This window comes from Hydractinia symbiolongicarpus, chromosome 9 (assembly GCF_029227915.1).
Source record: "Hydractinia symbiolongicarpus strain clone_291-10 chromosome 9, HSymV2.1, whole genome shotgun sequence".
In the NCBI taxonomy this organism is placed as follows: domain Eukaryota; kingdom Metazoa; phylum Cnidaria; class Hydrozoa; order Anthoathecata; family Hydractiniidae; genus Hydractinia; species Hydractinia symbiolongicarpus.
This window is the reverse complement of record NC_079883.1, coordinates 26,239,117-26,366,728: the sequence shown is the minus strand read 5'-3', so window position 1 is coordinate 26,366,728 and position 127,612 is coordinate 26,239,117. Positions and strand designations below refer to the sequence as shown.

Here is a 127,612-nt window from a genome sequence, read left to right as displayed (position 1 = left end):
ATGTGTAAAGAACTGATTTTTGTTGATTTGTGCGTAATCTTTCAGGCCGGCGTTTTCGACATTCTTATAAAGGTTTTCAACACACTCACTTAAAGATGTACATATTTTAGATGCGTTATTTTTGACGTTCTTATTGACGTTGTAACTGTCGGTTTTGTAACTATCGGTGTTGTAACTGCCGGTTTTGCTATTGCCGGTATTGTGACTGTCGATGTTGTAACTTTCTATCAACTAGAGTTTACACCTCGTAAGGTGTATATATATATATTTTTTTTGTAAGGTTTTGTGGGAAGGATTGAATGCGATTTGACATTTGAAATTTTCTGTAAGATTTTAAGAACTTTTTTGTTAACTTAGGACTTACTCCTTGCAAAAGTTCTTTTTTTTGCATTTTCAGATTAATTTTTTTTGTAAAGGGCAGTATGCAATAAACAGAAATAATTGCTTACGTGATCAAAATTCAAATGACGGGTCTTTCCTATTGTTTTTCTGCCTAAGTGGAGTTTTCCACGTTTCCACAGGTCTTATTGACTAGTGGGAAAAATAAAAAGATTCTAACTAATTCACTCCGCTAAATCGCCTATAACGTTGTTTATCATCCACATTGTGTTAGTTGAGTCATTTAGCAACAGCACAATAAGATGCGTTATAAAATTTAAACCGTCTAATTATTCGCTAGAATGATCGCTTCAGTGCAAGTAACCATGTTCTACATCTAAGTGCAGCTTAAAGTAAAGGTATACGGTGTGTTTTAAATCAAGTGGACCACCTACAGCGATAAAGCCTTTCGGATGTCATGTGTTTTAAAAGAATACTTTCCTATTATTGCAAGACACATGTTTCCCCTTGCTTCTTTGTTTTTCTACATGCCACCATTGTTAATACTTTAACTCTCGCCATTAAGTGACTATGAGCATTTTTTAGTTGAGTCATACACCCTGCTGACATCCGTATGACCTTCATCGCAAGATATTATGGAATATTATCTTAAAAATTAACACAATGCAGAAAACACAATGTATCAAAAAAATTATTACTTGTTTAACAGATCCAACCAATTATCGTCCCCAGGGTTTGTTACCTGATATCAAAGCATCTAGCGGGTACTTGACGGCTAACAAGTCCCTGGCACAGGCTGCTTTTTATATCCAGTATATTGGATACTGTAAATAATTAGTTAGCTTGTCTGGGTGTTACAATTTCTGGGGCTAGTAAAGGAACTTGATCGAGTTCTCATTCTTCACTTGCGATGGACGATTGATTTTGGTTGTTTATGTTTTCCATTGCTTGATTTTATAAAGTTTTTATTTCAAACCAAGTTATTATTTGTTTTCACCCTAGAACTAGAATTTATAATAATGGAATCTGTTGAAAAGCATTATTTATCAAAAGAATGGGTAAACGTTTTTGCAAAAAACCATAAATGCTAAAGATATCTTTAATAGATTTGCACTTATTACGTTTCAAGTAGTTTACATTTAAATCTGTCCTCCTTGGAAAGTTCTGTAATGCGTGGGAATATGTTAGTAAAGCTACTTTAAAAGTTTTCCGAGTGATGTTTAGAACTTGCAGGGGTCTGAACATGCAACATATTAAGAATCTTTTTGAATTTGTTCGGAAAATTTCAATCCAGATACATTCTATATCGTCACTTTCCAAGCCTAAACGCCTTTTCCATTGTAAGTTAGTAAAGACATACATCGGCATAACCCCTCCTTAGCCTTTTTCGCAATTTATTTTGAATAATGTGTATCCTGGAATGTAGCCCAAGTTATCGTTACTAGAGAAAAAAGGAGTAGCTATGTACACTTCTGTCAAGCCTTTGATATCTATATTTTTGAATGTTTGAAAAATTGCTTCTAGGTTCGAAAATTTTCCAAAGGAAACCTCGTGCGTTTTATTGAAAAATCATTTTACCACACATTCTTTTCGCAGATCCGTATGATGTTGTCGGACCTAGATATGATTCAACATCGCCACACATTAACAAACAAGAATGTCCTGTTTTGCCTACTTTCTCGACCCGTAGATATACGTTTAAAGTTAAAGGAAAAACCAACGTCTGCATTCCACCTTCCCAAACTTTCAAGGATATTTTAGGTTGGTCTCCTGCCAACTAGTCTTAATTCGCCGCTATCTTGTAATGATCTAAATGTGTGAGCAAACCGGGTAGTTTTTCATGTTTTCATTTTAAAAAAGTTGTGCACAGCATTGTTTGGAATCTGATTTTTGAATGAATTAATTTTATTATAAATACATGGATTATTGGTGTTAACGTATTCTTAAAGACACACATAAGATATTAAATTATGATAACAGATCTTGGCTAAAAAAACAGGTGGTCATTATTAAATTATGATAACGGATCTTGGCTAAAGAAACAGGTGGTCATTATTAAATTATGATAACGAATATTTAGATGGTCATTTAACGGATCTCGATTACATATTTAGGTGTGAGTATATAGTGGTGACTTTTAACTTACAATGATATAGAGTTCACTAAGAGAACGTCACCACTCTTTTCGCAATTATTGCAATTATATGGTTAAGACTTGCTTCTATTATATGGTTAAGACTTTGCTTCTATTAAACGATTTTGCCACAAGTTGCCTGCTTTAAATCAAAGCGCCTTCAAAAAAGAAAAGAATCAAAAAACAGTTTCAACAGGAATTTATGTGATGTAGCGCTTATTACAGCATACATACATACTTTGACTTATATCTTGTTACTATTTTCGACGGGATAATTTTAAGTGAATTTTTAAATTGTTTATCTGTGATTATAATTATGCAATGTGTTAATAGCCCTTTTAGGTACAAGATCCAAATATAGTTATAAGACCGACAAATTAATTTTTCATAAGTGTCTAGGTCGTAGCCGGGGGTAATTTTCTAAAGTACGGAGTTATTTCTTTATTCATTCCTTATGTTTTTCGATCTTCGTTTTAAACTTAGCTACGGATTTGGGCGGAAGCATATTAGATAAGCCTGATTAGGTTGTGTCTTTCAACCGGAAAATTATAAATAGAGCAGATTTCGAAAAGAGACTTCGCATCAGCCGACCAGATAAACTAGCGAAGCAGAAGTCCAATGAAGCAGCCTGTGGTCTTTTTTTATATAAAAATAACGGTGCCAGTTCTGAAAATCTATTTGTTAAAGCCAAGCAAACAGCGCGGTAGTCTGTTTCAACGAGTTTCAAAATACAAAGTAGACAATTGAAACAAAAACAAATAATCCATAGAATTGAAGACGCTTTCGTTAACACGTTATTAAGATTTTAAAACAGCTTCAACTTTTCTACATAAAATGTCGAGAAAAGAAACCGCGAATTGAGGCATCTTTTTCTTTGTTATATACAAACGTATTAAAATATTACATATCACTCCATCTCATTGTGCGTGGTGATTTTAAAAAAAGAAAGAACAATCAATGGCTACCAGTGCATCGAGCCATCATTATTGAAACTTACAAATCAGGGAATCAACGATAAATCCCTAGCTATCTCAATGTGGAACGAAATCATCTCGATTGAGATGAATAAAAAATGGAGTTATCTTGGAAGGAGATGTCTGCGAAAATTCGTTGAAACAAGTTTCATCTTCGACATTCAACAGCCTGCCGAAGAATAGACGAGAGGGAGCAATTTTTAATAAGTTAGTAATTAAAGTGAAGGAATATTTATTGCGACTAGCCCGTTTGTCGTAGATTTATCCTACTTTTAACCTCCCAGCCTTTTTTTTGTTCCTTCTCACCATTTTGCGTGAGAGGCAGACAGACGTATTCATCATCATCATCATCAGTTTTATTTTATTTTGAAAGACCTATTAAAAGTTATGGAGGGAGTAGAATCTACTTCTCACTGGTTATAATATGTTCAAAATACCCCGGACCTAATATGGTTAAGAACATTTACACAGTGTTCTTAAGATAGTTAATACATGGGTTTACATATTATATAAATAAATAAATATAAATGAATAAATAAATATGCGGTGAAAAATGTCAAAAACAGTGCTCAATACGAAGTAAAGTTTGACTAATTTATTTACATTTGTTAAAAAATTGATAACAGTATACAACTGGCGTAGCGTGAAACCGTCAGTTGTGGGTTTACACTTACGCAATATTATAAACTATAATGATCGTCGAGCGATTATTTTACAAAACAATAGAAAAATAATTATTTTTTTAAATCTTATCCAGAATATTATATTGCTCTTAAAACTTCATTTTTCTCATGATAATTTAATATTTTATCTGAATATCCTTATTTGAAGAGCACAGAATCATTATAAATTCTTGGAAGACGTCATAATAATTAAAAATTATAAAATTCGGGAAAGGTGTGTTATTTTTTTATTAATATTATTATATTAATTTTTTTTTATTATTATGCAATTAAAAAACTACAAAAACGTTATTGTTATATAACTTAAATCAAAATGGAAATTTAGCCAGATAAAAACGAGAATGGAAAGAGAAACCTTAGCAAGCAAGCTAGACTCACATCAATAACTTATTCATGAGCGCTGGCCTGAATAAAAATTATGAACCACAATACAAACATTTAAAGAGCGACGGACACGATATCTGAAATAAGAATGGGTTCTATCACTGTTTAAGCATCTCCCAATTAGTCATAACCGTAGTGCGTTATATTTATTTTTAAAACTGCTTCAAGTAGGATTTTTAGGCGAAGGATTGTACATTAGGGTTGGCTAAGGAATAATCCTTTTCCAACATTTCAACTGTTATTTCCTTATTAACAAACACGATACTAGTTATAGCCGTTCTAACATTCAAAATATTGTCAAATTCACAAAAGCGTTTTTTAGCATAGATGCGAATAAACTATTTCTGATGAGAAATCTTGTATTAAATTAAAACGATCACAAAACGATAAAGTGAGTATTCCAGACAGGAGGAGGCTTAAGGGTTGCTTGTAAGTGGTTTGACCATGTTTGTTGGGATGCTTTCGGCTTTGCAATTAGCGTGACAGGGAATTTTAAGTTTGAGGTTAGTCTTTCACCACCGATCAATTTACATTTTGCTATTTTTAACTGCATTTAGGAAAGCCACAAAAAGAGTTCTCAAACGGAAACTGTTTTTTCAGACCTTTACATAGTAACATTTTTGACAACTTCATTAAAAAACCACTGCAGATTCAGAAGCTTCACTTGGAAGAAAAGATGAAGCTCGGATTGTTCGAAATTGCAGTTGCTGCATTTCAAATACTTTTTGTAAGGGGTGGTTATTATACTCAGGATGATGAACTGCCTGATGGAGGTGTAACAAAGTATTTGAAAAGAGAAACTAAAGTAAGCTGTGTGTTAAAATGCGAAATAGATGAAAATTGTGACAACGCTATGTTCAAGTTGCAAAATAAGGAAAGGATGAATGGAGAGTGCTGGTTTGTGAAAAACAATGCAACTGATACAGCAGAAGACATACAGAAATTGAAAACAGACAAAGCAATCGAAGGATATAAGAAGGTAATTTTAACGTGTTTTTTTATCCATTTTTGTCTTTTTCTTTCATACTTATCTTTGTTCGTCTATCTCATTAGTGTTTACCATTTTTCCATAATACATGCTGGAATAGAAAAGAATGCAAAAAAAGTATTTCCTTTTAACGATAAGTTTGACTGCTTGTTTATGAACAAGACTATTTCCAGACCTACTCGTAATAGATAAAGTTTGTCATAAGTCGAAACCATACCTTATCCATAATATTAAACGCAAATAAAATTGTGTTTATGTGTTTTTGAACCTTTTTTAAATGTCCAAACAGCAGCATTTTTTCCTCGGTATTTTATGTACACAATTGCTCTTTACTATTTCCTGAAAATATGTTGTGTAGAACGTATAAAAATGATCTTTATTTGTTATCTAAATTGCTAAGTCAGCAGAAATTTACAGTAATGTAGATGTATAATTTTACAAAAACGTCGCACTTAAACTGTATTCGGTAGAATTAAATAATTATTAACGACGTTGTAATTTTAAAAGGGATTGTTAAAACTGATTAGGTAAAGATAATAGTATTACAAAATAAACTATATATGTAACTAGTTATGTGAATCTTTTTTCCGACTGTTGAAAGTGTTACAGTCACTTTAAAATCTTCACTTTAATATTTAGACACTACCCGCAAAAACTTTGACAGATACAACCAAAGGAATGTGCAAAGGTAAAAATATGAGTTATGTTAAGCTCATTTCTTTCAAGTCTGTGTTAATTATTCTGCTAGGACGTATTCTGATTACAATTTCATTGTCTTGGCAAGGATAGTTACATAATACTTTTCATCAAAATTTAGAAATAAACATCACAAAGTCAGCATATTTTCTTCTGACATTTTACATCATGTCACCGTCCTTCAAATTGCGCAAACTACGGAATAAATGATCGCGAATTAGAAACCAAAGTTATTGATTCCGTTGTATCTCTTCCGTAAAGTGAATATTCGTCTCTTTTTAAAAAGTCCAGAATTTGTCCAGAATTAGCAAATACAATGCAATTAATTTCTTAAATATTAATACCGCATTCTTTTTATTGCGAGATTTTCTTTCTTATTCATTTATTCTGTTAAGACAGTGAAAAGAGCATCTACTTTTTTTTCTATTCTTGAAGCATAAGTATAATACCCGCTTACGTCTGTCTGTCTTTTCAAAATGGTCCTGCAAGTAGCGAAACACATCAAATGCGGTATACAAAGGATATGCGGGTTTATCCAAGGGCCAGCCACTATCATTGCGGAATACAACAAAAATTTTTCTAAGAGCAGAATTTTAACTATTTAGCCGAACTGTTTAAACTTATTGCAAAGAGTTATAAGTTTGACGAAGTACAATATATGCATTTTTTGTTCCTTTCTCAATTTCAACTGTTAATAGACTTTTTTGAAACTTTGAAACAAAGGTTCATTTGCATGAAATTTGAAATGCATGATGGTATATTATAACAGCATTTAGAGAATCTAGTTTATATCTTCAAGATTATTTTTCAAATTTGAAATTAAAGAATAAATCAAAAACTTAAAGTGAAATTTATAATAAGAGAAATGGAAAAAAATGGGAAATATTAGAATATACATAAAGTATTTCTTAGGTGATTGGATTTTATTGAAACGGAATGTCTGTTTTGGATCACGCGCAAACCAGTTTGGAACATTTGATATACAACATGATGCAGTAATGACTGACATAAAATTGGTCCATGTTGGTGGACCTGGTGTAACGTGCGTAGTAAACACACAACCAACAAAGTGGGGATGTGATAACGTGCCCCCTTATGTTGTAGGAAATGCAGGGGCGGATCTAGGGTTAGGCAGCCTAGGCAATTGCCTAAGCCTAAGCTTGGGCAAAAAAAAGGAAAATATGCCATATAGCATAACTTGTGAAAGTAATAAATATTTTTGTAAATTTGTCTTGTAGTGCTAACTTTGCTTCGCCAACCTGGATGCGCGTTGTTAGGAACTGTTTTTTTTTAAAAATTCAATAAGAAGTAAACCCGGGGCGATTTTAGGCAAGATACCGATTCGCCTAAAACGTCCGTGGGTTTCCAAGTTTTAAATGAATGAAAATCACGGGTGGAAGAAAAAACGCCTAAAACGTCCGTGGGTTTTCAACTTCAAATGAATGGAATTCTTAAATCGGAAGAAAAAACGCCTAAAACGTCCGTGGGTCTTCAACTTCAAATGAATAGAATTCTAAAACCGAGAAGAAAAACGCCTAAAACGACCGCGGGTAAGTTTTACATAAATCTCTGTGCGGCCAAGGGTGTGTCCTTCTTTTTCAACATGGATTCCCTTGATCAGGAGTACACTGTTGAAGAAGCTTTCAAGTCAAATGATTTGAATAAATTGAATGAGTTGTATGCAAAATTGAAAAAAGAAATTCTGGATTCAGCTACCTTTTCGGATAATGAGAGGATTAATAATGTTGGAAAGAAGTATTTTCGCGATCTAGTTGCTGAAACCTTTATTCCAACCTTTGCTAAAGACAAATTTATTGCTTTGAAGTAAGTAGCTAGATAATTTTTGTAGCTTTTTCTGTCTTGAGTATTAGGTACCTCTTTGTGAAAAACATTAAAAGTTATTAAGCACCAGCACTGATTGTTATGAAATAATTAACCCCCACCTCCACAGATGTTCTTACAAAACGTGTTATTAAATCTTTCTTATCAAAACAAAAGCTTCAATTAATAACCTCGATCATATGAATAGTTTGTTTTTTTAAAAACAAGATAACTGAGACAAGTGTAATCTTGTTTTATGTTTTGATGAGTTTGTTAAGTTTAGTATGGAGTATAGCTAGCCAGCAGCTGCTTGTGTGATAGTTGGGAATTTTGTTTAATTTTTAACTTTTACTTTCTTTAGGTCACAAGCCTCAGGTAACTGTTTATACAGCTCTGTATCTTTGTTTTTGTGTGGAGATAACTCTCTTGTTCGAAAACTAAGAACTTTGACATCGTTAGAACTGTATTTAAATAGTGGCTTTTATATAAAGCATCCCACTATAATTTCGGCATATGAGAAAGGCAAAGGAGTTTATTTTAACAATTTCAGAAACATTTTAGGTGGTCTCTTAGTTTCACATGCTGCTTTAGATTCAGGTAAAACTGCTGATGCTTTAATTAAAGTAGAGGCAATGCATAATATAAAAAACTTTGAGTGGTGTAGTTTTGTTTGTGTTCTTGCACTGTCCTCAGCAATTTCGAGGAACATCATTACACTATATCCAGACTGTGGTCACGCAAAATTGAAACTTCTTTACAGTCAAAATATTGAACCTAGAGATTCTGCAGTTTCTTCTACAAGTCTTCACATTTTACTTTGTTATTGTGGTACTTTACCGACACAAATTGAATTTAAACATAATCATTTTGTGCCTCTATTATGTGGTGTACATCCAAAAAGAAAAATCAAGCAACCATTGCCAAAACCTGTGATTAAAAAAAATAAGCAGTCAAAATTGCCTTTCTGGGTAAATAGACATGGCATGAATGACCTAGGTATTGCTTCTGACAGACCTACAGTAACATTTCCTGCTGTCAATATGTCAACCAAAACAAAAAATATTCCAATGTCATCAAGTTCTACTGTTAAATCAGTGACTAGTATTAGTCCTGTAACTAAGCAATCCTCTGGAGGTGCAATAAGTTCTATTATTTCTGTGTCAACCGAAATAACCTTAGCCAACGATATAGCTTCGTATATGAATAAAGTTCAAAACATGGAATATTCAGAAATAATTAAATTAATAAACGAAGTTTTCATCCCTGATAATAACTATAAATTTCCTGTTAAAGATGGTCGTTCCTTTAAATTTGATTGGTTAAAACAATACACCTGGCTTTGTTATTCACCTGCTTATGATGGTGGTTACTGTTTGCCATGTGTTCTTTTTGGAAATAAGTTTCCTAATTTGTTAAAAAACATAAGAAATCTGGTAACACAGCCTGTTAATGCAAAACGTTGTGCTACAACGTTGTTCAAAAACCATGAAAAAACATCTAGCTCTGTAAAAAGTCTTCACCAGGCAACATTTTCACTGTTTACAACATATTTGAGCCAGCATTCTGGTAAAAGCAAACCAATTTCTGAACTTGTTGATCAGCAAATAAGTAAACAGATTTCTGAAAATAAAGCCAAACTTGAGCCAATCATCGATACAATTTTGTTGTGTGGAAGACTAAATATCCCTTTAAGAGGTCATAGAGATGATAGCAGTTATCATCCTGAAGTAGGCAGTTACTCATCTGGGGGAGTTGGTAATTTCATAGAAATTTTAAATTATAGAGCTCGTGCAAACCCTGTTTTCAAAGAAACTCTTGACAACAGTGCAAAAAATGCTACCTACATTTCAAAAACAGCTCAGAATGAGTTGATTAATTGTATTGGTGAAGTCATCACTGAAAAAATTGTTCTTGAAATAAAAGGCAGTAAATTTTTTTCTATTCTTGGTGATGAATGCATGGACAGTTCATGCAAAGAGCAATTTTCTCTTTGTATAAGGTTTGTTGACCAAAATTGTGATGTTAGGGAAGAATTTTTAAGACTGGTTCATTGTGGGGAAGGTTTGTCAGGTGATGGTTTATGTAAAATTGTCCTAAAATGTCTCGCAGAAGATCTTCAGCTAAATATAATGGATTGTAGAGGTCAAGGTTACGATGGTGCAGGTTCAGTGGCAGGTTTTAGAAATGGTTTGGCAGCAAGAATCCTACGCATAAACCGAAAAGCCTTGTATACGCATTGCCATAGCCATCGATTAAATTTAGCAATCTGTAAAACCTGTGGCATTCAAGCAGTTGAGAATGTTATGGGACAGATTAGAGACATTTCATTTTTTTTTAATTACTCTGAAACTAGGCGGTTGATTTTAGAACGTAATATCAAGGAACACTGTCCATCAGCTACAAAATATAAATTATTTAATGTTTGTGCAACAAGGTGGGTTGAGAGAATTAAAGGTATGGAGGTATTTAATGACCTTTATGTAGCTATTGTAAACACATTAGATGAAATGAATTTAAATTTAAATCATGTTTGTAATGCTGACACATCCTCTAAAGCTCTTCCTTTTTTAAAAGTCCTAACCTCATTTGATTTCATGGCTACATTTATGATCACTAAAAATATTTTTTTGATGACTTTACAAGTAACTGAGCTTTTACAAAGCAGAGCAAATGATATCATGGATGGTATACACATGATAGATGCTCTCAAGTCTCGTACTACCATGGTTAGAAACAACATTGACTACTACCATGAAAAGTGGTACAAAGAAGCTTCTGATCTTGCTAAGGAACTACATGTTACTGAGGCAAGTCCTCGAACCTCGGGTATAACACTTTTTAGATCCAACACACCATCAGAAAATCCTTCTGATCATTATAAAAGGAATATTACAATACCTATGTTGGATCATTTACATTCCGAACTTACTGGCAGGTTTGAAGAAAAAGCATTGTCTTGCTATAGTGGGCTAGCTATTCTCCCAGAAAAAATGCTGAGTCTTATCAAAGAAAATGTAGATTGGAAAAAAAGGTTCAATGCTTTCTTTCAATTCTATCTAGAAGACTTGCCCAATGTTCAATCTATCGAACATGAATTGGAACTTTGGGAAATTTACTGGAAATCATATGAAGGGCCTATACCTAACAACATTTCCTCCACATTGAAATCTGTCAATTTTACTGGGTTTGAAAATGTAAAAGTGGCCTTGAGAATTTTAGCCACTTTACCTGTGACTTCTTGCGAGTGTGAAAGGACATTTTCAGCCATGAAGAGGTTAAAAACATTTACTCGCACAACCATGGACTCAGATAGACTAAATGGCTTAGCCTTAATGCATGTACATCAAAACATCATTCCTAATATTTCTGATGTTATTGAGAAATTTTCATTGAAAAATAGACGATTAAACTTTAAGTGAATTACATTATTACCTTCTTCATAAAACCTTACTTCAAGTTATTGTAGAACACTTCTTTTATTATATATACATATGTACCTCTTATTTTACCATACCTATTCTTTTGCCTAAATTATACTTATATTAGTATATGCCTTATCATTGCCTAAATTATACTTACATTTTTATGTACTTACCTTACCTATTTTTGACAAAAATGTTTTCTGTAACTTTAATTCTCGAGTTGCCTTTGTGGCCTCTCCTGGAAGCAATTGACTGTAACAAAGCACCTCCAGAGTAAGGTCCAAATTTCACAATCAATTTACGTAATTACTTAAGTTCTGTTTTTCCTAAATTTTGTGTGTTTTTTATTATGATTGTTTTTACCTTTAGCCTTTTACCCTATCATTTTGACTGGTCTTGATGCAAATAATTGTATCTGTTGAGTGGCGCTCCATTCACTTCATGGTTTGTTGTTTGACAATTGATCATTTATTTTGATTTCAATGCTAGATTCATTCGTCCATTGGTATTACTTCTGTTTCTGCTTATATACAAGTGAAGAAGAAAGAAGAAAGAAGAAAAATTGTTTGCCTGGTTATTAGATTAACCTCAAATTTATAAAAAACATTATTCTGGCATATACAAAACGTCGGAAGATAGTAAAAAGACGGGAGTAGTTATCGCATTATGTATCAAAACTTTTATTTGTATTTTATATTATTATATAGCCTTAGTAGCCGAAAAGCACTTGTTACCACCTCGAAAACCTCTTTCTGGTCTTCTGGTATCTCGTAAAAAAAATTGAAAAAAAAACAAAATTTGCCTAACCATAAAAAAATCCTAGATCCGCCCCTGAAATGTAGTGGATACTAGTAGAGAGTATTAGAAGTGGTAGTGTGGCAAAAATAATGAATATTTTTTTATATTAGATGTGTATTTATGACAACTTTAATGTTGACTAGATAGCTAGCCTAGCTATAGCTAACACACATCTTATTTTTTACTCCTCCAAAAAGTTTACATTTTTTACCGTAAAATCTAATTCTTATCTTTACTCAGTGTACTTAGTAATTACAAATTGCTTATTGTTTCAATTTGTCCGTTCAGATTCATAATTAACATCGTAGGTTTATCATTTCTTAAACATGTCAAGAAAATATCAGAAGTTTCAAAAAATATCAGAATGACAGATAACCCTGGGATCGAGTTGGTAGGGTAGGCTACTGGCGTCTGACATTAAGCAACAAACAACTAAATTGTATTTAGCAAATCAGTTTTATCCTCCCCCACAACCCGCATATGAAATAGTAGATAAAAATTCTACTAAAGGTTAGTATGCGTTTTTTCAGTAATGGAGAAAGTCCCTGTCCGGTGTGATAAAATATTATAATGTATACAACTTATTTACTTTGACTTGCATATCAAAAAATAGCCCTGGAAACGAGTTTGACTACCACGAACAAATTGAGAAGAAACTTTGGTGAGAAGATCGCTCAGTTGCAATTCGCAACATCGTCCTGAAAGGCCATGTTTGATGCGGCTCATAAACTTTAGGGGGATAAAACTTCGCGGGGATTAAATTTCCTAAATAAGCTCCGCGGATTTTTTGTTTTTTGTTCGTGTACTTTGTCCTTTATTTACGTAAGAGAATCACCATTTTTCTGTGAACAACAGGTTAAACGGGTCTTAAATTTTGATGTTATGTGCAAAAGTTTAAGAAATATCGCAAAAGTTATTCCCCCGAACGTCCACAAGCCCACCTAAAACTTACGAAGTTCAGGAGTTCAGTTGACCCCAAAGAAAAAACGACTCATTCCGTGAAAAAAAGGGAAAGTACGAGTATATGTTTTTGTTTGAAAAGAAATGGATGTAGTTAGGAAGGACTGTTACTAGATCTGTGAAGAACAGATAACTTTATTAAAGAGAAACCTGCGCACATTCCTCGCTCAGAGACAAGAAGGGAATCGGGAAATATACGTTCTTTCGGAGTTTATCCGAATTTATCTTTCCATATGCTGGTGTTTCATTACTGTGGTAAAAGGAACTCTGTTTCCATCATTATTTATAATACTAGGCCATAAGTAAAAGTGTTACCCAGCGTTAAAAATCCGGTGTTGCAATTAATACAAAAAGTTAACCGTATACCGTAAGGTATACAGTATGTCGTGAATGGAGTGAAGCGCAGACAAAATTATAAGCTGAAATGAAAACACACTTTTGGGCGTCTAATACAGGTAATTAATGTGCACATCCATATAGGTACAATACCGCTTCTCCAGAAAACTTTGTCACAATTCAATTAAATAGAAACCCAGGAAACAGCCCGTCGTGACTCTGGGCTAAACGCTTAGCACAAATACACTGTGTCGCCGGTTCTTAAGAATTCTGGCAGTGTATCTTACGAAAAGGATATGAATATTAAAATAGGTTTATTTGGATAAAGGCTAAATAGTTAAAGTACTTGCTGTGAAAGAATTCGTTTAGTGGAATTGTTTCTGGACACAATAAACTTAATTTAGCCTAATACAATCTTTAATTTCGTGCTTACTTCGCAACTATTGCAACTAAGAATAGACGTATGTTCAAATATATATTTCCTCTTCGTGTTATACTTGATCATGGTGGAGTTACATACATTCAATTCAAGATCGTTTACTTCATCATTTAAGATGATATTCTTCTGCAAGTTTTCATAGTTGAATAATTAGCTTAATGAACCGACGTTTTATTGATGTGGATTTTTACAACGGGTGTAAACAAATAGAGGCCCATTCAAAAATGGTATCTTCGACTCCCTAACTCATCGAATGTAAATTTAGTTTAAAAATTGACATTGAAGAACGCGAGGATACCACACTTGTCTTGATTGGATTTATTTTATGTATTACGACAGGTATGTTTCTTTTTGGAATAATGACTTAACTGAATTGAAAATTGTGATAGAAGAAATAATACGCTGTTTATAGCATTATTTTTAATAATACCCGTATTCCATCTGCTATGCGCGAGAAGAAAGTTGTGTTACGGAAACACTAAATGGACAACCCGCCACGGGTGGTCGACTAGTCTCTTTATTAATAACCGTATTCTGTGTGTTCAAAAGCCTTCGCCTCAGCTTTATTTTCAGAACTTCGGTAGCCTTGCAGGTTTGATGTGGAATTCAGACAAATTTGTTCTTATGGGCTTTATTTTGACCGCTTACTCGTACTAGACTAATCAAGAGGCTTGATATTTAAAATTAGGAAATCCAAGTTCTTCACGGTCTTAACATTCAAACGGAGGGAACAAGTAACAATTAAGCTGCGCTCACAAAGACCATTTTGGTTTGGAATTGATGTTCCATTTGACATTTGTTTTTTAAATACATTGTATCTATAGGAATATTTATCTTCTGTATGTTTTTGTATGTTACGTAAATATACTGTCACTTATCCTAGCCATGTATAAATAAAGTAGCTAGCCACCCTTCATTATTATGTTATTTCTTTAAGGTTTAAATTAGTTTGGTATTCGAATTTCATTATGTTTTGGGGCTGTGTCTACCTAGTTATATCTTTAGCTACCTTAAGCTAAAAGATGAAAACAGACATGCGGTTTGGCTGCAACAAAATTCTTAATCAACGATTCTAGTGGTAGGTGCAGCTAGGTAGTTGCATCTTTCATACTATAACTTTGGGCAAAAGTTTATCGACTTAAGGGTACAACAAACTTAATTAACCTGTAATATGTAGCTGAGGTTTTTTTTCCAACAATTAATTTTATCACAACAGGCGTTTTTATATCAACCGACAATGCAGTTTGGCTGCAGAGGTCAAAATGATCCCTTTAAAGTTTACGAACATTAATTTAACAAAATAAAATTGCTTATTAATTGTTTTAGTTGAGCGATGTCACAACAGGTTTGTTGGATAAACTATCTGAGTTCATCACTAACATATGGCCGCACGTAGTGTAGTGGGTTCGTCTGCGGCTCCCAGTTCTGGGGACCGCGGATCGAATCCCGCTCACTGCTTGGCAGTGTGTTAGTGATGAACAAAGTAGTTCTTCTTCAATATGACTTACACGCATTATACTCGCCCGTCATGATCAGAGGTCTGATCGGGGTGAAGCATTCTCTGTTGAGAATAAAATACGGATGTGCTATGATAAATATTCACCTATATGTAACAGGTTTGTTCTTGTGTTTTTATTTAAACCGAGGTTCGGTAAAGCTTTTTGGAAAAGGGTGTACGCCTATACGGATATATAACATGCTTTACCTTTACTAAGTGCTTAGTCACAATTAGCTTTGTACCGGAACTAGTCGATAAGTCCCGTGGAGAAATCCACTTAGGCAAAACGACAATAGAAAAATAGGTTGTTTTAGATTTTTTGCTGACGTTAGTAGTACAGATACAAAAATTTAGTAAAAATTAGTTCATTCATTGCCTGTAATAAGTAAAGGTTGGGACGCCGATCAAAATAATATATAGAATCGTGTGTTTTTGGCCAATACCAAAGAAGATATAAGGGTAAACATTTTGCTGACGTCATAAAAGTGCCCTTATAGCACAAAAATTTTTCTTTTTTGAAATGTGTATACCTATTGCCTTTATTGTATGGATCTTCAAAAGCTGATCAAAAAAATGTATAGGATCGTGTATCTGACAAATAGTTGTAGAGATATTGGTGTTTTAAGGTTTTTGATGACGTCATCAACCCGGGGAACCTAAGTTTAGGAAACTTACCCAAATTGGCCCCAGGTGGTCCCTAGTTAGCAACGCGGTGAAAAATGACTGACGTTATAAATATTAGGACATTAACATAATAATATTAAGACATCGACGTTAAAATAGTAATATTGACGACGCGCCTGTTACAGACACACACACACACATACGGATACACACTCCATATTATTATAGGGATTAAAAAGAAGTCATCCAAAAATCATATTCCGTACGACGTATTGGTCAACTTTTTCAAAATAAAATAAAAAAACACTTGGCTTGATCACACATCATTTACAAGATAGTGTAAAATTGAAACTAGTTATTAGGACGCCAACCAAATATCCTGGAGAATTGAGAATGGTAAAATGCAGACGTTGGCGTTTCCGTAGCTTTAAATGGAAAACCTGACATACATGTTTCGGAATATCGTGACAACCAAATCACCAAAAAGCGGGACTTTAAGCGCAGCATTAAGCATGTAATAGGCTCTCGGTGAGCTCCCTTTTCTTATTTCTGCTCGGAGCATTTTCGAATTAATTTTAAGTCAGGAAATTCTTAGCAGGTTGTTTAGTAGATCATTGCAGGCTGGATCTACCATTTTTAAATCATCGCTTATTGGCGCGAGTACTGAGGCATATTCTTGTCCAAAGGGTTTCTTGGCCGCTAAGGCGTTAATATGGGACAGCTAAGAATTAGCCTGGCACAGACCGGTCACACATATAAAAGTGCCCATATATAATGGGCAAGCGATGACAGCTGTAGCTGTCAAAATGTAGCTTAGAATAAACTGGCTTGTCATATCTTTATTTTTCAAAAACAATGACTGAACAGATAAGTCGTGATACTTTTACAAATATTAAACAGCGATATTTAGCCCCATGTTGGCTGATGAATCACAAGATTTTTAAATTATTTAGAATTTTCTTTGCATTGTCGTCACAATGACATTGTTCCGACAGACCTCCCTCCGTCTGCAGTACAAATTGAAACCCGGAAAGTCGAAGCATACTACTCCGAGCAATTTGGATTCATCTGAACCATATTGTGGAAAATTATCTGTGGAATAGAATAACGGAAATTGACGGGAATACACGTGCTTTACTGTCAGATGATTATTACGATCAAATGACAAAAATTCACGAAAGAAGTTGTAAAAGATTAAGATTGTCCAAAACCATACGTCTCAAAAACTAAATATTTGGTTCGGTTAGTATAATTATACAACTACTTAAATTTCGGTTCTATCAACGTTTAAGATATTCTCTCACTGTATCTAGTTCTGCTAAGCGGCTTTATTAAACCCCTTTCTTCCGCCAGGGGTCTTCTGAATTGCGTTGTGTTGCAGGTGGGGCACAAGGTCTTTTCTTTCCTGTCAGTTTGCCCCAAAATGACCAAAAAAAATTACTGAATACTTATTGAATGAAAATACATATTGAAACTATTTAACTGAAACTTAATAAAGAAAGAATTGTTAAGACACTAATTAGCAAGGTTACACCATACTGTTGTTTATATATACCATCATAGTGTTATTTTAGCAGGTTCCTGTCAGCATATAGGCTACAGTATATATAGCTACATCTTAGTACACCAGCATAGGCCACATTATTAGTTAGCTAGTTACCCCTTTCGTTTTTTTGTCACAATTTAGTATGAACACTCCCAAAGCGTATTGTGTGTAGAGAGTAACCCAGGCGTTGCTTACAGTATAAGTCTGTTCAAGGAAATTCTCATCAAGGCAATGAAAAATTCGGTGAAAGTGCTGGTACTCGATGTGTAGCCAATGCCATGCATGCTATCATTTGGTCAACTATTCGCAAAGCTTCACTCTGGCCTGATATGGCGCCGTAGATTAGTGGTTATAGCTCTCGTACTCTGTGCGGGAGACCGGGATTCGATTCCTCTTGACGGCAATTCAACATGGGCGAGTGAATATTACCATAGCCCCGGGTTAACCCAAGCCATGTGAGGGAAATTGGTTAGATGGCACACTGTGTGGGCCGTTGAATGTTGCCGGGATTTGTCTAGTAGAGTGCGGGCCCTAATTGGGTCTGCATAGCTCAAAATGAGCATTAAATACTCTAGGACTCTCCATCTAAGCCATGGCCCCTCCTGGAAATAATAGACAGGGCATATACCTCGATATTTGTGAGGCTAGCCATGTAGAATATGCATATCTATCTATCTATCGGGATTTAGACCATATTTTGGAGAATGGTGATTGTTTATAAAGTCACTTAATACAACTGGTGCTATTTTTTTTATCAACTCCCAAATTCAATTTCAATTGTGGGTACTCAATTATCTATAACCTTTTTAGACAATTTACAATGGTGAACTAACTTTGTTGCAAAATAATTTTTTGAATTTTGCAGAATGTAGTGGAATGATGTTTATGATAAGTGGTTTCACAACATCAATTTTATATAACAAGTCCTGCTTTTTTATATTTGACTCCCATAGTCAGGGAAATGATGGTTCATTTGCTGCAGATGGTTATTCTGTGTTGTTAAAGTTTAAAAATATTCATCAAGGACTTATTTGACAAAGCAAAATAAGTCTTCTCTTCAATATGAGTTATAAACAACCTGTTAAGGTTCTTGTAAGTGAAAAATAATTGACTCAGATTTCTGCTTCTATTATAACAAAAAAGAGGAGAGAAAAGTACCAAAATTCAAAGGAGCATGTTACACAAAGGTTAAGAGAACAATATGCTACTAACGAAAATATTAAATCTAGAAAACGAAAACAGAGTAAGGAATACTATGCCGCAGAACAGGAGCAAATAAAACTAAAAAGGAAAAAATATTATTCAGTTGAACACGAGCAAATAAAATTAAAAAAATGGAAAGAATATTATGCCGTTGAACACGAGCAAATAAAATTAAAAAAGATAGAGTTCTATGCTGATGAATGTGAAATAATGAAAATGAATAAAAAAGCACTACATTCTAAGGACTGAAAATATAAAATTAAAACGAAAAGAGTATTATGAGAGTGAGCGTGACAATGTATTGTCAAAAAGAAAAGAAAAATATGCAATAGATAGTGAAAGATTCAAAGAACGATCCCGTAAATCATTTGATCATAAGAAAAGTGAGGTTCAGAAAAAGCGGATACTTAATTTCAGGAATATGATTAAGGATTTGTGTGGTATGCAATAGGTGCTTGTACAAATGATCTGCTTTGAAGTTTGATGAAGCAAAGTATGATATCATGGATCTAAAAAGTTTCCAATTTTTCCTAGTTACAAGCTATAATGATAACTGTTATGGCTGTCAAACTTGTCATAATAAATTAAAAGCTAAGAAATACTATGTCAGGCTGTTTCAAATAAGTTAGAGATTTTTGACTTTCCCTGTGGGTATCCACTATTAAGAAAACTTGTGAACGCGTTTTGATTGCACAAAGGTTATTGTTTAAAAAAGTTGCAATAATGCCAAAAGGACAATCTCTAAAACTAGAAGGGGCAATATGCAATGTACCTGTAGAATATATGGATATATGTGATGTTCTTTCAATTTGGCTGACTTCAGTCGGTTAGTGTTAATAAAATTGAAACGTAAACTAATGTATAATGGCCATGTATACTTTGAACCTGCATGACCACAAATTTTAAAAGATGTTTTAGAATATTTGAAAATTAATAACCCTTTTTATTAAAATACTGTCATTGATATGAATACAATACCAACAGAGTTATTACGTTTTACTGAAAATACACAACTGGAAGTAATTGTTAATAATGGGTCAGAAGATATTATAGATTCTATTGAAGAGGAAAACCCATTAATTTGTTCGGAGTAGCTGCAAATGAAACTGTGATGACACCAAAAATTCCACATGCAATAGATAACGACACACTAGTTGTTGCTCCTGGTGAGGGAAAAAAACCTTTATCTATCATAAATGATGAAAATTGTAAAGAACTGGCCCACCCTCATTTGTTTCCAACTGGTAAATTTGGGTACAATGTTGAACGCAGCATAAAGCTAAGTCCTATTAAATATTTCAACGAGCGTTTACTCAATTATTCGCAAAAATTTGCATCAGATGCAGACTATATATTTTATGCCCATCATGTTATTCAACAAATAAATTTAAAAAGCAGGATAAATATTGCCATGAAAAAATTATGTGGTAATATTTTAACTGCTGGTATGTTCAGTACAAATTTCGAGGAAACTGTTAAATCTTTCATAGCTAATGATGAGGCCTTTAACTTTATGAATACTGTCAAAGGTACACCCGCTTATTGAAAAAATTTCTTCATGAAGTTTTAGCTATGGTAAAACAATTCGGAACACCAATATTTTTTTGAACATTGTCCTGTGCTGACCTGCTTTGGAACGAAGTTGTTTCATAATATCAAAACTCAATGGTTATAATCTCACAGAAGATGATTTTGAGAATATGGACTACATGGAACGGTGTAGAATTTTGAACATGAACGGTTTTTAATCACTATAAGGCAATAACATACATGTCTTTCCAAATCAGAAGATAAATGTTTGCGTGCAATGAAGCAAGTATTATCAAAGGCACGTGAAAATAGCGACAACAATGAACAAATATATAAAATTGCAAATGCATTTTCAAATCATAGGGAATGCTCTGTCAAGAAGCAGTGTATCATTTAATGCCTGAATTGTGGCTTCGAATAACATTTCCTAAGGTAATCTTTGCAAATAGTAATTTACCAGAAGACTGCTTTAGAATGTGCAAAAGTAAGACAGAACTTGAAGGGCTACCTGATGACAATGTTGATATATTTAAAACAAACATGCTTGATCGTTATTTAATCAGACCTGATACTACTTTCAAAAGTGGTAAATATGCTGCTTTGGATAAAATGTGCTATGCAAAATTTTTTGCATTTTATTATTTAGATACCACAAAATCTGAAATAGGTGACAACGATAACCAACCTATCATTGTGAATGATGAATTTCATGGAAATAAATCACATTCCTTCTACATATCCATCACCGATACCACTTATGAATTCCACACCTAACCGACATACTCAGCCAAAAAAGTATACTCATCACTTATCATTTTTATACTATCCTTTTCGTTTTGAATCTGATTTACTTGATGGTACTTACACGGAGAAGCTTAACCATCCAGGAGTTTTAAATATTGTCAATGCGAACAAACAAAAGTTAGAACCATATAGTGAAATTGATGACGAAGCTTTGGCTACCTTTAAAGCTGACATGGACACTAATCAAGATCCATTTGCACAACAGGAAAATGAAGAAGTTGACTTCTTAGCATCAAGGGAGCAAGATGAGACAGAAAATGAAACTGAACCAACTTGTTCCAACTTATTGTCTCTACCTAGAAACAGTTTTGTTTGTTGTGGCATCAGACCAGGAGATTAATAGAGATATTTAATAAATACTTCACAGTATTTGAAACAGTGTTCACTTGGGCAGGAAAATTTATAAAAAATCGTAACTGCATTTCACCTACTGATTAAACCTCTGTCTATATTTTTAACGGGTGAAGATTTTTAACTGGTGAAGGTACATGTGGAAAGACGTATTTGATCAAAACAATTTACAAATCTCTTACAAAATTATTAATGTGCAAAGGTGAGAATGGCTCCAACAGGTGTAGCTGCTGTAAACATTAGAGGTACAACAGTACATTCATGTTTTGGAATTCACGGGAATAATTATGTTCCCCTTAGTGATAAAATGCGAACTCATTTACGAAACAAGTTAGTAGAGGTGTGTATTATCATAATTGATGAAATTTATATGGTTTCAAATACCTGTCTTGTCAATATCCACAATGTGCATGTTTTCATAGGAACTTTCAGACTCAGAGTGTGTTGTTTAGCTACAGTAATAAAATAAAAAGTTTTTTAGCTGTTCACAAAAGAGAGTTTGAATTTCTTATGCAAAACGCGTACTTGCTCAATACGTCAATATTTTGAATTTTGTATTATTTTGTATTATGTCTGTATTTTTATTTTTATTTTTATATATCTATATTATAATACCAGTATATATCTGTCCGTCCGTTTGTCTGCCACGCAAAATGGTAGGTTAGCGAGACGCACGCAATACTGTATAAAAAGGACGGGCGAAACCGTGGATTTTTCCACGGGCTAACGACTAGTATTTATATAATTATAGAAGAAAATATTTTTTCATTAACATATTCCACAATTTCTTTTTGAAATAAGCAGACATAACCCTAACCCTAACCATAACTATTAGTTCGGGATATATAATTTTCTCCCCTCAACAACAAATATTCTCTGTGAAGTCGAAACGTTATATCAAAGGAAACCTGGACCAGCTATTGTGGAGAATATTTGTTGTTTTCTCAACTCTACTGCATTTTTATGTGAGAATAATTTTTACTTCGTTTTTCATTAACGTGCACACCTATTTTTAAAACTACCCAGTTTAAAGTTAAATCATGTACTTTCGCATTTAAAATGTGCGCCTTTTTATGTAATTGATGCGGCTAGGTTTTCTACTAAGACTGATGTGTGATGATTTCTGATTCGTAATGTTAACTTTTAGATGTTTTTGTTATTCTTCCACGTACAATGTCTCTTGTTCTTCATGGTTAGTTATTGTAAATATTTTGGAAATATTGCATTTTCTAAATTTATTAAACATTTTATGTTTATTTCTTTACGTTTTTTTTTTTGTATTTTGTGATACAGTACAATGTTGTAGAAATTGTAAACGTGCCTTAGGTGGCTAAAAAACTTTCAGTTGAAAAACAGCGAGGAACTGTATGCTTAACTGGATATGGTGATTAATATGATGGCTAAAAGAAATGTGTATACCACAAGATGTGATAAACAATAAAATGATTTCATGTTTACGGTTTCATTTCCATATTACCATATCAAGTTAGTACCTTTAACTGAACAATTTTCTTCGTATTTTAGTGCCCATGTGCACTTTTGGGGAGATTACATTTGGGAAGAAGTACCCTCATTTTACGATAAAAGAAGCACCATGACATAACTCTTTAACGACGTTTCGGCCGTACGACGGCCATTTTCAAGTTTAGCTATTTACAATTGACAAATTCAACACTATATACAAAATATCGTACGATATATCATCGTACGATCAAATATTCCGTAGGGGCAAGTCAATTATCTGAAAATAGAAATAATGGCATTGATGCAATATTTCTATTAAGAATTGGCTTATCCCTACGGATTAACAAGCTAATTAGATTAGCTTGTTAATCCGTAGGGATAAGCCAATTCTTAATAGAAATATTGCATCAATGCCATTATTTCTATTTTCAGATAATTGACTTGCCCCTACGGAATATTTGATCGTACGATGATATATCGTACGATATTTTGTATATAGTGTTGAATTTGTCAATTGTAAATAGCTAAACTTGAAAATGGCCGTCGTACGGCCGAAACGTCGTTAAAGAGTTGTGTTCGTTTTTAGTTCCAAAAGTCTGAACATACACACCAATTCAATCACCATGACATAATTATTTATTCATCTTGCAAAGGTTAACACGATGCTAAACAAGCTGAATTCTTCCATATTGTATTCCGTTCATCATTCAGAGAAAAAAAAAACATGGAGCATATATCGCTGCTCGCTTTACTTACCATTAGTATTCTACTACTGTTGAATCCGCGTATAACTTTTACCGGTATAATTTGAATATCATTGTGTTATAAAAAAACTTGCTTTGAAAAACTTGTTAACGAGAGGGCACAAACCAATCCTTTCTCGTTACACAAGACCGATAACACGACGGTATGGCGTGAAGCCTATTAAAATGTATTACGAATGATTGTTTCGCAGACATTTGCCACATAGAAAACTGGAATAATCTACATTAGTTTGCTACGGCTTAACTGGACAGTATTGACTCCCAACTTGCAACCTATTTCACCAACCTCGAAGAACAAAACGCACATTCTCAAGAACATTGACTGTACGCCAATGTTGATACATACAACTGCATAAACTAAGCCGCCACAATGAAATCTTTACGAAAACTCTATTTTCTAATCGTTAATAAAACATCTGTAATCAATAATTTGCGTTTTATCGCTTGTGCATTGTTACATGGATAGATATTACGACCACCGACCAAGTGTATTGACCCGTTTTCTTTGCTCACGACCACCTTCGCGTGTATTATTTGGCTGTGTAAACATTCGTATTTAGTTTTGTAGCATAATATAGGTGGTATTGATAATCCATTTGACCCTCGCTTTGCCCTAAAAGTAACGCGTTGGTTTGTCTATCTTGTATCTCACGTACTACATAAAACATTTTGTAAGTTCTATATAAAACCATGGGGTAATATCCATTTATTTGAAATGACAGAACAACATTGTAGAAGTTCTGTACAAAACTGGCTGCTGGCGACCTTAAAAGGTATAGGGAACAAAATCACACGCGAACAAGAGTCTGAAATCTTTTAGCCTGCAAGGGCTTTTCATTTTACACGTTTGATTACTATTAAGTATAGTATGAATAATACAGCAACTAAAGGAGAAGGTGCCAAGCAGAACTTTGCAAGAAAGAAGAAAATACAATTCACTGGAAACATTCATACACGCCGCCAAAATCAAAGCAGTCCTGATCTACAAACCCCAAATACTACTCCAAATTCGTGTTCTGCCAGTGCTAGAAAGTTGGCCCCTTTTATAAAAGAAAGACTGTAGATAATGTCAACAAAGACTATTTTATGTTTGTTAATTTTTCCATTTTGAGCGAAGTCATAGAAAGTCTTGGTTGTCCAGAATGCAGTTGTGCTGTCACGACTGTTGACAGTTTGTCCTCACGAATTGGTTTTGCACATCAATTGGAAGTATGCGGCAGTGTGTGCGAGTGGAGGAAAATCTATTGTGTGTAGCAAATTTGATGACAACAAGAAGGATGTACAAGGAAGGAAACATCTCAGGCCAATAGTCATATGGTATTTATTTTCCGAGAAATTGGACAAGGACATAATACAATAAAAAATTTTAGTCGCTGTATAAATTTACACTGCATATCAGACACTCCATTTAAAAAATTGTAAGCTGATATATCAATGGCATATGGCAAAGCTGCTAAAGATGGTACAATTTTGCAAGGAAAATGACCCACCATGCAAGCGCATCAAAATTGATGGAGCGTGGCAGCGTCGTGGAAATGCTTCCCTGAATGGATTTGTTGTTGGTGTTGTATACGATAAATGCTTAGACTATAAAGCTTTGACAATATTTTGTATGGGTTGCAGAATGTGGAAAAATAAGAAAAATTCTCCAAGATACAATGCTTGAAAAGCATTGCATGTGTGCAATATCAACAACACACAGTCCTCTGGAGCAATGAAAGCAGCTGGCGCGGTGCAAATATTTGAGCGTTCGATAAAAAAGAATAACATTATGTATTCTCACTATCTTGGAGATGGTGACACTTCCCCTTTTAATCAAGTTGTAAAGTCTGTTCCTTATAGAGAATATGGAGTCGCACCTGAAAAATTGGAATGTGTTGGTCACAGCCAGAAGGGAATGGGTACCCGCCTACGAACCTTGGTGAAAAGCCATAAAGAACTGTAACCCCTCTTAGTAGAAGAAAAAAAATGACAGAAAGTGTTATCAACAATATGCAGAATTTGTATGGTCTAGCAACAAGGAATAAAACTAACAACATTCATGCCAAAGAAAAATCAATTTGAGCAATTTTAGTCCATTGCACTGCCTACACAAATTCTGAAATTCGTCATCGATTTTGTCCTCCTAATGATAGTACCTGCTGCAAATCTTGATATGACAAACAACATGGTACATCTAAATACAAGGATCATATCAATTTAGACATTTGGATATCTGATCTACTGAGGCCTATATTTACTGCACATTCTGATGACTCTCTTTTGTCCAAGTGTTTGCATGGTCAAACCCAAAACACGAATAAGAGTTTCAATGCTGTCGTATGGACTCGCTGACCCAAAAACATTTTTGTGGGCAAACAAACTTTAGAAATGGCAATAAACTCTGCAGTGTTACATTATAATGATGCCACTAAAGGTGTTAAAAATGTGTTGAATTCTTTTGGAATGTCAGGAATGATGACAGACTCAATATCTAATGAGCGCAACATTGAAAGCATTCAGCGCCAGGAGGTTAAATCGGGCGAATAGCTAATTTAAAAAAATATGAAAAACCCTTAGAAAAATAAGAAAAGGACATGCTGATAAAGAAACTCAAAATGAAAATCCTTCATATGTACCAGGAGGGTTTGAATAAGCTAATTCATCATTTGTTTTGTTGTTTTTTATATCTACAGTAGCTTTCTTTTGCGTTTTTAGGGACTTCATATTTTAGCGGGTTTTTTGAACTTTGTGACGTGTATTTTGAAATTTCCACAGTATCTTTAACATTTATATAAGAGATCATTTAACGAAGAATCACCATGCATAAACATTATACATTATGAAAATCTAACTACTTACTTTTTCAAACGTGAGTTTTTTTATTAATGATGAATAAATTATGCATTAATTAAAATTTATTATGAATTTATAATTTATTTTTCGTTAAATGATAGAATGATATGTAAGCAGCATACCTTATTTTTGAGCAAAGTTATGCCGTAAACCCAGGCTATCGAGGCAAATTTTTGCAGAATTTTTTTTTTAATTTTTTAGCTGTATTTATCAATTAAATTTATTTTTTAGGCAAACAGATCTCTTTTTACGGAAAAAATGTTTTTTCTAGACCTACCCCCTTAAGAAAGTTCTTGTTCGCATGTGGAAACATGTTCAAGTCCAGTGGGCTTACATTTTAATGGCTGCGAATGTATCAATTGAAACAGTTAAAATTTTATTGACCTGAAGTCTCAACGCACTTATCGATTTTGAAATGCGTTTTTATAAGTGACATTAAGCCATCGTTAAATACACGACATTAATATTTTTTAGTTTAGTAAAGGTATGTTGTAGATATTTTTGTTTTAATCTGTTATAACTGATTTTACTATTATTTTAGATTTTACCTGATAATGACTTTAAATATCGTTATTGATAAAAATTGCTGGTCGCCTATTACCAAATAATACAACTGCTGCAATGTTTTTAAGATGTTATTATTGTTGTCTACTTTATTAAAAATTTTTAATCCATCTTTCGTAATTTTTTATTGCAATTGACAACAAGTTAACAAAACAGATTAAACGTTTTGCGTCATCATTCATGTGACTTGTAAACTCATAAATTCTATAGCCACAAAAACACTGGCGCATATAATTTTATCAAGGTGACAACGTCAATGTAAGACAAACTAAGCAACGATAATTAATCACAATAGAAGATACAGTTAATATGAAGGCTTGGAAGAAAAAGCGATCGAACACTCTCTTCGCATACATGACAGTTCATTTCTTAATTGGAGCCGAAAAAAGTGCAAATACAGCAACATTATGGATCTATTTAACAAAAATGATGAACACAAATCAGCCACACCTTTTTTATGGTTTAATAAATATCGCGGTTTACATTCTGCCACTTCTGTTCTCTTCTGTGGTTGCAAAACATGCTGACAGAACAAGGCGGATAAAAGTGTTTATCATCACAACAAACTTTATAGCGATGTGTGGAAGTTTAATTTATATCATTCCATGGTCACCACTCTTTCCCTTTTTAGGGAAACTTCTAAATGGTGGGGTTACCGTATCAAGATCTTTGATGACAGCCGAAGTAGCAAGGTCTTACCCCTCAAAAGAGCTGCAAGTGAAAATAGTATATCTGGTTGGGTCAAAAGCAGTTGGTTTTATAGTTGGACCTTGCCTGGTTCTTCCATTTGCAAGCGTCAATATATGGTTTGGAGGACTGCATATTGCATATGGCAACTTCTCAGGGGTCATTTTACTCGCTTTGACTGTATTTTCACAATTCTGCGTTATATATTTTGCGCATGATTTATCACGAGAGTATGACATGAAAGCAGCCACTACTGACAAGCATGAAGATGTAAGTGGAGATAACATTAAGGTGTTGAAAAAAGCCTGCAAATCTAAAGTTATACTATTTCTGCTATTCATGACATTTTCTACTGCTTTAATAAGCGTAGCTTCCAGTCGAAATTTCCCAGTTCTAGTGTTGGACGTATTATCTATGCCTTACGAAACTGTTTCAATTGGCTTTACTGCGATGGGAGTTGCTGCTTTATTGCTGTATGTTGTTGGTGTTAAAATTAAGCTCGGAAATTTCGTTATTTATTGGATAGGAATTTTAAGCCTAATTTCTATGATTGTGTTATCAATTTTTCAGTATATATCTGTTTATATTCCCCTTAGTGTTACCATTAAAATTGCCATGTTGATCTTATATGTTATTGCTTTAAGTGTGCTGGAAATAGCTCATCAGTTATGTTTGGTCGTTGTCTTTGCTAAGTTAATATCATCCAACTATCAATGTTACTTGGAAGGCATAAGGATAATGATCAAACAAGCTGGATGTCTTTTAGGAGCATTTTTATGTGTGTTTTTATTGAAATTTATAAATATATTCATGCCTATTTCTGTAGTTATAAATTTAATTTCGTTATTTGCTTTTTATTGGTACAGGGATTATGTATTCAATCCAATTATCTTAGCGTAGATATTCTTCCTGATCTGTCTAGAGAAATAGCTCAGAGTTTTTTCCAATCTATATTTTATTTTTTAGACTAACGTCAGTAGCATTTTTTAAATAAGCGAAGCTAGTGGATAGCGCTTTTAGGTTTAAGGACAAATAACTTAAGAACGAATAAACATACCGTCGGCGCTCGATATCTCGAAATCTTAGAGGACGGACGAAAAGGCCTGAGATAAAGGATAGTCGAGATATAGAGCGTCGAAGCCTTTGAAGTTTGAGTAAGTAAATTAAGTAAGTAAATCTTTTTATCATATTCATTCTATGGCGAGTTATCACTATAATGATTCTTTTTACATTTTAATTATACTTTAAGGTGTGTCAAATAACCATATAAATACGTAAATGATAAGTATTTCATTTAATAATCTCATAATGAATTTATAATAATTCTTTATTTTTATATAAACAAAATACTCGTGATTTATTTCTTTGTCTCGTGTTTTTCTTACTTTAAAAGTATTTTCACCCCTAGCTTTCTATTGATAACAACCTTTTACAAAAAATTTAAAGCAAAGGTGAACTGCGCAGGGCACGGTTGGTGAGTAAATGTTCAAGATGACAGTGTTGATTTTAAAGACCAGACCGACTAGCTTGGTCTGCTCCATAATAAATGAATTTATATGGTACAACCATCTAACAAAAAAAATTCTAGAAACAAAGACTAAGAATTTTTGATATTGAAAATGTTTGTAGAGTTATAAAAATTCAACGTTTCTCAAAAAATGTTGTTGGCCATTACAGATATTTCTTAAGTTCAAAGAAATTTAAACGAAGCTTATAAAAGGCTGTTACTACTATTGTACGTAAAATATTTTTCTCAAGGGAACGACCTTTTTTTTAAAGTCTACTGGTAAGTATCAGCTATAACGAATGTCATAGCAAATAAATGTATTTTTTCTAATTATTTCCAGTAAAATTTTACAACTGGCGCCCGTTGAGGGACTTGATAATTTAGTTTGGTTACATGTTGGTTTGGCTTGCTTGGATGCAAGATTACTTTAAAGAGAGATTGATTTAAGTTTATTGTTGTTGTAAACATGTCTGAAAATTTATTAGATTGCGTAGTATGAGAAATGTTTAAGACATATTACGGAGTTTCATACCGTGCAGGTCTGGGCGCTAGCGTATGGCACTCCAAAGTCACATACAGTTATCTTAAGATAACAAATGTTATCTTAAGATAGCTATAAAATCGCAACGCACATGGTAAAGTCTCCCGCTTAAAATGTAAAACTAACTGGGAACGAAGTTGACACTTCGACGCTGTAATTGTTTTTTATTGCGTAATTTGACGCGTTTGAAACGAAGATAATCCTATCTTTAGATAACACAAGTTATCTAAAGATAGCATCACGTATTTTAATATTTTTTTTCTATTCGTACGTGACACTCACGTACTTTATTATTTTTATATTTTTTTCTATATTTGCGATTTTGTATATCTATTCTTCGTACATAAAATCTTTTCTTTCTCTTTTCATAAAAAAAACATTTTTGCGCCCCACCGAAGGGGCGCACATTTAGTGGACCGCGGGTATATAGTGTTTGTGTTGTGTATGGCAAAAAAATTTTCCACTCTTTACTTCGCGGGGGAACTTCGGCTCGAACATCCAACCTAGGTTTGATATAACACAACCTGTGTGTTTGGTACCATCAAGACAAAAATAACACTGATCGAGCAAAACTTATCTTGTCTCGGTTTCTTTGTTGTCTCTGAAGATTTGACTGCCATAAAAAATATTAATCGAGATTCTTTTGTTATGTTAATTTAAAGCTTTGTAATATTGTCTCGTTTAATATGCTTAAATGTCACTGCAGCCCACGTGAATTTATCTTCAAGAAAAGGTTTGTTTTTCTTTGTCCAAGTTGTTTCGAAACTTGTTAACAGTAAGTAGAAGGATTACTTATATTTTATATGAAATTAAACTCAGAACGGTTTATGGCGTTGATCCAAAGGCCGCAATTTATAAATGCATCACAATTTAAAGTCAATCAAGAACAGAACATTCCGTGTATGGCCATGACTAAAACTGCTTGCATTTTATTGGTCTTCCCTTCCCGATGGTCTGGCTTGTCGTAATAGCTTTAATGATGTAGCTAGGGAGCTAAATACTTATTTTTAAATTCTTGCATTTTATAAGTTAATAGTCGTAAAACTACTCTCACTTGTACTACAGCTATCAAGCTAGAACTGCACAAAATAGTGCTTTCATTAGAGTCCCTTTTTTCAGAAGCAACAAAAAACTTTTATCCTGCCCTGTGTAATTTTATCAACGAGGGTGCTGATAAGCCACATACACCGTAAAAAGTATAGGCGTTTTGGGTGAGTAAAATAACTTCTAAAGGAACCTTTGTGAGGCTGCTATCATGTATTCTTGCGGTCAGAATGTTCTCCTTCGTTGCTATCCGATGGAGAACAAAGTGGACTTTTCACGGTCAAACCTTCAAAGTAGCAACCTTACTTAAACAGAATTTACAAGTAAAACGTCGTTAAAATGTCGCAAAATGGCAAAAATTAAGCAGTATCTAAAACATATTAAAGATTTGACTAAAAAAAAAGAATTCCTTGAAAAATCCAGTATTGTATTTATGAAGATTTCACCACAAAAACATTAATTACGGCATTTGTACCCCATTTCATAATGGCTGCCCGTGATTGGTTGACACGAATCCGACCGCAAGAATATATATAAAAAGATATTTGTTGAATCATGAAAAAATATTGTTGTTCATTGCACGGAACAGTCAAGTTGAACTGATAAATTAACCAATAACATAACATAGTTAGCCCTTGCAGTACAACTAGACGCTACCCACAGTATGTTACAGGTTTCTTTGTTTTCTTCCCTTTTTTATGTTTTTTCTTGAAATTATAAATGATGTTGTTGATTTATCAAATCTGACAAATTTATTAATGAGTGTCTACCCTTTTTTGTATCAACTTGTTCAATTCAATTCGAAAACAATGACCAATCAATTTCCTCGATAATAAACAATCAAATTTGTAAAATTCAATAAATCGATTTCAACAAAATAAGTCCTGTATTGTCCACAGGTTTGAAAATCTTGTATCGCCTGCTTAATATTATACTTGTTTAACAATGATATCAAAGCCAGCTTGACTAAATTTATATATATATTTTTATTTATATAGTATACCTTTTGTGTATCACATGGCATTGATTTGTATCTTTTTAATAAATTCTAACTTTAAATCAGATAAGTAGACAATAATTAAACAACCTAGTATTAATTCAGTTCTGGTAAAATTGTATTCTTCTTTCTCAATTTTAAATATACTTTCTTTTTCAGATCATTTGTTATGAAACCATGCACCATCAGCAGTTTCGAAAAATCTTCAACGAGAGAAATTTTTAAGGATTTTATTGGTAACTTAACAGAGTAATAATTCATTGAAATTGAAATTGTTCAGAAGTTATTATATATATTCGAATCGTGAAGTTCATACATAGCAATCCTGCATCCTGGAATTTTCGAGATCAGTTATAAAAAAATCCAGTTAAAGTTTTAACTATTGTTTTAGAATATATACTATATATATGTAAAAAAAAAATTATTTTTTATTTATCAAGTTGTATTTTACGCAATAATAATTGAGAATTAGGATACTTATGATGTGTTTATATACCCCATTGTTCTCCGTTTTAAAGTCTACTTCAAATTTCAGAATCTTTTAGGCTAATGACGGAAATCTTCAAGTCGCAGGGCTTCTTATTTAAAAATTTTCCCCTGGGCAATAAGCTTATTCACAAGCCTCTATGCAATTCCGTACTGCATTTCTATCATATTCGTCATATTTGGCGGAAAATGTTTCAGCAGAATAGCTTTCAGACACAATTTGTTGTTACAGCACAAGAATTTTTGGAGATTTGATAAGTCAAAAATGTATGCGTAAGTCTTTTGAACGAATTTTAACCAAAAATCAAAAGCAATGATTACGTGAAATTACACAACAAGAAGGCTAGAGGCGTTTAAAGTGTACATATATTTAATCAAGATCTAACTTTATAGATAGAGCCTTAGCCAAATGTGAAAATAACGAAAATAATAAGTTCTAACACTGCAGTTTTTATAGATTTCAAACGTCCACCATTTTCCATTTTAATTTTAAATCCCGTTCTAAATTTGAATGTTTAAAATCGTTATTAGTAATTCGGGGCGCATTAGTGGTAACTATGGCTAGTTTATACTTAGCATGAAATTTCAATTTATTACAAGGAAAGTTTTAGTAGAAACCAGCCTTTTCAACTTCATTACAATTTCAATTGCAAAAAGGTGCCAATAAGACTTTTATGCTGAAGGAAAAAGATGGAGGTCGGATAGAGTTTATCGAGCTTCGACCAGTTAAATAAAACAACTTTATGTCAGGAGTTCTCGTTCTATAGAGAGTGTAGCTAAACGTGCAACGAAAAAAAAGTATAATACAAACCTAAAATTCTCTTAGATTGATTATTGGTGTATTAATGGTGGCAAGAAATTTTTATCCACTTCAACTGGAAAACGTCTAAAACAATCGTGAGTATTATGGAACTGAATCTATATGCGTCGTAATCAAGTTCTATTTATATGATAGTCGATGATTTTTGTTTCATAGTGAACGAGGAGAATTCGACAATTGTCCGCAGAATGTTTCAAGAAATCAGATAGAAGTAGTGGTCATTGCTAAAGACATGACGGAAAGAGATACCTTGAAAGAACGCAGCTAACCAGTGTTGAAGTTTTACCGACGTAACCCACCGCAATACAAAAAAAACAGTTTTAAACTCCTGTGGAACAACGACACTGCAATTTTCATACTAAAACGATATAAGAACGTAGCTAACCACAATCACTGTGGATGTTTTACCGAAGTAACCTACTGCTATACCGGGTGTATACTTATTATATAGAATGTATCACAAACAATTACCACTATCATTATTATTATTATTATTCATCTTTATACAGGTTTATCTACGTCAGTATAATATATACAAGATATATGTTACTGTTTTCAATGAGAGACCTGTGTAAAACAAAAATAACAAAATATAAAATTTTCGAAGTAAGATTTAAACAGAGAGAAATAAAAATTCGCGGATATTGAAAAATTTAAGAGAATGAACATTGAGAACCATATATGAGAAAATTAAAAATATTGTGAAAGACTTTGTGCGAAAAATTTTCAAGTATATCAAGAAACACGATGCAAGAAACGACGGACGACGTCATCACACAATCCATACATATGGCAGTGAGAGGACGTGGAAATTGTATTGTTTGTGTCGATGGCGTCAACCGTTCCCTCCCACATCGTGGATGAGCCAGAAAAGTTTAAAAATCATAATTGTTTATTAGTTTTTTAAATAAATTAAAATTAGTTTCTTTCCTAATACTACCAGGTAGGGAGTTAAAAATAACTGCTCCCTGATAATATGATAATTTCCTCCCAGCTTCAGATTTAATTGATGGGAGCCGAAGTGAACAGTTCTTTCCTCGAGTGTTTATCGAGTGGTTGATCATAACATATTCCCCATCAGTTTCGAAATGTAACGATTTGAAGACGTCAATAACAATTTTTCTTTTCAGTCGAATTGTGAAAGGTGGCCATTTTTTACGATTTTTGACAATGAATTTTGCTTTCAGAAATAACGATTCGAATTTCAATCGCCATGTATCGCTCATGCCACCATAAACAGGGTAGCAGTAGAAAATTAGAGGTTGAATCATTGACGTGAATATCTTCTCAGCAACAATTGGTGAAATGTTATGTCTTACTTTCTTGAGCATTTTGAGCCTTGAACTAACCCGCCTGTACATTCGTTGAAGGTGAGAGCTCATGTTTAGATGGCTATCCATGATTACATCAAGATATTCGTAGAACGCAGGCTGGTGGATTTCATTGTTATTGATTGTTATATTGAACTGGGTGTTACGTGATCGAGATGTAAATGTTACAAATTCTGTTTTAGCTTTTTTTGGGTTTAGGATAAGACAGTTATCTTGCACCATCTGAACACTTTTTCAGCATCTGAGTTTATACATTTTTCGAACCTTAGTTAGCGATTCGTGTGAAAAATAAATCACAGTGTCATCAGCATACATTAATACGTTGCAGTAATTTAGCTGGATCGGAAGGTCGTTTATAAGAAGGACAAATAGCAGAGGTCCCAATATCGAACCTTGGGGTACACCATGGGTAACAAACTCCTTCTCAGAAAGTACTCCATCAACGTTAACGATTTGGCTTCGGTAAAACAAGTAGCTAGATATCCAATCAACCTCTTTACCAAGTATGCCATAGTAAGGAAGTTTGTAAAGTAAACAACTGTGGTTAACAGTGTCAAATGCTTTTCTCAGGTCCATAAACAGGGCACCTGTTACTTTGCCTTTGTCCATGTTTTCGCGGATGTTATTTGTAAGTTTGGTAACTGCATCACTAGTCGATCGTTTCCGGCGGAAGCCATACTGGTGTTTGTTCAGGAAGAAGTTTTCTTCCAGGTAGTCAGCTAGTTGGTTATAAACGACTCTTTCGATGGTCTTCGACAGGATGTTGAGCACAAAAAATCGGACGGTAATTATCAATATTACTGCGACCTCCATTTTTAAACACAGGGTTAATTTTTGCAGTTTTCTCTGATGTTGGAAAGGTGCCAGATAACAAGCTTGCATTTATTAAGAACGTAAGTGGTGCTGCAATTACGGTAGCAATATCCTTTACAATTCTTGCAGGTGATGTGTCCGGACCTGCCGCTTTCGATGCATTTGTCGATTCTAAGATTTTTAATGTTTCTCGGAATGTTAATTCTTTAAACTTAAATGTTGCATTAGTTCGGTTTATATCCTTCAGGGGGTCCCGATGGTCAAACATTTTCCATGTGTAATTAATGATTTTACAGTTCAATAATTTGGATCCGACTTTTGTAAAAAACGAACAAAATGCATTTGATATACATTTGGGATTCGATACATTTTCCCCATTGATTTTGAAAAATTTACTTGGAGCACATGTACCCTTAGTAGGATAGAAGTTTTTGATTTGCTTCCAGAAGTCGCTAGGTTTGTCAGTGGATTGCTTAAATACATTTCTGATGTGGTTTGCTTTTGCAGCACGTATCTTTTTTGTTACAGTATTTATGAGTTTCTTATAATTGTCCCAGTGAGCATCAAGGCTAGTTTGTTTGAAGCGGCGTAGTTGATAATCTCTTGTGTGCATCAACTGACGTATTTCTCGTGTCAACCAGGGACTGGGCTTTCCCCGAACATTTCTCTCCTTCAGTGGTGAATGTTTGTTGATGGTAGATGTGACATAATTTTTGAATAAATCCCAGCCTTTGTTGAAATCGACAGCTAAACAGTTTTCCCAAGGTATGTTACGAAGTTCGTTCTGTAAGTCTTCTTTGTTATATCGAGAGTAATCACGCGCCGTTATTCTTTTTGGTTGATAGCGTTTACAGTTCATCTTTCTATTGATGCCAATTAAACAATGATCACTTATTGAATTTGTGTGCACCAATGTATCGGTAATTACTATTTTGTTTGTCGTATAGAACAAATCGATAAGTGTTTTACTGTTCTTTGTTATTCGCGTGTATGACTTTATTAACTGACTGAAACCGTGCAGTTTTACAAGATCTTTCAAGTCGGAATGGTCTCTGGGGACCTTATAATTGCAGTTAAAGTCCCCGCACATAATCGTTTCTTTGTTCTCTGCTGTAATCGCATCCAAAATATTGTTAAATTTTTCAACAAAGTTTTTGTCGAGGTATTTTGAGTTATCAGGGGGTCGGTAGCATGAAGATATGAGCAACGGTTTCGATTTTTTGGGGAAGAATTCAATCCATAGAAATTCAATTCCTTCAATTTCTAAACCCTCCTGTTGTAGTGCAGATCGTCCCGAATATAGAGTGAAACTCCTCCATGGCCTTCAATTACACGGTCTTTTCGTTCGAGTGTGTACCCCGGAATCTTTAATTGTGCATCTGTAACAGTGTTGTTTGTGTGAGTTTCGGAGAAACTGATAATATGAACAGAGTTTTTGGTATCTAACAAGAATGATTTTATGTGATGTAACTTTTCTTCGATCCCATTAATATTTTGGTGCATGATTTTAAATCCTTTCTTTCCAATAAATCCAGAAATTTCAGGATCAAGTGAATTTATGATATATTCAGGATCAGCAGGAGTACAGTCAACACAGAAAAATCTCTCTTCATCACAAACAAATTTATCATTTAAACATTTCAAGTGAGATAAATTTTTACACGTATAACATTTCTCTGATGTTTGATTTCTTCTAATAGTTTTCCCACAACTATTACAGGAAACATTGTTGACTAATGCCAAAAATAACAGCAACAAAAAATTTAACACAGAAAACACGTCCGTACGGACAGCCGCCATTATGACCATGCCCGGACCATCACGTGGTCCGGATCAAATAAAATGGATATTATTCTATTTGTAACGAATTAACATGTTATGCGTAATACATATTATACCTTGTAATAAATAACAAGACTGTCTATACAACTTTTCTTACTTCATCAATTTTTGTTATCAATTCCTTGTGTTTTCAGTCGTATTTTCAGTTTTAGAATTGCTCCTTTGGCTATTTTAATTTCAGTTTTCCCGGCCCTTTGACCCTGAACAGACCCGCGTAGCTCAACAACCCCATGTGCATTTGCAAAAATATTTTACTTAAGCACATACACGCAGCTTTGCAGTATACAAGCGTTTTGAGAGTCCGTACACACGAGGTGGAAGGGTATATGTGTAGCTTCACCATTTCCTTTACCCTTTTATATTCAAAACTCTACCCTTGTGCATATTTCATCGACTGATTGCACTGTACATACACGTCAGCTCGTTCGGTAGCCTAGTCCAGATTACCCCTAGGCACAAACCCTCTGCTTGTTTTACACTCGCTACTCACCAACCGTACATTACGTCACTTACCCGATGCGCAGTGGCGCTGTCAACCAATTATAATCTCACCATTACAGGTGCCTTTCACCTACCAATTATTTTTACCCATAAAATCACGTGGCTTAGTTTTTTTTAGCAACAAGACAGCACGTTTTTTTTTCTTTCCTTTTTCACCTCGCTAATAATCGCACGTTTTTTGTTATCAATCACTAACTAAATCTCTTAAGCATGGCAAACAAACAAATCGAGAAACAATTATACAGAGATAACCCTAAACTTACCCTTCATAATGACCGACCGCTTACGCCAGATCCGGTGGTTTTGATTTTATCATGGATCAATTTCACTACCTGAGCAGAAAGCGGTATAAGAAACAAGCCTGTGCGTCTCATGAAGCCCTTGTTTCTTAGGTCATCCCTTTACCCACACAACATATTTTCTCTACATACGATACTTCGAATTCTCCACTGGAGAGTAGGGACACCCAATCAAAAAACAACGATCTCTCCGAAGAAACGTCTGTGGCATGTGATGGGTGGCATGTATATTGTATTGGCAGAACAAAAATGCCAGCAGCTAGGATCTGGTTCTGCAAACCTTGCTCCGTACGACACACTGCAGCCATAAAATCAGATAAACATGAAAAAGATTGTTAAGAATTCTCTTTTGAAGATATACACATACTGTGAAATTCTTTATTTTTTTTTAATTCCCCAAAATTTATTTTAAATAAGTAAAATACGTGAGCGTCCCGTACGAATGTAAAGAAAATAATGAAGTACACGAATTTCAAGTATGAATAGAAAAAAAATAATAAAGTACATGGGAGTCACGTACGAATAGAAAAAAATCTTAAAGTGCGGTCACGTATGAATAGCCACTGCTCAAATTTTTAGCTTGTTTTTATTTGTCTCGATAGCCCAAATAACTTTTATGGTCAGTTTTTCACAACTATCCTGGTTAGTGGTGTGAAAAGAGGCAGAAATGCAAAATCCTGCCTGACGTTTCTTCAACTAATTTTTTACTTTAACTGACGTTTTGCTTTTTAATAACACGTTTAAATGGTGTTGCTAACCCTCTTTGTGGTATATTGACATGGGTAAGATGTTGGAATCGAAGAAAACTTACTGACTTTTGTATGGAGGCAAGAGAAGACATATTGTTGATGCTGGTTTTAGGGATTTTAGCTTCCTGTTGCAAGCTACATATACCATACATTTTGTGTTGTGAGGAATAAAGTAATTGTTAAAAAGAAACACTATTTTATCATTATCAGTGCACTTTGGCAAGAAGAAATAAAAATTACAGCTTGCTATAGAAAGACTTAAAGGAAGTTTTTTTACAGTAAGCTATAGTTAGCTAGCTATATATGGATCTGCAAGTTTGACATGGATTAACGTGGAAGAGCATTTAATAAAGGACTTATTTGCAAAGTATAACTAACTAGTTATATAAAAAAGAGCACAGATGAAATGGATTAAAATAAAATACACTTTAATGATATAATGACTGTCTTTGACTTTTCGCTAGAAATTATTGGCTCTATAATAATAGACGTCGTCTGTCTGTCTCTGCGCGGACTCACCGCTGAGTTATAAAATGATGTAACGGAAACACGAATATCAAATGCGATATACTTTCATCCACTTTGTTGCGACGGGTAAATACAAAAGACGGGCGAACCCGGGGATTTGTTCACGGGCAACGACTAGTATATAAGTATTACATAACTAGCTAGAAAGGGATATAGATATAATAGCATGTTACACTGTATTACTGTGTTCTTAATTTTGGTAAAATGCAAGAATATATTTAGGTAGTACCACTTTTACAATTTTTTAATAGCTATTTTGCACAATTCTGCAAAATTGGCAATCGAAAATATTTGACGAAAAAATAGTCACTAAATTTGTTTAAAAAGTTATTTTCCATTAAATATGTTTATTTTAACCACAGTATATTATTTTATTTTATATTTCACGCGGTTGAAACTTTATACTTTACAGATTAAAATTATTCCAATGCAAAATAGAGGCTTAGCAATTTTTAAGGCTAAGTTGTTGTTCGAACTGCACTGTTTGATGTTTTTTAAATTGAGTGACATTAGAAATGAGTTTTTATGATCCTATTTTTGAACGTCCTAAGGATTTTTTTTTTGGCGATATTTTTTTTTTAACAACTGTCTTTCAGGCACTTCCATATTATACAATGGCTATTCGTCCTATTAATAAAATAATAATATTTAAATAAAGAAATAAGCTATTCTATAAAAAAAGACACTGCAAACTGTAGACAGGATTAGGAGAGTTCAAAGTGGTGAAAGATTAAAAGACATCGATATAATAGATACTGACGGAGAATTAAGACATATGAAAATGAAAATTATACATCAAAATGTATAGTATAAAAATATACATACATTAAATATACGAAATAAACAAAAACAATCAAACAAATGAACAAAAATTTAGACTAAGTGGAGCAGAAGGAATCAATCAAATCATAAAGTAATGCTCATGCCAGTAGAGGTTAAGTTAGGTAAAACACACAAAAAACAGGTATGTTGCATAATAAAAATCGCAAGACTATGGTCTAATAAATATCTTTTCAAAAAAGTACGAAATTATTTGTGATCAGGTTTTTCTCCGAGAGCTTTGGGAAGGCCATTTAGAAGGCGACTTGCCTTGCCAAGAAACAAGTACTCCGACACATTTCTCCGATACATGATGCCTGCCACTTACTAAACTAAATCAAATAACGCAACTTTACAATCTTGTGTAATTACTACTTCAAGTTCGAGCAGCATTCATCAGCCTTTTCCCACAGCATTATCTTTAACAGTTTAGAAGGATGTCAATTTTGAACCTCTAAAAATGTAAGCTACAATCTCGTGACATTTTGGATAATAGGAAGGACAACAAAAGGACGTGAAGAGGTTGTCCATAGGAAATGGTTCTCTAGTCGCCATGTTTTTAACAACTTTTGGACATCCTTTTTATGTATGTCCATAGGGCATACAGTAAGACGATATCCTTTGGACGTCTTTTCGGCTTTGTCTGCGGGATAACATTTGTGTCACGTCCGTTAAACGTCCGTTGTAGGACGTTCTTTTCAAGTCATAGTTCGTCGTCGTAAGGACGTTTTACACCAAATGTTCAACGGCACGTAGGTTCATTTTTGAAATTCCAAAGATAATGAGATGCAAATTTGGCGCTCGCCTACACGCAAGATTTAGAGATGTCGGGCGAAAAAAGACACAGCGTTAAAGAAACTATTTTGTCGATAAAAGCAAAATTGTCAGAACATTAGTGACGTAAAGTCTATTAATCTGGCTTAGTTTGATTGTTCAATACTGGCGAAAGGCTTTTAATTTATAAGTTTGTTTCCATAAAAATTCATGAGCGCTAGGTAGCTAGCTAGCTGGGCTGTGTATTATATGTAGCTGCCTTAGCTAGCTAACGTAACTTCCTGAGACAGCTTTACTCAACCACATTTATAAAGGACATATTAAATGGCTATTATTTTCCAGGTAGGTGATTTTGTTAAGAACACGTTAGAAATTGTAGGGTTGCACACATTTTTCTAATATGCAGAACAAATTTTCCTATTTTTAAAATCAAAACTAAGAATGACAGGTTGTAGTGCTAAATTTATGCATTATTCTCGGATCCGGGTTAACATGCTTGACACTTTCTGATCATTTTCAACCAAAATGACCAATATTTGAATTCAGCATCAAAATTTATGGAATCATGCAATTTTCAAATTTATACTCTAAGTAAACTGCCCCTATCAGTAACAAAACATTTAATGTTTTATGATGAAATGACTACACAAATCAACTGCAGTGAAAATGGTTCACTACAGTTGAATATTACAGTCAAACTCTTATAAAATTAATTCATTTTCTCCGAATGTTTTTGTTTTATCTTTTAAAATGGTCATAACCAAAACCCGAGAATAAAAAACTCTATTTCTACCAGTTCTAAAATGTAAACATTTGTCATATTGTTCTTGATTATATTTTGTAAAAGGGACAATATTTGATATATTTGATATGAACGACATAAACAATGGGTTAAGTTAAAGCTGGTTTATTATATACGTGCAGGGTGTTAATCCAAAAATGCCATTTGTACTTGACCACGATATGTAAAAATATGCTGGTGGAGCATAATCAATCACTGGCCAAAAATAAAAGTAGGACATTTATTGGCCTTAGAAGAATTAATTGTTCAAAAACCTTACTTGTTTGTTCTTATTTGGTCAAGATTTAGAAGTTTTGTTACAAAAGCCTTATCAGCCACATTTAAATTGCTCAAATTCTGAAACCTAGAAAGTATAGCTAATACAAAATCATTCTTTATATCTATCCTCAAGTATATAGGTGAATGGGAATAAAATTTGTGATATGACGAATTTGTAAGAGCTTTTTTTGTAAGAGCCATTTAAAAGGAAGTGCCAAGAAAGCACAATACTGGTTACATTCAAGTGCCTCAGTTATTGTACATTCCATGGGCTTGGTTAATATATCAAATAAGCTCATCATATTTACCTACGTATATACATGAGTTCCAATGTTTACATTTTCTAAAGATTCTTGTGCATGGCCAAAAAATCAGAAAATCGGCAGGCAAAAAAATGCAGACCTTAGGTGAAGAAAGTCAAATTATGGTTAAAAACTTTTGTACTGTTTGTGTTCTAAATCTAAACTATATGCAAGTTATATATATACTTTAATTTCATTTTCAGAATATGTCTCTACCTGAAAAAAAAGTTTGGACTAGACTGGCACACGGCTTACCGTCTGCAATTTTTGCCTGCCGCCAATTCGCGGAAGAGGTTTAGGAATTATAAACAACACACGTCATGATGAAAGTCAGCTGCAAAATTTTTAGCTAACAAAATGTTTCTCAGAAATGTAACAGATAATTTAGCTAATTTGCCCACATAAGATTTAAGGAGAACACGGCCGTCTTGTCATCACAATATTTATGAAAAAAACTCAAACATTGACTAACAACATTCAGTTTTGTATCCACGTAGGGTAATGACTCTAACAACATCGATATATGTGGCTACTAACTATTAGGTAAATATTCACGTAATTTAGACGGTATACACTCCAGCTAGCTAGCTACCAGTAGTTCTACAGGAAAAGACAAACACCGCATATATATCAATTTAATTATCGAGATAAATTTGCTTCATATCATGTTGGACTAAAAATGGTATCTTTTTTTAATATTTTTCTCAAAAACTAGTTTCTCTAAAGTCAGTGCTAAACCTTAGCTAGTATTTTTATCCACTCCACAAAATAAATCGACCACCATATTTGTTGTACTCTTGTTTACATAAAACTCCCGCGCGGGGCAGAAATAAATTTTTGCATGGCAAGAACTGTTCATAAATTATTTTTTTGGTATAATTATCTTAAATTATAAGCGATCATGTGACCAGCCTGTTCCAGGGCCTTTTCGCCGCTATCAACTTATCAACAACGCAAAATGCCCTGGGAACGAGGTTGTGTACTAAGCACTCTGCGTTGACAACATATCATGTAGTGGCGATGTTTACCTTTCTTTCCACGCTCGTTAGGATCGTTCTTGTCAACCACCTGGAGTATCGTATCGTAGGGGTAGCGGTGCGGACATGTCTTTTTCGCAGCTCACCAATTTCTTCCTCCCTCTTCTGGAGGTCGTCCTCTAGGTTGGCGATGGCCACGTCAATTTGTTCGAGGTCGTCTTTAAGGAGCGCCAGAGCTTGGCGCTGCTCTTCGATAGCCACGTCTCTTTCCTCGAGTAGCTTGCGCTGCTCCCTGACCTCATCCTTCAATTTTTCCACTTCCTTCCCGGTTAGCCTTTTGATTAGCTCTACAACCTTTGGTTTCCTGGAGCGTTGCACAATCTCTAGGGCGCCATCTAATTTGACGAAGACGTCATGCGCATTTTTCACGCCTCCTAGCATACCTGACCGGGATAGGGTGGCACCACCCCGCGTTATTTCTTGTCTCGTTGTGGTTTCTTCAGCTGAATACTGAAAATTGCGCGCAATTTTCTCAATCCCCAAAAACCTCCTGAGATCGGTTCTTTTAAAGAGGGGCTGACCCCGGTTGTCTACCAGGGTCTCGATGGCTCCCGCGGGCACGGTATTAAACAGGGTAATCGAAGACATTTTTTGTTGTAACCTTGGAACTTAACGAGCATCATCGTCAGCCGGACTCTGCCTCAGGTCTGCCGAACATCAGGATAAAGCAATAAAGGTCTGGTTCTGTCAGTAAAACGTGTCTGGATGAAGGGGGTAAATATTGACCCCCTTTTCCACAACATTTGTAACGTCTTTATATCGTATTATACTTTGTTGGGAACATGGGTTGTCCGCCTATGCGTGCCTGATCAGTGTATAAGTACTACTTATACACTGATGTGCTGCGTCACTCCAAAATCTTCCAGGTCCGAGGGTGCTCCAGTCTCACGTACAGGCTCGCATGCTTGGACTTCATGAGTTGGGCTTTGATGGTCTCCCAGTCACTGATCATGTTCGTTTCGATGATCAATTTCATATCCTGCACGTCGTGGGGGTACCACATGAAAAGCTGCTTCTTTTGTCGACAGAGGTTCTTTGGCAAGGCGGTGTAGCTTTGAGTGAGGAGCCATAGACTGTGCTCGCGATGCCTCCCACTCATGGCAATTTCGAGCAGGGGTTGTCGCGTTTTGTCTAGAGATTCGTTGGCTGTCATATCGTCGACGATAAACAACGTCTCTTCACCCGCTAGCAGCGACGACAATTTTCCTATCCATTCGAAGAGCTGATCCTTGGGGTCTATCAGGAAGACATAGTTGTCCTGCCAGAGACAGAACCTTGCCAAGTAAGTCTTGTTCCAGCGGATCGTTGGGCAAAGGATTACGATGTTGTGGAAGTGTGCTTTGTACTCGTTCTCGAGCAAGTCCAGCACTCGCTGGGTTTTACCGCACGAGGTAGGTCCAGTAAAGATGCTCGTGCACGGATCCTTTACAATATCTAGGTTCATATTTATTATGTCTGCCTGTAGCAGATAGAACCTCGCAGCACAATTATTTCGGCTTTGGCACGATACTCGCAGGTATCTAACCTTTTTGCACGGCCATCTTGCGACTGGCCCGTCCAGCTCAAAAATAAGCGATCATCTTCATTACGTTGCTTGTATTCATCTTGGTGCTGGGGCTCGTTATACCGAATACCGAATTTTTTCCCCGCCATGGCGTTTGCACAAGTGAAACCAAGGGCCACGACAGTTTCATACAGCATGTCGATTATCTCCTTCTCTTAGGGAGTCACGTTAGAGCTCATTTATTATATGCTTATCGCATGCGAAAAATATCGATGTCAGGGGATGCGCTGGGCTCTCGCTGATGCGCACGTGGCTCTAAGATTTCGGCAGGCTGCTGCTGCATGGGCATAGGCAACTTACGTAAAATGTAGTACACAGGCAAGTACGACAACGAGGCATCCGCCAAGGTATACAGCACCTGATTGTACAGAAGTGCCTCCGGGGGTACCCCCAGAAGAGGGTTTAACTGTGGATTCTACTGTGCCCTCTTGTTGCTTTAGTTTCTCCTTCTTTTCCTTATTCTTTGCTGCTAATTTGCGATCCCAAGCAACTCTTCCCGGTTGCTTTGGTCTTGTGATAACTGTCTCTTCTTGTCTCTGTTCTTCGCTCATTTCTTTAAGTCACAAGACTTGAAGAAATCACTCTATGAGGCCTTCAAACCTTCTCTGCCAGCATATCTTATCTTGTTCTTATACGGAGCCATCTCTAACTCACAGACATGGGGCGGAAAGCGATCCCCTGATGGTGTCAAAATCACTCACGCGCGTGCGTGAAAGTCTCCGTAAATACTACACCAATCCCTTTACCGCGGTTTACTGAATTTGTACCTGCTATCGTTATTTTCCCTCTCAACTATTTCACGATTGTCCAAGAGTATCTTTGACCATATATTCCCCATCTTTCTCTTGCTTTTCGTCATCTCGTTCTTCACCTGTCTTGTACGCTGAAAACTTGGTGTGATTCACGGTGTGAGCAGCCACCAGCAGCGGTGCTAGGAATCTTCCAAAAGCCGAGTAGGATCCCAAGATTCGTCATAGAGTCTTTGATGATTGGGCCTTCCTCAATGTCCGCTCTCAGTCTAGGGCGCGTTTTAACGTACCCTCGACAAAAAAGCACTTGGCTGTCACGGCAATCATCCTAGACCCGGTAAATTCCGCTTTGAACAACCCTCCCGTTCGACTCGAGTACTTGTCAGTGACAAGCCAGTGTTTCATATCCTCGTCGTAATTGTCGAGCATTCGGGGGCGAACAACATCTTGCAGCTCTTCTCTAGAGATGGCAAAATACGCCGAGTCGGTATCCATGTAGCAATACTTAAAGTCTCGACGGTCCACGTATTCATCCATGAAGTTGTAATAAAACTCCAGCATGCGCAGCTTCGGCAGTAGGTAGACGGTAATACCGCACTTATAAGCACGTTCAATGCTGACCCCGGCGCCTACCCTTTCTAATCTCGTATGCGTCTCCTATTTCTTCAAGGTCCTCGAGGTACGGGGATCTCATAGCCGCATCGACCTCCTTTTCGTCTCTGTCGCCGTCCAAGTCTTCAATCATCTTCCCGTAAATCGAGCTTCCCTTCATCTTAGCAGTATCTCCAGCAAAGCGCTTGTCTGGGTCTTTATCAGCTTGTCATCGCGCATCAGCAGTTTCCTCAGGGAACCAAGCAAAGGGCTTACCTCGAGAGTACTTGAGGAACTGGTAAAAAGCGGTGACTTTCAACCCGTGTTCGAGGTACCATTTTAGCACGGGAGTATACAACAGGATCTTTTCGGCTTTTATCAAACCCAATAGATTTTGGTGTCTGGAACACGCTTGCGCCCCGTCTTGGTCAAGTACTCCCGCATGTGCTCGGGGATTTGAGCTTCGGGTATCTCCTTCACCACGAATAGCGGTGACATTTCGCTGAACTTGTCATATAGCTCAGGAGGCACCTCTATATCAACTTGCGCAAAGCCGAAGAGCAAGCCGTCTAGAACGCCTTATCTTAGCGCCTCCAATTGTTGTTCTCGCTTTTGGTTCAGCCACATTTATCAGCTTTTCCTTCCCACAGGGGAAATCTTGCAGCAGGGTACTCGGATAGAGCATGTTTGCGTCGTACCCCAGAATGGTCTTGCCCCCGCGGGGTTCGTTGTATACGTGGGATCTGATGCCTGTCAGATCCCTCTCAGGGTACCTACAAAAGACGAGCCTGGACCGCCTACCATCCCCGTCCGCAAGAGCTCGTAGGCCTTGTTTCTCGTGCACTCCGTGCAGGCTATTTGAACCTCTTTGCAAGCTTTGAACCGGCTGTTGAAGCAGTTATCTTCGCATTTGTGCTTGCAGGGCTCCCTTGGTGCGTATAGGTCTAACTCGGGGTGTAAACGCAGTGACTTGTTCAAGACGTATCTCATCGACACGCCCGGAATGCTAACGGCGTCCTTCACAATGTCAATCTCGTCGTCATAGTACTACAGCCTCGTCTTGTCGACGGCTTCAACAAAAGGTACCACATCGGTCAGGTGTTACTCACACAGCCAGTCCTTCATAGTGATGCAGCCGCACTTGTCCGGGGAATGTTTACTACTCTTCGAGGGAGAGTGTGTTTTTCTGTAGAAAGCCTCGTGCTCGACGGGTTCAGTTTGTCGTAGCTGGACAACCATTCGTAAGGGAATACGAGCTTTTCGAGCCCACATTCCAGAGATTTGCACCAATCGGCGTAACTCATCCCCGGCGCGAGGAAGTTCTTGATGTCGAGAAATTTGAACCTCAAGGTCGTGATCTTCTCATCGTTTTCGGCAATTTGCTCGACAAAGTATTGCTTGGTCAGGTTGATTTCGTACTTTCTGTGTTAAAGCTGATCACAGCCACTTGGCTCACCTACTCGTCCCAAGCTGCTTGACTCTTGTCGGGAAGCATTTCAAAGTCCTCGGGCCTCGGTACATACCTCTCGACTTCTTCAACGATGAGGGCTTGTCTTTTCTCCAGCTCCTCGACTAACCGCTTAACCAGGACCTGCAGATCCTTGTGCTTGATGAATGTTGGACTTTCGTTGAGACTCTCGTGAACGGAGACACTCACGGGAATATGCTCCGGCAGATATGTTAGATCTGCTGTTTGCCGCTGGTGTATTAGGTGCTAGGAGGGCTTTAAAGTCAAACACGATATAGTGGGGGGTAGGGTCGAAATTCCTTCTTGAAGTACCTCTCACTTCGGGGTGGGCTCTCACACTCCCAGGCTGTAACGATGCTGTACCAAGTTTTTGGATGCCTTCTTCCTTGTACAGGGTAGCAGCGAGACGTTTCTTAGCCGCCTTGGTTCTCCTCGGTTGGCAAGGACATCCGAGCAACTTGCAGCCGTGGTACTTGTAGAAAACTTGGGTCTGGGGCTCGTAGCCGTCGACCTTGTAGAACTCGTTGTCTCTCTTCCCGTAACGAATCACGCGTTTGCCACCGTGCCCACAAAGCGCGTGGTGTATATGCCTTCCCGTCTATTTTGACATTGCTTCTATCCATTGACACGCCGCGTAACTAAAACCCTCCTCGGTTTAAAAGACCTTCTCAGACTTTCTCGGTATGTGCTTTACCTTTTCGCCTTTGCAAATGATTGTCGTCTTGACACCCTCGCATTCGTTTTGCTTATGCCGCGTGAGGTGGCTGCTTTGAGTAAACCGTTAATTGCACGCTTCGCATTCCCAGTGTTGCGTTAAAACAGTCATCTTTTTGATGTAGAAACAATGGCCATCCAGCATGCCGAGGTTGATCGTTTCTAACCCCTCTTCGTGCTGATTCTGACCGTAGACGAGCCGCCATGGTGCCTTGTCGTCTTGGGCTCAAAGACTCTGATGTTGATCTTGAATCGTTTGGCAATACCCTCAAAGTCCAACAGCTTCGTGGCATGTACCTCTTGCCGCTTTAGCTTGGGGTCCTCGTTGTACTCGCGTGCCAGGACGAGGGCTTTCCGCGTGATGTACTTTTCACGCTACTTTCGCTCTCCCCGATAGTGCACCGCGAGGCATCTCCAGAAGCACAAATTGTCCGTTCTTTTATCGTCTTTGTCAAAGCTGTAGATGCACTTCTTTTCGCTCAACCAATCTGGCAAAGGTCCAAAGCCGAGTAAAGACTTCCTCGTAGAGATGATCTTGACTCGCACGTGCATGAAGACTATTTTCTCTCCATACGCTCCCGGGGTCTCCATGGTTCTATCGGGTGGTAGGTAGGCTTTAGTCCAGAACTCTTGATCTACCAGATCAAGATACTTCATCCCTTATTCTGAAGGCTTCGATTTCCGCCATGCTCGATAGTGACTTGGAACTCTTGGTCTTGTGGTAATCAGACACGTCGCCACCACCTCGGTAAATATCGCAGCTGAAACTGTAGACTACCTTGACGCGCATGTCTATGTGAGGCGTGTTTCTCGCATGATAGCCCCCGGCAGTGGTTGGTTAAGGTTCTTGTTCAACCTCCACGTCTTGATACGATTCCCGTCTTCCAACATTTGCGTGTCATGCTCATCAAATATGTACTGGATGGCTTCGACACCTTTGGGTTGGTTTTCTCTCGCGGGAACAGGTGTTTGATATTTTCGACTCCCTGATATTCTACTACTCATGCTTATATTTTAGACGTTCTGTTTTAGCGGCTATAAACATAGAATAATGAAGATTGTGAGCAACCTCGGTGTCAGGTTTTTTCTCCTTTTGCCATCCTGTTATAAAAGAGACAGGGTCGAGGTTGAAATGTGAGTTTTGAAAATTCAAATTATTGTGTTGTATGTTTTTGTTTGGTATCCCTTACATCGGTTTAATGAGAGATTCAATAGATTCTTTAACGGTAATTCAGCTAGTTTTAATTATTTCAAGTGGCTTGCTGTTAGCCTTGTAAAAAAATGTTAATCCAAGTGAAAATGGTTGTAAAGGCAGGCACTGAAGTTTTAGTTGTCGATATGCATTGTGTTGACAAAAACATCATTCAATTTTTGTTGTATATCACTTCTCTATTTACTTGCAAATTTATATTATGAAGTTCAAAATTGTAATAACTAAAATTATGAAGACAAAATCTCTTTATTTGATATAAAAGAGTTATTTAATGTTGGCAATTTAAGAATTAAGAAAACACTGTGTAGTTGTAATTCCTAGCATTACCGTCCTTTAGAATTACTAAAAGTTCATTTACATAGATCTTGATAAGCTTTAAATAAGAAAAGCTGAAACATGAATTGGTTGGCAAGTTGTGTTTTACTTCTTATTGGAACAAGTTTTTCTGGTAGGTGATAAATAGTAGAATGAATAACATAATAATAAATAACAGGAAATACATTTGTGGTTAGTTTCTGTATCAATTATAGTGACTATTTTCTCATGCATCACAAGCGCTTACTCATGGTTATAGATTTTCTTGCTTTGTATCAACTAGTCTTAAAAACTAATCTTAAAAATACCATTATTGCAAGCTGACCTCTCGTCAGACTCGCTTGGTAATACGAAAGATATTATTATTACAATCCAACCTCATTCTCAGCTTTGCTAGATAAAGTTAAAGGCATCTTTATTCGTTGTTTTTAAGGTTTTAGAAATATTTTGTTTCTAATTGCATTACATTTTTTAAATTGACGTCCTTATAATAGGCACGCAGAACCGCGTCAAAAGTAGGTCACATAAAGAAATAATTCTAGTCAGAAGTTTGCCAATGTTATAGTTAAGAAAATGTTAGCTGTCTTTGCTAACACAAGCAAAATCTCAACAAAAATTTGTGAAATCTTAATAATAGGCAATACATATATTATCTTAATGCCCTTTCGTCTCGCTGAACCAGCTTCTTTACACACTTTGGTCGATTTCATTGGTAACGTTACAGAGCAAGTAAAGTTGGATAGTCTCCCTATTTACGGTACACCTCTCTATGCAAAATCGTTTTCTCGGTCCGGATAGTGTCCGTTATGAAAAGGTTTCAGTGTAGTATTGATTGTAGCATATGTGTAAAATTAAAACTCTTTTTTCTATTTGAAGGCACCAGACATTTTTACCACATAACAACTGTATAAATCGTTTATTATTTTAGTATGTTGAATTTGTGTGTTTTTTATTTTTATATTTTGAAAATAGAAAGCAAAGAAGCAATTCATCTTAGGATGTTTTCGCCGTAAAATACAGTGTTCTGTCTAATTAAAGACAATCCAAATAGGCAGACACCAAAATTCGGCAGGTGTAATGAAAAACACCTCTGTTTAAGTCCCTTAAACAGTGGTGTTTTTTATTAAACCTGCCGAATTTTGGTCAAAATTTTAACAGGCGGGATGATGACGTTATCTAAGAAACATTTAACACCAATAACATCACAACCTTTCATCAAAATCAAAAGATCCTATAATTTTCTTGATCTTCGTTTCAAGTTCTGCACGAAACAGGCGATAGGTAAACAAATTTTTCAGATTGTTGATATTTTGCTGACGTCTGCAAATTTCTTTTATATGTCATTAGCCGCCTAAACAACGTTATCCTCGCGCTACAAGCTCAAGACAAAACAGATAACGGCTAATAAAAAATTGTAAACTTGATTCTCAGTGCATTGACATTGACAGACCATTGCTGATGTCATGAAAATTTAAATGACAGACTGTTTTGTTTCTTTTTAGCCTGAATGGATTTTTTGCACGAGTCTTTTCGACTAGTATTAGCGTTTAAAGGCTGAAAAACACAATTCATTTAAACGTAAGGTTTATCCCTGACGCATGATTCATAGGTCAAACAGATCGTGTATTTTAAAAAATGGAAACTTTTTGACCTAATAAATTTGACCTAACCGTCATTTCAAAACGATGGATGTGTTCATTCTTTTCCATTAAACGAATGATTACTTGTCATTGAAATTTCGTAAATTTGGTTTGAAACGTTTGGCGTCAGAACATTATGCAAAATGCATTTGAAAACAAGATAGCTAAAGTAAAAAACAATAAAATTAGAAATTAGAAAATTGGGGAAAGAAAAAAGAATTCAATTTACAAAGAAATTTATCCTCCGTAAATTCTATTTTTTTTGCTTCGCCATTTGGACTGATTCTGAATTTTTTTTACGTATTCAAACTGATTTTCTGTGCGAAATTCGCCTAGTAATTTGGATGTTACATGTAGATTTTCCCTTCGTTTTAGTTACGGTGTTACCCAATGGATCTCCTCCTTTTTTCTCTTTTTTTAAAAACGTTCTCGCTTTCCATTTTGCTTGCCACAATTCAAAAGACTTTTGAAGCATGTTGCATGCTTAAACTGATTACGTGTAGACAAGAAACCTTTCGCAAAGTTCATCCTATATGTTATCTGTCAGGTTTTCACCTTCTGTTTAAACGGGTCGTGTATTTCAGCCTTTGGGAGGGAGACTCCGCCACATTTTTTTTTTACTGTTTTGTTATTCAACAGAATTTATTTGATAATGTTGTATTTAGATACCATTTTAACCGAGTCATATAAAGATATACATGAAATAAAGTAAGTCTTATTTTTTCATACTATTACTATTAAATAACATAATTGAGACAAGCTAAACAAACACATGTTTTGTTTTAGATGCCGTAATTATAAAGAAATCCTTCCAAACGGAGCTTGTATGAAGTATTTGAGCAAATACAAAATCTATCAATCAATTAAACGCAGTAAATCAAGGAATAAAGATTTCGAATGGATTATCATTTTCAACCTTGTAAAAAAAAATCCAGCCATACCTTACTTGAGAAGAGCAGTTGGTCTTATAGTCGAGCAGATAAGGTACAGTATTCATGCCACTAATTTTTTTAGGTATTGAATGCAAACAATCTATCTGATACAAAAAAACGTATCTTAATTTCTTCGAATAAAGTAAAAAATATATATATAAAAGATAAAGGTGCTTCTGCCAAACCGTGTAAAAATATCTTCAATGTGCATGCTTCCGATGGGGCAAGAAACAAAACACAAAAAGGCAAAATTATATATATATATCTTACTGCTGCGTTCTATGCTCCTTCAGCCGGTCCAAAATATAGACTTAACGGTAAGAATCTTTATAAACATAAGAAATATAAGAATAGGTTTCTTGGTAGTTTTACCACACGAGTTAGGAACTTAGTTTGACGTGTTTCCTCTCAACTGTCGCTATTGAATTGAGAACTGCTGTTGCTTTATGACATCACGTGTTCCTTGTTTGTTTCCACATCAAATAAACTAATCTTTTATTTTGCTTAAAAGTTTCAAATGTTATTTATGATTTTATGAGTTAAACTAAATTCATGGAACCCCATAGGTAATAGATCACGGTATCTGCACTTAAAATAACTTTACTTCAATAAGAGCTTACGTAAAATTACTTTTTTACATCTGTATCCAAAGTTTAACTTATCAATCTCATGTTTTATAGGCCTCGCTCTTGCGTTAATATTCAAGCTTTTGATCAGATGTTTGATACAATTAGAGTTAATATAGAAACATATTTCACGAAAGTTTTGGATTGTGTTGATAAAATAATACAGATTCTATGTTTTGTAAAGCATCCTACATGTTTGCGATCTGTTATCGATAACCAGACTATCATTTCGCCACCTTGCCGACGAATTTGCAAAAACAACAAGTGCATTGGACTGATGCTGGAGATTTTAAAAAAAGTTCAATCTTTACATGAAATATGTCCGCGTAAAGTAAACGATCAAAGTTTTAACATCAACTTAACTCAGGGTTGTGCTAATTTCCCACACGAAGACATGAATAATATTGAACGTTGTCAACTACTTCGTAAGTAGCTACACCTTAATTTTTTTCCATCTCCATTATGACTACTTATGCATTGCCTTTCAAGAATTGTTATGAAGTTGCAGGCCTTATTTTATTGTCAATATTGTTTAATGGAAGTTTAATGAACAGTGAATGTGTATTCGCCACGTAAAGATGGTTAATACCCTGCAATTTTATACGATATACAATGTATCTATAGGAAGAAATGTGTTATCTTGATTGGGTTTACTGTATGCATTGTGCATGCTTCTATTAATTTGTTGATAAGCAAGTTATCTTAAAACACTTATCATAAACAAAGATTTACTGAAGCATAATTTTACCTGACCGATGCACATTAGCGCATACATTCATAACACAGGATCCACATTAATCGCAGTTCCTGGCACGCTTAGTATTGTTTGATCATTTTTAGTTAGCTTCAAGCTAGCCAATAATGTCTTTAGCGTGACATTATGGTGACTTTAGGCCAAAGAAAAATTATCCTTATTACCACTGCCAAAGTCATATTTCGCCTTTTTATTCTTCTGTCCACTAATTTTACGCATCTACTGAACCACTTCTTCTTATTCCAAAGTATACGTTCCGTTTTAGCCAATTTTTGTGTTACAAAATTTTAATGATTTTTTTAAATCTTTTTTTATCCCATTTGTGCTCCAATGTGCGGACATATATTTGTGCCAAGTTTTATAGCAATGTAATGTCCTGTTTATTGCTGTTCGAGGAGTCTTCCGGCATTTCAGAGCCCAGCCTGAATAGGGTTAAGTAAACATCCTGTGTAAATTATGAGAAATAAAATAATTAAAAACTAGCATGGTAGTCGCTAAAATTAGCGCAATTTTGGCAATTATTTCGATTTTGCGCGTTGCCCTATTTAGTGTGAATTGGCGTATGCTTGGATGCAACGTTTTTATTTCATTGAAAGCAAAATAACTCAAACCTTTTCTTTCTATTTTTTTTTTTTTTTTTTTTTTTTTTTCATCTTAACGAAGCAATATATATTTGACAAAACCAAATTTTACTCAAAATTGTGAAGATTGTAGATTTTAAAAATTATATGATCATCAATTGCAATCAACAAACAAAATAGCTACCTCAAAAAAAACTTATACAGCATTACAAAGTGTTTCACAGACGAAAATTTTACTATTAAAAAAATATCAAAAATATAGTATAAGGTCCAATTGCCAGTCTCGTTTTAATATGTTTTAGGCAATTAGTGCAGGTCTCAACTGTTTAAGAAAATGTAATTATGTTATATTTAAATGTAGGCCAATTCCTTTACAGCAGATACTGAAGGTAAAAGAAATTTCACGACGAAATGTTTTCAAGACAATGGTGGCTCGTACAACGGATCTGTCAACGTTACTATAACAGGAAAGACATGTCTGCCTTGGAGTATTAATCCATTTTTATCTTATCCAGTATACAGTGATTTACAAAGCAACTTCTGTAGAAATCCTCAAGGATATGCAAGAGCACCTTGGTGTTATGTAAATATAACTTCTCGTCATTGGGAATATTGTAACATTCCTAAATGTGTTAATGGTAAGAAAAGTAAACGTAACAATTCATTTTTATTTTTACTAGTTGACTGAAACTTGTAGAATACCAATACAGTGTGATATTCGTAAGGAAAAGTTAGCAGTGTAATTTTTTTACCAATTCCTGCCTTTAAATTATCTTCATTGTCTCCTCCTACTGACGCTGTGCTTTCTCTAAAGATTGTATTTACAAATATTAATACGGGAAGTGATAAAGTCCTAAAATATAAGCCAAATTTTTCACATGTAAAATACACGACCTGTTTAGAAATTATAATTTTTACGTGTTTTTTAAAATCCTAAACCTAAACAATGGTAAACATTATCCGTTAAGAGTTTACGCTATCTCCGAGGTTCAAACTCACGTTCTTACAACCGCACTTAGAACCTTCTGGTTTGAAGGAAAGCTCATCTAGTGAAAACGCCTTAGACCGCTCTTCTTTAATCTTTTACTGGCACTACTGTTCAGACATTGTCGAAATAACTTTTATTAGGAAGTCAAGTTGACTCTTGACTCACTCAATTATTTTTCTTGGGATACAAATGTATCGTGTATTTGCTTAAAACTTAACCAATTAATCTTCTACAGGAAGTACGGTTCAGACAACGCATGCTGGCATGACTAAATTATTGCTCGTAGTGGTTGCTCCAGTACTTTCATTAATTTTGCTGTTTATAATATGGAGAAAATTTTGTTATCAAAGAAGAAGTAATGGTGGGTTACTTTATACTAACATTAATTTCTTTTCCTTAGATTTCTAATAAAGTTCATTATTGTTTTGTACTGTCTCTTGTGTTGCTTTGTTGTACAGCATGTAAAGTCATAGCAGTGACTATTTTACAATCCTTTTGAGACTTTTACTCAACAATACTTATGTTAGGGGTAACAGAACTTCAAGAGAAATAAGACGAGGTTTGTAGAACATTTTCAGGCTCGTAAGATCTTGTTTTGCTGTCCTGATTCGGCCTTCATAAGGTTCAATATACACGTATCATTTTAATGGACATGTTTTGTTTTAGACAACGTGATTATTGTTTCGTACGACACCTGTGACGCATCTGACAGCCAAAGAGTGTCAAGGTTATTGAAGGTACATACTGAAACCTTATACCTCGAATCAGGAGGGTCTCCCGGAAATAAGATGGTTACATGCGAAGATTTAGAATAAAAGTAGCGTTATTTTTAAAATCTTGCATATGATCATTTTACAATTCTATATAAAACGATGCCGTAATAATTCGATCAAACGCCCCTCTAAAAGTTTGAGACTAAGTATTCCTTGCCATAGTGTAATATGTATTTATCAAACCCTTGTTAAAATTAAATTAGTTGTGCAACAAACATCTTAGTTAAAATCGTCCTTGGTTCTAAGTCTGTTTATCCTTCGCTGTTTTGATATCAAAGAAGATACAATATACCCTTGAGACGGAAAGTGCTACTAGGGCTCTTTTTAATGAGTTATTTTATATTTTGTATATAATCATGTTTTTACTTATTATAGACAGATTATTATATAGTATTTCAATCTATATCAAATGAAATAAAAAACATTAAATAATGTGTGGATATTTAATTAATCTTAAACAGGGAATTAGCATTTCTCCCTTCTTTACAAAAATTTGACGAAGTACTATTGTACGAAAATGATCTTTTGCGCCTGCCAAAACGACCCAAAGCTTGATCTGTAATCAATCAGTAAGGTACAAATCCACGTAATCCAAGTGGAAAGTTGCTAGCGCTGGCGATTACATTGGCGATAGCCGGTGTTAAAGGCGACGGTGTAAAGGATAAGTGACACCCTTATTTTTCGTGTATACGGACTCTCCAAACGTGGGTAGACCAAAAATCAGCCGTGCGGAAATAAACGATTTACCAAAAACAATGCCTGTATTTTCTGGAATAAGAAATTTAGCAAACGCATATTGGGCGAATACAGTTTGTGCAGTGCCAAATGCGCAAGAAAGAACCTAGAAAACAGAAAATAAGAATGCCAAAGATTGTGTGAAATTATCGGAGCCATCTTAAAACCAAAAACCTGAGCGAAAACGTTAAAAGGGGATATAATAAGATAGAATAATTAAAGTTGTATTGACAGTCTCCACACAAAGCACATCTTATGTGTGTTATGTGTGTAGACTTGGTACTTTTTGTTTTAGATAACCACTTAGTTTTTAGAGATTTCGATTCCCTTATTTAGGCAATTTTTGATCACGCACTTTTTAACACCATTTGTTTTGCTTTGATAGGCGTAAATTGCTGTCCTCAATGCAATAAATTCTCGCATGATATTCCCACCAAATTCGTTCTTCATCAGGCCCACAGTTTTCTTGGAAGTGATCTTGCATTATTCTTGCAGTAGATGCTGGTGCTAAAGTGTGTCTACATGATGGACGAAGTTATGTGCATCGGTAGAGCAAATATGTGATTTACAACCTTATTTCGCTTGCTTGTAGTCGTAAGAAAACTCGTACATAATCAGTTTGAAAAGACCCAAAATTGCCTGTCTTAGGTGCACAGGCTTCAACATCCTAATGTTTTTCTTGCCCATCTCTACGCCCATAAAGTTATTGCTGAACCATGAACTGCTCTTGAAGTTCAGCTTCGCCATCAACTTAAGGTACCATTGCTAGTTTTTCACAAGCTTCATGCTGTGATGATGGCGGATGTTTTCCATGATCTTGCAGAAAACTGAGCAATTCATGAGCTTAAAAAATTTCGTCTTAAATTTATTCTTAGAAGCTGACTGCAATCTTGTATTCGGATCAATGTAAGTCTTCTCTGTATACACTGGATGAGTCGGTTTACTTTTTTCATTAAGGCCATGGTTTGTAGCCTTAATAAATGCTCTGATATGTACTACATACCTACGTTAGCGCTTAAGTTTTTGTACGAGTTCGGGCAGCTTACCGATCATTATGCGCTCTGGCAGAAACAGTAGCTCGTTATCGTTCGACGCCTCGGGGTAATCTACATCAACTTTAAGTATGTACCCGTACTTGTTCTTTCTTATTAGCTTTGCGTAAATTTCTTTGTCTTGAGGATACTATTAAAGCCATGTGTTGGTAGATATTGAGCCATCGCCCATCTGTAGAGTCTGTTGACATCGAGATACTGCAAGCATAAGACTTTTTGTCTGGATTTTAATGTTCATTCATGTACTTACAGTTAGCCTTGGTTTTGCAATAACGATGTACCTCTTTGGATACCCTGCTTAAACCTTTATACTTAAGTGCTGCCTTTCATTCTAGTCCTTAAACCGTGTAAAAAGGTGAAGGTTAAAGCCTATAATCATTTAGGCAAACTTCTCCAAAATTGTCAAATACATATTGCCAGAAGCAGCAGGTCAGTAGCAAGTTAATTGTGTTTGTAGCACCCTAGCTTCTTCTCACCAAGGCTATCCAACACCAGCATGTCATGCTCGTAGTCTTTAGAAAATATTCCATTCATGTTCAGCAAACTATAAAACATCTTCTTAGCTGGCAAGTCGGTCTCCTCAAATTGTTCCCACCTATCCATATGCTCATAGGTATAGACACCTTTGCATCGCGTCAGTTTGAATATGTCTTCCTTCTAGTAAAACCATTGCAGATTTGTGCGCTATTTGTCACTTAAGTTGCTAGATAGCTTGTCTACGCTTGATGAGATTTGCAGGTGAACATGAGCTCTATTTGTATACTTGTGTTGAGCTCTCGTTTTACACTTGTTTTTTTGGTGACGTGCGCACTGGTTTCCTGATTTTCACGTTAAATCTGATGTACCTTTCTTTACTCTTGGCAGCACTTTCAATGCCTTGCGATAGCTTACGCGTGTTGCTCTCTGTTGTGCGTCCTGTTCTTCAAACTCTCTGGTAAAAATATGCAGGTCGTCGCCACTTAAGTCGTGAAAGGCGGTAGCGATGTGCATCCGGGTCTTGTACTTTGGTTTGCAGTTGTTATGTGCTGAACCTCGGTATAGATATGTGGAGTGACATTGATCTTGTACATTGCGTCTTCTTTAAAAAAGTACGTGCAGATGTGGCATTTTGTAGCCTTGGTATACTCCTTCTTTGGCATATCTGTGAATTTTGTCACTGCTTGCTGCGACAAAATTCTTCAACCTCGTTCCCAGGGCATTTTGCCTTGTAATGAAGTTGATAGCAACCACTCCGTAATAACGGCTCAGGGGCCACAAGACCCTGAGGACGAGGTTGACGTATCCTACAACCTTTCGCCTCGTCCTCTAGATGATTCACAAATCGCTTGACACAGTTTTTGTCACGTTAAACCTTTAACAGATCAGACACATTATCATAGACAAACTTGTTGTACATGCATCAACCAAATGGTACCTGCTTGTTTAATTTTTTTTGTCTTATTTTCCCCACCATCAGTTACAGGAATTAGCCTGTGTATATAGCAAACGGTACCCTATCGATCGATCACTCTAAAGGCAATTACCACAGAATTTCAACACATGTGTATTCTTAGAGTTGCTGGTGCCCAGCATTCCTGAGAGGGTTTTGATGCTGGTGTAGTGTGTTTTCTGTCATGAGCATTAAGTTCGCTTGTTAATGATGGCCATCTTTGCAAACATCCATGCAGGTACCTTTATGTATGAAGGCCCTCGAGTAAGCCGTTACTTGTGAAAATTTACGTCGTGATGCAGGATCCCATCCATGGTAAACCCACAGTTTGATACAGCTGAATGCTCTACATGCTTCTTAATCTGTGTGTACATGGCATCAAACACATCAATCTACATGGAATAATGAATAGTAGGGTTACTGTAGAAGGGCTTCCTTGTGTATCCATCACTAGACCTTTCAGCTCTTTTTTGATGGCATCAGGTTTAAAACCCTTCCCTATCTTCTCCTTCTACACTATCGGCATAGACATATGTACCTTAGCAGATGTCATGTCTTTCACTTTCACTTTGATCGTTGTCTTTACGTTAGGTCTCATCATCGCAATATATCCATCAACGTCAGCTTTTCCTAGCTTGCACTGCGTGCTCATGTTCTCGAAGTGTAAAGTCAGGCTTCACGCTTTCCCTGTCTTCACGAGATTCTTCATACATTTAGGTTATTGCTGATGTAGTCCTCATCTGCTACTTCTGCACACTCGTTATGAAGAGTAGATCCTTTCACCATGTTTACAATTATACACAGTTACTCAAGACGTACATCAGATAGGTGAGGTATCAGCGAATATCAGATGGGATACTCATCAATGTTCACACATGTCCGATAGCTATTGCACTGAGGTGCGCTAAAAGTGCGGTAGAAATGTTGTGATAGTGGGTAATCATCGATATGTACAACTGTGCGACAGCTATTACCGATATACTCAAGGTAGGTGTAGAAGCAACGTTGCAAACATCAATGTACACAACTATCTTCACAGCTGTTCAGGAGTAGTCTCAGGTAGGTAACGTGGAAGAGGCTTGATAAAAAAACAGCAGGGGTAATAAAGGCGGTTAGCAAGGGGTCTAAGGTCAGTCTCAAGTGGATCCTTGGTGAATGAAGAAGGAACACCGTCGGCGTTCACAAATGCGCACAGCGCTCGAACTGCCCTATATCCTTTCCTTGTGCATTGAGAAAAAAGAGAGCTATTTGTTCTTATCAAGATTGTACCTCTTCAAAAGATGTAAGTTTTTTATGGAGGATGTTCGGTAAGGTCTTTAGACACACGTGTTCTGTGGATTACACCGACCGCTGACCCTACAACTTGTGAATTGCTCCGCACATATGACATTCTGAAGTCATACAACTTTCGACAGCAGAGTTACAAGCAAATCTTTCAACAATGTCATGGGGATTGGTTGGTATTTGTGAATCTGTTGGAAACCACTGATTTTAAAAAAGGACGGATTCCGTGACGGACGGACACTTTAAAGATCCTCATTTTTTTTAAAAGGAGTGATATATCAGATACTTTACTTAAACTTTTTGTAAATTATGCACCCTGAAGAGATAGGTTAAACATACTAAAGTTTAAGTACAAGCATAGTTAACGTTATAGATAAATTATTTCATCCTACCTGTTTGGATCAGTATTACTAAGATTTACATGGGAAACATGGGAATTAGAGTCAAATAACATTGTTAATAAAGAAAACATTTCTGTCCGTCCATCACGCAAATTTTTTTCAAGTATCAATGTTAACTAGCTCAAAAACAAAAAACGAGTATAAAATGACAACATATTTATTGTTTTTGTCCTAGCCACTATCCTATTATCAGAAAATAACAATCTGTTAACTATCAAATTTTGCGACAACGCAACGAATTTTGTAATAGCCGCAGTAGCTAGTAGAGCCACCGTAGGGATTGCCTGGTGCAGGGTCAAGCTACTTTGACGATTAAGGTGGCATTAAGCGGTTGTCGCAAAGTGTGAGATTCTACGCCTACTTGATCCTTGAAATTCGAGCAAATACCCAATCAGGAATAATTGGGGTCAAGTGGTAAGATTTTGGACTCAAGTACGATTGAAGGTCTATTTCAGTGTTGATTATGGCGTGTACATGATACCAAACGATATGAACATTCACATCGGTAACATCTCGGATTTTACAAACACGATTCTCATTAGTAATGAGTATTTTTCTGTCGGTGTGTATCCATATATCAACGGAAGCAGAGCACATGTAGAACACAGAGTCCGGTTAGTACTGATTTCAAAAGCTTTGCTAAGGAGAAAAAGTTGAGACGTAGTATTAGCAAGCACGAGTGTGGGGAGCACGAGGTTACCAAATTCGTGTTAATGACAACAAGGGTCGGATTTATCCTGAAATATATCTACTCATAGTGATCCGGTAGGGAAAGGGAAATGAGATGTGGAAATAAGCAAAGCCACGCTGTCCCAAATATGAAGATTTTGTGTGACGTTTACGACACGACAAGCGAAATTTAAAGCTCAATGATTTTACTCGATTTACCTTTATATCTGCGCTTCGCTAATGCGTATGCTTTTTCCGCATATAACCCACCACAAGAACCTTATCACCAGCAATGTGCCACCACTTTTGCAACTTCAGCAGCAACTTAAAAATAAGCTAACATTACTTCCAATAATGCCAGCTTTAGCAAGTCAAGTCCAAAGCAGTTTAGTACGGTAGTTGAAATCAGTAAACCAACGGGTATAACAATGGATGCAATGGTAATGCCTTGTTCCTTTAATGTCATGTTCTCTTTAATCGTTGCGAGATGGGTGTGAGTCTAAAAGGATAGTAATCCATCTTACGTACAGTCTTGCGTAGATGATGTTATTTTTTTCAGGACGTCTAAAATTAATTGGTACGAAGACAAAGAGAACCATTATGAACAACATCGGTAAGAGTCTTGAACACTATCATTCTAAACCCCAACGAAGTGAAGAGCATTAATGATATGTATAATGTACTGGCAGCATACAAAGATATTTGGCTACCCAAGTTTAAACTTGAGAAAAACTTGATCCTCGGAAGTATTAATCCAAAACATGGTACGATACGAGTATTACAGGTTAAGGCGAGTGTTTATGTTGGTACAGACTAGGAGAAGGCGATTGTAGCAGGGTACGTCAATACCCTCTGCATTCCTCTCGGAAAGATGTTTAAACTCAGAAGATACCTAGTTCTATAAACTAGAACTACATGATCAATTGCAATTTGTTCTCCACACCAAGACGTTGCCGAAGATGGTGGTACGGCTGCGTCAGTGTTTACAGCCACTAAAGATGCAGACTCTGCCTACAAGATCATCAACATTACATTTGTATTTAAAAAGGCAACCCTGAAAGTCTCGAAAAAGCTATGGTATCACGATATCGTCGCATGACCTTGCCGGAGGAGTTTTAAGGAATGTCAAGGTCCTACGATCTACCGCAAGCATAACACACAAAACCAAGACGAGTACTGTCATATGTATTCTGCAACGTACTATTACTAATCAAGCGGCGATGAATAAGACATAACTTCCACGCTTTAAAGAGATTGTCATTATGAACAATCCCAATAGCATGCATGTCTCTAATAGATTGAAAATGAAGCCCATTTAGACCATTATAAAAGTCACATAAGACTTATTTACGGAATGACGCCTGTAATGGTGATATTTTAATAGGTTAACAGAAACTTTGCGCCTCGGATAAGTGACGTAATATACAGTTTGTAAGTAGCGAATATTAAACAAGGCGAAACTGTCGAAAAATTGTGTAATTAAGGATAAAGGCTTCACTATAAAAAAGGTAAAGGATAAAGTAAAAGTACTCAGACACCCTTCCTTCTTGTGTTTACATACTCTCAAAAAGTGGGTCGACCGAAAATCAGCTGCGCATAATTAAACGATTTACCAAAAACCGTGCTTGTAAGCTGGCTGTATTTTCTTGATTAACCAACTCCGCAAACACACATGGGGTATGCAAACTACGCGGGAAGTAAAGTCAGTGCAGCACTAAATGTGCAGAAGAGGGCTGCGCGAGTTGGAATTAAAAATGCCAAAGGTTGCATCGAAAAATATCGGAACAATTTTAAAACTAATAATCGAAAACTTAAGGAGTGGATAACAGAGGATAAAATAACAAAAGTTGCATTGACAGTCATCGAAATGTATTATATGTGTAGACTTGGTGCTATTTGTTTTAGAAAACCACTCGATTTTTTAGGGTTTTAAAGCCCTCCCTACAAACCTTCATTGTAACCGTCGAAAGTAAAAACTTTTCGATCTTCACTTTTCTCAGTAGGGCTTTGATAGGCGTAAAGTGTTGTCCTCAATGCAACAAATATTTTCATGATTATCTCACCAAATTCGTTCTTCATCAGGCCTACAGCTTTCTTGGAAGTAATGTTGCATTATCCTTGTAGTAGACGCTTGTGTTAAAGTGTGTCACTACATGATAGGCGAAGCTATCTGTATCGGTATAACAAAACTGTATTTTCTACCGTATTTTGGTTGTATGTAGTCGTAGCGAAACTCGTACATAATCAGTTCGATAAGATTCAAGATTGCCTGCCTTAAATACACATGTTCAACATCTTAATGCTTTTCTTACCATCTCCAAGCCCACGAGGTTATTGCTAAATCATTAACAACTTTTGAAGTTCAGCTTTGCAACCAACTTAAGGTGTTTCTCCTGGTTTGTCACAAGCTTAATGTTGCAATGATGGCGGATGTTTTCCATGGTCTTGCGGAACACTGAGCAATTCATGAGCTTAAAAAGGTCTTTCTTAAACTCGTTCTTAGAAGCCGGCTTCAACCTTGTATTCAGATGGCTTAACCTCTGCATAAACTAGATAACTCTGTGTAGCTTTTTCATTAAGGCCGTAGTTTGTAGCTTTATTAAGTGCACTGCTATGTACTACATACCTACGTTAATGCTTAGGCTTTTTAAGTTTTTACACCTTACCGATCATTATGCCGTCCGGTAGGAACGGTAGCTCGTTATCGTTCAGCGCAGCTGAGTAGTCTACATCAACCTCCAGTAGGTACCCGTACCTGTTCTTTTTTATTACATTTACAATTTGCTTTAGCGTAAATATCTTTGTTCTGAGGATCTTATTAAAGCCAGGTTTTTATGGGTCTTGAGCCATCGCCCACCCGTAGAGGTTGTTGACATCGAGATGTTACAGTTTAAGGTTTAACGTCTGGATTATACTGTTCATTAGTGTACTTGTTATTGTTGTGAGTAATACCTCTTTGGATACTCTTCCTAAATATGAGGATCATGTCAATGTGTTTTACAAGCTTCAACCCTATACCTTAATACTTGAGTGCCGACTCTATACATTTCATGCTAGTCCTGAAGCAGCGTAAAAATGGGAACGATCAAGTTTATAATCTTCTAGGCAGACATCTCAATCATTGTCAAAGTCATTTGCCAGGAGCAGCACGTCAGTAGCAAGGTAAGTGGAATTGTAGCACCCTAGATTTTTTTTACCTGGTCTATCTAACATCTACATACCATGCTCGCAGTCCCTGAAAGGGATCCTATTCATGTTCAGCATGCTATAGAACATCGGCTTTGCTGGTTTATTAACAGGTCATCATATCAACAGGGCTTTATTAACAGGTCATCATATCAACTCTTGCTGTAGGGCTAAAAATAAATGTTTTCTAAACTAATCAGTTGTATGAATATGTGATAATGCATCTGATAGTGGCAAAAATCATACAATCATATATTATTGACATGCATGCTGTTTAATTTGCAGACCGGAAAATTGGTAATTTACAGGCCGGAATATTTGTATTTACCTATTTTTTCACTTCTATTGTCATATGATGACATCATAAGTCATTTTGTCACTTGTAAATCCAATTTGTCTTGATTGAGTAGCTATTGATATAAATGCGAACAGATATACAAGGTTTTATTCCATGACAGCTATTAACACCAAGCACCATTAATACCATTCTCAAACATCGATTGTTTAATAAAATTATGATTTGAATTCTGATCGATTTCCATTTCAACCTAGAGAAATGCTTTGTCTTCATAACACCTGTAAATTTTCCTAATAAAATCTTACATTCTTATATTACTTTTTTAATGACTAGTACTGTAAATAGTTTTAAAAATATAAAAAAACGAGAATTTCCAAAAAAGGCATATTTTCTTTGACTATTGTCTCATTATGACGTCATTACTTCCAGTGTCCCCTCCCATACCTAGAAGGGTCAAGAAATCCCATACCAAATTGGTTTAGAGTTGCTGGTGCCTAGCCTTCTTGAGAGGCTTTTGATGCTGGTGTAGTGTGTTTTCTCGAATGAGAAGTAGGTTCGCTTGTTTGCTGCGCGTGATGTTGTGGACTGATCGTTGCAGGGTGTTGATGCTTTATTGCGTGATGTAGAAGACTTTGACCGCGATATTCGAGTTGTTCTTCTTGAAATTGGATATGTGATTAATAGCCGTTGAGAACTTTATATCCTGCCAGTTGTAGTAATGTACGAACTATAGTAGTTTAGATATCCTTTGTGGTCTTTACCAGTCTCTTCGTGGTGCAGAGAAGCTACGACGTCCTATTCTAATCTCTCCTTATCAGCCTTATTATTGGGGTTGGTGGTTGATGATGGCCTTTTTTGGGAAGATCCATGCAGATACCTTGATGTACGAAGATCGCTGAGTAGGCCGTAGTTTGTGGAAATCTACGTCATGGCGCAGGACTTTATCTATGGTAAACCTACTCTTTCATAAAATTGTTTGCTTTACATGCCTCCTGATCTGGGCGCACATGGTCTGAAACAAATCATAGTCCCATAATTTGCCTCTTCCTCATTTTCTTTATGGAGTGTAGATCGTTTCAGGACCTTTCTGTATCATACAAAGCCATCACCTTTGTCCTGAAGCTTTTGCAAACACTTTTCATTTCAGGGTTCGTTCCTTTCAGGGTTTCGTCACAACTTTAATCAGCCAGTCATACCATACCCACCTCCTTGCTATTCACCACCGGTCGATCTTTTTGTTGCTCAACAAAAAGATCGACCGGTGACCAGATACAATTATCTATGGAGGTGCGTAGACCCTTAATGGTTTTGCTGGAGCTGTTCCTGATGGTCTTTTTGCTAGTTTTAATAAAGAGATTTTCTCGTGTTCATCTTTGTTATAGGTTTCTGCAATGGATTTTTCATTCTGATGGACAAATATAACGCACTCATTTAATGTAGATTCGTGGGCCTCCAACTAGAAAACAACAGTGGTGGCTTGAGTAGAGATTTCCCGTTACTCTGCTCAAGAGAGGAGAAAACCCTTATAGAATAATAACTGCGAAAAATTACTAGTGTCAAAGTAGCGTTGGAAAGATCGATATACACACCAGAATCACACCTATATGCAGATACTTAAGAAGTGCATCAGGTAGGTGAGGTATCAACGCATATTAGGTGGGATATTTATCGATGTTCAAAAATGTGCAACAGAGGTGCTGCGACTAGTGTGGCAGAAAAGGTTTGATAATGGAGTAATGAAAAAATGCTCACGAAACAAAAGACATTTATGCTTGACAACATTTTGTTTGGCTTCGCATAATGTTGAGCATATAGTTAAAAATGACCAAATTTTTAACCATATGCTAAACTGTCTACGGATGAGTCATATTGATGCTATGGTAATATTCGTTTCTTTTTTAATTATATGCTTGATAGAGATAATTTAACAAAACTTGAACTTTTAATCGATTAAAACCGAATCCATAATGTCGGCCATCATAACTTTTTAAACCTACGCTCATGTTGAAAGTTTCAATGACGGTCACATTCCTCTCCTCCCAGTATTTGTTCACTTTTTTATTAAAATTTTGTATCTTTGCATTACTTTGTCCAGTTTGCATGCGTAAGAAACCATGTACCCCGTGTATTCCTATCCAGATAATTTTAGGCCATCCATTTTTCGACTCTCCTAAAATGTTCCAAACTTTGTCTAGATATTCTTTTTTTACAGCGTTAAAATCTAACTGGTAATGTAAACCAACTCCTGCAATCACCCAGTGATTTTCCAAATTTAGTATGGATTTTAATTTATTGCTGACGTCAGTAATTAGCGTTCGATGGTAATCTTGGACAAGATCCACTTTTAAATTAACTTTCCCACCACAAACACTATTCAATGGGAGCTCGTCCGTTGTCTTGGAAACTATTTCCACGCTGCACACTTTATTTGTTATTTGTTGTTCTCCTCTGCAGAGTTTTTTCTTATTATATGTAGCGTTAAACGGAATGCTTCCCTCTAAATAATCATCAGTGAGAAGAAGAAGCATCATGGTGTGAAACTGTCGCATAAGGGAGTCACCTGAAACGAAGTGAACTTTGCAGAGAAATAAATTATAGTTCATGTCAAGAAACAGCAGGGCGAAGTAAGACTCGATAGTTTATGTGGTACACTTAAGGCGATCTCTGATACGCATATACAAAAGCATAAAAAGGTAATTGAAAACATGAACTTTTCAGGATGGCTTGTTTATATGAATAAAAAATCCTGCCTGAGCCGGGACGATACGAAATTGTCCCGGTACATGAATTAAACATAAAATAATTTTTAGTGTAATTATTAATGAGAGCGGAATCTCGCGAATGTACCGTCTCGGTAATCGTTCCGTCTCGCCTCGCATATGAACAAAAACGCAGACGAACCGCTTTTAATTTATCGCACATTCATTTTTTGCACGGTATTAATTTTGCAAGTGACATTGTGTATTTTGTGCCTCTTAACGTTCACCAATATACGGATACGCTTACTGGTACTAAAATTTTTCATAACTTATTTCTTATCTGTCATAATAAAAAAAAACTGATAACAAACTAACCAATAAAAACCAGCGATACATCCTTTTCAGACAAGAACTTGCACGCTTCATTGTGGCTAACTTCTTTTAACGTGCACGTGTTTGGAACCCAGTTTCCTAGTTCAGCGGAGATAAATTTTCTTTGGTCAGTACACTCATCACAGTTACAAAATTCAGGTCCATTCCCACATCGTCCGGACGAATGATGGCAACACGGTTTATCACTTTGTGGATCACATTGAGCGAGTAGACGATAACCAGTAAGTGGACCCTGGGTACCACACCTGATGCAAAAAAACACCAAGTTTATTTAATTTGACAAAATGACAGTTTACACAAGAGATATAAATAAGAAGTTATCGGGTACAGTCTAGCTACCTTAAGTTATCAGTTAGCAAAATTACAAATTCATTTTGCTATTTTTTTATGAACTTCCACTCGCAGAATATCTACACCGGCAGTGGACGTTTATAAAAAAACTTTTATCACCCTCTAGTCGTTAATTGTTGAGGTTCTCAAAGTGAAAATTTTAGAAGTCATTTAGCTGATATGACATTCCTTACAGTATTACGTGAAACCAGATGCCTGTCATTATGCATAATAACCGAATAATATCCACAATTCTCGAATTTATCACAAGCTCTGTAGCAAATACCGTAAAATGCCGAAATCGAACGCACTCGATCATAAGAGACCCGTTGTTAAGCGCTTCAAATCCACACCAAGATTTTATTTCTGTTTATAAGCGCACCCTCAGATAAACGCATATAGGAAAAAGTAATATAGAATACAATGTTTGTTTCACTTAAAATGTGAGATTTTTTTCTGCTTCTATAATTTTGTTACGGAATTTATGAATTTTTGCAGCATATATATAATATGCACACGGAAACACGACGCTTTTCATCAGTAATGACTGCTTTTATCCAAAAAATTGGCCACTCATTAATCATTGGATACAAAATCTTGGCTAAAGCTTCTGGAACGTGTCCTACAAGTTGTTCTACCAACTTCACAATACAACCTTTCGATTGTTAGGTCTTTCTTGAAGTGTGGAATATCAAACAGTCTCGACGGATCGGAAGCCCATCTTGTTAATATTCCACTTATGAGTGACGATGATGATGATGATGATTCAGAATCCTCTGACACAGATGTTGTTGAGTACGAACAAAGTGATGTTCGTTCTTATATTTCTCCTGACGATTCAACAACTGATGAAGATTAAGGAATATAAAATGTACAAAACGATACACAGAAAAGAAAATACATCATCAAAAAAAATTATTCGATTTTTTTTGTTTTTCTTCTTCCACTTTTTTATCCTCGTTTAAAAGCGCACCCGTGGATAAGCGCATCAAAATCTTGCTATCACCACTGATAAGCGCTGCGCTTGATTTTGCTGTTATACGGTATTCGAACCTACCTAGAGTCATTTCGATATAACAAAGCTGGCCAATCCATGGCAAGGCGTGTTTCAATGTCCAAACGCTCCCTTTCTTTCTTTTCATAACGAGTTAAGTCTGGTTTTAACTCCCAACCACCTTGTGTTGCCTCTTTAAGATACTTACAAATCTTCTTTTTGTTTGGCTTTGGTTTCCCAAATTGCTGCATATATAACACAGGTATATGAGAACTTAACTGACGTTTGCAGAGCTGAATTGAGAGCAGAAACTGTACATCCAAGCCATAATACTTGAAAACAAAGGCGATAACCAATATAAGGAACAATATTTGAGAATACTTGTAGATTCTGAAAGGAAGAATAACGAGAAATGTGGATGGTGGTGGCGCATATTAAAAATATAATATATAAAATTGTAATACAGAAGTTCTAATGAAATGGAAATTATAAACCTTGTCCCAATAAAATAGAAGTCGTGAAAAAAGTGTCTGCTAAAAATAAGTTTTTCATTTTCGCTCAGTATATGATATTATTGATTTTTTGACTGCTGAGAAGTTCAATCCAGCTGGAACATATTTGCTGGAGAATATCAAGCATATATTAACATTAAGAGTTCTCTAAGTGGTGTAAGAAAGTGCAAGGGAGCGAACTGACGAATAGAGAAGATCAAATGTTGTTGAAACCAAAAAACAAAACAGGTTATATAGAAGAACAATTTATGGTGGAGCATATTCTGCAAAACGTTTGTAAAAATGTGGTTAGTCATTCTCATTGCTCTATGAAAGCAGATGTTATTGGAAGAAAAAATAGATTATTGTGAAGGTGCCTATGGACTGGAAATTCTGATTCGATATTTCTTTTCTTGACCCTACAAAACCCGATGACAGGCTTAAACCAAAAAAAAAAGGAGTTCGTTTCATCTCAAATAAAAAGAACTTGTAGAAGTCAATGTTTCTGCGCAGCTCTTTGTTTTGTGTGCCGCTGTGTGAAAATGAAGTGAAACCGAGGCTGTTGACGAAACGTGAAGGATAATACAACAATTTTTCCACACAAATGTTGTTCTATAATTCCCTTCTATATTGTTTAATAAATAAACTTATTTAAATATTATTTTAAGATGGAAAATATAAATAAAATGAAAATTACCTGATCAAATTTCTTGCCATCTTTTTAATGTTTTAATTTTCTTCTCATGTAATAGTAGGTTTATTAATGTTGCCATAGCAACTATAATATTGTTTAAAAAATGTTCAAAAGACATGTGTTGGTAAATATGGCGATGTGGAAAACGTGTCAAGATATTTTCACTTTTGATCTTTCCTTATATAATAAGAAAGTAAGAAATGCTAAAAAAGCGCTTAGCTGAAGAAAATAAAAAGTTGATAAAAGTTATAAATTTTCTAAAAAATAAATTGGTGTTCCCAATTGTTTAAATTTTGTCGGTTTGGCTGTAATATTTGCCTAAAGAAGTTTGCTGGGTTTTTGAAAAGCATTTAATCCTCTACTGAAACTGAATATATTTATCTACCATTTTAGCTTTCATTTACAATTTTATCTTTTTTCTGCGAAACTCGAGATTGTATAAAGGAAACGTACAGATAATAGCTATCGTTAACCTAACATATATTCTTTATTTATGATAATTTCGCGTTAAAACATTTTGTGAACCAGACTGTATTTAGACTCTAAACATATGAATTTCGCACAACAAGAATTAGTATAAATATCACCCTAAAAATCATTTTAACAAGCAGTGCAGCAAGTACTTAACCATTTTGGGATAGTACATATAAATTAGTACACGCGGGATGTAGCAAGATATTCTTCGACAGCGTTTCCAACAACATCAATAGAACAGTACTCAGGAATCAGTAGGTTGTAAAAAGATTTTTGATAAGCATAACCTTTACAGATGTCCCTTCCGTTCCAGAAATATAAAACATAAAATAAAATAAACATAAAATGTGGTTATAACCTTATTCTATTTATTAAGATTGCTCGCGCAGTCTAAATTATTGTAACTTTGGGCAAGCGATTATTGCTCTGGTATTATTTTCGTTTCGCCAGGCTTGAGAGAAGGGTGGTGGAGGTCACGTATTTTAAAAGAAGGAACTCACTATTTATTAGACTATAGTTTATTCAACATATAAAATTCTTGAGTCGTACATATTCAACCTATTTTCAAAAGGTATATATCTGCCTCATTTCCATAACGAGGCCCGTAATAAAACGAATTTATAAAGTTCCGGTTATTTTTTTGGAATACAATTTTTTTAAAAACTTTTAAAAACATTTTACAGGACTTCTGAAGACGCCAAAAAATACCTGCGACACAGGAGAAGTAAAAAACATAGCAGAAAAAACGCATAATCGAAGATAATAAAAAACGCGCGAATATTAAAACGATAATAAAATTCAATGCAAATTAAAAAACTTACAACTACAAATATATTACTAAAAAAATTTATATATCAACAATCTTGTTTTTTATTCTTCGAACATTTAAATGTACCGGAGCAGCCCGAGCACGAACAAAGTAGTCTGGGTACGTACGTACATTTAAATGAACTCGACGAATAATTCACAATATATACAAATAAAAACCTTTCTTAAATATCTATTTGAAATTCTTTATTTTACTACTACCTAATAAACACGTCTGTTTGGGTAGGCAATTTTTCAAATTATGTTAAGAAATCATTTTAAATCTTTTATGACTACTCTTCATATTGCAGGCGCACGTTACGTCAATGTTTACAAGTGCGTGTCTGGAAAAAGTATACGTTCATGCTGGACACTGATTAAATCATTGTCGGGCGGCGTGTCATCTAGTTCTTCATCAAACGAAGTTGGACTTTCGTCATACTATAAAAAAGGGCGATAAATTTATTATGAACGTCGTAAAGTAATTTATTTTCGCCAAAGAAAAGTTCGAAAATGGGTAAAAAATTACGGAATTTACTTCCGGGTTTGTGTTGCAGGTTTGAAGAACTTATTATGACTCCTTAGCTTGACCTTTTTTAAGCGATTTGTTAAAGTTATTGTAGCATTATTACAATCCCGGACATAAATTTTCGCGTAGGAGGACGGAATTTCAAAGCTCGTCACCACAAGCAATTGAGAAAGCCGTTTCTATGTAAATAACACGCACGTGTCAATGTTCACAGGGAACTTAGGATCTAAAATCTAAAAGATTACTAATTTTTGCGAATGTCAGCACGCCCAGATTCCCCGATTTTTCGTGTCTCTCCGGGTCGTTGAGCGCATTATTCCATAATGCGGACAATGTGGTAAACGCAGCTAGGGTAACATCAACGTTGGTTACTCGGTCTACAGCCTTACATTATGTTACCCGGGAATGTGGTGCAGAAAAATCACGCAGTGTTTTTATTCAGAATTTAATTTCGCTAGCAACTGATTGAACTTTTCGTGGCATGTATTTTAGCAATTTCAGTTATAAATCGCAAGAAGAACAAGTATACGATAGTATTAAATAAAGGGAACCTTTGTTGAGAAGCACCAGATGATGTTGATAAAACAAGTTTTCTTTAAAAAATTATAAAGAAAACAAATACATCTCAACAAAGTGTGACTTTTTTATGCGGGAGATACACATAGATAGGCGAGTGTAAAAATAACAGCTAACTTACCAATCCAGAGTCCAAATCTCTGCCATTAGCTGTTGTCTCCCACACCAGATCGTCGTTAATATAATTCTCATTAATTTTCGATTCACTCATGGCCGATAAAGGGCCGAACCTTTCACGTGTGCTGTCGTATCGCAACGTTGGTGACAAGGGTAACATCTCGTTGTTAAAACCAATGGTGTTATACCGACTCTAAAGAAATAAATGAAACCTAAAAATATTACTCTTTTGCCGGAATAAATTTCCGTTAAACAAAATTTTCGTCGCCTCTGTCGGCAACTCGATTACTATTTTCACGTCAAAATTATTTCATTGGATTAAATATTCGTCGAAAAATTATCGTCACTGCTCAAGAAATTTAGTCACTTTATGAGGCGTAAAAGATAAAATGCGGAGATCCTTCAAACAGTGGAATATTTCACTGGATGTGCTACAGAATGTTTACTCGGCTAACTTACAAGCGATTCATTACGTGAACCGACTCGATCTTGTCTGTATGCTTTCTCGCTGAACGCATCCACGGAAGACTCGCGTTGTCCATACTTGTTTTTGATTGGTAGAGGCTCGCGCTGACGAACATACACAGTTCGATCACCTTTACAACTGCGACAATAACATACTAAAAAAAGGAAGATTGCCAATACGCCAGCCAAGGCGCATAAGGCTAAAAACCAGACTGTCTTATACCAAGGAGTATCCGAAGACAGCGCACCAGCTAAAATTAAGAAAGAGCATTGTCATGTGAGGTTTGTATACAGATTCGATGATGTGTTTCAGTATGAAACTATTTTTATAACAAAACGCTTTTTGCTAGGTTCTGTTAACACTGGCTTACTATGAAAAATCTAACAAATAAAATCGTAGATTCATGCTCGTAAATATGTTGAAACACTCCACTCGACAATACTTGTCAGAAGAAACTACACAAAATAGGTGATAGTTCTCACATATTTTCACGGGGTGAATATTATTTACTAAGTATGCCAGGCTATTAAATACTAAGTAAAAGTGACCACCTACCCGTAGCAACTGTACCCACATCGATACTCACTTCATCTGTTATCAAAGTCTGTTCAACTCCGTTAACATCAACAAAAACCTTTACCGTATAAATATAGCCTAAAATATACAAATATAAAAATAAACTTTTTTTGCCATTTCTCTCTAAGGTGACATAACTATGACATACTTACTGCCAACCGGACGGTTAGGTCTCGATGCAACAAGATCAGGGCCACTAAAGCCTAATATGTTATTTTCATACAGTTCGTAGCGTACCAATTTACTTCTCAAATCAAAAGATGAAGACCAATCGACAATGATGGTATTCTTGGAGGCCTCAGATAATCGAACAGATGGCTTTTCAACAAGTACAGGAGCTATAAAAGGCATATATATTTAAACACAATTTGAATGTTTGTACTTCTGTTTTTAAAAGAATGATAAGGTGGAAGACATTGGACAGGTCTTCCAAGTCATTAAAATGTAAATCATTCTCAAAAACAATTAAAACGTATTTAAGCACTTCTAAGATTTCGTGATATAATTAAAGCCAGTAAAAAAGGTAAATAAAATAATTTACCGGAAGCGAGAGTTCTCTCTTCAGTTGAGGGAGAACTAGTAGAACCCACGGCGTTGAACGCTTCTACGGAGATGTTGTACAGAGTATATGGAGACAATTCAGTGACGTTGTATGATCTCGATGTCCCAGCTGAATATCGTTTGGTATTTGTTTGGCAGTTTGGTAATATCTGTTGTGGACACACAAGCCTTAGAAGGACTTCATATCTACAGGTAAAAATCAATGTAAATTATGCGATCCAGATGCTGATATGTTCGCCCAGTCGAAATTGACAAGTGAATTCAGTGAAATAGTATAATTTAATGTATAAGTCAAGTTAATTATTTGATCTCGGTTTTGTTGTGTTTTATTTTTAAAACCGCAACACACAAGATATAGGCCTCAATAATTTTTTTTTCAAGAAAAAAGAATTCAGTAACTGGAACCTAGCTTATATTCAAATATGAGATTTTTTTTCAATTTTAAGAAAAAGTCAATTTACTCACTTTGTAATCTCTCCATTCGGATACAAAGGTTCCAACCACGTGACTTCCATTTCTACTGATGTCTTTCGTTTAATAAGAGGAGCATTGATGAATTTGTCCGGTGCTGTCATTTTAGTGACCACTAAAACGTCACTGCTTACTCCACAACCGATTGCATTGCATGCATGTAACCGCACAGTGTAATTGCTCACAGGCTGCAGTTCGGAAACGAGTATTAAAGAATTCGTCAGATTCGTTGTGACGTTTCTTAAGTCAACCAATTCGACGACATACTTCAGTATAATACCATTTGATTTGCCAGGAGGAGTGATTATAACTGAGAAGTAGGTGTCTCCTATGCTTTCGGGTGGAACCTTTACAGGTGACACCATGTGCGGCACTGCCGTTGATGTTCTCGTCGTTACTTCAGACCATGCACTTTCAGTACGTCCAACGGTATTGTATGAAACTACTTTATACAAATATGTTGTTTCCGATGTAATATCAGGACCAGAATCGGTAACAGATTTATCTGGCCCACTATATACCAAAGTATTGTTAATTTCACCTTTCCGAAATAGTTCATAACGCAGAATCACCCCGTTAGGTTGTCTAGGTTCATTCCAAATGATTCCAATAGAGTCACTTTTTATTGAAGCGATTGGATAGGTCGGTACAGGCTGGTGTGATGGGGTTGACTCCAAGGTCCTAGCACTAGCACCTTGACTAGATGTGCAACCAGCTAAAGTGCAAGCTTTTACACGAAACTCGTACATCGTGTAAGGTTTTAGCGCTCGCCCGATATGCGTTCGAACCGTGCCAACATCAATCTCTTTGTTATCATAAAGAACTAAGTATCTTATCACAACGCCATTGGGAATGCCTGGTGGCGTCCACGTTGCCAGAATTGATGATGAAGTCAATGCTTTTAATGTAGGCGCTGTGACATTTTTCGGTGCACTTTGGTCTGTCGGTGGACTGGTTGCTTCTTGACTTGTAGTGCCACCAGCAGAATTGTAAACAGTGACAGTATAACCATATGTACGACCTGGAGATACTGTGCGATCTGTAAAGCGATTGTCCGTTCCATTGTAGATAAAATTTCCGTCTCTACGTAACACATAATATAAAATAATCCCGTTCGGTCTCTGAGGGGGAGACCAACTTGCATCAATGACAGTCGCTCCGATTACGTACAACACAGGTTCCGGCATGTGCTCTGGCAGATCTTCTCTTGTTGTCACCGAAGACGGTCTACTTTTCGTACATCCTTCAACAGTACAAGCGCTGACACTGAAGGAATAAGTTGTAAAAGTACGCAATCCAGTTGCATTGAATTCCAACGCATCGCCTTGGAACAAAGGCGTGACCTCATCGTTCAAAAATAACTTGTATATGTTGATTTTGCCATTTGGTGTTAAGGGTGGTTGCCACTTTACTTCAACACGAGTTGGGCTGAGCGCCACTAATGATGGAGGAAGCATATCCTTTGGAGCTGACTGAACTGTTAAGATAGTCGCATGTCGTGATTTTGTACAGCCTGCAAGAGTACAAGCCGACACTTGATACCAGTATAGCGTGTTCCATTTGAGGTCTTGAGTTTTATCTATATACGACGTTGCCGAAGTGCTGTCAATGCGTGATTCGTTTCTTAATATGTCATAATGACGAATGATACCGTTTGGTTGAGCAGGTGGAAGCCATTCCAACAGTACGCTCGGTCCAACTAACGCTGTCGCATTGACAATGGACAGATGTTGAGGTGCATCCTCAGAGGTGGTGATAGTAAACCAGTCGCTGTCCACACTCCCTTGACTGTTGAACGCGCGTAATTTGTAGCGATAACTTGTAAATGGCTGCAGGAAAATATCTAAGAAGCTAAATGTTGCTATATTCGTATCATTGGTTGAGTAGATGATAACTTCCGCTCTCCTCCGCCGGAGCTTTACAACTTGCTCACGTAAAACTTGGTACAAATTTATTTTGCCATTTGGGGAGAGTGGTGGTCTCCATTGTAACAAAACTGAAGTCGAGTTAGAAAAGCTACTTGTTGGTGGAATTAATCCTTTTGGGATGATTTCACCAGATGTGAGAACTTGCTTGGGTCCCGTTCTGCAGCCTGCAGAGTTGCACACAGCCAATTGGAATGTGTAATTCGTGAATGGTAATCGCCTTCTGATTAAAGCCTTCCTTTGCAATCCTTGATACACTACCACGGACTCCTCATATAGAATGTAGTTAAGCACAACACCGTTGCTAATCTCGGGAGGATCCCAATAGACCTCCATGCTTCGCCCGTTGTTGTTTCCGTCTGGGTTGGTGTCGGCTTTCAAAACAGGTATGCCACTAGGAAGGGCTTCTTTCATCCTTTCAATAGTCCAACCGCTATACCCTGTACCTACTGAGGTGGTCGCGCCAACTTGAAATTCGTATCTATAAGAGTGAGACAATTTTTAGGAAATTCCATTTTTCAGAAACAATATGAATCAAACAAAAATTAAATTTAGAGCTATAACATTTGTTTCTAAAAGTGGCGACACAATCAACAAAAAGTACCAAGCGACTTTAGATGCGACAAGTTGTCGTTGCTTAAAGTAAAGCAAAGAAAATAAACATATAGAGGTACCTCGTGGCTGGCAAAAATCCATTAACCACGGTTGTAAAAACATTAGCCTTGATACAACACTTGACCACTCTCTCATCGCCCAACTGACTAAATTTACGGGTACGAATAGAAAATGATTTGAGAATACCATTTGGCCTTCCAGGATTTGTCCACGTTGCTCTTATAGCCGTGCTATTTATGACATCGATTTTCGGTGCAGCGAGATCCTGTGGGATACTTTCCAACGTTCGATGAGCCACCCAAGTACTTTCGGCCACACCCACAGAATTTATAAACTGGACGCGGTATTCGTATTCAGTATAGGGTTGTAGTTGAGAATCAATATATTCAGTTCTATTGCCCATGTAAATAAGAAAGGGCGGGCCTTGCGGTTTTCGACGGTCAACTTTATACTTTGTTAAATTTCCGTTTGGCAAAGATGGTGCACTCCATTTTAATTCTATCTTACTGCTGGTTGTCGAAAGAAAGGTTGGCGCAGCTTGTCCTTGTGGAACACCTTCAAAAGTTCGAACTGTTCCTCGATCGCCTGTCCCGCAGCCTCTAACTGTACAGGCTTCAATTCTTACCCGATACAACGTGAATGCTTTTAAGCCAACAAGTATTTTGAAAAATAATAACCCTACGTCCCCCTTATAAATCACATCATCTATCTCTTGATAAAACACTGCATACTTTACGATCACTCCATTTGGAAATAATGGTGGAGACCACGAAACGTTGATAGAAGTAGAAGATAGCGGATATAACACTGGAACCGGTATACCCTGGGGAGAACTCTCTGGAGTTACTACGGATACACCTGTACTGAGGGTGCCTCCACCAGCATTATATACTTCCACACTGTAGGTGTACAATGTAGCAGGTGAGACTGTGTTGTCAATGAAGCTTTGACCAGTGTTATTATACACAACTGAAGCGTTTCTGTATAACACGTAATATGATATAACACCATTTGTTACCGCAGGTTCACTCCATTCTACCTCGACAGTTCTAGCACCGATGACTACCACTCGAGGTGGGTTTACACCTACAGGGGCTGCCTGTAAAGTGCGCTCGGAAGCCGAAGGACCAGCAGCGCAGCCAATTCGAGTACACGCTTCTACTCGGAATGTATACAACGTGTACGGTTTCAAATTCTTTACCTCTGCCATCATCATCTCTCCTAAATTTCCTTCAGGTAAGATCGGTTCAAAATGTCCATCTATTAATTGGGTCACATTGTATTTTACTATGACCCCGTTCGGCTTTCTCGGAACACTCCATTCCACCCTTATTATATACGCTGACTTGGCAATTAATACTGGCGGATTTACATTTTCTGGCACAGACTGTTGAGTATACACTAAATCAGTTGCTGAGATATTTGTGCATTGGTTCGTGCACACGCTCAACACGTACATGTATCCTGTATACGCTTGCAAGCTTTTTTCATCCAAATGTGAAGTAGAAACACCTGTATATAACAAAACTTCCTCCTTCGTTATCCACTTAATTCGAAATAATCTGTATTCACTAATTTGGCCATTCGGCTTGGTTGGGGGTGACCATACAACGGCTATTTGGCTCGAGGAGATGACAGTAGGAACTGGTGGTAATAAACCTTCTGGACGGGACATGAGTGTACGTGTACTGCCTAAACCACTTGTTACATTACCAGCTGTGTTAAATCCAATGACATAATATTCGTATTTTGTGTGCGGAATCAGAGCATTGTCAACAAATGATAAGATTGACGGATTGCGGCGGTTTTCTAGAATTTCTTTAAATAGCGTAACGCAAATCCCGGGCTCAGTTACGTTTCGTGTCTTGTCATAGTATCCAGCAACATACGCACATACGTGCTTGGAAACGTCGAAATCACATCGATTGCAGTACGACGTCGCTTTTTGCGCGAGGGAGCACACTTTTCCATCTCCGCAACCATTCACAGAGAAACTTGAACGATCAGCACAAACGCTTGTTGAGTTATCGTATCCAGTGATAGTGCAACACTGTTGTGTTTTCAAGATACGGTTCGTTCCGCAACACTTGTGATTTTCTTTCAACGAAGATTGCGTGTAGTTGTACACCTAGAAATGAAAGTGTTTTTAGAAAATACTTTAAGGTATGCTCACACAAAGAAACTACGCAAAATTAAGGCGTGATTCACACAGTGCGTGAAAATTAGAAGTCAGCGAAATCATTGACCCGAATATGGTAAAGTATGGGTAATATTTTTTTAGCTAAAAACATTCAAAACACAATGATGGAAGAGAGCACATACCTTCACTATCCCAATGTCGTTCTTGCAACAGAGTGAACTGGATGAAGGTACATAATACGTCCCACAACAAGTCTTTGAAGGGTTCGACGTATAAGCCTTCCCTTTAGTTGAGTTCCCGCAGCATGTTTCTGCAATTGATACAATCTTGCCTCCACAACATTTCCTTACCATGGGAAACCTAAAGAGAATTTCATAGTTCGCAGGAAGTTACGTTTTAAAAACTTCAACTACTCCACACATTGCTTTGTCGTGGAAACAGTTTCACAGATCGCAGGAAGTCAGGACTTAAATAAGCCATCCACTTAACAACATTGCCTGGTCATGGGAAAACTAAACAGAGTTTCATATATCACAAGAAATCAGCTTTTAAACAACCTAATTTTTAAAACAACGCATAAACACTTACTTGTCATAAAGCCCTACACTTACTTATCATAAAGCCCTCCACACAGACATGTTTTACTTCCATTTGTATCATAAGGAACGTCTCCACAGCACCTGTTGCCAACGCCGACCACCACACCGTTATCCCCTTTGCAACAAACATGGCCCTTGGTAACTTGGCGATAGTATCCATAGCAACACTGATACGACGATTGGTAGGGAAAGAACTGTCCTCCACAACAAACATCTGTGACGTCATTCTTAATGCCATAGTTTTGCTCGCAGCACGTTTTTCTTGCATCTTTTGCGTATAATTTGTCCCCGCAACATACCTAAACAAATTTCTATGTATCCAATACCTGCTGAATGTCGTCACGAAAAAAATTGGTTCAAACAACTTTTAATTTACAAAAAGTCTCTTGGATGCTTATAATACAGCTTTCACACATTCTTCATAATGTTTCCACTTACCTGCGTCTTTGGATCGTAACATTTTGCTCCACACAACATCTTGTTAATCTCACACGTCACATACGTACATTTTCTTTTGGGCGTTGGCCTAAAAAAGTGTCACAATAATCGCATTACGTGAATTAGACAAGAATATCTATAAAATATAGAATGTACATATAGAAAGTTTAGCCTACTTCGTTAAACACTTTGTGTAGCCTCGTCTATATAACTGATAACCAGTCATAATACCATTCTCATTAAGCGGTCGAGACCAGGCTATGTTTATTGAGCTTGGTGATAAAGCCGTGACAACAGGTGGCGACAAGTTTGTAGGAGCTACAGAAGACAACAGATGTTAGTATATTCTTACAATCATCAGCTATATAAAGTTTAAAATAAAGACTTTAATCATCAAAAAGGTTACCTGCAGGGTTCGTTCTCTGCATCGTACTACTACTTAAAATGCACGTGTATTGCGTACACACCTGTATCTAGAGATAAAAAAAATCTGTCGTTAAGTACCACCAGGGAGGGTAACTTTTAAAAACACATCATTATTATTTCGTTTTAGTTTGTTGCTAAATATAACTAAAAACAGATTTAATGAATAATTATATAAATACCTTGATCAAGTAATTAGTATATGGTAGTAATCCATGTTGATGATGGTATGTTACATCCCCTTTGACTGTATCCATCTTTTGGTCATTACTAAGGAAAAAATGGAGAAAAATTAATTTACTTGCGAAGTCTTGAGCAAGGCTCATATATAGAAATGTGTTTGATAAAACCCAACACGTAGATGTGTAAGTTTGATCGTGATTCATCTATCATTTTAAATTCAATATAGTTCACCGTGGTTTGCTATCACGACAGCCGAAAGTAATCGGTATATATGATGGTATGGAAACAAACACTTAAATTTGTCACATGCTGTTTGTTTCTTTTGGGACTAAAAAAAGATATTTCGCAGCTAATTCGCCGTTAAATTCGTCATTCACAATCGATTCGTGAAAATCCCCCGTGAAAAAAAACGCCGCAGCGATACTCACAAAATGATAGTGTAGTTGGTGATATCACCATTCGGTACTCTAGGTGCAACCCAAAAGATGCCCAAACTGTAAGCTTCAATTTTGTTGATAATAGGTTTGTCAAATCCTTCAGGAACTATGAAATTAAAATAAATATAAATAACTACATTTATTTAAAACTAATCGGTAGCCCGTGGATAAATCACGGGTTCGCTTGTCCTTCATATAGCGCATTTCGTGTTTACGTAGCACGACTCTTTTGTCACGCACAGACAGAATACGGCTATTATTAATACAGGGACTTGTCTGGTGAAACATAGAACGTTACGTGTATATCCGATGGTAACAAATAAAGTTTTATCAAAATACAAAGTTGAAATAAAGAGCCTGGAGCTTTATCAAGATCATCACATGTAATACGCTCTGTTTAATATATGCCACATTGTCAATAATTGATTCATGATATTCACCAATAACAGTAATAGAAGAATACCTCCTGCTAGCGTCTTGGTTCTAGCAGCATTGCTCTCCTTCGAACCAGCTCCATTAAATAGCGTAACCTGAAAATTAACCAATTAAAATAAAGAAAAAATAAAAAAGATTTGCCCAGACAGATATTACTAGCCTCGCTAAAACTGCATGTAGTCATACATATACTTACGCGAATGTCATACGTAGTACTTGGTCTTAAGTTGCCAATCAAAATGGTGCCAATGTTGCCAGGGAAAGTTCCAAAGTTGTAAACACTCGAAGTCCTTACTACTTCATATGTGACAAGATAACTTAGCACGTCTCCTTGAAGTTGCGATATAGGTGGTTCGGTCCATGAGACGGAGATGGTAGTGTGATTAAACGCTGTTGCTCGCACAAGTGGACCAGCAGTAGGTTTCCCTGGACCCGTTCTGTAGTTGGATGAAGCTTTGCTTGAAACGTTGCCTTCTGTTGTGACGCATATCACCTGTTGTGTAAAAATCAGTTTCAGAATATCTTTATTAGTAATTTTAGGGATAAGTGAGAAAACGAGATGAAAAAGTACTCTCAAAAAGATTTAATGCTGGTTAACTTCACAATTTCTTTGGCAATTCGTTATTCCTTTATAAGCAAGTACTTGCTCTTACAAGACAAACTTACGTAAACAAGGATACATGAAATCTTTAAAACATTTACAATTGTTGTCAATTAAACCCGGGGAAAATCGATCAACATTCTGGGTCAACATTCTCGTCAACATTTTGACCAACTACATTCTACTGAAACGTGGCCATTCATTTTCTTTTTTCAAAATGGCGGAGAAGAAAACTGCAGCAGGTTTACTGCTGGCATTGGTAGTAGATGACAATTAAAAATGAAAGCGTCTCGACTAATTCATCCTTCCAAATAAATTTTTGTTTACCAGCAGTGGTAGTTGCAGGATCACCTGCTGAAGCAGTGACTTCCGCCATTTTCAAAATGAATATATCTCTATGTTTTGATCTTATTCTCATGCAAGTCGTGTATACACCCGAACAAAGAGAATTCGTGCTAGAACATTCGAATTTGCAATTAAATGAACGCAAATACTGAAAATTTTTGCCAGAAATGTTGATGGCTATAGCAAATCGTAGCAACATACAAAACTCATCAACAATGTTGATCAACATTTATAAAAAAGTTAATAAATGTTGATCATCATTTTTAGAGCTTTTTTTTCTTCGTCAATATGTTGATACCCATAGCAAATCGAGTCAACATGTTCATTAACAAATGTTGACGAGTAATGTTGCTCAAAAAAGTTGCCTTGATTAGCCCCGGCCTTTAGCTGCTAGAAAATAAGAAAACAAACAGTTGTTATAATTTTTTTTGCTTAATCCACTTGTCGCAGTGAAAAACAACTTTAGAAAACGTAAAGAAACAAAAAATATAACCTTACCATATATTGGTGAAGAGAATAAATTCCCAAGTCTTTGTCGTCATAAATTGTTGACACGCCTTCATAGATTTTACGCCAGGGCGTAGGAACGGTAATATTTTCAGAAACAAGACTTTCCATAACACGACTCCATAATAAATAGTTTTGGATTGGACCACCAGGAAAAATAGGTTCTTGCCAACGTACACGCAAACTGGAATTAGATAAAACTTCTGCAGATGGCGGCAATTGACCATCAGGTTTTGCAGGTAACGTTCGCGCAAGAGACGGGGGACTTTTGCCACATCCTCCGATGGTACATGCACTTATTACAATACTGTACCTCACGTAAGCCTGTAAACCGGTTAGAGTGTATTCAAACAGGGTTACATTTCGGATCAAATCGGATCTTCCAGCAATCTTTACATAATAGTGAGTGATAATTCCATTGGGTTTGTAAGGTTTTGCCCATTTTACTGAGATAGAACTTGATGATAAGGCAAAAGTGATGGGTGATTGTATCCATTCCGGTTCTGAGATAAAGATAAAGAGGTGAATACTACAAGCTTGTAACATTTATCCATAAGCAGATGTAAGTCCCGCAGAAGAAAAAAATTAAGCAGTGATTCTTTAAAAAAAGAAATTTCCGCGATTTTGCGATTTTTGGCCTAAATCACAAAATTTAGGCCTCGCAAGATATTTTAAAAATGTTTATTTGCGAAAGATGACACCTTTGAAGTATATTGAAATCGGCGATATTCGCGAAAGTTAATTCTTGCGGATTCAAATTTATTCTGGAATTTATCTTATGATAAAAAAATGCTTTATATCATTTTCATTCTTATTGTTGAAGGTTGCGTATTATAATTGTTAACCAACTCTTTAAATCGATGCAAAATCATGTATTTGTATTTTACCGTTTATGGCGTTTTATGGTAACTTTGTACGATTTTAAGACCTCCTTGAACAAATAATAATAACATCAAAGCCTATCGCGAAAGTTAATTCTCGCAAAAATTGGATCATAATCATTCACAAAAGTTTTTTCACGCGAAAAATTTTAAAAAGGGGCCAAACGCGAAAGTTATTTGCTTTAAATTCGCGATTTTTTAGACTCACAATAGTTTCTTCCTTCAAACGTAATAAAGACTTGTATGTTGTCTTGTGGGTTATTTGTTTTATTCCAAGACGTGTAAATGGACTAAATCCATATTAAAGCAGAGGAGAGAACTTAAACAACAAAGTTTAGCCGCATGACACATACCCCCTTGAAGAGTTCTTATCGTGTTATACGGACTTGGTGTACCACCCACACTTGTTTCTGCAATGATACGGTAATCATATGAGGTGTAGGGTTCGACAGTACCATCTACGTAAGTATTCCAAAAACTAGCATTCACTTTCTGGATGAGGATAGGTACATTGGTGTCCGTTCTTCTTCGTTGTATGCTGTATGAAATGATGATTCCGTTTGAAACATCTGGCTTACTCCACAATACAAAAACCAAACGCGAATTATTGGTGGTCAGAATTGGAGCAGACATTCCTTCAGGAACTAAACACAAACCAATCGATATGAATATCATTGCAGACACTCTTTTACTGTTCGAATAAAATATTAAAATAGAAGCAACCAGATTCACTGGTTAAACCTAATAAACTTAAAGCTTTTATAATGCAAAACTTAAAAAGAGTGTGAGTATATACAGAGAAAAATTAACTCTAAAACTGAAGATTTAGATTCACACAACAAAGTCATTATCAACCTTGTTTATCTTACTATCGAATAGATTTTCCTTTTCAAAAATACCGTATTTTGGCTGGGTTTCTACACTGTAATACATACTTTTTACTACAAGTAAGATTTTTTTTAGGACTATATAAAGAGCTCGTACGTCAATGAAGTATGTAGTTGCAGTGATAAAGGAATCCACAAAGAAAATTTAAGTTGTGGGTGAGGATGTTCCTTAGAAATGGTGAAAAATTTAGGGATTTCATCCTAATTTTGCTTACAAAATGTTGCTTATATAAAATACGTGTACATGCACAAAGACATATACGTGAATAACTCGTCACATCTTCACCTACCATCTTGCAGTGATCGGAAGTAAATCACAGAACTGTTGATGCAACCCACTTTTGTGCAAGCCGCCACATGAACTTGGTAAAAAACAAATGGTTGCAAGCCAGATACTAACACCGTTGTTTTTAGGGTGTTATTTTGGAGAGTATCGTTCAAATACACAGCATACTGAGTTAAAACACCATTTATATTTGCTGGTGGTGAGATCTCTAGAATAACGTATCTAGACCCGACGGTAGATAGTTTGGGCGTATCCAGGCTAGTTGGAACTACAAATAAACAAAACAGCAACAGTAAAAATAAATAAAAACAGATACGTCTTCGTCAAAAACATTCCTCACCATCTTCTGCAGTAGTCACATTTGTCCAATCACTTGTTGATTTTCCGATTTGGTTTTCCACTTCTATCCAAAAAGTATAATTTGTATACGGTGTCAAGCTCGTGATTGTATAAGTGTTAACAAGACCTGATGTTAACACATATTTACTATACGTTCCCAGAATATCAGTTTCACGGTATCCATACAGCGTGTATTTTTTTATTAAGCCGTTAATACGAGCAGGCGGAGACCAGGCTAATGTAATTGTTGTTGAATTCACAAACAAAACAGATGGTGGGAAAATACCTTCGGGAACTAAAAGAAAAATTACAAATCGAAATATAAAATACAATAAAGAAAATTCTACACAAGGGTGAAGGTAACATCTAGACATCAGACATGAAACCCGTCATATTTTGTAAAATACAAATGCTTGTCCATTTTCATCCTTTTCCTTTATTTATCTATTATTATTTTTTAACAATACTGCGGATACTAAGTTTATGAAAAAAATAAAAAATATGCGTAACCTACCATCTGCAGGAGTTTTTAGTAGTAGCGTGTTGCTCAGAATATATCCAGCATCATTTGAAGCATTCACAAAAACTCTGTACTCTTCAAACGCTAACAACTGATTGCACACAACATTTTGGTTGGTGGTATTACTACTGATACAGACGATTGTCTTGTTCACCGTATCATAGCCTTGTTTCAAATCAATGTAGAACTCTCCAGTCACATAAAAGTTATATGTAACCACACCATTTGGTGACTGCACAGCTGTCCAGGAAGCTTGTGCAGAATGTGAGTCTAGTATAGTTGCAGTTAGTACAATGTTTCCAACAGGAGGGGCGTGTCCAGTATACACTTCTATTGGATCACTATATCCGCAACCTTTTGATGTGCAAGCTTCCACCTGAAAAGTATGTCTTGAATAAGGCTGTAGATCTTTAGAGAGGTAATTATCTGGTAAAGTGGATGTCTGCAAAACATTGGCACCATTTTGGAGTAACACGTAACGGTTGATAACACCGTTGGGCAGCTTCGGCGGACGAACTTTTACTAACAATGCAGTTGAGTTCACAACAGAAACAACAGGCTGAGGTATTTGTTCAGGAGCGCTTTCAAGTGTTCGGACTTGAGACACATCTCCTAATGTCCCTCCAGCTTCAGTAAAGGCTTTAACTCTGAAAAAGTACAATGTTCCTGGACGTAGATTACTGATGATTGTTTCATATGTTGATGATGTCGCATTAAACACAGATATCATATTAAACGATGATGTTGATAACGACAGAAAAATTTCGTATCTTTGCATTTGCCCGTTTTTCTGAGTAGGAACAAACCATTTCACTTCAATTCGACGGCTACCTAGCACACGAAGCTGAGGTGCTATCACACCTTGTGGGGGTAGTTGTCCAGTATATACTTGAAGAGTATTGGTAGCGCAAGCTACGATACCACATACATATACCTTAACGTTATAAAGCCTGTACACATTAAGTCCATCAATATAAGTATGCAAATTTTTCCCAGAGTATCTTTTCACATTGTCAATATCAACTTGGTAGAACAAGATGACGCCATTAGGTTTGAGAGGTGGTTGCCACGATATGTTCAATGATGTCGGAAAAGATACAATGTTTGGTGGCGAAAAGCCATTAGGAGCTGTTAGAAATAGGAAAAACGGTTGTACTTTTTGAGTAAAAAATATCTATATATATATATTTAAAAAGGTCGAAAGATAATAATTTTGCACAATTTCTGAACAGGTAGGAAATTTAATATTTCCTTTGCTCAATTGGTTTAGACTTCACGACGTCTCGTCAATATAAGACATTTTAGTTCATTCTACTTTGGTTACGTAAAACCTATACTTGGAATGTCATTTCTACCACAATCTCTGACAAAAAATTTAGCTCAGCGCCAGTTGTTTTGGACTTTCTAAAGTTGGCACAAAACCATCAACGCGGGAGGCTGAAAATTACTTTTGTGTATGCGTAGGTACGCCAAGCAGCATTTAAAATGCGCTGGTCACAATTTTACACATGTCAAACTTACGGAGTAATACACGTCAGGTCCAATGAAGTGTCGAAAATTTGGAAAAAAAGAGTCATTCTGGCATGAGCAGAAAATTAGTACAGTTGAAAACATCGATAAGTGAAACTTGACAAGTTCAAATTATGCAAATTAATAATAAAAATAGCCTAAATTACTAATTGTGGGAACGGACTTCAAAATTTTGCGGTCTTGTGCTAAATTGTTTTGACAAATACTGTAGATCAACACTTACCAGCTGGAAGAGTAGTTGCAGATACAGCCTCGCTTTCCACACTACCAGTAGCTGTGAAAGCTTCAACGGTAAAGTAATACAAGGACGCAGGATGAAGGTTATGAAAAACACTTCTAAAATTTAACACATTGTCGATTTGTATTGATTTATTTTCTTTAGTTGGTGCATGATATGCATGTAATTGATATGATGTTATCAAACCACCTGCAATCGCTGGTTTTCGCCATTGCAATGTAACAAAAGTGGCGTTAACATTCTCAACGATTGGTTTAGATAGATTCTGTGGAGCTAAAAAAAATGAAGTGTTGCAAATAAATTCGTTTTCACACGTAAAATATGCACTCGTTGATTTTTGCTAATTATCCACAAGCTAAACGTCTTTAATTTTAATGCAAAATTATTGGAATTAAAATTCACCCTAATAACCAAGGCGTATTGTGAAACTAAAAATCAAACAATCAAGGCAAAAGAAGAAATTAAAGCAACGGACAAAAAGCTACAGATAACTACAACATCTTTACTTACATCCTTCTCCAGATCTTATTGGAATCCACTCACTTGCAGCATAACCTGGTATATTTGTGTGGTAACTTTTCACTCTGTACAAATACTCAGTAAAGGTGTTTAGACCATCAACTGATACACCCATATCGAAACCACGATAAACAGTTTGGATGACACTGTTGCTGCAAGACGAACCAGTGGTAGCTTGTTGTGGACAGCCATCTAGCTCAACATTATGCGACTTCATAACCGCACTTTGGTAGTGAACGGCAGTTCCGAAATAAACATCCCGTAAGCATCCACTAAATCCCTGTGTTAATGGGAGGTTTTGAAGAGTTTTTTCTTCCGAATTAACTGGTACGCCACCCATATACATTTCAGAGTCAATTACGAAATTAGATGGAAACGATGCAATTTGTCTTTTACTACCATCTAATGTAGCTGATACCTGCTGAGCTAAACTTACAACAGAGAGTTCATGCCATTCTCCATCACAGAGCTTCAATGTAGAGACAGGATATATTCCAGCATCAGTTGCAGTCTTGTACTTCAGAAGAATAGTATTGTTGCTGAAGTAAACTGCAAACACGACACGCTCACCGGTAGCATAAAGTAATAATGACGATGCTTGCAATGTTCGAAATTTCAATTGAATAGAGAAAGATTTTCCACCTTTAAAAACGCCTTTCTTTAAAACTACAAAGCCTTCTCCTTTAAAATACACTCCTGCTTCGTAAGATGCAGGACAAAAATTGGATAGTGGAGACACAGCAACATTCTTTACAGCTTGCTTGAAATTTACAATAACGTTCTTGTATTTGAAATTCTTTAAACAGCCAATAAAATACATTCTTTTTAGAGTGGTTCCATCACGACGCACAATTCTGAACTCGTCCGGTAAACCACCAATAAAGACATTGGAAATCTGACCAATCACATTCTTTAATCCAGTAGACGTTCCGGAACCACTATATGTACCATCAATAACTATTTTTCCTTCTTTTAAATCTCTTGTTGCTAATACGTGATGCCATTTGTTGTCATTGAAGGTTGTGTTTTTTGTTATAGTAAATTCGACCACACCGCTTTCAGTATCAAAGATGAACCATGGGCAGCCATCTCGAAACTCAACTACAATAATGTCTTCTTGTCTCTGAGATGCAGCAAAAAATATTAAACCATCTAAAAATCTTGTTTTGAAGGAGAACTCTAACTGGTTAGTTGCACTGTCTGGAATAAGACTACCTGGAAATTGATAATACCCAAATCCAGGAAACCGAATACCTTGTTCAACTTCAGACGGGGGATAATTAAATAAAGGCAGCACCATTTCAACGATAAAGTTAAGAGGCAACGGACCATTTGCAACTTCTGGTACAGACCATTTTAATAATATCGAGCTACTGTTGTATGCAGTTCCACTTGGTTCGCTTTGATTTTGTGGTGCTGAAGCTCTCGTCCGTGCAGTCACCTTGTAACTATGGCGAGTACAACCGATAGTATTGCATGCTGTTACAGAAAACTGATATTGCGTGTATGGCTGTAATTTATTAATTTTTGTGTGGAAAACAGTTCCATGTGTAGAGCTTGATAATATTGGAGTTAAATAATTTGAGGCTTGTTCATATCGAAAGATCTCGTAACGACGGATCACACCATTTGGTTGTGCTGGCTCGCTCCATGATAAATCCATAGAAGTACTGTTAAGTGATATAGCATTTGGTTGGATGGACGACCCACCTGCTGGAACTAAAAATTTAAATCATTTATATATTAAGATATTGTGAGATACAACAAATCAAAACTCACACATAAGTAAAATCTTGTTCTCTACTACAGAGCTGAGAATATACATTAAAAATCTAAACGTTTCAAGCCATAGAATAGCATCAACTCAGAACAGTAATCTAATAAAAAATATTCATACTGTGAAATGTGCATGTTCGTTAGTGAACAACAAACAACAAATCCTACCTCCTTCTAAAGTTCTAATTCTCGTCCAGTTACTAGATGTTGATCCTTCAACTTGTGCTGTATACGAAACCACACGAAACTCATAAAAGGTGAAGGGAACAAGTCCAGGTACAGTAAAGTTCCGTATATTCGGATTCAATCGCAAAGCAATAGTGTTTCCTTCTCCAGAGAAAGGTGCCTGCCGCGAGAACAAATCATAAAATTGTATTTCACCATTCGGTTTTGCAGGAGCATCCCAAGTTACCAATATAGATGCTCCTCCTGATAATGGCTTGAGATATGGTGCTGGTTGACTGTCTGGAGCTGCAGATCGAGTTGACACAATGGTATTGCTGCTAAACGAGCAGCCACCCACAGTGCAGGCAGTGACAGAGAAATTATAGATTGTAAAAGGGTTTAATCCTGTCACTTGATATAAAGTATTCAAACCAGAATAATGATCTTCCTTCGTGTCAGAACTTGATATTGATTTCAAAATGTATTGAACTATTTTTCCATTTGAAATTTTGGGTTGCATCCAAGTTGCTACTACAGATCTTTCCTGAATCTGAGTTATGTTTGGGGGTTGAACATGTTCAGGTGCAGCTGACAGTGTTTGATGTAACAGATCATCCACACTTTTTGCTGATCCACCAGACGTGTAAACTACGACATAGTATGAATAATTCGTGAAAGGTTTTACTGTATTATCAACAAATGAGCGCTGAATTCCACTATAAATTCGACTGTTGTCTCTATACAGATCATATTTCGTTATAGCACCATTCGGATGGTCTGGTGGCAACCAGGCTAATGATACCGATCTTGCAGTTTGAGAGATGATAAAAGGTGGGCCTTGTTGGTACGGTGCTACAAAAAGGAAGTGTATGATAACGTTATGCGCTAGCAGTAAAAATCTTAATACTTCCAGAAATCTAGTGATAATCTGACAGCTATAGTTTTCCCTTTTTGAAGCATTATCTCTTTACCAAACAGGTACAACACATAAAAGACCTACGAAATTTTTCACAAATAACATAACATGAATTCCAACTTTGTGGTAAACACCATAAAATAGCGGAGAAACTGTGTCACTCTTGTTTTGAGATTTAATCAGAATGTATTTTAACAGTTCATACCTCCACTGCACCCGTATGGATTATCTGCAGTTAAGTTAGATGTGCCAGCCCTGCATGCGTCACACTTCAATCCTTGAACATTTTTCTTGCATTCTATGCATTTCCCAAATCCATCGCAACGTGGACCAGAACTACCAGCAGTCAAGCAGTTACATTTAAGACAACTATAAATACAATAATTCAGAAACTTTATTTTCTAAACTATTTTTCACATTATACAAACATTTTTTAAGAAGTGTGGAAAGTGTTTGTCACACTTCAGTCATTCAGTCATTTTTTTAAAAAAAGGAAAGTTTTGCCTCATCAATTAACATAAACAGCTACAAGAAAATACTAGAATTTATAGAACTGCGTACTTTCCATTGACAAAACCATAGTATCCTGGCAAACATTCATTGCATTTCATTCCACTCACACCGGAGTTTTGTTTACATTTGCAATATCCTGTAGTATTACATCCAATTGAGGTAGATCCATTGACGTCACAATTGCATGGCAAGCAACCAAGTCCATTAGGATTCCAGTAATAATTACCAGCACACTCTTGGCACTGTTTGCCAACAACATTGGATAGACAGCTGCACTGTCCTGTTGATGTACAAACTAATTTGTCTAAATAATGAATAATAAAGGCATGAATGAATAAACGAACGAACAAACAAATAAATATAAACATGAGGCTTAAAAGCAGCATTGAATTCACTGAAACCTTGTGGTGTGTTATTTCCACCTGCTGTGCCACGTGAACTGCAATTACATCTTGTACAACCATCTGGGTTTGATGCATTTAAACCATATGATCCCACTTTGCATATGTTACAACCACGACCAGCTACCTGTGGCTTACAAGCACATGTGCCATTATTCTGGTCACACATACCTAGAAATAGATAATCCTACATAAACGGGGTGGACACAAAAGTAAACTTAAAGTGAGAATAAAAAAGTTTTTTTTAAGAAGGTACAGTGAAATTTTCTGGCAGTTAACCTTAAAAATCATCAGTATCTATAATATATACATGACATCAACACATGACCTACGTGATCAGTCTTAAGAAAGAGAAAAGCCAACTAAAGCTTCATAATTATTGCACATAATGCTTAGCACCTTCAACAAGAACTTCAAGAGAACTTCAGTCGTTCCAATTGTGGAATTCAATGACTGGCATGTCTGATTGAGTTTTGAAGTCGAAGATTAAAACTGTATACATGCAATACATTGAGATTATAACATTTAAACCCACCTGAATTTCCTATAGTTCCTTTGTTATCACAGTTGCAAGGAAGGCAACCAGTTGGATTTGATATTGAAAGTCCATAATATCCTGTTTTACATTGATTACAAGACGAACCAGTAACGTATAGCTTGCAGCTGCATTTTCCATTATCATTGTTACAAAGTGATGCAGATCCTGCAAAAAGAAAGATTTGACAAAGTATGTTAAACAATGTGTTAAGTGATAAAAATGACAACTATTTAAAAAAAGATTAAAATAACTAGCACAATTATCTACACCAGTACAAGAAAATTTGGTATTTTTATAAAAAGATTTATCAGCTCTAAATACTTTGAACCACAAAATTTCACCAATTATACATGACATCGTCAACTCACTAAAACACATTAAGTCATCAAGGTGTTGCATCTAAACGTTTTTACTAAGGAATATAATGGTTACATACGTTTCTTCTTTGTTTGTTTGTTCTTTCTTCAAAACAATGTTTTAGGTATTTTTCACACATTAGCATGGTTCACATAAATGAAGTAGTATTCGAAAAGCTTTTCATTGCCTAGCATTTCAAATGAGCAAGAATATTGAACGACTATGTCCCAAATAATTCTTGTTGGTTTTACCTTAAATTTCCTGACGTTAGGCTACAAAAACTTAAATATCAAGTCATCATTAGATCTAGTAAATTAAAAAATTCGAAATTCTGCTATACTTGACAGTATTATGTTTTTCGCAGCAAAAAAACACAGGGTACAGAGGAATATGGGTTAGCAGCTTTACAGAAAAACGACGATAGGTTTTGCAGTTTAATTTTTAATAAAGTAAAATATCCACACTTTTTTAACTTTGTTAAAAGTAATTTCTAACTTTAGAAATATGAATTGGTGAAACATTTTTGGAGTCTAAGGTGGTAAAACAAACCTTTTTTATCCTTATATGCTTAAAAAATGCTTTTAATCACTTTTCATAATGCTTTTCCAATGAACAGGTTGTTTAATAAAATATTTGAGAAATAGATACCATTTTTTTAAGTTAGTTTCACACAAGCAAGTAGTAAGTAGGTAATAAAAAAACCTTTCCAAGCTAAATTTTTTTGCTATTCTGTTCAAGTAATTTAAAAAGAGATTTTTTTCTTTTATAATTATTTTCACTTACCACCTTCGGTACCAGGTGGAAAGCATGAACAAACTTGACACGTTGGACCATAGTAACCTTGTTTGCATCTATCACAAGCTCTACCCTCATATCTGTCCTTGCATACACATTGTCCAGTAGTTACATGGCAAGAAGCAGCTAAGTCAGCCCCAAGAGGATTGCAATTACATGGAGAACATCCAAGAGGATTTACAGAAGTGAGACCATAATAACCAGACTTGCAATTGGTACATTTGGCACCAATAACATTAATTTTACAGTTACATTGTCCCGATGAAATATGACAAGATGCATCATTGTTTACTGTCCCCGCAAGAGTACAGCTGCATTCAGAACAGCCATCAGGATTGGTGGATGAGAGTTTGAAATAGCCAATCTTACATTCTGTACACTGACGACCATTAACGAATGATTTGCACTTACACTGGCCAGCGAGAATCCCTGTAGTAGAATCATCCTGAAAAAATATATATATATTTACATAAATATATATAAAGTGAAAAGAAATTTGTATTGTCTTGAAGTATAGACACACACAAATTGAAAAATAGACATTGAATCAACAATTATATTTAACTTCTTTAGGCTCCTCTGAACATCCTATGCTTCTTGCATTTAGCTCATCTAATTCCATTTTTTAATACTACTTAAATTTCAGATGATATAATACATCATATACCTTTTGACAATCCAACTGGCCAGACACAACACCAGGACCAATGCAATCACAAGGCTGGCATACATCGGTCACATTAAGTAATTTTCCACTTGGACGATAAAATAGAGGTTTGCAAGTTTCACAGAACCTACCAATGGTATTGTGTTTACAACCTGTACACACTCCACCACCTAGCTTATTTCTATCATTTGGATCTTGGTCCAGTGTTCGATTATAAAAGCAGGAGTCAGCATGACGATGACATTCGCATGCTTTGCATGGGTTTGCATTTAAGATTGTACCTCTGGCAAATGGTTTATCACGGTATAGGGGTAAGCAACGCTGGCACTAGAAGTACAAAAGTACATTATGATATACAGTACATTGAGCGGTAAAATAATTAATGATAAAATCGATAGGTTATGACTAGTTTTATTTAATGTTTAAACTGCACCCTAAATTAAGACAAAAATTTGTAAACTAAGCATTGGGACAAGGTTACGTATGATTCTCAAATTATCCGGTCTCAACGTGTTCTTACTTTTTTCTCCCCAGTTCTATGCAGACAGGTAAAATGCATACATTGTTTTCTTAGGGAGAAAAAATGTTTAAAGCTTCTAATGATCTATAATACCACTAGTGCCCCTGACAGGTTTACCATATAAATTTATCACGAAAAACAACGTGCTTAAATTGAGATTTAAATAACTTGTTACCTTACCACCAAAATCTGTGGATCTGCGGAAAGGTAATTGCACAAATACATAAAAGGCTTAATTAATTGGCAATTAGTGTGTACCTGAGCTGAAATCAATTTGATTTTTTTCGCAAAAATCAAATGTCTTATTGGAACCCATACCTGCTCTCCTTCAGTATTAGTACGACTATCACACTGACAAATGTACTTGGGATTTGGTGTAGCAGATGCATTAAAAATGCATATCTTCCCATGACCATAACAATCACAGCTATGAAAAAAAATTGTTGACATTGCTGACTTTTTCTGATATTTTGAAATAAATTTCTGACAATTTTCTTGTTGACATTAAATTTATCACAAGCTAGAACCTTTTATATCAAGGTTATTTTTTCATAAAAAACAAAGAAACAAAACCATACCTGCCACCAATAATAACTCTCCGAATACCATAATATCTGTGATCAGGGTGGGTTGCAAAAAGATGACCTGATAATTTAATCTTCACATTCGTAGCTTGAACAAACTGCATTAATTTAGGAGAACAATGAAAATCACTACAACCAGGAGTACCAAATGGACGTTGTGGTCTATTTTCAGGACCAGCTTCAGCCGGCTGAAACGTTATCACTTCCCATGATGCTTTTGGTCTATGAAAAAATTTTCAAGTGATAGATAATTATTACATATATTGACATTAAACCAAAAAATAAAATTATATGAAATTTTGTTTCTTGAAATTCAAGACAAAAATAGTTGGATTAAACTTTTACCTTTAAAGATTTAAATGTTTTAAATTGTGCTTCTTCCGGGTCAAAGCAGATTTTTTTTAAATACTTTCCCTTAAAAGTTGATAACATCCATGCTGCTTTTAGGGGTGCAAATCTGGCAAGGATCTGCAAGTACTAGGACTCAACTATACCTCTTTACAAGAGTTCTATCAGACCTGTCAGGCTTTTTCACAACGCAAGAGAAAAAATCATTTTTAGTTATTCATTAAGTAATAACAATCTTTTCTTGTAAAAATTACAAAAATAAAAAATATCTTCTTTTATTTTAATGATACTATCATTTTCATTTATTCTTTCTGTCTGCTAATCTGGTACATTCATTCATTTACAAAGTCACTACAAAGAGGTTGAATCCAAATTCTATTTTCCCAATGAAGCAGTCTTATTTGCAAAAAATTTACTACCCTTATTTAATTTTAATAATAAACATGTTTGAGATGCAATACAGATCTTATATCTACAAAGTTAATCATTAAATGTGTCAAGTTCCATAAAAAATTTTAGCACAAATATGCTAAGCCTACAATGCAAGATATATTTCAAAGCATTCACAAAATGCAACACACCTTGGAATTTGTAAACAATTAATTGAATCAGGTTCAGGTAGGAAACCATTGTTATCCATGTTAAACGAACTTTTACAGTCAATTGCAAAATACTGCCATGGTTTGTATGATAGTCCAAAATCTATTGAGCGTTCAATCGTTATACTTGGTGGTGTAGGACTGTAGAATGTGATACTGACAAGATAAATCTGTGAGTAAATTATAAATAAGACATGAATGAGAAACGAATATAGGAATATTCTGTGCAAAAAAACAACAACTATGTGACAAACCTGTAAGCGAGAAAACTGAAGATCAAACTCTAATGTTACACTGTTTACTTTCTCTGACAACCAGTAAGTGATGACTTCGTTGTCAGCCAAATAATCAACAGGATGAGAGGTTACACTTAATCTTTGCAATTGACCAGCTAGTTGACCAGTTTTTACATCGTTTTTCATACAGTAAAATGGATTAGATGCTGATACAAGAGGATAAGATTCTGGACAGCGACAGTGTGTATATGGAATTGGCACAAGAGTTCCATTCATCGACTCGATTACCTCTCTAGTTAAAAACATTTGTTAAGACAGGGGTTGTTCAAAATTAAAATGTGTTTAGTAATGTCACGGTGCTTCAAGAATCAAAGCAATTAATTTAAAAATTCTTTGTTTACATAAGCTCTATAAATATTTGATAAATGCTATAAGCCAAAAAAGGAAATGTAGTTATTTTTGTTTAAAAAACAAAGTGATACTCTACATTAAATACAGGAGAAAAGAAAATTATTTGCCAGGATGGGTTTTTAAAATTTTAGTTCAAAATTTTTTAGTAAAATGTGTTGTTTTGGCATTATTTATGCAGTATATTTAAGGTATATGAAGACAGTTTTTTAAGTAGACAAAGAAATGATTAAATAAAGAAGAATTCAAGAATTCATAAAAACCAAAAATATTATTTGTATGTTCTTTAATCAATTATAGAAACAATTAATTTTATGTATATGTTTCTTGTTATTACCTGTTAGTGAGTCCCTTTGCATAGAATTTTATATCTTGTAGAAGTCCCACAAATTGATTATTTCCTGAAATAAAAAAGTCAAATAAAATTTAGAATATAAAGGTATGGATATACCACATTGAATACTTGTTTCAAGATAACAAAAATCTTACCATCCACGTTTTGACCAATGATTAACTTTTCCCTTTCTGCAATCACTGCGCCAGAAAGCATACCAGTTCGAACAACTTCACCATCAATAAATAACGTAATATCATGTCCGCAAACTGCTACAGCAATGTGGTGCCAATTATTTTGCAGAAAATTAACATTCATAAATTTTAAAGTGTTTGTAATGCTGCCAGAATCTTTTGTTCTATAGTTAAATGTCATAGCATATTCTTGAACTTGGATATTGAAGATGTTGCCTTTTGAAATTAGCAAACTAAAAAAAAAAAATTTAATTAAGTCAAAATGATAAATTAGAACTAAACCAAAGTAAAAAAAAGTTATCACAATGCAATAAAAACACGAAATTCGCGCAGCTAAAGAACTGTGGAATGGTTCTGTCTTTGCGATAAACATTATCCTGTTATGACACTCTTCGCAGTTCTGTTTTTAGACGGGTTCATTAACCAAATCTGTTTATTAGCTGTACGTCCCCTTTGTAAACAGAGCGCATACTTCACATTTCGTAAGAAATATTACCATTAAGTTCAATACAAAGTTTCCTAAAATTTTTATAATTTAAACATAAAATGTTTCTGTGTTCTTATTTGAGCCTAAGAAGGCTTTACAATGTCTAAGATTTTAGCACATTCTTTACATCACTTCACATGAAACAAAAGTTGGTAATTTTAAGTTATATACATTCTAGGCAGCATTTCAAGCAGTGATGGAGAGCATAACTCACTTGCAAAATTAAAATAAATAAATTTTAATTTAGAAGAGAACCTGTTTAAAACAAAACTTTTTATGCCTTACTTTTGCAACACTCACAAAAGAGTATTCATAGATTTAAATTAAACGCTCTTAAAAATAAGAGATAATAAAAAGATAATACACTGGAAGAAAATGCAGGAAAAATGATGACAATGAGGTTATTGTAAAGAAAAAAGAAAAATAGAATATCATGCAGCCATTGAACGCATAGACCCTGCCCATTAAACTCAACAAACTATGCATGTGTAAACAAAAGGACATCCAAAATGGTTTAGAAAATTGTCCCAGTTGGGATGACATGCTGGCAAACTCCAAAACTGTTTTCCACAGTTAATTTGAATATGGTAAAACTATGCAAGGTTGGTAACCCACACACTCCTAATCTTCTGGCGATTAAAATGATTATGGAAAACATTAATACTGTGATATAACCCCATTGAATATCAGCAGTGGATTCCACATTGAGAAATCAAGTGACAAGAACAAAGAAAGTAAATCACTAAAGCCTAGTATGTGTGAATCACTGTATATATAGAAATAACCAACCTTTTGAAAACTAAAACAAAAAATGTGCATATCAACATTCAACTATAAGAATACAAGAACACATGGAGAATTACTTGCTTGCTAATAATAAAAAAAAGGAACAGAATAAAGTTACCATGTTAAGAAATCTAAAATCACCAAAAGAACTTGAAAGAATCCAAAGATTATTGAAAGAACAATTGCGATTAACTGAAAAAGATAGCTAGCCTGAACAACAAATAGCAGATATTTAACAAAATCTACACTCAAACAAAACAGCAAATGCATGAAAAGCGGTAAGTTTGACAGTAACAGAAAATCATCATTAACAGGCAAGAAGGAACAAATGCCAAATGAGCATAAACCCCAGTAGTTTCAGCATTTCAGGCTCAAACCCTACTGGGTACCACTAACCTTACCCTCTTTATTTCTGGGGTCAATTTACCAGAAAAAGTTCCTTAATTTTGATAAATCTATAAGAGGGATATTCAATCAAGAACATGATTTGGATACAACAAATTCTAAAACCTGTATAAACATAATTGTTACTATGATAAATCATGAGTGAAAAAAGTTCCTTACCTAAAAATTTTACGTTTTTACAACTAGTGAGAATTTAATTACAGCACTTGAATATAAAAAAAAGTTATTAAAGCATAAAGTTATGCCTTATCTAGTGTTGTAATTAGTTTATTTTTAAATCGGTTGTAACTTGAATATGGGCGTTGACACCCAAAATGGGTCAAAAATATTTGTTTTCATATGATTCTTATTGCTGTAACCATCAATTAGTAGCAAAAATTTCTTATTTATCAGAAGATGCTTATTCGGTTTCTTTTATTTTAGTGATTTCTTATTTAAAAAATGTTTATATATGGATTTTATTAATGTATGTACATTTCACTTTGTAAAATGTAGGACCCTATTAAATCTTTTAAATGATTCATATAATTAGAGTAAAAAAATTAAAACCGGTAAAATAAAATAGGTATTTTTTACTACTGTATACAATTGCATATTAAAATAGAAATTCGATGAGTAAGAGAAATTAACTGTTCATTCATCATAATTTTTATAAATTCTCATGTTTTATTTATTTGAATAATTTTCTTAATCTGTTATTTTGAATATGATATTAATTACTAATCAATAGTTTGAATTTTTTTTCATCATGCTGCTTGCTCATAGCTAATCTTGCCTTGTAAATTTTAATAAATTTTAATAAAAAATTATAATAAATACAATGGCGCTGATGATTATAGTCTTATTGTGTAGAGTTTTCTCTTTAAAAATAAAGGCACTTTCTTTCAATTCCAAAATATATGATTATAAACTTTTTATGTTAGGAAACTAAAACTGTTGTGGTAACAAAACAGTATTTTAAGAAATCAAACACATTTTGTTAGTTTTTTAGCAAATGTTTATATAACTGCATCTGGTGCCTATTTAATACAAATCATTTTTTGAGAGTCCAGTTCAACGAACAAAATTTATCTTCATAAATAAAACTAAATACATGATTTCGGAAAAAAGTTCTGGAAAAGTTTCTTTAATGCATATTTTAACAATCTTTGAACTATTTAAGTAATGCAAGCATTTTTTTCTAAATATATATGGTTAAAAAAGAATGGTATAATTCACCAAACTAGGATGCCCTTATATGAATTACGAAATGGTTGTTTACTGACACCAGTGCCAACAGTATTTCTTATTTTAGAAACAAATGGCTCCCGATCAATTAATTCCTGTGTAAGATTGTCAAACATCATACATAGTTAGACTTTATCTTGGTTTATCAATGATTACGCTTTTGTGGATCTAGATTAGACATTCATTACCCAAATTAAACTTTAATCCTGCTAATTAAAACATTGTATCAACTTAGCAGTGATTGCTCAGTTAGCAGTTTCCCCTGATTGTTATGGTCAATATTCCCTTTAGCCTTTCAAATCAAAATTATGTGTTCCCATCAAAAACTGGCTAATTTACTTAGTTACAATATCCCATTTCTTTGATAGCTCCCCTTCCCCTTATCCAGTGTTTCTAATTCAATTTCTTTTACATCAGCAAAAACTTACTGACGAGAAATGCCTGCTTCATGTCAGCAACTTTGCATATTACATTAACATTTCAGGGTTCGAATTAGCAGTTCGCAATTTTCAAATCGAAATGCCATGAATCACTTTGTGAAGAAAATGATAAAATTGCGAATCGAATATTTTTGTATCACTTCGTTGTCTTTTTTTGCGATATTAAAAATTAATCATTCCTTTTTTATGTTTGTTGTGTTTCCATCTAATTCTCACGTTTTGCTTGATTGTTTTACTCTGAGTGAAGAAATAATAACTCTTCCCGTTAGTGTATTTCACTTGTACATATTTAATGAAGTTTTGGCTGAAAATACATGAACAAGTTTCGTAACATTTGCTTCTGAAAAGCCGTTTTTATTATAAGAAATTGTGATTAAAACCTGGTTTATCAAGGACAGCTCATTATAAATGATTGCGTAAAATAAAATGTTAATTTATCATAAGGCTGTTTAGATAAAGTTGTTTAGATAAAATTATAAAGTCAAAAGGTTTTTTTAAAGTTTTCAGTTTCAATATCGGCAAAAAGTTCAATTAATATTATTAACTTCTTAAAGTTGCGTAAGCAAAAAAAAGTCGAAAAAACATAATAAAGCTAAAATAAACTTATTTCATTTTTGCAACATTACTTTGGCTATCGGAGACAAGAAAGTTTAAACTGAGAGAGTCACTAGCTCAGACGTTCAGTTCTCGTGTTTTGGGTTCACGAGTTTAAGCGCCCCCTAATTGTCTCGAACATAAAAAAAATAATGCAGTAAAAAATAAAACTTATGTACAGGTCACAAAAAATACAAATTCTTGTCAAAAGAAACAAGTGTTACTATTGAAAAAGCCAATGGTCATTGATCTATAATGTTCCCAGGCCACATCCAGATGGTGGTCTACTTCGTTACAGAGTGCCAAAATTTTTGCGAAGCGACTTTACTTTTCTAATTCAAACCCTGCATTTATATTTTGTTTTGCAATAGCATATTTCCATACACAAACAACAGTTCATATATATATACAAATCAAAGAAAGAAAATGAGAGCAAAATCTTTTTAAATTCTAGTTACTTTAACAGAAAATATTCGCTGACACGAATCAAGAACTTCTATTAACATTTCAACATTCACCTTGACAATTGTAATGCATAATCTAGGTCAGCAAACTTACCCAGAATTTTGCGCACTTTGTTTCATCCAAGTAGTAAATGTAAAGTTAGATGAAGTATCAAATTTTTTTGATGTTATACTTCCACTTCTAATATCTTTAGATTCACTAAACACGTCACTGCCAGGCCTCCGATCTGCTGAGGTATACACACCAATGGAAGTGGTACCATCTTTCCCTATATCTGTAAAATGTGGAGTTGAAGAGCCACATTTTCTACAACATTGTAAGTCACATGTTTGTTGAGTGCAGGATATTAAACTATCATTTGACACACTGGACGCACAATACGTTTGTGCATTACCCAAACCACAAGTGGATGAAGCTTTTACCGGTCTAAAGCTAGATAAATCTCTAACATCAGGAAATAGGCCACCTCTAAGTTTTTGTGTAAAACTTGGTATAGAGAAAGATAATACAGTTAAAATGTAAATAAAAAGAGAAAATTCATTAACAAGCTTTCTTCTGTACTTCCATGGTGATAAGGTAAATAAGTGACGAAATATAAACAAAGTTCTCTTGATCATGATATTTCTTTATCTTTAAGAAGTTCTTCTAGTAATGACTGTGATTACTCTTTTTTCACATAAGCCTTCTTCAAACATTGTTTTTCTTTACATGCGTCTTGATTTACTTAAGTACAGAACAAAATAGTTCGGCTAGACTTTAATTAAAAAATTATTTGCGAAATTATAAAATGTAATGTAAAGGAATTCTATAATAACGTTTAATGTTTACATTTTTCAACGCAAAACAAAAGTGTTCTGTTTTTATCTTACTTGACAGACAGCTGTTTACAAATTTAAATTTTGTATCTCGTTACACTAGATGCGTTTGCAAAATAGAATAAAAGCTATCCATCAAAACGAGGCTAATTTAATTTCAGTGGATTTGAGTCGCTAAACCAATGACGATCTTGCTTTAAGTGCACGTACACTGTGGCCTCCTCGGCCAAACCGCCCAGTGTTTTTTCTCAACAAATACACAACGCGCAGTGCGTTTCCCCCTGCACGCGCGTAGGATGACAGACAAAAATATTTTTACTTCCGTCAGGGAACAAATACCTAAATAAACCAGGCAATTTTTGCCTTTTTGATGAGAGATTCCCTCCTATCAGAAAGGCAAAAATCCCTTGGGACGAGGTTGCTAAATAAACATCATAATCATTGCTACAATTTATAACAGAGAGCGAGAAAAACCTGGGTTAACACTGGTATACAACGCCTTTCTGTTTTCGGGCTAGTTAATAACCATTGCATCCTTCCACCCACAGTCACTCCAAGAACTTGCTGCCTAACGTCAGAACCGCTAGCGCTTACCTGAAAGGTAAGAGGATCTTGCACAGAGAGACGTCGTCGTCACCGCTTCGGCGATTGTCAAGTGACAATATGAATTAGAAAGGCTGCCGTATTACCACAAAAGCCAATCTCGTTGTCAAGGCTTTTTAGACTGTCTATGAAGCCTAACAAGCCCTGGGGACAAGGTCGCACAAAAGTTTTCTCTATTTTTTTATACGGAAAACGTGTTCTCATTTAAGACATTTTTCTAGAGAATAGTGTATATTCGTACTCACTTTAATATGATGCGTACGCATATGTTTATCCGCTATTCGTACGTAAAGTGCGTATTAATAGTGCGTAGCGTTATTCATACGTAATGTATTATGCTTACGATATTTACAATCGTTAAGGTGCGTACACAGCGACACGAGGCGGAAGCAGGCAAGATAAATATAAAGACCGCGAAGCTGATTAAATGGTATATATCATTGTTAAATATAAGTTTTCATCCTACAATATACGCGTACAACTTAGTCGCTTTCACATTGATGGCTTCCTCTGCAGTAACGGCAAAACCAATGTTTTGTTTTGGGTGTATTCTTTAATAGCACACACGATAAATGGTACCAATAGCAATACAGACATCTGTTGCATTGTATTGATATTTTTTCTTTATCATCAAACGTCTTGCAAGAATATCTTGAGAAAGCATTGATTGTGCTAGTCGTAGCTTTCCATCCCGATGGCGACAAGTACCTTTTGATAACGTTAAAATTGAAATCATCACCGATTCCAGGGTGCTGAACTTCTTTCTCTTGTACCATGGCATGGCTGATCAGGCATTCTTTTTGGATGGCCAGGTCAGCATTCTTTCGCGATGTGAACCACGACAGCATCTCTTTAAAGAAATGGGCATTGAAAGAATTAAACCGTCCCCGTTTTAAACTTGTTTTATAACATTATAAAACATTTGGCAAGTATGTTTAGATTTAAAAGTACTTCTTTCTTTTTCTTTCGGGTGCATTCGAACGAAAGGAATTGGACCAGCAGACTTTTTGAATTTGGGAAGTCCGATCGTGCAGGTTGAGTCACCACGTTTTCTTGATTCCGTGGGTAACTTTATGTCTGTCACAGTAACAATTAAAAAAACATTTAACAATAAAAAAAAAGTCTTAACGGTAAAGAACGGGTATAAAGTTTCATAAATTATAGTATTTGTGAGCAACTTTTCCGACTTGTATGGAGCAGTTACTAAGTATTTTCGCAATAAAAAATGTTTTCTACACTTTAACTTGTTACTTCAAACATGAAATCATATAAATTAGCTTTTTCCATATTTTCAAACTTCACAGGTTTCTTTTCAGTACTCACCACCTCTTGTCCATCTATCTATATGCTTTTTAGAATTGCGAATATACAAAGCTATAAATTTTTTTGATACTTTTCTATCACTTCGTTTAAATCTTTCGAAGAATAAAAACTTGAACCTTGTTTGCGAAAAGCGTTTAATGAAAAGAAAAATATTTTCCACGTGTGTGTGTTATGTTTTTTTTTCCCTGCGTAAATATGTCATACATTACGTATAAATAGCGCTACGCACTATTAATACGCACTTTACATACGATTTGCGGATGAACATATACGTACGCACCATATTTAAGTGAGTACGAATATACACTTCGTTTCTAGAACGTGTTTGCATAAACCTAATGTTAAGACAAATACGACATTGTTCAGAAGTTATCACAATCCTTTCCGTAGGAATTTGAAAGTAATAATCCATGTTTTTATGTACAACACGTCACTACACCACTTAGCTGATTATCTTTTGAAGTCTGCGCTGGTATAATCTTAATTGTGTATAGCAATATGGCTTTAGTACGACACTTTTATGGCAGATCGATATTGGAGCGACTTTTTTCAATGTGGAGACATAAAATACTACATTTTTGTTTGTACAACAGAATATTTACAGTAAGCAAGATAATCACATAATATTAAGTAAAACTAAAAAACAACTTTCGCTTTCAACACTTCTGGTAATAGTTGATTTTTCAGACTTCTGATAACTTTTCTTTTTCAGAAAAAAATTCCGGAAGCTTTCCAGCTACGCCTCAGTCAGATCATCGTTGAAATAAAGATGTATCGCAGGCAAAAATTGGTCTTCATCTAAACCTAGCTCGTAAAATTCTTCACTTTCATTTGCAACTTGATTTTCCTGCAGGGTTTTATTCATGTCTAAATTTTGAGCGTTGTACTTCCATGTGTAACTTTTAGCGTGGGAGTTGTAACGAAAATATCGTTCTTGAATTTCATTCATCGTTTCTTCGGAGCATACCTAAGTAAAAATCGAGAGAGCATTGACAAATTGCGAATACTATTAAAAATACTTAAGAAAAGAATTTTTTTGCGGGAAGAATTTTTGGCAATTGAGAGATGTGAAATAAAAATGTGGTACTAATGTTTGTGAATAAAACGGTTTTTCTAATCAAAAACAACGACACTAACTTTGATATTTTGTGCTCCCCTTCACGTACATAAAGCATATATCACTCCACAAATACATTATTTAGAGATCATCGTCATCGAGATTTTGTTTTGTATTTGCAATGCTGTTTTCAAAAACTTAACAGATTTTATTTTTGCGATTGATCAGCTTTTGCTATCTGCCAATCTTATTTTTCTGGTTTGTTTTAAAAAGTGCACTTATGGCAAATTTGATTTTGCGAATAGGGTTGGAAATCGCAAATATGTTTTTAAAGCCTGATAGATCGCAAAAAAAATCTATTTTTAGGCATGCTAATATTTAAAGAAAAATTTCTGGTTTGAAACCAATAACGCAGTCAGGTAAGACAAAAAGACAATCTGACTCATTTCATTTAAATATATCCGGTTTGGCTGATTGGAACCTGTGTCTTACCTCTAATATTTGTTCTTGGGAGGTTAGGGTATTAACAATTCGAATTTTTCGTGTTTTTTCTGATAACAGTCCTATACAATAAGATTCGGTTTTCCACCAAGGTCGACCAAAATCATTTGCCCAATCAGTTCTTGGACACAAAGGAGGAGTGTGCAGTATTCTTCCCATAGGTGTATATGGGAATCGACAGTTGGTGACTGGATCAATATACGTGCGTATCTAAAGCAGAATCACAGTTTGCTTACTTTCTTTTAAGAATCAACTTAAAATTAAAATTTAGGTTTTCTTTGTAATTTAGAACAAAATAAAAATTCATGGATAAATGGTCACAATGACATGGTGAAAAGGATACTTACATCTTTGGTTTTCACATCAAACCAGTGTGAAATATCTTTACCACTGTTTGCTATTATCGGTTTCAACAACATATTACCTATTTAACAAAAAATATATAGTAAAAAATCATGTGATGGGTCAATAGTATCATATCAGGAACAGATGGATTACTTACTGGTTAGAAAGTCAGACAGAAGGTGTGGGCTGTGAAAGTTACATCAGGGGAAGTGTGTATTTCCGAGCATAGGTTGCTGATTAGTGATATTGTTTTAAAGAGTATATATTGAGAAAGCCAGAAGCTAAAGGAAGTGAGCAGTTAGCCTAAAATAGTCAATTTGATAGTGAAAATGCTGAAAGTACTTGCACTAGTTTGAAAAACTGGCTTCCAGAAGCTTATGATAAAACCTTTGGACAGACGAAAGCACTGGCTAGACATATAGACAGACCTGGTTGTGGCATAATGAGGTTGTGGTTAACCTCATTATCCCACCACCAGGTCTGTGTATAAAAAAAAGAGAAAGGGTTAAAGTCAGGTGGTAGTAAAAATATCTACTTAGAAGATAAGCACTACACACAGCCCTGTATAAGGCAAAGTCAGAAGAAGAGAGAAACAGTTTTGCAGACGTGTTGAGAAGGTGTTCAAGATAGCAAGGTAAATAAAGAAGACCAATTACAATGTTGTAAATGAGAAGTGTGCATTTAAGGAGCTCCTATAGAGGAGCAGAAAAAGTATGCTTGGAAGAGTTATCATTAGAGTTATCATTATTGTGTTTGATCAGGATGATGATAATTTGCATGACAATGATGCAGTAGAGGGTTATTAGAAGGATATTAGAAAAATGAATATTGACAAGGCTGCAGGAGTGTCAGGTGTTGTTGCAGAGATGGTAAAAGCGCAGTGCCTGCAAATACTGGAGTTGAGTTTATTACTGTCAATCACATTCTAAAGGATGGTGTTATCCTAAGTGACTAGAGGTCATGTGTAATAGTAAATCAAGGACAAGGGCTAGAACTGATGGGGATGCTAGTCTGCAGTTCACAGCCACAAGGTGTAGAGATGTGCATGCACCCCCGCAAGAGTATGGTACATATGCGAAGAGAACCATGGTCCCAACGCAAGCAGAACAGATGAATGGGGTAATAACTCCTGAATCACTGGCAGTCAGAGGTGGAAACCAAGAGGTTAACAACAAGTGTAAAATACAAAGAATCAAGAGCTCATAAAGAGTAGGTTCAAGTAACGTAGAGTAGAGTAAATAAAATCAGAGGTGAGGAGCTCTGCATGCGATTGAGAAAATTAGTTAACACGAAAACACTACCTTAGGGGCAGAAAATAAGTTGAGTATAAAAAAATGCGGAATAAATTAGTGCAAATTAAGAGCTGAATTTTTTTTTATTAATGCGGAATTAGTTAGTGCAAATCTAGGTAAATGGTTAAATGTGCAGAATTTTTTAGTGCGATTTCGAAATTTTTATGAAATTTGTGGATTTTATTTATGCGATTTCGTATGTTTTTATTTCATAAGCAAGGTCCCCAAACGGTCCTATTTTCTAAGACAACTTAGATATCTGAAGACGTGTGGAAGTCGTCTTTTAGCAATGCAACATGGGTGAGAAAATCTAAAATATTCATCTGCTGTAAGAGTGTATTATTTTTGTCACAACTATTGGCAGCTATTTGTGGGAGAAGAGCTCAATTGTATGCATGAAAGGGACAAACCTTTCAACTTTTTTGACATGAAAGTCAGCAAAACTACAACAGAAAAAACAGTTGGACATTTGCCAATGGAAAATTCTTGAGTGATGAAGTTTTTACTTCACCGTGGAGCAAAGGTCATCGCAGTCTGTCTAATTACTGTGTTTCACCACTGGTACAAGGTGGACTTGAAATTTCCTGTACAGTAACAATTTACATGCCCAACACATTAAAAAACAAAAAACTTATTAACATTTTTGAAACAGTGATGCAGCCAAACATTTACCCAGTGGTGAAGGTTTTGTTGCTGGATCTTATTTGGCATCTCAAGAGACTAAAGGAAAACCTGATAAGAAAGGGGGGAGAAAGCTGAAGAAGAAAGATAATGTTGTGACGAACAATAACGATACATCAGAGCTTTTTTTAATAAATCAGGAAGAATTCCAGTTTTAGAGAATCAGTAAAAGTACACCTATTGAAATAAATCTTGACTTATGAAAAATGCTTGTTTTATTATCTCTTGTCTTTCCCAGCCTGTAGCCTTCTATTTTAGGGAGTTTCATGGAAATTTCAAATGCTGGCCAATTTTTTTTACATTGGGCGGATTTTAATTGTCCGAATTGCTACATTATTTTATGTTGGGGGGAATTTATTATACGAATTGCATAGTTTAATCAGATTTGGGTGGAATTTATTAGTGCAAAAACAACCTAATTCGCACTATTTTATTACACACTATTTTATCCTCGCCTTATTTTCTGCTTTTTAGGTACTAGGAGAAGAGCTACGGATGTGTTGGAGAAGAGTGATCTTCAGCATAGCATCGCCACCCAATTCCGCCAAATTATCCTTTGTTTATTCTTTTTAAAAATCGAAATAAATTTTGGACTATAAGTTTGTGTTTTTATTGGGAACGACAGCAATTAACTGCGTGACAATGGACATAAATGCTTATTATTGTAGGTAGAAAATATAAAAAAATAGACCATGGAAGTGAAATAATCAATTTTAATAAACAAAATATTAACTTGAATTGTTAAACCTAGCTTAGCAAAATAGACCACTTTCCGTGTGACCTAATTGTTTTGATTTCATTTTGAGAACAATGGGGCATGCGCACACTTTTGTGTAGGTACTCACACAAAACTCACAAAATGTAAAATGTCTATTAGTAAAGATATTATCTATTTTAGGGGTAGCATAAAATCCAAGAGGAACTGGAATTATATTTTAACTAGCTAGCTAGCTAGCTATATTCTTCTAATTCTTCTCGAAAAATTTCACAAATTTTAAAAAACGAATATTTCTTTTTCCAGATGGATTTCTTTAATTACAGAAATGCTTGCGCATGTGTGTAAAAAAACCGCAAACTTTTTATCTTTTGCAGCTAGCTGGGCTATAAACATTGGCAAGTCATCTATTACACTTTTGTAAAAACATTGTAAGTCAAGCTTAGCTAGCTACCTTGATGCTGCAAACAAAGGGGAGTTAGATCATAAACTTTCCCCAAAAATGATACCCAAACATCTTTTTGCGTATTATGAACGCTGACTTCTTTCGGTGTAAAATATTTTGATCTTTGCATTGCTTTGCTGTTGTTTACAAACTCCATGGGAGCTGACGCGCCATATTTATTTATGCTTGTTTCTTAATGCTTAGCAAACGGCAACCGACGTTTTATGCTTGATGTTTACGGAGATAGATGTGTATAATTAAAAACCCAGACACAAAAAAGCCTCTAAAGATATCTTGCGTCCTTATTGTTAGCTCATTGAGCCGTGCTCACCGACGCCCTTTAGGTAGGGAAATAAACTATAGGAAAGTTTGAGGTTTAAAACCCAAAGCACGAATAAAACCTGTAGCATAATAGTGTAAAAGACCTTTCCTTCTTCTTTTTCTTTCGGCCTGAATACAGGTAAAACATGTACAGGATAAGATCAATTTGCTAACCAGATATCAATACAACCTGTATTGATATTGAACTCAATGAATCAATCCAAGCATATCTACAAACTCAAAATCTATCAAGTTTTCATGTTTAAGATAAAAACCGCTGTCTGTTTGTTGACAATTTTTCTTTTATTCAAAATAATACGACATTTATTTATTCTAAATAAAATTGTTCCAAAGACACTTTTCTTATATCACAAAAAACTCTTAAAGTGAGTAGTTGTTCCATAAGAACTAGTGGAGCCACAGTTGAGGAACAGAATTTCGGACCAGAAATTTAAAATGAATATTAAACAATTTAAAATTGTTGTAAATAACCTCCTCCTTGGAACTGGCAATGACGTAACTCATTTTTTTAAACCTTTTGCAGCAGAATGACAGGGTCAATGCGGTCAATCATTGGATTTGCTTTACAGACGCGATTCTATCTAAAAAAAATTTATTTTATAATTTTTAAAAAAACATGGAATTACAAATTTTTTATTTCGAGATTCAAATTTCGGAATTCAATTTTTTATTCCCAGAGATTCAAATTTACAAAATTCGACGACGCGCCACAAGTAAAAACATGCTGTCTAGGCTCATAGTTATGCTCTACAGTTCCAAAGGCGTCGAATCCAAATGACGAGTTTCTGAATAAGAAACCACCCATGTCTTCGTACATTCGGACAGTTTCGGGTGTTGTAGGTATATACTGCTCTGAAACCCTAATAGATCGTGTCGTACTATTCGTGTTTTCAATTGGCACGCAACCCATTTGGACCTGGTACCCTATGGTGATTTCATGAATTTATCAAATCACGGACTGCGTCGTTCACCATTGACAACGTGACCCAGGAAACGCAAGAATTAAACACGGAATTGGACATAACGTTGTCGTTTTCTTCAGTTATTCTAATTATTGCATGTTTTATTGAGTAATTTACACGCGAATTTATTTCTGGCCAAAATCGCTCTATGACGTTATTTTCAGTTGATGTTGTTTGTCGCCGGACTTGCCTATTTTGACCGCCACCATACCCTTCTAAAAGTACAAAGTACAAACTCCTGACCATGGTCCACCCTATGCTCCCAAAGTCCGTATTTTATTAAGGCGATATAAAAACTCATAAATTATAATAGGATTCTTGACTTCCATCGTTGCGTAGCCGCAAATCATACGTGAGCAGCCGTCAATTAATGCAGCGTGAGTGCAGCAAAAGGCTTGTCCAATTTTTTCATTTTGGTCCATATGGACTTCGTAGCCAAAATATGGAGCATAGTATGGTATTGGATTTGTCCACACCATTATATCGCGTGATCTTGTGTCGTATTCGTTAGGAGCAACACGCCTTAAAGACCTTGCAACACACCTCTGTGATATTACCCCAGTGTTCACACCCATAACGGAGCGAATGCTGCCTTGCATCATAGCTCGTCCATATCCATGCCTGTGTTGTTCTATAACGTTTTCTACCATATGATCAAGTTCGTTGTCGAATATCCTTGTAATACCATAAGTATTACAATAACGTCGTACACTTCTTTCACTAGGACCAAGTAAATCTGGATAAAAGGAGTGATAAAATTCAGAAATGTGTCGATGTGTATAGCCTCTATGCACTAAATCATTTACAAATACACATCAGCAACCTCCTCCAGTGCCGCCATTTTGAAAGTAACGGAAGCATCTTCTGCTTTGTGTTAAGCTCTGTGTGAAAAATCAGATCCAAGAAAAAATTCCTACAATCAAATCTGAGAAGCAAATCTTCAATCTGGGAAATCACTTTCAGAAATTTAGAAATTAAAAAGGAAATCTGAGAATTTAAAAAGTGAATCTAAGGAGTTTAAAAAGTAACTCTAGCCACTTATTTCTCGGTACTCGATTTGGCCGTAAAGGTACTGTACCATTGTGGTACAGACCTGCGATCTGCTTTTTAATCCTTAAATCTGCTTCTCAGAATTAAGATCTGCTTCTCAATCCTGAGATCTGCGTCTCAGAATAAAGATCTACTTCCAGGATTTGATATTTGCTTTTTTGATTGCGACACATAAGATTTGCTTCTCAGCACTGAGATCTGTTTATCAAAATCGAAAATTTATTTATTTATGAATTTGTTTTCTGAAATACTCAAATATGAACTTTTACAAATCTATTCTAATCTTTTTTGATAATCTCTCCCACGTATACACTCATCATATTATAAGTAGATGCAACATCTTGTTTCTACTTATAACCAATAGTACCCAGTAAACACAAAGACGTCTTAAAGACGTCTTTTCTCGTCTCTAGCTCGTTCGGACGTCTCTCGACCAGAAAAAGACGTCTTAAAGACGTCTTTATAAGACGAGTCAAATCTCGTTCAAAAGAAACCTCTTAAAGACGTTTTTATTTGGTCTCCGTTAGACGAGTTATATCTTGTTCTAAAGAAACGTCTCAAAGACGTCTTTATTTGGTCTCTGTAAGACCAGTTATATCTCGTTCTAAAGAAACGTCTCAAAGACGTCTTTATTTGGTCTCTGTAAGACCAGTAAAATCTTGTTCGAAAGAAACGTCTCAAAGACGTCTTCATTTGGTCTCCGTAAGACCAGTAAAATCCCGTTGGAAATAAACGTCTCAAAGACGTCTTTATTTGGTCTCTGCAAGACATGTATAATCTCGTTCGAAATGAATGTCATCATTTCTTTTCGTTTTAAAGATAATTTCACAAGAAATAAATAAGAACGTTATTTGTTTGCCAATTCGCAATAATTGACGTAACCGTTTTTGATATTTCAGAATTTTTTATACAGAGGTAGCCAAAAATTCGAATTAAATTTGTCCAAAAACGGATACATTTTACAATGAAAACAGCGTTCGAAAGACCGCATAGAATAAACTTGTAAAGAACATCGTTCTATTTCAACAAATGTTGCATTTGACGTTTACTTTTGAAGTTAAAGGAATAATGTGCTCCATAAAACAACAAGTAAATAGCAAAGCAAAAGGCTGTTTTTACCCGAGATATGAATGGACAATAAAGAAAATATTTTGTTGATTAAAAGTAAGTATCTTAGATATTTTTTGTACTTTCTCGGGCAGAAACATTTGCGATTTTTGGTCTTCACGCGGAAAATTATGCTTACGACTTATTTTAATTCAGTTTGAATTCAAGGGGAGCTTTCATCAATACTTGGGAAAATAATACTTTAAATGCTTAGTTTTAGCTTCACTATCCCTTCCCCTTCAATTGCACGTTTAGACCTCTTAAGTTTGTTCTTGAAAAAAAAAACAGTAGCTACTTTATATATTGGCGTAATGACTGAAATGCATTTTATTAAAGGGTTGTTTGGATATAACTTCAAAGAATAAACACATCATCCAACGTGCACAATATGACAGACATATTTTCAAGCAGGGCTCAGACCAAAGTGTTACTGATTGGCGAAATAAAACGACGCCGTTGTTCAAGACAACCTTCAAAGATACTAACTGTTATTGTTTATGGTCAACAATTTTAATTTTGTAGTACTAGCTACGCTGTATATTTTGTATAATGCACGCTTTTTTATAAGCAAAACAGCAGTTTAGCTTAATGCAGCTTAGGTTTTTCTGTTTTAAATGCTTGATTGTTGCTTATCTGTTGCTCATTGAACATTCATCTTTTAGAACAAGAAAAGTTGTTGCTTATAAAAAAGCTTGTATGTGATATTAATTTATTCTTATTAAACTGTTTATTTATATAAATGATAGAAATATAAATTTTCTATTAAATACTTCATCATCATTTTCTTAACCCTTTTCTTGTTTTTGTTTGTCACACCTCCATCAGAATTAAAATTACTAAAATCCTAATACGCATAGGCTAAAATTATTGGCAGTATAACGTTTGAAAGAGACTAGATAAGGACGTCTTTAAAACGTCTTTAACACGTCGCAAAAAGACGTCTTTTTATGTTTGTTAAAGACGTCTTTAGGCGTTACGCTTTTAGACGGGTCAGAGACGTCTTAGAGACGTCTCATCTGGTCTTTAAAAGACGTTTTAAAGACGTGTTTAAGACGTCTCGTGTTTACTGGGTAGATTAAATGTTTTTAATAGAGACTTAATTAAACCTGCCCCGAAAAAAGCGCCGTCTATTAGCCATATCTCGTGATCCCTCAACTTTAAGACGTCGTCGTCGGAGGCGCATAGGTAAGAGAATTAAACTTCCCATGCAGTAGCGCCCAAGGTTAACAGATAAAGATTGAAGGCAAACAACGGAAATTTCAGAGTTTTTAAAAAACGTCTTGAAGTCACAGCTGGTAGAAATCACAGTATAGTTGAAGCACGTGGACCTGCAAACGAAGTTGTATTGTTATTGGAGCGAGTTAAATAGTACGTTTTTATGCATGATTTAAATTTCTTTTAAAAGACCATATAATCATTCTGATGATGAAAAAAAAGGAGCTGGTTTATATTTAAATCTATTTCATAATAAATAATTCCTTTAAAAAATTCTTAAAAAGTGCTAGTATAGAAAACCATATGCTTAATGAGATCGCAAATTTTTGCAAACATTTTAAATTCACTTGTTTGTAAAAGCTTGAGTGCATATTCTCCCCCAAAATTAATTTTTATTTCGTTCGAATCGTAAATTTTCATCGCGAATTTTAACTCTTTGCAAAATTTTCTAAATTCAAAGGAGATCTTAAGCTCTTCTAACAAGGAAATATAAATAACTGTTTATTGAATTATATTACAAGTAAAAATATAGTAAAAACAAAACTTAAATATATTACCTGCAAAAATTGTCTGAAAACATTTAATATATATATTTACAACCATTTTATATTACACCACATATTGAATATATTCCACAAAAACAAAGGAGATAATAAAATTTGTTCTTGCTTTAAAGGGGACGTCTTTTAACAGTATCGGCGGTTTATAAAAATCATTTAACAGGCTGTACTGTATACCAGCAACATAAGCAACAAAGACAACAACAACAACAAAAACAACAAACACAACATTTTATTTCGAAGATATGTTATACTTCGTACGTTCTCAACTGACCCGACAAGGTTCCACAAGCAAGCTAAATAAAATACAAAAAATAATTAAAATATGAAACTCGCCATGGCTTCTTGTTTACTGTGCCACTATGTGCTACTCGCCGTCCGCATATCACAACAAAGATTTGAAAACATAACTTACGAGTGGTTTCTGCGGATGGAAAGCAACTGACGTTATAACATCCGAGTGAGATGATAATCTGTGCAAATATGAACTACTTCGGATGTCGTACAGATAAACCTAGGAAAATCAAAAATGTTGTCGTGTAACGAATTACTAAAAGTCGTACGTAAACACTGCTGACGAAATCCACCTACAGATCTATCTTCTGACCCAACAGCAATGTATTTCGCACATGGACTATAAGCCAAGCCGATCTTTTGCGCTCTGTTCATATGGCCTTCAAACTTCCGCACGCATCTAAAATAAAGTTTTTTTTCGATTAATCAATAGCACAGTAAAATATATACACATTGGATAACTTTGGAATCATTGTTTCCACACGACCCCCATTTTTTAAAAAAAACACACAACCTTGAAATTTGGGGGAGGAGAATGTTTATTTAACTACTTTTTGAATTGTTGTAAATGAATTTTTTTTCCATTCTCACCTGTTTTGTCTTAAGTCCCACAATTTCACTCCATCTGTCGGAGCGGCTGTTAAAAATAAATCATATGCTTCAGAAGTCTGCGACACAAAGGCGGAGCCCTGAAATAAGGTAATATAATATAACTAGAAACATGAACACATTTTAAACGCCTGGTTCTTTAATAATCAACCCATAAAGGGGAAGGGTAACTACATCGTATACCGCGAAAAAAAGTAAACAAGACGAAGGGTTTCGTGAACAGTTGGCTGCATAGGACTTATAATTCTAAAACTACACCATCTTCAATTCCGCCCCTATTTTCTTGTATATTTATAATCTTTCCCGGGCGTTGATAAGATCGCTCAAGTAGCGATAATGTTAACAAAACCTTTTACTGCAAACGCTGTCAGCATTGAAAAAGCTACTTGTAATGAAAATATTACCTGATTTTGGCATAAAGAATTCACTGATCTCGTATGAGCGTCCGATATTGTTCGAACTGGTTGAACTTTATTGACGTCGAACACGACTACAGATTTGTTGGAGCATGCGCACAATGCAATATCTTTCAAATAATTAAGGAGTAATAAGTGTATAAAGAATCCAGATGGCTAACAGATTTTTAAAAAATACGAAAAAAGCGACTGTGTAAATATTTTTTGCATTGGCATATATTTGAAACTAAGAACTCATTTAAAATAAATGTGGTATTATTTGAAAGAAAAAGGGTGATTTGTTAGAAGACAAGGTTTTAATGGCCGCTTTTTTTAACAGATTCACAGAAATGGGCGTGATCATTTATGGTGTACAAATACTCCATCGTAATGAATAAGTTATAATAATAAATCGTGTTGATGAAGATAAAGGATGATTTCTCTTTTGGAAAAGGATACAAGAGTAAAATGAATTGATAGTTGAGAATGTCGTTATGTTCCGTGCATCGCTCACTTCGAAACCCTGCACAAGTTTGTAACGGTTGTTGGTTTGATATCTAAACGGAAAAAATTGCTATCGTCTACGATGGAGACCACTCTGTAACAAGGCACAAAATTTTTACTTCTTTTACGGCTTATTTACACTATTGTTGCGCCTAACATTATTAGAAAAGCCACAAAGAATAAACAATAAGCAACACGTGATTTAAGAAGTCAATGTCTTTTTTTGCCCAATTTAACCTATTTTTTAAGAAATAGTAACACGTAACTGCAAGTGAACAATGCAGTTTCCGTTCATATTTTTGCTCAAAAAGAAAAACAAAACCTTTTGACGTCTTTCTTCGTGGAATCAACATGATATTTATACAGACACAACGAATTGCCGTGCGACAACATGATAAATTGATCAACGTAATAAAACATCGCACGACTGATATCTTTGCTGTAAGAAGGGTTTCCCTGAAAAAATTATTACAATATGTTCGTTAAAAAAAAGGTGAAAATTTTAATGGCCTTTTTAACAATTCTATGTGCATCATATATGTGATTTCGTAGAGGAATGTAGCACTCCCTTCAACCGGCAAGAAAACTTCAAATCCATTGTTTTTGTAATTTTATATGCAGATAAAAATTTAATCAGCTGCGAACAGTCCTTAAAATGTCCATTAAAAATTTCATGGAATTCCATGATGGTGATTATTAACAATTCGGACGATATATATTGTGAAAATATTGAAAAGCTGTCGACCGGCTACAGTTTATTGAACCAAGAGTTATACTGTTTGGTAATTTTGAGAAGTATCAAACCATAATAATATTTTACAAAAATTCTTTGTCAAGCTTTGTAGCATTTTAAATCATAACCTAAGATTTCTTAGTAGCTTTTTTCCTGTTTTTCTTGTAAAACAGACTAAACAAACAAAAAAGAAATTACCGGATCAAGTGGCTGCGAAACCTTTTCTTTGTGAAAATTATGCTTAAGATGCGAAAAGTTTAGGATTGGATCTGTTTGTCCCGGTTGCCACAACTTAACAGTTCTATCCGTACCAGCCGACAGCACCATATTGCTTGTATGACTCATGCAAACAGAAGATACACCGCCATTATGGCCTAAAAATAAAGATAAGGACAAAGTCAGGAAAAGAGTTCTTTCTGATTAAGGAGAAAACATCACGGTGTCCCTTGTGTATGAATAACAATTGCCTCAAAATAATTTTAAACATTAATCATAAACATGGAATCATTTTTCTTCAAGTTAAAGGAAAAGGAATGGATAAGGTAAGAAGTGTAAGAAAGAGGATTTTTTTTTACGAACACACACATGTCAATGTAACAACTCCAGTTATGACTACACAATTTAGCCATATGATTGTGAATGACACTAGAACATAAGAACCTACCAATAAAGTTAACACTACTCTCCAGTTTTGGAGACTTCAACAAAAACACTGTTCCGTCTGCTAATGCACAAACCAATGATTTACCTGAATCTAAATAACGAAGACATATTAATGATGTAACAAGTTATAACTGTTGACTGCGGTAAGGCATTTGCAAATGGAGGGTAAGTTTGGGCAATCCTTAATTTTTTGAAATTTGATGTGGACTCGTGAAAAAAAAATTAGAATTAGAAACTTTAATATAGGTCATATTATAGGTCTCATCATCGAGGGGAGTAAATGATGATCATGCACGAAAATACAGGGGTTCGAAATTTTTCTCACACTGAATTCGCGTGACCCTTCCTATTTGTAATACCAACAAGAAGGAAGGACTTTACCCAGAGTCAACTAATAATCTTAAATAACAACAAAATTTCGGATCCTTTATTTCGATTCTACCTGTAAATGATATATCATTGAAAGCGGAAGCGTAATGTTTATCATAGGTAAGTCTTGTTGGTGGATCACTATCAATAGGATACTCTTTCCCAGTGGATCTAAATAAAAATACAAAATCTGTGAAAGTATGGTCTTCAATCGAAACCATTTTAATTCCAAGGGCTTTAATTCATTTAGCGTATTTTCCCCAATAACACCCTGGGTGTTTAGGGGGCGTTTATTACAGAGGGGCGTTAATAAAAGTTAATAAAAGAAAAAGAAAAAATATTTTTTTAATATGTGAGATATTTTTTATATATCCTTAATTTAAAGGTTATATTCTTCTTCATCAAAGTCAATTAAATTATCTTCAATATTGGCATCTCTAAAGTCCGAATCAGTTGGCTCAAAGAGGTTTATAACCACACTAGGGAGGTGCTTCAATACAGAGAGGGTCGTTTAATAAAATATTTATATAATATTTTTACTTTTAGAGCGGGCGTTTATTGGAGAGGGGCTTTTAAAACAATTTAGGTCAATAAATTTCCTATCGTGTTGCCAACCCAATGGTAAAAGTAAGTGACGTTTAAAAGCCTACAAAGCTTCTTCTCCTTTTCTTGCATTTACATGACTTTCAAATCCCTTCAGTTATTAAAACTTTTTTCCCGAAACTCAATAATCATTTATAGCTGATAGTACCTGGGTGAAGGCGTAGCACCCCATGGACCAACCGAATTCGTAGCTGTTTTTGATAACGCACTTTCTTTCTTTTTATTATTTGTATTTGGTGTAAACATTTGTTTTCTAGAAAAAACACATAAAACTCGTCACAAATCTCCTCAGTTAACATAACCAACTGTTCATCAGATGCACAATTACAGAGTCTGGGATATACCTTGGTGACTCTTTTGTGTAACCAGTACTTTTAATTTGATTTTTAAATGTCAAGGGTTGGTTCATTTTATTCGGCTTATTACCTCGTGTCTTCTTTGATTCTAATAATTTAAAATTTAAAAAAAAAATCAAAAAAAAAGAAATTAACAATGCTACTTTGAATACTTTTTTTAGTACCCACTCTAACAAATTTCTTAACTATTTAATTAACGCCCAGGGCGTTACAAAAGAACAACAATAGCAAAGTAACGAAGCATGTTGCAGTTGGTTTGAACATCTTGTTTTAAATAGTATACACCTAACCGTTCAAATGATAAGTTGGCTAGACTTAAAATATCGTCTAAATCTTGATAAAGAATTTAAAAACTGTATATTGACGAAGGCAGCATAAATGTCTCATTTTTAAAAAGAAAGGCAAACCTTGTTTCAATTTTGGTTGCAGTTTGGATTTTAAAGGGGAGTCTTGATGTAACGGATCTCTAAACATAAACAACACAAGCTTTAACGTAAACGTACTGACATTCCTCACTGCTTTATGATTTTGCAAGCTATACTTACTGTGAAAGAACTGATAGTTCAGATGACAGCAGACCTTCGGTGCTTTCAACTTGCAAAATATGAATGTCGTTCGTGAACAAATTGGAAACAGTACAGATTAACTAAAACAAATAAATATTTAACCTAATTAAAAGTGAATAAATTTAAACAAGAAAAATGATATAAGAGATTTTACAGCCAAATTTTAATAACAAAACATCTTGAAAATATTGAGGAGTACAAATTAGATAAACAGAGCCGTAGGCATTCTGATAAAGAATAAAATCTTAAACAGATAAAAACATACACTTTCTTCATCTGAAACTGAAAAAGAAATTCTCGATGCCTGTGAAAGTTGAGTTGATAGTGTGTTCAATGTGACCTCTAAAAACAAGAAAATTAATTTTTAAATTAAAAAAACATGCAGCTTAATGATGTGTGAAGCGTGAGAAACTAGGTGGTTCCAATTAATTCAAAGAACTTCATACCAATGTTTTCTTGTCAATAATTAATGTCCTTATTCAAAAGAATTATTAATTCATGGGATTTTAGTCTTGCTGCAACTAAATATATATTCGAAACTACTAAAATTCTTGTGTGTCACGAACGTGACTAAGCAAAATAGTAAATACATGTAACTGCTAAGCTTTTAACAAAAAATTTAAATTAAAAAAAACAGACCTTGTATTCACATTCAAAAATAGTACGAAATTTATAAACAAACAAACCATTAAAACAGACAATCCATAATATATCCAATGAATTTGCATTTAGCAGCATAAAGCAAGAGGAGCAACCAACAGCCAAATAAAGTTCCTCATTTAATGCTACCCTAAGAGGAACAATTGCTAACATTTGAATGAAGAAGAAACTGGTGATATGTGAATAAGGCAGACAAACATCACTGACAATCTGAATAAATAAGACACCCCAGAATAGTAATATCTGAAGTTAGTAATTTTGATAACTTACTTAACATAACTTTTGTCCTCAACAATTGGTTTGCTTCGATTCCAATATTTAAGAGATAAAATTGCATAATCATTGTAGTTATCTCCTAGTTCCTCTGTAGATGATGCTACAACAAAATAATTTGAACAACATCCTGGAGATATATAAAAAATGGTAATTTGTAACAACAGTTACACACCTCTCGCTGCAATATTGACTTCATGTAAACTATTGCGAAGTGTCACATCAAATATACGTAACTAAAAAAGAAGGGATAGATAATTTAGTTGAGAAGACTTCAACTTCAGTGTAAGTTCAACTCAAGTCATTTTTCTCAGATCGGAAAATTAGCATTGGCTGTAACATATTTGGTCATTGACGATTTGGCTAAGTTCAATCGACTATGGCTGTTGGTTGAAGCATCTACCATATCCAGTAGCAGGCTCCCAAATCATTCACCGAGGGTGAAAGTTGTCTTTTAATAATTGATTTACAACATTAAAAAATAATAGCATAACAAATTAAAAACAAAATGCTTTTATAAGTTAGAATGTAGTAACCCACCATTCCATCACTAGATCCAGTTGTAAAGAAATTTTCCAAGGGGTGAGTGGCTAGTGAAAAGAGTGATGACGAAGCTAAAAGTGAATTCAAAAATACTTTTTTGATACAAATGTAAACAATGTCATAAAGAGGTAATAAATAAAGGTAGTAGTGTGAAAGCACTTCTTAGTAAATATTACTGAAAGGTTTCACAAAATTTAATTTCAAACAAATGCTCAAGAGCTACATGAGAATATTAAATACATGGCCAAACTTGCATGATCAAATATGCTGGACTCAATAGAATTAGACTACCTACATGCTATCTCTTTTAGGAGACATTTAATATAACCTTCCAGCTAAATCTTACCGGAGATAATTGATGATTGATAAATTTGATCTTTTTCTGAAAGACTCCAGATCTAAAAAATACACTACTGTCATTAGCAAAATACAAATTAATGAATTTTAAAACCTCAACATGTTAATCGAATGTAAAAAGTTCTGTTCATTTAGAATGGTTTAGAAATGGTGACTTCGAAACAAAATGGAAAGACCTAGTACCATTGCTGTTACAAGGTAAAGGCTTTTATGTGTTCTAGGAAGAACTTTTAGAATTTTTGATTTAGCACAATATTATTACCCAGAACAAAACAAAAATAGTGACAACAGTATATAATGGTTATAAGCTTGAAATTTAATTGCATTTAATTTTTGTTTGCAAATTTATTAAAAATAATGAGCATGTAAGTATTGAAAACAACATACACCATAGGTTTTGTCTTCAGATATTGTAATTAACAGGTCTTCATCTTGTGAGCAAAACTCAGAGGCAACAACACATCCTAAATGACCAACAAGTGTGGCAACTAATTCACTTCTCTAAATAAAAATAATTTTCACAACAACCTTCAGGAAAAAAAAATTATAAGACAGATTTTCTATGGAATTTATTTTCGTTATTAAGAAAAAAATTTAGCAAACTCTGTGTACATTATTTTCACCTTTCATGTATAACTAATTGTTGGTATATGCTGCTTGTAGAGAACTATTGTGTTAGTTTGAGCTTTTTTAACTTTAGCTTTCACAATTGACCTGGTAATTGCTTTTTTTGCAGAAGTTCTCCCTGTTTTGAGGTCATAATCATAATATAAAATGTTAGGAATTTTATCTCATTATATATAAGGGCTTATTATGGCAGTATCAGTGCTTTTAAAAACAAAAGACTTTCCTATACCTTGATGTTTATCACCCAGACTTCATCGAATATACATGCTGAGATTAAAGAATCATCCATGGAAAAACTTAAATGGTTCACATCACCAAGATTTCTTCCAATATTCATGCAAGAACCTTGCATATCTAAACAAATTACACACAGTTATGAGTAAGTTGTTGACAAAAAGAATTTAAAAAGGGGTTTTAATAAAAGCAATGTCATTATGAGACCATTTTGTTTCCTGCAGTTTATTTCTCCGGAGTCTGTCACTCGCTCGCCCATTTAAAAACTCATGGGAGTCCCCCCTGGATATTAGCATGGGGTAACGATAAAATCAAAAATAATAAATTAAATAAAATAAAAAATTGATAAATCATGTATTCGTAAAATCCATCGTAACCTAGAAAAAGATAAATTCGTTTAATTTAAAATTATGTATGACACCAAGAAATTGGAATTTTTTACAAACACGAAGGATGCTAAATCTCTCCTGTCTAAATCAAATGTTGTTTACCAGTTCTCCTGTGCTCGATCTAACGCACAATACATTGGTAAAATTGAATGTACATTGTATGAGAGAACCTTAGAACATGCATGGAGTTAGAAATAGTGTGATACATAAACACATTGATGCAATGGCGTTGATGCAATGGCGTTGCTCCCAACTTGCTTGATGATATCATGCCGAAGGACAGTAAAGTCCGATTATCACACATAAATTGTATCCAATCAAACGTTAACGTTATAGATTGCAGTGTGATAACAAAAGAAGCGCTGTGTATCAATCAATTGAAACCTGCATTGAACCATGGTTTAATGGGCTCTAAAGAACTATCACTAATTTAATGTCACATATATAACAGCTACTTGTTGCAAAAAAATTTTATTCTCTGATGATGACTTGAACTATAGTCAAAATATTAGAAACTACAAAATTTAGTTTTATTTATGATCTGGCTAATGTGATTTAAATAAAATGAACTTATTTGGACTTTCTTTTTTAATTTTTCTAACGACAAATTTATTCAAAACACTCTTCGATTCTCTTACATTCAAAATTTTAAGATCATTTTAATCCCGATTTTTTAAAAAACCAAGACATTGATCTTATTACCTTCAAATTAACTAGCTCAATAAAACTTTTTCAACTGTCTTTTTTTGTCTATATTCGCCAAGATATCTTATCGTTACAGTATACTTTTCTCCAAGAAACATTCTATTAATGCATTTAAGTTTTAAATCCTTCGTGCAAATTCTGATTGCTCAGTCCTTCCGTAAATCTCTCTTTCTTTATATATACACTTTATTGTCTACATACTAATTACTTCTAGATCTATTCTATCTCGCACATACACCCTTTATAACAAGATTTTATAAAAATATTTTTATATATCTTTACTGCGCATAGCTCTGTCCCTAGGGGCATTGAGCACTCTGGTAACATGTAGTACGATCGCATGTGGCCTAGTTGGTGTAATGGGTTTCAATATCATCAACTACGAATTGAAAGGTTTGCGGTTCAAACCCCACACTAGCCCAGCTGATGAGCCGTGAAACAAGCTTGTCCTGGGATATATATATATATATATATATATATATATATATATATATATATATATATATATATATATATATATATATATATATATATATATATATATATATATATATCTACACATAAATCTGCATGAATAGGCTTACCACCATCACTCTCAGGATCAAATATTGTCCAAACATTGATAGCTTGCTTTGAAGCAGAAGCAAGCAATAATTTGTCAGCATTGTTTCCAAAGCATAAGGCCCGTACCATACCTGTGTGTCCCAAAAGAGACTTTGCCTAAATATAAATAGTTATCATAAATAAACTAAAATAGACATATTACAGAATAAATCATTATATATATATAATTGGAATACGGATTATAATTACATCTTTATTGTAACAGTTAAAAGATATAATATATGCTGCTTTGAACCAATAAGATGTAGAAAAATGAATTGGCTAGAAATAGACTACTTAAGCTATATATGCAGCCATTTTGATAATATCCGCCAGGACTTTGCCTTTTTTCAAGAGATAACTTTGGCATCAAAACAAAGGAACCATAACACATGTGTTCTTAAATCAAAACAAACTAAGTGCTATATTTTTTTGGCAACGCAAATATATAATAATTAAAATATCTTTGTAGCATTGCAAGTAGATTTCATACTTTGTTTTACCTGATAAAACAGAACTAATGTTAATAAATAGCCTAATTATGAGAAATAAATTGCATTATAAACTGATTACTCTATCATAGCCTAACTTGCAGTTCTCCCTGAATAAAAATCCATAATTTACTAGCCAGGAGACCCAAGATAATTCTTTTTATCACCTGGCACAAATCAAACAGTTGAGGTGGAAAGAAATATACTGAGTCAAAAAGAAACTTTTTGTGGTCAGAATACTGACAGCGCTTTTTTATTGGTTACTTATTTTGTCCTTTGCTGACATGATATCCTTTCTTATTTAATGTTTTGAACAAGAATGGTCTAACTCACTCACTCACCCAAACAAACATGATTAATTCCTATCTCGTATAAAAGGGCAAGATGTAACCACACTGGTTTTATTGGTTGATTTAAATTGGGTTTTTTTTCTGGACAATTCTTTTGTGTTTGTTAGTGGATTCCAATTAGGGATTTGCTCTGTAGCACATTCTTTTGCATTTAAGCATTCAAATGAGGAAAATTCATTTTAGTTAGCGAGGCTAATAAAATTTATTTGTGGTAATTCATAACATTACAGTAGCAATGTTAAATGGGGTATAGGTATATTATATGGTGGTCGGTGGCTCAGTTGGTAGATCATTAGAGATAGATAGATAACCCAAGCCATGCGAGGGAAATTGGGTAGATGGCGCACTGTGTCGGCCGATGCAGGGAATTGTCTGCAGAGTGTTGACCCTAATTGAGTTTGTGTAGCTCAAAGAGAGCATTAAATACTCCAGGACTCCCCATCAAAGCCACAGCCTTTCCTAGAGATAATAAGACATGGTATATCCCTCGATATTTGTGAGGCTAGCCATGATGTTCAAAAACAGCGGGAGTTTAAAGCAATCTAGAACCGCCTTTGTAGTCCCACCTGGAAAAATTGACAGGGTATACCTCCCGAAACCAGTGAGGCAAACAACTATTGTGTTAGCCAGCAGCTAGCAGAGAGTTACCTCTGGTGTGGAGAATGTGTAACTGACCTTATTCTCGCCTTTTGTCCATAGCAGCAATTCCGACGAGTCTAAGTATGATGAACAAGCAAAGAAAGATCCGAAAGAAGCAAGTGCTATGTCTTTTAAAGTAGACTTTCCAGGCGAAGTTATTGTTTTTAAACAAATGACGTCCATTCTTCCTAGCTTGCTAGAGACAGACAGCTACGCACGGGACGAGCGCAGATCAGATTGTTTTGTAAACATCACGCCACCATTTTTATTAGAATGTTTGAGCAAGCGAGACTACAATAACAAACAATGTCAGACGTTGCCAAGCATCTCCGTCCCCGTCCAAAAGCGGTCAAAATTCTTTATTTCTTGAGATTATTTAACCGTATTTTAGGGCGGATAAAACGACCTATTTAGTTTAAGCAGAGGTATTTTACCCGCTTTTGAAACACCCTCATATCCAGGGGTGGAATTTGCCTTTTTAATATCAAAAACACAAAAATCCTTGGGGACGAGAGCGTGTGAGGTCATAGAACTGCAAAAATTCAAACCCATTATATTTAGCTAACTTTTTCTGCCAAAAAGGCTCATCAAAAGGTAGT

The 127,612-nt window shown here is 35.2% G+C and overlaps 7 protein-coding genes across 8 annotated transcripts; 2 read left to right on the top strand and 5 right to left on the bottom strand.

Annotated features, from left to right (window-relative positions):
- The first annotated feature begins 7,306 nt into the window (after nucleotides 1–7,306).
- On the top strand, nucleotides 7,307–12,186 carry LOC130656516 (52 kDa repressor of the inhibitor of the protein kinase-like). The gene is made up of 2 exons (XM_057459387.1): nucleotides 7,307–8,022; nucleotides 8,381–12,186. Exons 1-2 carry the CDS (start codon nucleotides 7,637–7,639, stop codon nucleotides 11,436–11,438), a joined length of 3,444 nt encoding a protein of 1,147 aa, XP_057315370.1. The 5' UTR covers nucleotides 7,307–7,636; the 3' UTR covers nucleotides 11,439–12,186.
- Nucleotides 12,187–35,297: 23,111 nt separating this feature from the next.
- Nucleotides 35,298–37,183, bottom strand: LOC130657881 (uncharacterized). The gene is made up of 2 exons (XM_057460872.1): nucleotides 36,716–37,183; nucleotides 35,298–36,656 (listed from the first exon to the last, which is right to left on the bottom strand). The coding sequence occupies exons 1-2, from the start codon at nucleotides 37,181–37,183 to the stop codon at nucleotides 35,298–35,300; spliced, it is 1,827 nt and encodes a 608-aa protein (XP_057316855.1).
- Nucleotides 37,184–49,966: 12,783 nt separating this feature from the next.
- Nucleotides 49,967–56,381, top strand: LOC130656883 (uncharacterized). Of its 2 annotated transcripts, none has more exons than XM_057459825.1 (7): nucleotides 49,967–50,041; nucleotides 52,214–52,256; nucleotides 52,335–52,532; nucleotides 53,161–53,531; nucleotides 54,822–55,079; nucleotides 55,665–55,790; nucleotides 56,096–56,381. In XM_057459825.1, exons 1-7 carry the CDS (start codon nucleotides 49,990–49,992, stop codon nucleotides 56,242–56,244), a joined length of 1,197 nt encoding a protein of 398 aa, XP_057315808.1. In that variant the 5' UTR covers nucleotides 49,967–49,989; the 3' UTR covers nucleotides 56,245–56,381. The 2 variants fall into 2 exon arrangements, with proteins under 2 accessions (XP_057315808.1, XP_057315807.1); XM_057459824.1 differs by having other exon boundaries at nucleotides 54,819–55,079.
- Nucleotides 56,382–67,132: 10,751 nt separating this feature from the next.
- On the bottom strand, nucleotides 67,133–70,934 carry LOC130656882 (uncharacterized). The gene is made up of 4 exons (XM_057459823.1): nucleotides 70,861–70,934; nucleotides 69,736–70,062; nucleotides 68,331–68,593; nucleotides 67,133–67,816 (listed from the first exon to the last, which is right to left on the bottom strand). The coding sequence occupies exons 1-4, from the start codon at nucleotides 70,878–70,880 to the stop codon at nucleotides 67,155–67,157; spliced, it is 1,272 nt and encodes a 423-aa protein (XP_057315806.1). The 5' UTR covers nucleotides 70,881–70,934; the 3' UTR covers nucleotides 67,133–67,154.
- Nucleotides 70,935–71,833: 899 nt separating this feature from the next.
- LOC130657596 (usherin-like) lies at nucleotides 71,834–104,154 on the bottom strand. Its single transcript, XM_057460582.1, has 38 exons — nucleotides 103,131–104,154; nucleotides 98,595–98,866; nucleotides 98,443–98,506; nucleotides 97,716–97,989; nucleotides 97,444–97,631; nucleotides 96,509–96,736; nucleotides 96,249–96,357; nucleotides 95,411–95,737; nucleotides 94,732–95,188; nucleotides 93,589–93,756; nucleotides 93,054–93,224; nucleotides 92,701–92,956; nucleotides 92,345–92,508; nucleotides 91,227–92,075; nucleotides 89,274–91,001; nucleotides 88,749–89,036; nucleotides 86,990–88,123; nucleotides 86,477–86,770; nucleotides 86,141–86,404; nucleotides 85,317–85,607; nucleotides 84,074–84,585; nucleotides 82,826–83,122; nucleotides 82,658–82,724; nucleotides 82,186–82,300; nucleotides 81,757–81,844; nucleotides 81,558–81,624; nucleotides 81,328–81,469; nucleotides 81,152–81,239; nucleotides 80,726–81,012; nucleotides 80,297–80,474; nucleotides 78,034–80,102; nucleotides 75,429–77,840; nucleotides 74,944–75,149; nucleotides 74,555–74,740; nucleotides 74,382–74,480; nucleotides 73,820–74,076; nucleotides 73,365–73,553; nucleotides 71,834–72,579 (listed from the first exon to the last, which is right to left on the bottom strand). The coding sequence occupies exons 1-38, from the start codon at nucleotides 103,652–103,654 to the stop codon at nucleotides 72,469–72,471; spliced, it is 15,420 nt and encodes a 5,139-aa protein (XP_057316565.1). The 5' UTR covers nucleotides 103,655–104,154; the 3' UTR covers nucleotides 71,834–72,468.
- Nucleotides 104,155–106,353: 2,199 nt separating this feature from the next.
- Nucleotides 106,354–111,029, bottom strand: LOC130657594 (cytochrome b5 domain-containing protein 1-like). The gene is made up of 4 exons (XM_057460581.1): nucleotides 110,824–111,029; nucleotides 107,684–107,760; nucleotides 107,328–107,546; nucleotides 106,354–106,745 (listed from the first exon to the last, which is right to left on the bottom strand). Exons 1-4 carry the CDS (start codon nucleotides 110,969–110,971, stop codon nucleotides 106,515–106,517), a joined length of 675 nt encoding a protein of 224 aa, XP_057316564.1. The 5' UTR covers nucleotides 110,972–111,029; the 3' UTR covers nucleotides 106,354–106,514.
- A 4,731-nt stretch (nucleotides 111,030–115,760) lies between these two features.
- On the bottom strand, nucleotides 115,761–127,262 carry LOC130657005 (WD repeat-containing protein 27-like). The gene is made up of 24 exons (XM_057459956.1): nucleotides 127,050–127,262; nucleotides 125,515–125,650; nucleotides 123,832–123,956; nucleotides 123,363–123,476; nucleotides 122,965–123,016; nucleotides 122,616–122,689; nucleotides 122,251–122,311; nucleotides 122,073–122,178; nucleotides 121,829–121,932; nucleotides 121,408–121,484; nucleotides 121,122–121,222; nucleotides 120,984–121,042; nucleotides 120,565–120,664; nucleotides 120,369–120,473; nucleotides 119,691–119,788; nucleotides 119,250–119,339; nucleotides 118,784–118,959; nucleotides 118,175–118,308; nucleotides 117,808–117,905; nucleotides 117,358–117,479; nucleotides 116,936–117,033; nucleotides 116,642–116,744; nucleotides 116,466–116,564; nucleotides 115,761–116,346 (listed from the first exon to the last, which is right to left on the bottom strand). Exons 1-24 carry the CDS (start codon nucleotides 127,194–127,196, stop codon nucleotides 116,299–116,301), a joined length of 2,427 nt encoding a protein of 808 aa, XP_057315939.1. The 5' UTR covers nucleotides 127,197–127,262; the 3' UTR covers nucleotides 115,761–116,298.
- Nucleotides 127,263–127,612: the final 350 nt, after the last annotated feature.

Excerpts from the sequence above, each read along its gene's own strand:
- LOC130657596 (XM_057460582.1), bottom strand. The coding sequence starts at position 103,654 with ATGATCAAGAGAACTTTGTTTATATTTCGTCACTTATTTACCTTATCA. Across the intron at positions 98,507-98,594 it reads CATTGGTCAAAACGTGGATG|GAAATAATCAATTTGTGGGA; the intron begins GTAAGATTTTTG and ends TTTTTATTTCAG. Across the intron at positions 96,358-96,508 it reads AGAGTTATTATTGGTGGCAG|CTGTGATTGTTATGGTCATG; the intron begins GTATGGTTTTGT and ends TTTTTTTCATAG.
- LOC130656516 (XM_057459387.1), top strand. The coding sequence starts at position 7,637 with ATGAATGGAATTCTTAAATCGGAAGAAAAAACGCCTAAAACGTCCGTG. Across the intron at positions 8,023-8,380 it reads GACAAATTTATTGCTTTGAA|GTCACAAGCCTCAGGTAACT; the intron begins GTAAGTAGCTAG and ends TACTTTCTTTAG.
- LOC130657594 (XM_057460581.1), bottom strand. The coding sequence starts at position 110,971 with ATGGAGTTTGTAAACAACAGCAAAGCAATGCAAAGATCAAAATATTTT. Across the intron at positions 107,761-110,823 it reads CCTTTGTTTGCAGCATCAAG|GTAATATGTTGTTGAAACCG; the intron begins GTAGCTAGCTAA and ends TTTGTTAAATAG. Across the intron at positions 107,547-107,683 it reads TTGATGTGAAAACCAAAGAT|ATACGCACGTATATTGATCC; the intron begins GTAAGTATCCTT and ends ATTCTGCTTTAG.
- LOC130657005 (XM_057459956.1), bottom strand. The coding sequence starts at position 127,196 with ATGGACGTCATTTGTTTAAAAACAATAACTTCGCCTGGAAAGTCTACT. Across the intron at positions 121,485-121,828 it reads ATGGATTGTCTGTTTTAATG|AGGTCACATTGAACACACTA; the intron begins GTTTGTTTGTTT and ends TCTTGTTTTTAG. Across the intron at positions 116,347-116,465 it reads TCCATCCGCAGAAACCACTC|CTTGCTTGTGGAACCTTGTC; the intron begins GTAAGTTATGTT and ends TATTTTATTTAG.
- LOC130656883 (XM_057459824.1), top strand. The coding sequence starts at position 49,990 with ATGAATTGGTTGGCAAGTTGTGTTTTACTTCTTATTGGAACAAGTTTT. Across the intron at positions 52,533-53,160 it reads CTTATAGTCGAGCAGATAAG|GCCTCGCTCTTGCGTTAATA; the intron begins GTACAGTATTCA and ends CATGTTTTATAG. Across the intron at positions 55,791-56,095 it reads TTATCAAAGAAGAAGTAATG|ACAACGTGATTATTGTTTCG; the intron begins GTGGGTTACTTT and ends GTTTTGTTTTAG.
- LOC130656882 (XM_057459823.1), bottom strand. The coding sequence starts at position 70,880 with ATGGCAAGAAATTTGATCAG. Across the intron at positions 70,063-70,860 it reads ATGGCAAGAAATTTGATCAG|AATCTACAAGTATTCTCAAA; the intron begins GTAATTTTCATT and ends TCTTCCTTTCAG. Across the intron at positions 67,817-68,330 it reads TGTATCGCTGGTTTTTATTG|GTGACTCCCTTATGCGACAG; the intron begins GTTAGTTTGTTA and ends ACTTCGTTTCAG.
- LOC130657881 (XM_057460872.1), bottom strand. The coding sequence starts at position 37,183 with ATGGCGGCTGTCCGTACGGACGTGTTTTCTGTGTTAAATTTTTTGTTG. Across the intron at positions 36,657-36,715 it reads CACTCGAACGAAAAGACCGT|GAGGGTTTAGAAATTGAAGG; the intron begins GTAATTGAAGGC and ends GCACTACAACAG.